A 144,179-nucleotide genomic window follows, 5' to 3' on the forward strand; every position below is an offset into this window, starting at 1 on the left:
GATCATAGCCATTTTTGTTTGCTATGCTTTTTGACATTATCAGTTTTGGAATGTTTTTATTTATATCTTTAACATTTCCATTCCATTTGAATAAATGTAAAAAAAAGTAATTTTGTTTATCAGTTAATTTTGTTTAATCACTTAATTTTGTTACCTTGAGCTGGTGTGTATTATGGATTGTGATACTTGAGTTAGATGTAGGCTGTGTTGGTCCAGGTTTTATATATGATACTTGACACTAATACTCCCATCTTCATTTTATTTTTACTGCAATGTGAAAACATACAGCCCATTTGTCCAGTCCATCTCAACAATACCAGTCTCATCTCATGGTTTATCTCATTTGTAGGTATAAAAGTGTAGCAACCAAGTAATACACAAAACCAATCCAAGTAACACAAGTATGGCTTTTATTCATAAACCTCTGAACAATAACGAAAATAAGCCTCTCATGACTCCACACATAACAAGAGAAAAGAATCATACAGAAGGTGCAATATAAACAACACACTCAACAACTGATGTAAGAGGTACAAATTACAAGAATGTAATGAGGGTGAGTCAGTAAAGTCCTGCACTTGTATAGGCACGAGTCACCTGTAGACGATGTAGTGGAGACTGTGCTGTGTGCACACTTCCTACAGGCTACCTCTAGCGTCGGCGCTGCACTGATTCAGTTAACGGTTGATTTAAGTACACACTTATGGCAACTGCCTTGGATCTACAATATTTCCGATCTTAAGCAAGAACTTGATGGTAATGCCCCCTCCCCCCTCAAGCATTTGTGATAGAATTTCAAAAATTTTAAAAAAGTCGGTTTTTAAAAAATATGTTCATTTTATACTACACATCCTACTGAAGAGTTTGATATATAAAAAATATGTGTTCAAGGAAGTGTGAGACATGTTATTTGGTCTTAAGTGTGTCAAAGTGCAGTGCCATGCCCCTTCACACAGCATTCTTCTATTGCACATCACTGTATTTTGCTCTGTGGAATTCAAATGCATATATTTTGTAATGGAAGCCATCAAACCTATATTAAGGACAATGGAAATTAAAATGTCGTGTGGTGCCTCTCCTTCTCCCAGTCGGCCAGTTTGACATCTTACCCCCTTTAAAAAAACTCACGATCAATACTGGGTGGCATTATTTCTAACCCAGACAATAAGAACTCTTCAGAAAATTTGCACTCTTTGTTCCCTATCAACTAATAACTTTCTCTTGTGCGTGACATAAAAATAAATATAGGAAACATAAAACCAGTAAAGACTTGAGATAAGCAAGACAGTACATATTTCTCCAATCCTTAGGTCCCAGCATTTTTTTCTCTCTCTAATCTTGCTGCAACTTTACACGGCGTGCTCTCCTTTCTGTGAAAAGAATCTATTACCTCATCAGAGTTTGTCAAATATTTTGTTATGTGAAAAATCAAAATGTCACTGTCTAAAACTGGAAAAGGTGTTAATACAAATAGTACCCAAGACTGGTGTTATTTCTTGATTTGATTACATCTATTTTGTCACTATCTGCTAGATAAAAGGAAATAGTCCTTTCTAATATTGCAGCAGTTGTAACACAAGGCAAATAAGGGAGACTGTTTTGACACAAACGGTCACTTTTATCTACCTCATTTACATAAATAACACAACAGAATATAACCCATGAAGTACCAATATCAAATGCCTCATAGGCTTTCTACAAGCAAAAAGTTTTATGGTAGGAAATAGTTTCATATTTCATTCATATGTTCAGTTTCTCAAGCATGAGATTGAAAAGTAGTAGTACAAAACTTTTATATAAATTTTGAATCATCATATTCTTACCTATAATTTGTGTGATATCCCCATTTCTTCTCATTCCTCGTTCTAACAAACAATCTTGTCATTACTAATTCTATAACTATTCTGTCACTTTCAGATCTTATTCTCCAGTTAACTTCACTAACCCTGCCTGAATCAGCAGATTAGTTATCCCGTGTTTGTCCTCCAGTTACGCGTTATTGCGTGTTCATACAATGCATTTTCCGTATTTCAAAAGTAGAACTTAAGTGGCTGCTAGCCTGGGACTGTACAACTGACCCTTAGTATTGTAGCAATCTGGCAAAACATTTCTCTCAAAATATCATTTTCTTGGATACTTTGAGAGGATTACATATTAGTCTTTCTTACCTATTATTCCTGTTAGTCATTTACTTCCACTCTGGTAGTCAGTATATGTAGATTTTGCTAATAATTATAACAATGCTGATCATTCACACACCCAACCAACCACATAAAGAAAAAGCGATTGGCATTCACCCATTCAGGCTTATTCGGCTCTGCTCATATAGTCCTGTCCCCTTTTTCCTGTGGGAAAGTTTCTTATTTCTAGATGCCCCTGGCAGAGACATCATGTGCACAAGGCAGACATTCAAAAATCAACTTATGATTTGTTCAGAAATGAACTTAGAATGTGTTCAAAACCAGTAGGGATGTGTCTCAAAATCATATAAATAATATAGACTGGGGAAGGCAAGGAGGGCGTTTCTGAAAAAGAGAAATTTGTTAGTAATATTTTGAAAAGGGGAGTTGCTACTTACCATATAGTCCAGATGCTGAGTCGCAGATAGGCACAACAAAAAGACTGTCACAAATAAGCTTTTAGCCAACAAGGCCTTTGTCGAAAATAGACAAGACACACACACACACACACACACACACACACACACACACACACACACACACACACACAGAGTGTGTGAGTGTGTGAGTGTGTGTGTGTGTGTGTGTGTGTGTGTGTGTGTGTGTGTGTTTGATGTAGGCCTTGTTGGCCAAAATCTTATTTGTGATAGTCTTTTTGTTGTGCCTATCAGTGACTCAGCATTTCTGCTATATGGTGAGTAGCAACTTTCCTTTTCATAATATTGTTACATTCCATCCTGGATTTTCCATTGTTAGAAATTTGTTAATGTTGAGTTTAGATTTAAGTGTCAGGAAGTCTTTTCTGAAAGTATTTGTATGAAGTGTAGCCATGTATGGAAGTGAAATGTGGACGATAAACAGTGTAGACAAGAGGTGAATAGAAGCTTTTCAAATTTGGTGCTACAGAAGAATGCTGAAGATGAAATGGATAGATCATGTAATTAATGAGGAGGTGCTGAATTGAAATTGGGAGAAGAAGAATTTGTGGCACAATTTGACTAGGAAAAGGGATCGGTTGGTAGGACACATTCTGAGGCACCAAGGGATCACCAGTTTAGTATTGGAGGAAGTGTGGAGGGTAAAAATCGTAGAGGGAGGCCAAGAGATGAATACACTAAGCAGATTTGGAAGGCTGTAGGTTGCATTAGGTACTCGGAGATGAAGAGGCTTGCACAGGATAGAGTAGCAGGGAGAGCTGCATGAAACCAGTGTTTGGGCTGAAGGCCCCAGCAACAGCAATCGATAGACCAACATGCATTGAATGCTAGGCACTTTGTGAAACAACGTTTTTTCTTCAAGACCCCTGAAATTGCTGCCCAGGGCAGATACCCCAGTTTGACCCCCCCCCCCCCCTTCCACCCCACCCCTCCCTCATTGGTCTGGGCCTGCATGGCGACACTGTACTTGTTGCACTCGCACTCAAATGCACTAGTAGCAGGATACAGCATAACGCATAAAAATTAACTGCAAATATTACATTGTTGATTAGTTCCTTTACATTTAACCTTTATCCTTCAATTTACTTAACAAAGTTCTTTTGAATTTTCTAACAATTTTTTGATTTTTCCCCCAGTTTAAAAATATTTAAATATTTAATATGCCTTGCATTTCCTTATTACAATTCATAATTTCTTTACACATCTGTGTATCATTGATGTTTTCATAAATTTTAAATTTCACCATTTCCCTTTATTTCCAAATTAGTGATTAATCCATTTTTTCCTACTACAATGTTCTTTATTTTTAAACTGCTCTGATGCCAGCCAATTGTGCTCCACTAGATTCCAAATTGTTTGACACACTTTATCTTTTGGCTCTGTCATAGTCTCTCTCTCTCTCTCTCTCTCTCTCTCTCTCTCTCTCTCTCTCTTTTCACATGCCCCTTACCTCTTCAGATCCAACTAACCAGTGTATTTTCAGTTCAGTGCACCTTCCATAACATTTTATATCACATACAAATTAATTAGGGTGAAGGAAAATCAGCCCTCTATTAACTGGTTAATGATCACTAATCTGTTAACTTCCCATCCTTGCTTCTGACACAGGAATTCTGTATGTCTTGACAGCAGAATGAAAGGACACTTGTTGCCATAATGTATTAAGTTACTAGTTAATTCTATTATTATTTTCTTTATTCAATTGCTGCTGCAGGTATGCTGGCTTATAAGCAATTATCAAAAATAGGTGAATATTCAGTGCTTACCCTATCTTGGGAATACTTTTAAAGCTAATATTGGACAACTACAACGATCATTTGATTAAATTAAAACTAAATTCTTTGGTGGACATTACTTTATAATGTAAATCACAGTGAATTACTACAGTTATTCATTTGCACTTTGTAATGACACCTGGAAAATGCCAAAACTTGTGGCAAATGCCAAAACAAAAGACAGAAGATATTAGTGTCTTTCAATAAGTATTATGGTAATTCTTCCTGGTAACTTTTTCAGTATGTTCAACATCTCCTATTTCAAGATAAATGAAGAGGCAAATATTTTAAAAAAATTAGCTGTTCACGTTGCAATAAACTCAAATTCTGACTTTCCACCTGGTCCAACATCAAAAATGTAGAGGAGAAAAAAAATTCTCTGCTATGGATTGTTGCACCTATAGTTAGGGAAGTGTGTGATTTATGGGACTTTGCTATGTGTTTTACTTCTTCCTTACCAAAATTGTATTGGTATGAAGTGAGAATAAACTGATAGGAACATGAACGTGACCTATCATTAATCTTATTTATTGTTTGAATGAACTTTTCCTCTTTGTTATCGAAATCCTCCATTCTTGACACTTTAAAACCTTACACAATGTTACAAGTTGCATTTTTTGCCAGTTATTATGATTCACATAGTGCCATTAATGAATTGTAACTTCACAAAACTGAGGAAGTTTGTATAACATTGATTGGATTTTATTTATTTATTTGTCCATATAAATCTCTTTTTAAGTACATATATTGTACACAGGATATTGGACAGAAAACATTTTTTGGCTATTGGATTTTCAAATATCAAACATAAATTTTATAAATTTTTATGACAAATTGGATCTATACAGTTAATAATTACAAATTTTTGAAATACTGTATATTTATAACTTATTTCTACAATTAAAGATACAAATTACATTTTTTCTTGCATAAGATACTGTGAGACTGAATAGTAGCAGTTTTTCAGAAGGTAGGATGTCACAGACTTTTTAAAGCTTTGTAGTTCAGTAAGAGATTTTATATGTCTTGGTAATCTGTTGTAAAGTTTTGTTCCTGCATGATATACACCTTTTTGGCATAATGTGGTGGTACAATGATTGACGTGTATGTCACTGTCTGACCTGGTACTGTAATCATGGACACTTTTGTTTTGAGGAAAAAGGTTTTCTTTTCTCAGTATGCTTTTTTTAACATGCGTGACTGTTTCCAGTATATAAATGCAGGGAAGGGGTAGGATCTTTAGATCTTTAAAGAAAGTTTAGATTAAAGTTCAGTCTTGACCACGTTATGTCTGTTTTAATGAGTAACCGGTTTCGGTTTTTTCTATAAAACCATCATCAGACCCATTGGCTCCCTTGGGTTGGTAGGTGGAGCTCTCCTTGCTGCTGTGCAGCAGCAAGGAGAGCTCCACCTATCAACCCAAGGGAGCCAATGGGTCTGATGATGGTTTTATAGAAAAAACCGAAACCGGTTACTCATTAAAACAGACATAACGTGGTCAAGACTGAACTTTAATCTAAATATAACAATTGATCACTGTATTCCAAAAATGTTTACCAAAATTGTGCTTTAAAGAAAGGTTTGCATGATTTTCTGCTGCTCAACAACTTGTTGCAGGACATGCTGTCATCTATGGAGGAGTACAAACAATCATATATCAGCAAGCTGTCAGAGTTTGAGGCAGAAAAGAAGAAGCTTTTAGAAAAGACAACTTGTTTAGAGAAAGACAACAGGGAACTTATGATGGAAAAAGTAAGTGCTTCTTTGTTACTTTTCTCATTTACCTCATACAGTGTATTCTGTCTGTGATTGATTTAAAGTTTTTTGTTTTGTTATTTATATATTGTTGTTATAATACTAAGTTTGACCAGCAAAATTGTAATTAAGAGCAAGTTACCCATGGGATATGAATAATTTTGTTGCAGTAGTTACAAAGAGATTAAGTAGCTTGCAAAAGATAGACTAGCTTGGAGAACTACTTAAAACCAATCTTTAGACTGAAGACCATGGCAGCATTGAAAGATTCACTACCAAAGAAATTACATGCAAAGTGTTTCTATAAAACAAAAGACATTTCAGAATATCATTGAAATAATATGCTGATTATAGTGAATCCTTAACAGTTTTTCCTATTATTAAAACACTTCTTCAAAAATGAGAAAAATACTCAAATAAACAAATTAAAATTTACTGCTTGACTTTCTGCTTGCCAATCACTACATGCAGCAAATTAAACCAAACTCATTCAAATGATTTTATCAGAAGATTAGTCAACTTGTTCTTTCCATCGACATATTCCAACTTATTTTCACCCTTCAGAAATACTTCAAAAATAAAGAAGTGTCGGGTTCTATATGTTTTGGTTATTGATGATCATTAATACTTTTTGCTGGCTTCAATACACCAACATTGTCAACATAAAATGTTGGAAGCTGTTCTGGCATTATATGTAATTCAGATAGTAAGTAATATAATAAAAAATAATTCTTTGGCTCCTTCTTTGGCACCACCAGAGTATTTTGCCACGGTGCTTGTCGTTGGATGACTTGTCTCCAGCAAAATCAGCATTACTAAAAATTGTCAAATGTACTTCTCTGTCATCAAAATAAATAATATCATGTGGCTTCCAGATCGTGAGCTTCCAAAAGGCTCAAACTACCTAGGTCCACTATTGTTATTCACCTATGTGGATGATCTTCCATCTAATATGTGACAAGCAGAAATAGTTCTTTTTGCAGAAAATCCTAGTATTATAATCAATCTAAACTTACCGGGTGATCAAAAAGTCAGTATAAATTTGAAAACTGAATAAATCATGGAATAATGTAGATAGAGAGATACAAATTGACACCCATGCTTGGAATGACATGGGGTTTTATTAGAACCAAACAAATACAAAAGTTCAAAAAATGACCAACAGATGGCGCTTCATCTGATCAGAATAGCATTAATTAGCATAACAAAGTAAGACAAAGCAAAGATGATGTTCTTTACAGGAAATGCTCAATATGTCCACCATCATCCCTCAACAATAGCTGTAGTTGAGGAATAATATTGTGAACAGCACTGTAAAGCATGTCCGGAGTTATGGTGAGGCATTGGTGTCGGATGTTGTCTTTCAGCATCCCTAGAGATGTCGGTCAATCACAATACACTTGCAACTTCAGGTAACCCGAAAGCCAATAATTGCATGGACTGAGGTCTGGGGACCTGGGAGGCCAAGCTCCTTTTATACATGATTGTCATGCACAGTCACTGACGTTTTGCTGTCCAGCACCATCTGTTGGTGCTCATGTGTGCATGAGATATGGTTGCTTGTGTGAGTGAATGGTGTGTTTCTCTTTTTCTGGCAAAGGCTAAGGCCAAAAACTTATGTGTAAGTGCCTTTTTAATTGTGAATTGCGCCTGTCTGCAAGAGCATGTTGTCTTTATGGTAAGTAGCAATCTGTCTTTTTCTACATTGTTAACAATATGAAAACGATAGATTGCTATTCAACCATAGAGGAGGCATTAACTCACAGACAGGCACAATGAATAAGACCGGTAACCTTTTAAGCTTTCAGACAAAAAGTTCTTTCCAAAATAGAAAAAAACGCACACACTTGTACAGTTACAGGTCCCACACACATGGTCACTGTCTCCAGCTTCTGGGACCTGACTGAGTGGTTGGAGACAATGACTATATGTGTGTGAGTTGTACTTGTGTGAAGGTGTTTGTGTTTTCTATTTTGGAAGAAGGACCTTTTTGTCTGAAAGCTTAAATGCATATCAGTCTTTTTAATTGTACCTGACTCAACGCCTCCTCTGTGTGAAGAGTAGCGCTCTATCCTTTTCATCTTGTTGGTATTCCGACCTGAATTTTCCATTGTTTGATTTTCTCAAATATACATGTAGCAAAAGAATAAATGGTAAATAATGTTCTTAAAAGTATTATTGAGTGGTTTTCTGCCATGTTCTTGCTGTCAGTTTCAAAAGAGACGACTTATTCAGTTCTGTACATCTATAGGTACAACAGCAATGATGACCTTAATAAATGCTGAGAAAATAATAGCAGAGGTGAAAATCTAAAAGTTAGCTGTGTCCTTATTGATTAGAATTTAAACTGGAAAAAAAATTGTTCTCTGGAAACAGACCAGTTCAGCCACATTAGAACTTTAAATTACTGCAAATCTTCGGGAGACACAAATACTAAATTAAGATATTTTGTTCATATTTATTCAATAATTTCATGTGAAATAATGTTAAATGGTAATTCCTATTTAATAAAGTTTTCATTGCTCAAAACAATGCTTTAAAAAGTCTGTCCAAAAAATTCCAGAACATGCGTTATTTTGCACCAATGGTGTGTTGAAACGAAATGTGGTTAGCATCCCTGCACATGTCTGTGTTTAATATGTAACTGCCAGAAGTTTCATTGCTGTATGTCTGTTAGTTATTGTCCAGTGCTGCGTTGAGTAGAACATTATGTTGCACAGTTTGCAAATTTTGAGATGGCAGAGTTAGAGGAGAAACATGTATGCATTACATTTTGCATGAAACTCAAGAAAAAAAGACAACATGCTCTTGCAGACAGGCGCAATTCACAATTAAAAAGGCACTTACACATAAGACACACAGAGACACACCAAAAGATGCGTGAAGCCTACAGTGATGAGTGCTTAAACCGTACTTAGTGTTATGAATGGTTCACACAGTTTAAAAATGGCCAGACAGAAATTAAATATGACCGTCATTCAGGATGCCCTTTGACATCTACCAACAACTCTCATGTCATGAACATCAATGAAACTGTGCATGCCAATTGAAGACTGGAGACTGCAGAAGAATGTAACATTTCAGTTCTATAATGTTTGACACAGCATATTGGAATGCATCATGTTGCCGCCAGGTTCATCCCATGACTCACAATCTTTGAAGAGCTCTTGGATTGTGGAAATGAGAACAAAATGTTCCTTAGGAGATTCATAACTGGTGATGAGACATGTGTCTATGGTTGTGATTTTGATAACTGTTTTAGTCTTCACAAGGGGTTGGGAAAGGTTCTCCAAAACCAAAAAAAGGTCGTCACCTGAGGCCAAATGTCAAATCCATGCTGGTAGTTTTCTATGACTTTAAAGGATTTATTCATTATGAATTCATCCCACAGAGACAAACTGTTAATTGTTGGTACTATCAGAACATGTTGAAATGCCTGAAATCAAATGTGAGAGGGAAACGGCCTGAAATGAGGTGAGGCGATTCATGTCTCTTGCATCATGATAACGCAGCAGCACATTCATCCCTGTTGGTGCAGGACTATTACACAAAAAATGAAATCCCTGTGCTGCCTCATCCTCTGTACTCTCCAGACTTCATCGCTGAGGACTCCCCACCACCACCAAAGCTGAAAGGATGAATATCTGCAATGAGAGACTACATAAAAGAATATTTGCAGATGGTGCTTCATGCGATCCAGCGAGAGGCGTACTAATATTGCTTTGAGAAATGGAAATGGCTTGGGGAGCGGTGTATCAGTTGTCAAGGAGTGTGTTTCAAAGGAGACTATGCACAATAAGTAAAAGGTAAGCATGAAAAAATTTCATGGATGAAGTTCTGGAATTTTTTGAACAGACCTCATAAGAACAACATGTGGTGTTCACCTACTATCATCCTTTAGACAACTGATATAGGACTTAGTCATTTTGACTACTTCTTTACAGTAGAGTTATTTGCTCATGAAGCTTGGTGTGAGTAACATAATACAGTTCAAAAGGAATGACAGTGTACATAATTACAATATCAGAAGAAAAAATGTCATTCCTTATTCCACATTAGGGTTGTCTTTAGCACAAAAAAGTGACAATAAAATTTTTGCTCACTTGTGCAGTGATACATATTTTGTCCGACAGACAGAAAATTTAAATTTGAAAATGAACTGAAAAATTTTCTTCTTGATCGCCCTCTTTCCATTCAGGAACTTCTGTTTATGTAATAAACAGAAGGTGGTTGGTAGGAATTACTAATTCACATCTGTATCAGTAGGGAAAAACTTGGCAGGGGTCTGCATTTGGCCAGACTTAGATATGAACATGTAATGTGGATGTAAAATGACGTATTCCACATTATTACTATTAATTACCCTATATAAATAATCCATGGAACTTGAAATTAACTACCTACTGAATGGGAATTGAGATTATATTGGATTATGACATTCAAGATCTTTCTAGTATTTGTTTTGTGTATTTCTCTTGAGCTGCCATATTCAATACCTCTTGATATTGCATTCTTTTATGGCAAAGGAACTGTGAAGAGTACCTGTTCTTATATCAAATTCACATTGTGAAATGTTCACAAAAATAGTAATTTGTTCTTGGCTATTGCCTACATCAGGCCATAGTCAACTAAGTTGTTACATGAAGTCTTTCTTTCTTTCTTTTTTATCGAGAGACTCACTTGAGCTCGTTTATCTTCAAAACCTTGTGGTTGTTCCAGATACACTGCATCTTCAAGTTTTCCATTCAAAAAAACTGTCTTCATATCAAATTGTTTTACCAGCAGCTTTACCAATAGAGCTTTAAAGCGAGATTTCCATTAGCTGCAACTTTTCAACATAAAACCCAGTGAGTTATTCTGCAATATTTTGATGTCATTAGGACATTCGGCTAGCCCCCATATATTGTTTCTCTTTAGCAGTTAAATTTCTTCACTAATTGCTTGACCCATTTTTTTCCTTGTTTGAAAGCAGCACATCAGAACATCTGTTTGGCAACAAGCTTTGCTAGCATTACTTCACCACTTCCCAACCAGGCTGATTATTTTCTTCATTCTCTTTTGTTTCCCTGTTTATCTTCTTCAGAAAATTCAGAAGTTTCTGATTTCAGGAATTATGACGACCTCTTTATTTGTTCCATTCACTTGATTACTATCTTCCTCTATAGTCAAGTGCATCGAACTTTTCTTCATTTTGACTTCATCCTGAAGCAGACTGCCTGTGACATTTACCATCTTCTGCTTTGGATACCACATTTCGCCTTTTCAGATTTCAGGATTTTTCTCAAGACATGTCCAGTTCAGCATGATCAATACAGAAATTACATGTAGTTCATGTTTTACACCATTATTTCTTTTTTAGGAAAATACAAACTCTAAATCCAGCCGTGACACTTACATGTTCAATTAGTTGTCCAGAAACAGCCTTGTCATCAAATTCTGAACGCAATTATTTGTCTAGATAAACACAGCTACAGGTGCTAAAATCTTGATGCCTTCAAATTTTCATACAGGTCAAGTGAACCAATAGGGTAGAGGATTCAGTAATTCTGTTCCCTTACCTGTGAGTAATTCAGTGATTTTCTTGTTATTATATTCCTTGTCTCCATCATATCTAAATTCTTAGATTACATTTCCATTGAATTTAACTTCATTCAAAAGTTTAAGCCTATCATAGACTTCATTTTTGTGTTTCATGAAGAAAATGTAATAAAAGTTACTAAAATCATCTTTAAATATTCATAATATCAAGCACTTCTAAACAGTGAGGTAGTCGTTTGGTCTGTTAACATATGCATGGATTAATTTGCCCATGGTTTTCTTGTTATTTAATAAGCATCCTAAGACTCTTTCCTGGTGGCCAAATTTCATCCTTGCAACCTGTTGGTGTCAAGGTTCTTCATGGTTTCACTCTTGAGATTCTCTTGGCATGTAAAATGTGTAAATAATAATGGGAACACAACCGGATGATGTTTTTGACAATTGTCAATATTTTGACATGTGTACACACTGTCATTTTTAAGGTACAAATGCAACACACATATGAGCGCTATTCAATAAAGAATGATCATAATTTTTTTATGGTTATAGTTTCTCACAATCTATTGGTTATGAATTGTAGATTAAAACTGAAGAAACTGCAAAAAGGTGGGGATTTAAGGAGATGGGACCTGGATAAACTGAAAGAACCAGAGCTTGTACAGAGTTTCAGGGAGAGCATAAGGGAACAATTGACAGGAATGGGGGAAAGAAATACAGTAGAAGAAGAATGGGTAGCTTTGAGGGATGAAATAGTGAGGGCAGCAGAGATCAAGTAGGTAAAAAGACGAGGGCTAGTAGAAATCATTGGGTAACAGAAGAGATAGTGAATTTAATTGATGAAAGGAGAAAATACAAAAATGTAGTAAATGAATCATGCAAAAAGGAATACAAACGTCTCAAAAATAAGATCGACAGGAAGTGCAAAATGGCTAATCAGGGATGGCCAGAGGACAAATGTAAGGATGTAGAGGCTTATTTCACGAGGGGTAAGATAGATACTGCCTACAGGAAAATTAAAGAGACCTTTGGAGAAAAGAGAACCAATTGCATGAATATCAAGAGCTCAGATGGAAACCCATTCTAAGCAAAGAAGGGAAAGCAGAAAGGTCGAAGGAGTATATAGAGGGTCTATACAGGGGCGATGTTCTGGAGGACAATATTATGGAAATGGAAGAGGATGTAGGTGAAGATGAAATGGGACATATGATAATGCGTGAAGAGTTTGATAGAGCACTGAAAGACCTGAGTCGAAACAAGGCCCCGGGAGTAGAGAACATTCCATTAGAACTACTGATAGCCTTAGGAGAGCCAGTCCTGACAAAACTCTACCATTTGGTGAGCAAGATGTGAGTGACAGGCGAAATTCCCTCAGACTTCAAGAAGAATATAATAATCCCAATCCTAAAGAAAGCAGGTGTTGACATATGTGAATATTACCAAATTATCAGTTTAATAAGTCACAGCTGCAAAATACTAACACGAATGCTTTACAGACGAATGGAAAAACTGGTAGAAGCCGACCTCGGGGAAGATCAGTTTGGATTCCGTTGAAATGTTGTAACACATGAGGCAATATTGACCCTACGACTTATCTTAGAAGAAAGATTAAGGAAAAGCAAATCTACACTTCTAGCATTTGTAGATTTAGGGAAAGCTTTTGACAATGTTGACTGGAATCCTCACTTTCAAATTCTGAAGGTGGCAGGGGTAAAATACAGGGAGCGAAAGGCTATTTACAATTTGTACAGAAACCAGATTGCAGTTATAAGAGTTGAGGGACATGAAAGGGAAGCAGCGGTTGGGAAGGGAGTGAGAGAGGGTTGTGGCCTCTCCCCAATGCTATACAATCTGTATATTGAGCAAGCAGTGAAGGAAACAAAAGAAAAGTTCGGAGTAGTTATTAAAATCCATGGAGAAGAAATAGAAACTTTGAGGTTCGGCGATGACATTGTAATTCTGTCAGAGGCAGCAAAGGACTTGGAAGAGCAGTTGAACAGAATGGACAGTGTCTTGAAAGAAGGGTATAAGATGAACATCAACAAAAGCAAAACGAGGATAATGGAATGTTGTCGAATTAAGTCGGGTGATGCTGAGGGAATTAGATTAGGAAATGAGGCACTTAAAGTAGTAAAGGAGTATTGCTATTTGGGGAGCAAAATAACTGATGATGGTCGAAGTAGAGGGGATATAAAATGTAGACTGACAGTGGCAAGGAAAGCGTTTCTGAAGAAGAGAAATTTGTTAACATTGAGTATAGATTTAAGTGTCAGGAAGTCATTTCTGAAAGTACTTGTATGGAGTGTAGCCATGTATGGAAGTGAAACATGGACGATAAATAGTTTAGACAAGAAGAGAATAGAAGCTTTCGAAATGTGGTGCTACAGAAGAATGCTGAAGATCAGATGGGTAGATCACATAACTAATGAGAAGGTACTGAATAGAACTGTGGAGAAGAGAAGTTTGTGGCACAACTGGACTAGAAGAAGGGATCGGTTGGTAAGACCACCAATTTAGTACTGGAGGGCAGGGTGGAGGGTAAAAATCATAGAGGGAGACCAAGAGATGAATACACTAAGCAGATTCAGATGGATATAGGTTGCAGTAGGTACTGGGAGATGAAGAAGCTTGCACAGGATAGAGTAGCACAGAGAGCTGCATCAAACCAGTCTCAGGACTGAAGACAACAACAACAACAACAACATAGTTGAAACTTCCTGGCAGATTAAAACTGTGTGCTCAACCGAGACTTGAACTCGGGACCTTTGCCTTTCGCAGGCAGGTGCTCTACCATCTGAGCTACTGAAGCACAACTCACGCCCGGTCCTCACATCTTTACTTCTGCCAGTATCTTGTCTCCTACCTTCCAAACTTTACAGAAGCTCTCCTGCGAACCTTGTAGAAGGTAGGAGACGAGATACTGGTAGAAGTAAAGCTGTGAGGACCGGGCGTGAGTCGTGCTTCGGTAGCTCAGATGGTAGAGCACTTGCCCGCGAAAGGCAAAGGTCCCGAGTTCGAGTCTCGGTCAAGCACACAGTTTTAATCTGCCAGAAAGTTACATATCAGCGCACACTCTGCTGCAGAGTGAAAATCTCATTCTGGTGACATCCCCCAGGCTGTGACTAAGCCATGTCTCCGCAGTATCCTTTCTTTCAGGAGTGCTAGGTCTGCAAGTTTCGCAGGAGAGCTTCTGTAAAGTTTGGAAGGTAGGAGATGAGATACTGGCAGAAGTAAAGCTGTGAGGACCGGGCGTGAGTCGTGCTTCGTAGCTCAGATGGTAGAGCACTTGCCCGTGAAAGGCAAAGGTCCCGAGTTCGAGTCTCAGTCAGGCACACAGTTTTAATCCACCAGGAAGTTTCGTATCAGCGCACACTCCGTTGCAGAGTGAAAATCTCATTGTGGAACAACATAGTTTCTCACACTGACATTTAATCTTATGATATTCTGTTAGCTTGATGTGCAACAAACATGCCGTAGTAGTTTCATTGTTGGGATTCCTGGTTCTCGCCTGTGAGAGGCAGGCAAGGTCAGACATGTTCAGTATCACCTACCGCTGCAATGATGGTAACACAAGAGGAACCATATGCGGCTTTGAAATTCATCTCAACAAATCTACAGCTGAGGTGTATACAATGTTACAGGAGGCCTATGGGGAGTCTGTTCTTCCCTACAGTGCAGCTTGAAGGTGGTTTAAAATGTTTAAAGAGGGGAGACAACCAATTTCAAAGAAAGATGAACCTGGTGCTCCAGTTACTGATCTTACAGAAAAAAATATCAACACTGCTGCTGTCATTGTCAGAGAGGATTGACGAATTACCTTACGATCACTTTCGGAAATATTGAACATTTCAATGGGTGTCACCCACATGTTGGCGACAGAAAAATTATACATGACACATGTTTGTGCATGATGGGTTGCAAGACCGTTGATTCCCAAACAAAAGGACATTCGCATGCAGATCTTTGTGCAGTTGAAGTTGATGTTAGAGGAAGATCCGGAGTTTCTTTCAAATGTAATTACTGCTGATGAAACTTGGCTGCATCATTTTGAGCCAGAGAGCAAACAGCAAAGCTAAGTGTGGAAATCTCCTTCATCACCAACTCTCAAAAAAGCAAAAGTGATTTCTTCTGCCTAGAAAGTTATGGTCATCTCATTCTTTGATATTCATGGAATGGTTTATCAGCATGTTGTACCTGCACACACATCAGTAACTGGAGAATACTATAGGGATGTTCTGTAAACTTGCAAGTCCATTTCCGTGAAGCAGGCTGGTTACTGCATCATGATAATATGTGGCCACATATAGCCAATGTTGTTGCTGAATATCTTGCAAAAATCAGTGTGAAGTGCATCCCTCATACTCCCTACAGTCCGGCTTTAGCCCCCATGTGACTTTTTTCTATTCCCTAACATGAAGAAACGTCTTCGTGGGAGGCATTATCAATCATCAGAAGCAGTGGTGAAGGCTGCGGAGGCAATTTTGAAGGATCTCTCAAAAAATTGTTTCCAGCATGTATTTAAAGACGGGCAGAAATGCTGGTACAAGTGCATCACATTCATGGCAGACTACTTTGAGAAGGACCATTGAAATTGTGAGGATGAATAAAGGTACGTTGTCAAAAAAAAAAGTTATGATCATTCTTTATTGAACAGCCCTCGTATATGGTCACTAGCTAATTTAATTCCAACTATCTTCTTAGTAATACTATACCATTAGCTGGAAATGCTAGCCAGAATCTCCTTGTTGTTGTATTCCTTAGGTTCACCAGTGCCAAGGCAATGTTCTGCAATAGAAGATTTGCTTGGAGGCTGTAGGTGGTGTGACATTCATATTAATGCACAGCCCCCCCCCCCCCCCCCCCCCCCCCCCCCCCCCACAGTCCTGATATTCTGACCAATTTATGATGTTCCACAGTTGCAAGGAATATGACACATACCTGCCTTATGCAAATGAAGATTATCCTTTATGGATCCTAAAAGGGTCCTAATCTTAGATAGTGATTGAAAAGTGCCTTTCACATCATGTTCCTGCAGAGTATGACCAATCCATTGGAAATGCTTCCTATGTACAGTGAAATGGCCATAGACTTTGGTTGCATCTCATTATTATCATCACTTGCAAAATTCACAGTTGGTCACTAGTGAAATGTGCATTTGATCTGTCATTCACTATAACCATTCTAATGAAAGGTGACTTCAGGATGGGCTAACTCAATTGACGAACTTACAGGTTCAGAGATGATGTGGCCCCTGTGAACCAAGATACGACGTTTCCCTTCACACTGGGCCAGCCAAGGCACATTCCTTGAACTCTTCCATAAACAAATTGCCAGTAGTAGGTACAACAGTCTCCCCATTCCAATTCCATCTGTCTGTTCACAGTGCTGGTCTTTGAATAAAAAGTAAGTGGAAGTCAATAGACTAACAGATGTGATAACAGGTACACTAATTCAACACCAAACCTAGCCTCAGTTAACAAAAACGAATCAGACAGAAGAGAGACCACACCTGCTTTTACTAATATATGAAAGCCATATGAATACAAACCTTCTAATCAATGTAAGAAATCCACTGAGATCCTAAGGTGATGCATACACTGATTAATTAGTGGCTTAGCAAAGCAGCATGGCGTTTTGCTATGCCATATGTTGGAGCACCAATGTTACATGCAATAGACCCAAGAGGAGCCCCTTCCTTGTGGATCTTTGGAAGGCCATATTATCTGCCAGGGACAGAATAGTAAGAATTAAGACTCTAGATAGTCTACTATGACAAGAAACTTTTGTTCAGGGGGTTTTTATGCTTTCTCTAAACACTTTTTAGCAGATGCTGTAATATCACTATTGCATGAATCTGCCTAGTTGACACAGCATGCTTCTCTCTGAACCTACTTGACAGCATCAGGAGGCAGTTGAAAAACAGCCTGTTCAACAGAACTTATAAAGTCAACATGCGGTAAACAACTGGGCTTTGGTACAAAATTTAAAGCTTTCCATAACATGGATACAGCTGTGTCATCAAAAGCCTTCTCTGTGAGGTTGATCACAGAGTGCAGAGTTGTAGTATTAAACTCTGGGCCAAGGAAACATTCAAACTTTGCTGAATGCTGGGCAGCTACAGAATGAAATTCCCAATCAGTTTGTGACCAAGGATCACTGTCCACCCACTCTAAGAAAATCCCAAAATTTTTGAACCAATCATTAAATGAGGAAGAAGTAATCCCCTGAAAACAAACTTCAGCAATCAGTGAGTGTAATGGTTCCTATCACAAACAAGAGATAAACCACTGGCTTGCTTTATGCAGCAGGTGACAAGATGATTAATTAACATGATGACTTCTTTGGCATGTATGAACAACATTATGTTCTCAATACCAAACAAGAATGATAATGTACATTGCACTCTCACTCTACTACTTCAGAATCTGTACAGCCCCCAGAAACAACAATGCATTTCCTCTTTGTAGAAGTAAGGAAAGTGGAACTTGAGAACTGCCGGCATCTGCAAGGATATTTAAAACCGCAGTATGCAGAGCACACATGAAAAGATAAAACAGACACAAACACACTCACACTCTGTAAACGCTAGCACCACCACTCAATCAAAGATGACCAAAGTCCGAAGTTATCAGTGATAAATATTAATAACTACCAGATGAGGTGATTCAACTATTTCTCTCTGTTCATTGGTCAGAGAGAGAGAGAGAGAGAGAGAGAGAGAGAGAGAGAGAGAGAGAGAGAGAGAAGGATTCCATGCAAAATTAAAGCAAAAGAACCTCCATCTCTATCAGGAGTCTCATGAGTGTAATTGCAAGTGCATCATGTATAACACTATCCCAATAGCTGGAAGTGTATCCCAGATTCTCTGTGTTGTTACATTCCATAGGTTGACCAGTGCCGAGGCAATGTTCTGCAATAGCAGATTTGCTTGGGTTTTGTAAACGGGTGTGCTGCTTATGCCAATGGTGTGGTCCTCCAACAGTCCTGAATTTCTGACCGGTGTATGACGTACCACTAATGCAAACAGTGGTCATCTTTTATGGCTCCTAAAAGGGCCCTAATCCCAAAACACATTTCACAACATATTTTCACAGAATATGGCCAATACTGTTGGAAATCCTTCCTGCATAATGCAAAAAGGCCATAGACTTTGGTGGTGCCACCTCATTATCATCATTATTCGCTCAGTTCACAGTTCGTTGAAAGAGAAATGCGCATATGATTTGTCATTCACTATAACCATTCTGATGAGAGATGACTCTGAGGTGGGTTAACTCAACTGACAAACTTTCAGGGTCTGAGATGTCATGTGCCCTGTGAACTGAGGTATGAGGTACCCATTTAAAACTGTAAACACAAATCAGTGTGAGTTGGTTTCCTATAAATGGCATCCCCCAACATAACGTCACCCATTCTTCTGACCAACACATCAAGAGAGAGAAGGCTGCCATCCTTCTAAACCTCCACCATGAGGCAAGTAATAGAGTGGATACAATTCAGATGTACTTAAAAGCCAATTAAAGTCACTCTTCCATCCTCTTAAATCTCCACCATGACATGAAGCGAGTAATTGGGTGATAGAATTCAGATGTATTAAAAGCCAATTAAAGTCACACTTCCATGAGGTCAAACAACAAAAGCATCATCTACATATCTGGTAAGTAGGAAAGTAAATGGAAAGTTGGGACATGCCTTTATGGGAAGCCAACTCACACTATTTTGTATTTATAGTTTGGTAGTTTTCACCATTCAGTTAAGTATGAAAGAGTACTTTGTACCTTGGTCACAGGATTCACATCATCTCAGACACTGAAAGTTTGTCAGCTGAGTAGCCCAACTTGAATTCAACTTTTATTAGAATAGCTACAGTGAAAGACAGACCAAACATGTGGTTAACTATCTAATAACCCTGAATAGGGAGAATGTAGCTAATAATGAGGTGGCACCAAACTCAGTGGGCTTTTTGTATTGTGCAGGGAGCGTTTCCAACAATATTGGCCATACTCCACAGAAATGTGATGTGAAATGTGTTTTTCGACCTCTATCTGAGATTATGGTCCTTTTAATATCTGTAAAGGGTGATCTTGGTTTGCATGTGGTGGGTTTCTATTGTATTCCATGCAATTGTGGCATGCTGTATATTGGTGAGACCATCAGGACTGTGGAGGACCTGCATATTAAAATTATTGAAACACCCACTTGCAACAACCAAACAAACCTGCAATTGCATAACAGTCTTGCAACCAGTCATCCTATGGAATACAAGAAAATATAGATGGTGGGATGCTCTTCCAGCTATTGGGATAGTGTTATTAAGCAGGCAGTTGAAATTAAATTAGCAAGTGATATTATAAATACGGATGGAGGTCTTTGCTTAAATTTTACATGGAATCCTGCTCTCCCTCTCTGGTGAAACAACAGAGGAGAAGAGTCGATACTACCTCATCCATTGGTTATTAATATTCACTATGTGTAACTTCTGGCATTCGTTACTTTTGCTTTTGTGTGTGTGTGTGTGTGTGTGTGTGTGTGTGTGTGTGTGTGTGTGTGTGTGTGTGTGTGCGCCCTGCGTAACAAGATTTTAAATTTCCTTGCACTAGACTTTCTTGTTGCATTTGTACCCTAAAAGCAACAGGGTGTGTGCTTGTTGAAGTATCAGTGGTTGTCCAAGATATCACCCAACTGCATTCTCATAAGCTATTTGGACAATTTTTATGCTGGGAGAAACTCAAGCTTCACATTGTTTACCTCTGTGGGGAGGAAACGTGTCACTACTGGTATTTTCTTAGTAAACTTCACACTAGTACAGTGAGATTGCAGTATGCAGCATCAAACTTGTTGAGATTAAAATATTGTTCCAACTTAAGTTGGGCATCATATTAATTCTCCTGCCTCTAGTCACATCAAGCAACACACTGGTTTATCTCTTGTTTGTGAAAGCATCCATTATTCTCTCTCATTATTGAAGTTTTTTGTGAAAGAGTTATTTCATTTTTGTTTAATGATTGGTTTGAAAATTTTGGCTTTTTCTTGGGATTGGCTATACAGTGTTTCTTGGTTGCATTCTGGCTAGGAATTTCATTCTGTAATTGTGCCGCATACACCGAAGTTTGAACATCTCCATGGTTCGGAGTCTAGTACTACATCTAGACCAACTGTGTGATGAATCTTATGGGGTGAGCCTTTCATGACATAACTTCATCAGTGCTGGGGAATATTTTAAATTTTGCATTGATGCGCAAGAGTTTACCGGTTGTTGATTTTATAAGTTCTGTCAAACAGACTGTTTTGAAATTACCTACTGATGTTGCCAAGGAGGTCAGGAGGGAAGCATGTTATATGTGTTGACTAGAGCACGTCTGCCCAAGAATAATATAACAGCCTCTGCTTTACATTTGCTGAGTGGATCCTGATATTATATTCCACAGACATTACTGTGCTGGACAAGCAAGGATATATTCAAAAGCATTTCCTACCTGCTTCAGTGTATTGCAAGATCAATGCTGTCCTGAAAAAAAGTATTGAGAGAAAGACTAACAGTCTCCAGAAGAAAAGTTCCTTGTCACAGGAGCCTGTCAAGGTCTTAATTCTTGGTGCTCCAACATACTTTAGAGCAAAACACCTTGCTACTCTGTTGAGTGCACTAGTAGGTCGGTTTGTTTATCACATTAAGAATTGGAAGATTTCTGAAGTCCATTAGAGGTACTGCATTTGTAAGACTGATTTTGTAGTGAATTGTGATGTGGTCTCTCTCTCTTCATTGGCATTCCTCTGTATGGTTCATTATTGTTAATTGAGGCTAGCTTTCATGTTGAATTACCTTATCTTTTATGACATTTGTTGATCTTTGATTTCTGCTTATTTTCCATTCTATGACCAGTACAGTGAACAGACAGATGGAATTGTAATGGAGACCCCTTTTAACCTAGAATTGCCCATTTGTTTAGGGAGGAGTTCAAGGAATGTGCCTTGGAGTTGGCACAATCGAAACCTGTGTTTTTTTCACACATATAGACAATACTTTTGTTATTTGGCCTTATGGAAGTGAGGATTTAAACAAGTTTTTAGTACACCTTAATTCTATTCATCAACATTCTTGCTTCACACTGGAGGTGTAAAAGGATGGCTGCCTTGCCTTCCTTGATGTCCTGGTCAGGAGAAATGATGATGTGTTGGGAAATGCCATTTATAGGTAGCCAACTCACACCAATTTGTATTTAGAGGCTGATAGTCATCACCATGCAGCTCAGGATGAAGGGGTACCTCATACCTCTGTTCAGAGGGGACCACATCATCTCCAACTCTGAAAGTTTGTCAGTTTATTTAGCCTGTTTTCAAGTCACATTTCATCAGAATCGTGAATGACAGATTAGATGCACCTTTTGTCTCAACCACCGTGAATTGTTGGATTGATGACAAGGTTACAGGAAAGTGCAGGAAGCATTTCCAACAGGAATGGTCACATTCTGTGGAAATATGATGTGAAATGTGCTTTTTGATCACCATCTTAGATTAGGTCCTGTTTAGAATAAACTTGGTTTGAGTAAGACAGTTTCCTTGCAGTTGTGGAATGTCATAGGTTGGTCAGACCATGAGGACCATGGAGGGCATTGGTCCAACAAGGTACACTGGTCCACAGGGCACACATCTTGTCAGACCCAGATAGTTTGGCAGTAGAAATGGAAGATCTACAATCGGTGTTCTGCAAGCATACATACATGACCAAACAGATTCAGAAGGCACTTCAACCAGTCTTTCCACCACATGATCTAGAAGTAAAACAAGATGAGAAAAGATTGTGACATACCTGCCCTATGCCTAATTTTTTTTCTGCCAAAATCACCAGGCTTCTTAGGAAGCACAACATCAATTGTGTTTTCTGTCCACGTACCAAAACAAAAGCACTACTGAAAAATGTGAAAGATGACCTAGGACTACAAAAACCATGAAATTATAATACAGGGTGTTTATAAATGAATATCAGTGGTTTAACGGTTTATAATATTTATTATATTAAACTTACAGTTATAAATGATATGTCAAATGAAAGAGCAACTCAAACAGTTTTTCTTACAATTATTCAGTATGAACACCGATCACACATCGAGCCGATAGGCGAGTTGTTCCAAAACCTTGATCAATGTGTTACGAGTAACTGTTGCAATAACACTGTCTCTAAAGTCAGATAGATCAGCTAGAATCGGAGGCACATACATATGATTGAGTCAGATTGTGTGTGAACGTGGAGGTCAAGCATAAAATGCTGTGTCAACTGGCCCCTTGCGCCCAATCCACCAGTCGGATACAACATCGTTTAACCAGTTGGGTACTGAGTTATGGAAGTGAGGTGGTGCACCATCTTGCCCCCAATTAAAGATGTGTTGTTCAGCTTCTTCCCATTGAAGCACGGGCCATAGCTGTAGAACATAAAGATAAGAAACATTAGTTACAGTTGATTCACTGAAAAAGAAAGGCCCATAAACTTTCTGCGGTGATATTTCCTGAGGCTAAGCATGAAAGATTCGCACTCGTTCAACATGTTTTTCAGTCGCTCTTTCTCATTCCATACTCTTCCCATTGTGCACAGGTATACAAACAAAACTGTTTGAGTTGCTCTTTCATTTGACATATCATTTATAACTGTAAGTTTAATGTAATAGATATTATAAAGCATTAGAACCCCCATATTCATTTATAAACACCCTGTATATTTTGCCAGTGTGGCATGCCATACATTGGCCAAACAAATAGGACAGTGTTCAGAACATTAGAGGCACCCATGACTAAGACAGCAACTAAATCAGCCATTGCCAAGCACTGTCTGGAGCTCAATCATTCCATGAACTGTGGTGAAACGAGGACTCCGGTATAGACTCCCAGATACTGAGACAGTGTTATATGAGAGTCTACAGACATGAAGGTGATGGGAAACCTCATGAATTGAGATACTGGGTACCAACTCATTAGAGCCTTGATTCCTGCACAGGAGTGACTGAAAATGCAACAGGGACAGCTGCAGAACTCCACAAAAAGAAGAACTGAGAGTGTGGATATGGGAAATGAACCTCCGATGTAGAGCACCAGGTGCACTGTACTGAAGGTGGAAAGTCGCAGGGTGCTACTAGTGGGAGAGGACCACAAAGGAAACATCCAGAATTGCACCAGATTGAGAATGAAATGTGAGCATGCAGATGGGGGAATGTGACCAAAAATGAGACACAAGCGCTTGGGCTTGTGCACCACACCAAAGAGGTAATGCTTAAGAATCTTTCTAGTGGGAGTGGACCACGGAGAGAACACCTGGAACTGCAGCAAACTGAAAACAGAACACAAGTCCACAATCAGGTGCTCCAGACTGAAGAGGGAACATTGGAAATGATGATGGAGGGTGAAGAGTATAGGTACAAATACTGGGTCTGTTCCACATGATGATCAGTTTCAGGTAGTACCTGATGAACATAAAGGCTCATGTTGTCAAAGTATTGTGCCAGAATGGCACTGATATTCAGCAGAATACCCAACACCTCAAGGTGCTGAATGATGACCTTGAAGGTCTGAGGAATTATTGGAATACTGTCATTAAGGAAGCAGTCGAAACTAAATTAACTAGTGTCTGTATAAAAAAGAGAGGAAATACAACATTATGAATCTAGTTACTATTGTTTCTTAGAAATAGACGTGGATGTTTTTGGTTAAATTCTTCTTGGAATCCTGCTCTCTCTCTGGTCAAACAATAGAGGGAAAGAGTTAATGCTTCCTCTTCCATTAGTTATTAATATTTACTGTTGCAATATAAGAAAAGGAAAGTTGCTACTCACCATATAGCATAGACGCTGAGTCACAGATAGGCACTGCAGAAAGATTTTCACACTTAAAGCTTTCGGAGCCTTTGTCAACAATAGATGCGCGCGCGCGCGCACACACACACACACACACACACACACACACACACACCACACACACACACACACACACACACACACACACACACACAGAGTCACTCACTTTCTTTGTGTGTGTGTGTGTGTGTGTGTGTGTGTGTGTGTGTGTGTGTGTGTGTGTGTGTGTGTGTGTGTGTGTTTTATCTTTCTGTGTATGTTCTGCATACCGAGGTTTTAATTTCCTTGCTCAGCACATTCTTGTTCCATTTGTGCCTTGCAAATGATGGGGCCTGCGTCTGCCGAAATATCAGCGGCTGTCAAAGGCATCGCCTGGCTGTGTTCCCATAAGTAATTTGAACTTATTCGTAATAGCCACTGAGACGAGAGGACATACAGCAGAGCAGCAGCAGCACTTGTCTGATTAACTGTAAATTAAATTAGTCTTTTTTTTTTTTTCCATGTGCTTTTGCAAAGAAGTGAACTGTACTTGTGTATTTTACTGTATAGACTAGTGGCTAGAAAATTAATCGTAGCTTTGTTTTTGTGTAAGTCTTGTGATTATCCTTGTGTAGGGCGGCTTCCTAGTGTAAATTTTCCTGGCGCCAGAAACTCTGTCACGCCACAAAGTTTTAATTTTGTGCTAGTAGACAGCATACAGTTTAGATCAGACCATTTCAGTTTGAATATTTATCTCGTGCAGTAACTTTTCGGTAAACAGGATTTCTAATAGCAGGTATCTGTAAATACATCAACTTTAGTAAAGAAATTTGTTTCTGTTTAATAGCTTGTGGTCTCAGAGTACAGTGAGAAATCTGCACAGCAACTTTTAGTGTTACTTTAGCCTCCTTTGGTATATTTTCAAACTCAGTAGCGAAATTTTAGACCTTATATCTATTTTATACATAGCACAATATGGCTAGGAACTTTGCTTGTTGTTAGCAGACACAGGGAGAGTTGGCTGCTGTGCATAAACAGCTGGAAGCTGCATTGGCTACTGTCATAAAGCTTCTAGCTAATGCTCAAAGTTGCAGTGATGTCAGTGCCAATGACAAACCTGCGACACCTTTGTTGCTACTGGAATCTCCTGATGACCCGGACGTCGCTGGGGCTTCTGATACACAACCACTCCGTCCTCACTCCAGAGTGGGTGGCAGACAGTGGTGGATTCTCATGTCACTGGGCGGAAGGCAAAAGAGGGAGCAGGCTGTGCAGCTGGCTCCCTACATCTTAGCAGCAGGTATGAGGTGCTACCCAGTGTTGATGATAACTTGGAGCCAGCACAGAATTCCTCTCCTGTTGGGCCAGCAGTTGATTTTCCTGTCCAGTATGGACAATTACAGAGGGTGGGTATGCTTGTCATTGGGAGAACCAATGTTAGGCGGGTGATGGAGCCCCTCAGGGAGATAGCAGGCAAGGCAGGAGATCTCATCCATGATGTGGAGGAGGACTTGCCGGTGGCTATCAAGCGCACTGGGTGCAACTGGCTGCAAGTAGTGGCACATGTTGGCACAAATGATGCCTGCTGCTTCAGTTCTGTAGCCATCCTCACCTGCTTTCAGCAGATGGCTGATTTGCTGAAGACAAATAGCAATGCACATACCCAGGGTTGATTGCGGTTCTCTGGTCTTGAGCAAAGTGGAAGGTCTAAACCAGAGGCTCAGATGGCTCTGTGATAGTATCAGATATCAATTTCTTGACCTCTGCTATCGGGTGCAGAATTGTAAGATCTCTTAATAGATCAGGTGTACAGTACATGCAGGAAGCGGCTTCTAGGGTAGTGGAGTACATGTGGCGTGCACATGGGGCTTTTTTAGGTTAGAGAACCCCTCCTTTAGGATCAAATTCAACTTCCATGTTGAATCATCCACAGTGACCTCAGAGAATCTTGGTCCTCACAGATCAGACATAGAAAAGGTGAATATCATTTTAGTAAGCTGCAGGTGCATCGAAGGAAAGGTCCCAGAAGTAGTATCACTTACTGAACGTTATAATGCACAAATAGTATTGGGAACAGAAAGCTAGTTGAAACCAGATGTCAATGACAATGAAATCCTAAGTTCAGATTGGAATGTTTATCTTAAGGGAGGTTAACTGCCAGTGGTGGCTGCATTTTTATTGCAGTAAAAAATTTGACAAAATCTATCACCCATGATCTAGAGGTAGTGTCTTTGATTCATAATCAAAATGTCCTTGGCCCCGGGTTCAAATCCTGCCGCTGCTTAAATTTTGATTAATAATCAGCATTGGTGGCCAAAGACTTCCGGCATAAGAAGTCACTCTCATTCTGCCAGTGGCCTTGTCAAAGAGGGCAGAGTAGCTGACAGAGGTTCAGGGCACTCTCTTGTCCTAGGCGAAAGAATCAGCAATGATCAACAGCATAAGGATGCAGAATGCAATGGAAACGACTGCATTAAAGACACGTAACATGTATCCACAGGACATGTGGCCTGTAACCGAAGAAGTGTCATGATGATCTCTCCCTTGGCAAAAGATTCTGGAATAGTCCCCCATTTGGATCTCTGGGAGGGTACTGCCAAAGGGAAGGTTACCATGAGAAAAAGATTGAATAATCAACTGAAGGATACATTCTATGTGTCGGGGCGTGGAATGTCAGAAGCTTGAACTTGGTAGGGAAACTAGAAAATCTGAAAAGAGTAATGCAAAGGCTCAATCTAGATATAGTAGGGGTCAGTGAAGTGAAGTGGAAAGAAGACAAGGATTTCTGATCAGATGAGTGTAGGGTAATATCAACAGCAGCAGAAAATGGTATAACAGGAGTAGGATTCGTTATGAATAGGAAGGTAGGGCAGACAGTGTGTTTCTGTGAACAGGTCAGTGATAGGGTCGTTCTTATCAGGATCGACAGCATACCAACACCGACAACGATAGTTCAAGTATACATGCCAATGACACAAGCCGAAGATGATGAGATAGAGAAAGTGTACGAGGATATTGAAACGGTTACAGTATGTCAAGGGAGATGAAAATCTAATAGTCATGGGGGAGTGGACTGCAGTTGTAGGGGAAGAAGTAGAGGAAAAGTTTGCAGGGGAATATGGGCTTGGGTCAAGGAATGGGAGAGGAGAAAGACTAACTGAGTTCTGTAACAAGTTTCAGCTAGTAATAGTGAATACCCTGTTCAAGAATCACAAGATAAGGAAGTATACTTGGAAAAGGCTGCGTGATACAGGAATATTTCAGTTAGATTACATCATGGTCAGACAGAGATTCCAAAATCAGATACTGGATTGTAAGGCATACCCAGGAACAGATATAGATTTGGATCACAATATAGCAGTGATGAAGAGTAGGCTGAAGTTTGAGACAGTAGTCAGAAAGAATCAATACGCAAAGAAGTGGGATATGGAAGTACTAAGGAATGACGAGATAAACTTGAAGTTCTCTAAGACTATAGATACAGCAATAGGGAATGGCTCAGTAGGCAGTACACTTGAAGAGGAATGGACATGTCTAAAAAGAGAAGTTAGGAAGGAAAACATAGGTACAAAGAAGGTAACTACGAAGAAACCATGGGTAACAGAAGAAATACTTCAGTTGATTGATGAAAGGAGGAAGTACAAAAATGTTCCAGGAAACTCAGGAGTACAGAAATACAAGTTACTGAGGAATGAAATAAATAGGAAGTGCAGGGAAGCTAAGACAAAATGGCTGCAGGAAAAATTTGAAAACATCAAAAAACAAAAGATTGTCAGAAGAACAGACTCAGAATACAGGAAAGTCAAAACAGCCTTCTGTGACATTAAAAGCAAGGGTGGTAACATTAAGAGTGCACTGAGAATTCCACTGTTAAATGCAGAGGAGAGAGCAGATAGGTGAAAAGAATACATTGAAAGCCTCTGTGAGGGGGAATATTTGTCTGATGTGATAGAAAAAGAAACAGGAGTTGATTTAGAAGAGATAGCGTATCAAGTATTGGAATCAGAATTTTAAAGAGCTTTGTAGGATATAAGGTCAAATAAGACAGAAGGGATAGATAACATTCCATCAGAGTATCTAAAATCATTGGAGGAAGTGGCAACAAAACGACTATTCACATTGGTGTGTAGAATGTATAAGTCTGGCAACATACCATCTGAATTTCGGAAAAGCATCATCCACACATTTCCAAAGATGGCAAGAGTTGACAAGTGCAAGAATTATCACACAATCAGATCATGCATCCAAGTTGCTTACAAGAATAATATACAGAAGAATGGAAAAGAAAATTGAGGATGCGCTAGATGACCATCAGTTTGGCTTTAGGAAAAGTAAAGGCACGAGAGAGGCAATTCCCACATTGCGGTTAGTAATGGAAGCAAGACTAAAGAAAAATCAAGACACGTTCATAGGATTTGTTGACCTGGAAAAAGTGTCCGACAATGTAAAATGACACAAGATGTTCGAAATTCTGTAAAAAGTAGGGGTAAGCTATAGGGAGAGATGGTTCATATACAATATGTACAACAGTCAAGAGGGAATAATAAGAGTGGACAATCAAGAACGAAGTGCTCATATTAAAAAGGATGTAAGACAAGGCTGTAGCCTTTCTCCTCCACTGTTTAATCTGTACATCGATGAAGTAATAATAGAAATAAAAGAAAAGTTCAGGAGCGGAATTAAAATTCAAGGTGAAAGGATATCAATTATGCGATTCGCTGATGATATTGCTATCCTGAGTGAAAGTGAAGAAGAATTACACGATTTGCTGAACGGAATGAACAGTCTAATGAGTACACAGTATGGATTGAGAGTAAATTGAAGAAAGACAAAGGTAATGAGAAATAGTAGAAATGAGAATAGTGAGAAACTTAACATTGGGATTTATGGTCACAAAGTAGATGAAGTTAAAGAATACCTCTACCTGCAGAAAAATAACCAATGACGGATGGAGTAAGCAGGACATCAAAAGCAGACTTGCAATGGCAAAAAGGGAATTGGTGGCCAAGAGAAGTCTATTAATATCAAATATCAGCCTTAATTTGAGGAAGAAATTTCTGAGAATGTATGTCTGGAGTACAGCATTGAATGGGAGTGAAACATGGACTGTGGGAAAACCAGAACAGGAGAGAATCAAAGCATTTGAGATGTGGTGCTACAGATGAATGTTGAAAATTAGGTGGACTGATAAGATAAGGAATGAGGAATCTCTACACAGAATCGGAGAGGAAAGGAATATGTGGAAAACACTGATAAGGAAAAGGGACAGAATGATAGGACATCTGTTAAGGCATGAGAGAATGACTTCCACAGTGCTAGAGGGAGCTGTAGAGGGCAAAAACTGTAAAGGAAGACAGAGTTTGAAATACAACCAGCAAATAATTGAGTACATAGGTTGCAAGTGCTACTCTGAGATGAAGAGGTTAGCGCAGGAGAGGAATTCGCGCAGACCGCATGAAACCAGTCAGAAGACTGATGACAAAAAACTACCAAGGTTATCACGGATTCAGAATGTGAGTTAATCTGGGTGAAATTGAGTATCAAAGGGGGTGACTTCAACTTGCCAGGTATAGATTGGGAGTGTTATGCCATCAAAACTGGTGCCATAGACAGGGATTCGTGTGTCATTGGTCTAGATGTCTCGTCTGAAAATTATCTTGAGCAGATAGTTAGGGAACCAACTTGTGAGGGTATATGTCTTAGACCTCCTGGGAACAAACAGACCTGAACTTATGAAATCAGTTTATGTAGAGAAAGGTATCAGTGATCATAAGGCTGTGACAGCATCTTTGATGATAGGTCCTACAAGAAATGTTAAGAAAGGTAGGAAGATATATTTGCTCAGCAAAGGCGATAGGATAGAAATTTCAGAACATCTCAGCAGTCAGCATCAAATATTCAGTGATGAGGATGAAGATGTGGAGAACAAATGGAAAAAATTCAAAAGCATTGTTCAATATTCTCTAGACAAGTATATTCCGAATAAGGTTTTAAGAGATGGGAGAGATCCACCATGGTTTAATAGCAGTGTTAGAAAAGCTCTATGTAAACAAAGAGCATTTCATCTCAGATTCAAGAGAAATAAAAACCTAATTGACAAACAAAAGCTGAACGAAGCAAAAATGAGCGTAAGGAGAGCAATGAGAGAAGCGTTTTTTGATTTTGAAAGTAAGGCATTGTCAACCGACTTAAGTAAAAACCCTAAGAGATTTTGGCTGCATGTAAAATCAGTAAGGGGGTCAAAATCATCTATTCATTCTCTCAAGAATCACTCTGGCACCAAAATGGAAGATAACAGAGAGAAGTCTGAAATACTGAACTCGGTCTTCCAAAGTTGTTTCACCATAGAAGATCATAACACTGGCCCTCCTTTCATTGTCGTATGAATGTCGAAATGGCAGATATTGAGATGACCAATCACAGAATTGAAAAGCAGCTACAATCACTTAGTAGTGGAAAGGCGTCAGGACCAGATGAGGCACTTATAAGTTTCTATAAAGATTATGTGAAAGAACTTGCTCCCCTTCCAGCAGTAATTTATTGTACATTGCTTAATAAATGAAAGGTACTGAGTGACTGGTAAAAAGCGCAGATCATTCCCATTTCTAAGAAAGGGCGTAAGACAGATCCACACAATTATAGACCTATATCATTGTAGAATTGTGGAACTTGTTTTATGCTCAGGAATTATGACATTTTTTGAAAATGAACATCTCGTCTATAAAAATCAACATGGATTCTGCAAACAGAGATCCTGTGAAACTCAGCTCTCTCTGTTCCTCAATGAGATCCACAGCGCAGTGGACAATGGCACTCAGGTTGATACTGTGTTCCTTGATTTCAGTAAGGCATTTGACACTGTCCCGCCGTGCCGTGTAATGAAAAAAATACGAGCTTACAGAGTATTGCAGCAGACTTCCAATTGGATTCAAGATTTTCTTGCAGATAGACCTCAACAAGTCGCTCTTAACGGAGCTAAATTGGCAGATGTAAATGTAATATCCAAAGTACCAGAGGAAAGTGTGTGATATGACTGTTGCTGTTTACAATTTATATAAATGATCTAGTAGAAAGCGTCTGATGCTCTTTAAGCCTATTCGCAGATGATGCAGTTGTCTATACAAAAGTAGCAACACCAGAAGATAATAAGAACTTGCAGAACAACCTGCAGAGAATTGATGATTGGTGCAGGCTCTGGCAGTTGACCTTGAACGTAAATAAATGTAACATATTGCACATACATAGGAAAAGAAATTCAATACTGCACAGCTACACTATTTGATGACAAACAGCTGGAGACAGCACTTGTCATAAAATATCTAGGCGTAACTATTCAAAGTGACCTTAAGTAAAATGACCACATAATACAGATAGTGATAAAAGCAGACAGCAGACTCAGATTCATCAGAAGAATCCTAAGGAAATGTAACTCATCCCCGAAAGAAGTGGCATATAAGGCGATTGTTTGCCAGATTCTTGAGTATTGTTCGTCTATCTGGGATCCCTATCAGCTAGGACTGATAGAAGAGGTAGAGAAGATCCAATGAAGAGTGGCACATTTCATCATGGGAGCATTTAGCTGGCAAGAGAGCATTACGGAGATGCTAAACAAACTCCACTGCTAGACGTTACAAGAGAGGTGTTGTGCAGCAAGGAGAGATTTACTATTGAAATTTCAGGACAGCATTTTTTAGGAGGAGTCGGGCAACATATTACTTCCCCCCACATACATCTCGCATATTGATCATGAGCAGAAAATTCGAGAAATTAGAGCCAATACAGTGTAAACAAGCTGGCGTCCATAGTGGAATACTACATGTGCACTCCAGGTAACGCTAAATGAGCTAGGACAAATATGCCCCCAGACCAGATATTGGATTTCCTGGCTACAAACATGCAGACAAATCAAAATCAAAAACCTTTAAAAAATGGACCTTTTCAGGACCAACTGATTAAAAGACTTGGATGTTCAATCCAAGTATGCAATTTTAAACATAGAAGGTATTAGCCGAACTAAAAGTGAGTACCTATCTAAACTCATTGTAGATAATGATATTGACGTAGTTATAATCCAGGGAACACGTGCTCCAACTGTGGAAGGCCTGTGTAGAAGAGGTAGGATCCATGGCAATGATCTTATGTGTGCTATATATCACAGAGTGTATGGTGTTGCCACCTATGTAAGGAGCAATATCGCACATGCTCGTCTCATTTCAAGAAATACAGAAAATGAGATCCATTATGTTTGTGTGCAAGTGGAGGAGACTATTATAAATAATATTTACAAGCCACCAAATGTGCTATGGCCACTGGATGTTCTGCCAGTTATGGTCCATTCATCGATTTATGCTGGAGATTTTAGTAATCACCATGGTCACTGGAACTACGCACGTGACAATCAGTGTGGTATTGCACTCAACGACTGGGCTGAAAACGAAAATCTATACCTGGTGTACAATGCCAATGATTTGGGAACTTTCAGATCGGCCACTTGGCTAAGAGATTACAACCCAGATCTCTGCTTTGTGTCCCGGGCTGGAGAGGGTGCCCAGTGCCTATATCAAGAGAGGTCATACCTAATTTCCCACACAGCCAGCACAGGCCAGTAATCCTCGATATGGGGCTCTTTGTCCCAATAGCGAGACCTGTACCACGACCCAGATGGAATTTCCGCAGGGCTGATTGCCAGAGTTTTGCTGACCACCTAGATAAATATATCTGTTTTATTCCACCAGAACCTAAAAACTACCCTTGATTCATCGGGGCTGTTCTTACTGCTGCTAAGAAATTTATCCCTCGTGGGTACAGAAAGGAATACATACCAGGTAGGAATGAACATTGTGAACAACTTTATGAACAGTATAGCAAAACTGGCGACAGTGATACTGCAGACAACCTCCTCTAAAGTCTTGACACTGCTAGAAGAGTACAATGGTGTGAGATGGTAGAAGATGTAAGCTCCAGACATTAAAGTAGAAATGCATAGAGCCTTCTGAGTAGACTTGGTGGAGACTCCAACAAACCCAGGCAGAAACCTGGTATTTCAAGTAACCAAACCTCTAATCATGTAGCTGAAACATCTAGATCATCCCATAACAAAAAACATACTTCTAAAGTAAAACAAAGAACTCACCACTCTAAAATCACAGTGCCCAAATGAATCCAATTTCTCTTCACCATTTACATTGGCAGAATCGGATGAGGCCATGAAACAAAGTAACCATGGGAAAATGCCTGATTAGGATAATATACACCCAGAATTTCTGATAAACATGGGTAATGGTGGAAAAAAACGGATGATCCGCTTCTTCTCCTACATCCAAATTATTGGATCACTGCCGAATGAGCTAAATAGAATAAAAATAGTTTCTATTTTGAATCCAGGTGAACCAGCTGACCACCCGCAAAGTTTCTGACCAATTTCCCTTTTGAGCAGTACTTACGAACTCTTAGAGAGGCTGATTTATAGTAGGATTAGCAGCTTCATTCTAGAACATATCCCAGCTGAGCAATTGGGTTTCTGGCCACAGAGAAGTTGCTGCGACCAGGTACTGGCCCTAACAACTTTCATAGAGTCTTGTTTCCAAGCAAACATGAAAACATCTGTTGCATTCGTAGACCTAACTGTGGCATATGACACAGTCTGCAGAGAAGGGATGGTATACAAATTACTAAAAACAATCCAATGCCAAAATATCCTCCAGTAATTGTTTGCCCAGTTGGGAGCTAATCTACAAACAGAACCCCCTGTGCATCCCAGAACACTGATGCCATGACCTTTCCTGCCAAAGGAATTGTCTTTTCTTTCATTGGTGGCAAAGGATCAGCATGTTTCCACTGCTTTGACTGTTGTTTTGTCTCTGGGGTATAGTAATGCACTTAAGCTTCATCTGTGGTCACAAACTGGCGCGAAAAATCTTGTTCGTTTCTCCTAAAGTGGGCCAAAGATTGTTCTGATATGTCCAATCTTATGCGTTTTTGATCCAGCTTCAAGAGTCGTGGCACCCATCTTGCAGATAATTTTTTCATTTCTAATTCTTCAGTGAATGTCCTTTCAGATGACATCTGGCAAGTGTGAGCAATTTCACGCACTTTCAATTGGTGATCTTCCATGACCATTTTGTGCACTTCTGCAATGATTTCTGGAGTAGTGACACATCTTGGCCGACCACTGTGCAGATCGTCATCTAAGCTCTCCTGACCAAGTTCGAATTCATTTTTCCACTTGGCAACAGTTGAATATGAAGGAGCAGAGTCCTCCAGTGTATTCTGGAAATTGGCGTGAATGTCATTTGCTTTCATACCTTTCTTTACAAAGTACTTCTTCACTGCTTGGATCTCAATTTTTTCCATCTTGACAAATCACTACAGGGGAACAACAACAGAGTCACATCACCGCCACAGCTCTCTTCCAAGAGCACTGAAATGGCACGCGTTTGCAGGCAACAGTCCAATGAATATCACGTGAACAACTCGTTGCACTAGCGCTGACCTCTTGTGGGTGATTTTGAAAACTTTTCAAGCCAACCTCGTATGATCCTTTATGACATTATAAAATTAAAAAGGTAATGAATGGTCTTTAAGAAGAGAGAGATTTGTGGTCTGCCAATTTTGCAGATATTCTTCCTTGTCAAAAATTAAAAATGAAATACTAAATCACTTTTTTTCATTGCAGAAGATATGGGAAGAAAAAGTAGTATATCATGAAAATCTTGTAACAAAAATTGAATCCAGAAAACAAATCTTAGAAAGTCAAGTTTTGCAACTGAAAGCTGAAATTGAAAGTGAGAAGAGTAAAACAGCGATAACTAACCTAAGCCCAGTTTCACATGAGAATATTTCTGAGTCTAAGGTAAGCTCCAAAGCTACATACCATAAAATTGTATGGAATGTTACAACTGCCTAAAGCTATGAATGTATGTATGTAAGTGTTAAACTAGGGACCTAGAAACAACAGAGAGGCTTCGTTCCCGCCGTAGCCCTCAGTGGTGCACAACCCCACAACAGGCTGTAGCAGTCCACTCACACCACCACCACCCCACACCAAATCCAGGGTTATTGTGTTGTTCAGCCCCCAGTGGACCACCCTGTAACCATCTCATTCCAGACGAGTGTAACCCCAATGTTTGCGTGGTAGAGTAGTTATGGTGCACACATATGTGGAAACAGTGTTTGTGCAGCAATTGCTGACATAGTGTAACTGAGGCAGAATGAGGGGAACCAGCCCACATTCGCTGAGGCAGATGGAAAACTGCCTTAAAAACCATCCACAGGCTGGCCGGCACACCGGACCGCGACACAAATACACTGGCCGGATTCGTGCCGGGGCCCGGTACACCTTCCCGCTTGGGAAGCAGTGCGTTAGACCGCATGGCTAGCCAGGTGGGCACCCAAGGGTAGGTACTGATGAATATTGTCTGCTGATTATAAATCTCTAATTTATCATCATTGGTGTTAGCAATTTGATACACACGACTAGATAAAGACGTGCACTATCATCTCTGTGTATTATGGTCTTTGTCACAGGTGTTCAGAGCAATTTATCCGAGAAGGGGCAGAATTCTAAAATTGGCATTTTTAATACAACTGATTTTGACAGGAAATGCACAAAACTAATTGTATCTCAAACAACTGATATTATTCACCTGCTACTTTTAAGGTAGATTACTTTGATACCTAAATAGTATGCATATTTCTGTAGCGTAGGCAGTTGTTTGATATCATTAGTATATATGGATACTGCATTTTTTTTTCAGCAGTTGTACTTATATTTTTAATTTGGTCCAGTAAATTGTACATGTATAGTACAGCACATCAGATATTGAACAGGTCAGTGCAAATATGTCTTCATGTTTACATGATATTTTTTATTTATTAATGGGTACATTTTTAAGCTCTACTTATACCACTTTAACTAAAAAATTACAACTGAAAATATGAATAATTGATAATTACTGTCTATACATAATATTTTTGTAAGAGTTAAAAATGTGACTTATATGCTTAACATTAACTTTCTTAGGCTTCAAAGATTTTGGAGGAACTCTTCCACACTGTAGAAACAGTGAATTAATAGATATTCTTTTTAGATCATTTCTTCTTCTTCTTCTTCTTCTTCTTCTTCGTTTCACCCAACTTTGGGGTGCGTTGAATCAATCACTTCTGTGTGTTCTGTGCCTTTCTTTTTGCCCAGTACTGCTTCATTCTTTCTGATCTTGCTTTTCTTTCCTCATCAGAGATGACAATCGTTCTTTTCTTTCTATTTTGGAGCTGGAATCCCTCTTTTCTGTCTTTGCTTATCATTTTTGCGGTCCTGTCTGTGAGCATTTTTTCTGTGATGTGTAGTTCTCTTAAGTCTTTCTCTGTTTGGATAAACCAATTTGGTTTGGATTTTTTATTCCTGAAGTAGTCAAACATTCTTTTTGTAAGTCTATTTGGGTTCATTCTGAGAATGTGCCCATAAAACTCAATTCTTCTTTCCCTCATTGTATCCGAAAGTTTTTCTGTGGTTTTGTAGAGTGTTTCATTTTTGGTATGAATTAGTTTGTCGTTATGAAATTTGGGGCCTAAAATTTTTCTCAATATTTTTCTTTCTTTGATCTCTAGCCTTTCAATTGGGCCATGGTTAGTGATAGATAATGTCTCAGCTGCATATAGTGCTTCTGGTTTAATGACAGTGTTGTAATGTTTTATTTTTGAATTCCATGAGAGGGACTTTTTATTATAAGTATTTTTAGTAAGCTGAAAGGCTAGTTCAACTTTGTTTCTTCTTAATTCTATTGCTTTTTTCTCAAGGGCGTTCCAGCTAATCCATTCACCAAGATATTTGAATTCTTTAACAATTTCGACCTTTTGGTCTCTTACTTTAAGATATTTCATTGGCTTTTTTATATTTGTGATTATTTTGGTTTTTTCAAAAGAAATTTTAAGGCCTATTTTCTCTGCTTGTTTCTGTAATTCGAGGATCTGTTCTTTGGCTTCTTCCCATGTTTCAGCGAGTAGGGCCATATCATCTGCAAATGCTAGGCAATTAACCTTGATGCCTTTGTTTTTTGTTCCTAGTCGGATTCCACTATTGATTTTCTTGTTCCATTCTCTTACTATTTTTTCTAGGGCACAGTTAAATAACAATGGAGAGAGTCCATCACCTTTATCGTACTCCAGTTTTTATCTCAAATAGGTCTGAGAGTTCTCCCATAAATTTAATTTTGGAGTATGTGTTGGTGATGGTTTCTCTAATTAGGTTTGTAGTTTTATTGTCTAGGTTCAATTCTTTTAATATGGAGATTAGAGATTCCCTGTCTATGGAGTCATACGCCTTTTGAAAGTCAATGAATGTGATGACATACACTTTTGCTCTCGATTTTTGGTAGGCCATAAGATTTTTGAGGTTTAGAATTTGTTCTGGGCAGGATCTTCCCTTCCTGAAGCCTGCCTGGTATTCTCCAAGTTGACAATCTAGCTGGGGTTCTGCTCTGTTCAAAAGGACTTTAGACAGTATTTTGTATGTTACGTCAAGGAGCGAAATCCCTCTGTAATTGTTGGGGTCTGTTCTGGATCCCCTCTTATGAATTGGGTGAATGAGGGCCATCTTCCATTCATCCGGAATTCTTTCTGTTTTCCATATTTCTTCAAATATGTTTTGGAGAGATTCTATGGCATTTCTATTGACATTTTTCCACAGTTCAGCTGTAATTTGGTTCTCTCCCGAAGCCTTATAGTTTTTGAGATTCAAAATGATTGATTGTAGTTCCTCGACGGTGGGTGGTTCTGAGTTAGGACTTGTTGAAGTTGAGTTGCTGAAATCCATTTTTTCAATTGGTTCTTTACAGTTGAGAAGGTTTCTGAAATATTCCCTCAAAATTTTGCAATTATCCCTGTTGTTGTGTGCAATATTACCATTTTTATCTTGTAATTGGAGTGTCGGTGGGCTGTACTTGGTTATTTTTTGTGTAAAAGTTCTGTAAAAGCTCCTAGTCTTGTTTTTGTTGAAGTCTTCATTGATCTGCAAAAGTAGTTGATCTTCTTGTGCTTTTTTAATTCTTTTGAGGTTTTTACTCACTAGTTTTCTTACACTCAGCAAATTTTGCCTATTATATACATTTTTCTGAGATTGCATCTGTTGCCATGCTTTCTTTCTTTGCTCAATAAGTTTGTCACATTCCTCTGTCCACCATACGTGTTTTTTTTATTTTGGTTATAGGTGCTATTTGTTCAGCTTTGGTTAGTAGGCTTTCCTTCATTTGATCCCAATTTTGGTTCCTTATATCTTGAGTCGCGAGGGGAAACTCCTTCGAATTCATTATCTTTTCTGGATCGTATCTTCTGCTTTTGGGTTTACTGTTTCTATCTTTCCTTTTGGGGATAATTTTGAGTTTTATTTTAGAAAGATAGTGATCAGAATCCAAGTTTGCTCCTCTGAGTACTTTGACATTTTGTATTTCTGTATGGTGTTTCCATTTTATCGCCACACGATCAAGTTGAAATTCACCCAAGTGTGGGTTTGGTGAGGTCCATGTCTTCTGTTTTCTGGGTAGTCTCTTAAAGGCTGTGGATTTCAGGATCAAGCCATGCGCTTGGCAGAGTTCTACTAATCTGACTCCATTTTGGTTAGTTCTATTGTGCGCTGGGTAGTTTCCAACAATATTTTTGTATTTCTTCTCTTTTCCTACTTGAGCATTGAAGTCCCCCGTAAACAATCATAGAAGTTTCATAATACCACTTTATTTTTCAATATAATATCCATGTACACTAATACACTTGCAGGAACACTCCGAGAACTTCTACAAACCAGTCAAATAAAAGATCTTTGATTTTGAGTCCACAAAGCATTCACAGCATCGATCACTGCATCATCATTGTCAAAGTGTCATCCTTTGAGTCTTTTATTAGGTTTGGGAAAATAAAAAGTCTGATGAAGCCAAATCTGGAGAATATGGCTAATGACATAACAATTTGACCCGCAGTCACACAGTTTCCAGAGTTGCGAGGGCTTTGTGTGCTGGTGTGTTGTCCTGATGCAAAAGAGTTCCGTGCACCAATTTTCCATGCCTTTTTTCCTTTATCTCTTCTCTCAAATGGTGCAGGAGCAGGCAATAGTATGATGCATTGATAGTTACACCCTTTTGCAAGTAATCCACCATAATTACCCCTTCTGCATTCCGGAAGACCGATCTAATCACCTTATTGGCTGATTTTTGCACCAGCATTTATTTGGAGTAGGGGATCAGGGATTGTCCATTGTTGTGACTGTTGTTTTGTCTCAGGATCAAAATGCTGAACCCACGTTTTGTCCATTGACAAATACCTTGCAAGAAAGGCATCTTCATCTGCTTCAAATTGGTAGACGATTTCTTCACAATACTGCACATGTTCGGTCTCTGATCTGCATTCAAATCTTTTGGGATACCATCAAGATGAAACTTTCTGCATTCCCAAAATATCCACAACAGTGTCATGAACACGCCCATGGGAAATTCCAAATGTGGTTTCAATGCACAGCAATGTTGTTCAACAATCCTGCAAAATCATATCATGAATTGCAGTTACTGTTTCATCAGTGGCAACAGTGGCAGGTCTTCCATTCCTTGGTGCATCTTCCACAGTCATTCTTCCACGTTTGGAGTCAGATGCCCAGTTTTTCACTGTTGCGTAAGATGGAGCACTGTAGTTAAATATATTCTACATGCCCCCCACAGCTTCCTTGGGCATCATTCTCTTGAAATGAATATATCAAATCACAGTGTGATTCTTGATTCTTTTGACATTTGCCATTTTGCTTACACTATGGTATACAACGCATCCTAATACCAAAACTAATGAAGCTGGAGCCACAAAATTTGTCTTGCATACCGACAAAGGGTCACCATAAAAGTAGGTGGTGGTATTTATGCGAAACATTACTGCAACTATCTTGGGCAAGGAACTTTTTGACCACTCCTCGCATGCTACCAAAGTGAGTATCCCACCTAAGGTTGTCTTGGAGCAAGATTCCCAGAAATTTTGTGGTAATTACACTTACACTGCCCGAGTCTGATATCTGAATTTTTGTATTGTCTTCATTGTTTCTCTTGACCTTATGAAAATTTGATGCTACTATTTTCCTTTTATTTATTATTAGAAAATGGCATGTGACCCAGAATTGTGCCCCACAGCACACAATACTTTACTTATTTGTAATGAGAATAGTGTCTGCTTGATTCGTTATGTTCTTGAAATTATTTTTTCTACTACTCACTTGTGGCCAGTAAGATATGATCTAAACCAGTTGTTAGTTGTCCCTCCAATATAAGTACTAGGAAGTTTCTGCAGCAATAGGATATGGTCTATGATATCAAAGGCCTTAGACAGATCAAGACATATGCCAGTTACTTTTTTGGAGCACTTCAAAAGAAAATATTCAAATATTGCTGTTTTTGTTGATCATCCTTTCTGGAAAACATGCTGGGCTGTGAATAACATGTTGCACTTCTCTAGAAAATCTAGCATCTTTTTATGAAAAAATTTTTCTAGTATTTTTGAAAATACAGATAGAAAAAAATCTATAGTTTTAAGGTTGACTACATCTTCTTTCTTACCCTTGTTGAACAGTGTCTTGAGTTTCATTATCTTTAAGCAGGAAGGAAAACTTTATTGGCTAATGGTACAACAATGCAGTCACCTGAGATTTTGATGACATAATCTGGTATCTCATCCATATGAAAATTTTATTCTCAAATTTATTTCTTTGGGGTTAGTTGGGAGAAGAAAAATGGAGTCAGGGTTTCAATTTAGATTTGCTACTGATGTTGTAGATTTTTTATTAGAAGATTTTATACACAGAATAACTGTTCACTAATATTTGAAACCCCCCCATGAACCATGGACCTTGCCGTTGGTGAGGAGGCTTGCGTGCCTCAGCGATACAGACAGTCGTACCGTAGGTCAACCACAACAGAGGAGTATCTATTGAGAGGCCAGACAAACGTGTGGTTCCTGAAGAGGGGCAGCAGCCTTTTCAGTAGTTGCAGGGGCAACAGTCTGGATGATTGACTGATCTGGCCTTGTAACACTAACCAAAACGGCCTTGCTGTGCTGGTACTGCGAATGGCTGAAAGCAAGGGGAAACTACAGCCATAATTTTTCCCGAAGTCATGCAGCTTTACTGTATGGTTAAATGATGATGGCGTCCTCTTGGGTAAAATATTCTGGAGGTAAAATAATCCCCCATTCGAATCTCCGGGCGGGACTGCTCAGGAGGATGTCGTTATCAGGAGAAAGAAAACTGGCATTCTACGGATCGGAGCATGGAATGTCAGATCCCTTACCGTGGAATGTCAGCTCCCTTAATTGGGCAGGTAGGTTAGAAAATTTAAAAAGGGAAATGGATAGGTTAAAGTTAGATATAGTGGGAATTTAGCGAAGTTCGGTGGCAGGAGGAACAAGACTTTTGGTCAGGCGAATACAGGGTTATAAATACAAAATCAAATAGGGATAATGCATGAGTAGGTTTAATAATGAATAAAAAAATAGGAGTGTGGGTAAGCTACTACAAACAGCATAGTGAACGCATTATTGTGGGCAAGATAGACATGAAGCCCACACCTAGTACAATAGTACAAGTTTATATGCCAACTAGCTCTGCAGATGACGAAGAAATTGAAGAAATGTATGATGAAATAAAAGAAATTATTCAGATAGCGAAGGGAGACGAAAATTTAATAGTCGTGGGTGACTGGAATTCGGCAGTAGGAAAAGGGAGAGAAAGAAACGTAGTAGGTGAATATCGATTGGGGTTAAGAAATGAAAGAGGAAGACGTCTGATAGAATTTTGCACAGAGCACAACTTAATCATAGCTAACACTTGGTTCAAGAATCATAAAAGAAGGTTGTATACATGGAAGAAGCCTGCAGATACTGACAGGTTTCAAATAGATTATATAATGGTAAGACAGAGATTTAGGAACTAGGTTTTAAGTTGCAAGACATTTCCAGGGGCAGATATGGACTCTGGCCACAATCTGTTGGTTATGAACTGTAGATTAAAACTGAAGAAACTGCAAAAACATGGGAATTTAAGAAGATGGGACCTGGATAAACTGAAAGGACCAGAGGTTGTACAGATTTTCAGGGAGAGCATAAGGGAACAATTGACAGAAATGAGGGAAAGAAATACAGTAGAAGAAGAATAGGTAGCTTTGAGAGATGAAGTAGTGAAGGCAGCAGAGGATCAAGTAGGTAAAAAGATGAGGGCTAGTAGAAATCCTTGGGTAAGAGAAGAAATATTGAATTTATTTGATGAAAGGAGAAAATATAAAAATGCAGTAAATGAAGTAGGCAAAAAGGAATACAAATGTCTCAAAAATGAATTAGACAGGAAGTGCAAAATGGATAAGCAGGGATGGCTAGAGGACAAATGTAAGGATGTAGAGGCTTATCTCACTAGGGGTAAGATAGATACTGCCTACAGGAAAATTAAAGAGACCTTTGGAGATAAGAGAACCACTTGTATGAATATCAAGAGCTCAGATGGAAACCCAGTTCTAAGCAAAGAAGGGAAAGCAGAAAGGTGGAAGGAGTATATAGAGGGTCTATACAAGGACGATGCACTTGAGGACAATATTATGTAAATGGAAGAGGATGTAGATGAAGATGAAATGGGAGATACAATACTGCGTGAATAGTTTGACAGAGCACTGAAGGACCTGAGTCGAAACAAGGCCCCCGGAGTAGACAACATTCCATTGGAACTACTGACGGCCTTGGGAGAGCCAGTCCTGACAAAAATCTACCATCTGGTGAGCAAGATGTATGAAACAGGTGAAATACCCTCAGACTTCAAGAAGAATATAATAATTCCAATCCCAAAGAAAGCAGGTGTTGACAGATGTGAAAATTACCAAACTATCAGTTTAATAAGCCAAGGCTGCAAAATACTAACACAAATTCTTTACACATGAATGGAAAAACTGGTAGAAGCCAACCTTGGGGAAGATCAGTTTGGATTCCGTAGAAATGTTGGAACACGTGAGGCGATACTGACCCTATGACTTATCTTAGAAGCTAGATTAAGGAAAGGCAAACTTATGTTTCTAGCATTTGTAGACTTAGAGAAAGCTTTCGAAAATGTTGACTGGAATACTCGCTTTCAAATACTGAAGGTGGCAGGGGTAAAATACAGGGAGCGAAAGGCTATTTACAATTTTTACAGAAACCAGATGGCAGTTATAAGAGTCGAGGGGCATGAAAAGGAAACAGTGGTTGGGAAGGGTGTGAGACAGGGTTGCAGCTTATCCCCAATGTTATTCAATCTGTATATTGAGCAAGTAGTAAAGGAAACAAAACAAAAATTCGGAGTAGGAATTAAATTCCATGGGAAGAAATAAAAACTTTGAGGTTTGCCGATGACATTGTAATTCTGTCAGAGACAGACCTGCAAAGGAAGAGCAGCTGAATGGAATGGACAGTTTCTTGAAAGGAGGGTATAAGATGAACATCAACAAAAGCAAAACGAGGATAATGGATTGTAGTTGAATTAAATCAGGTAATGCTGAGGGTATTAGATTAGGAAATGAGACACTTTAAGTAGTAAATGAGTTTTGCTATTTGGGAAGCAAAATAACTGATGATGGTCGAAGTAGAGAGGATATAAAATGTAGACTGGCAATGGCAAGGAAAACGTTTCTGAAGAAGAAGAATTTGTTAACATCGAGTATAGATTTAAGTGTCAGGAAGTCGTTTGTGAAAGTATTTGTATGGAGTGTGGCCATGTATGGAAGTGAAACATGGATGATAAATAGTTTGTACAAGAAGAGAATAGAAGCTTTCCAATTGTGGTGCTACAGAAGAATGCTGAAGATTAGATGGGTAGATCACATAACTAATGAGGAGGTATTGAATAGAATTAGGGAGAAGAGAAATTTGCAGCACACTTTGACTCGAAGAAGGGATCAGTTGATGGGACATGTTCTGAGGTATCAAGGGATCGCCAATTTAGTATTGGAGAGCAGTGTGGAGGGTAAAAATCATAGAGGGAGACCAAGAGATGAATACACTAAGCAGATTCAGACGGATATAGGTTGCAGTAGGTACTGGGAGATCAAGAAGCTTGCACAGGATAGAGTAGCATGGAGAGCTGCATCAAACCAGTCTCTGGACTGAAGACCACAACAGCATCTGGAATGGATATTGGGACAAGCTGTAATTAAGTGTTCCTTCTGAAGTTCTGACACAGCTACATTTTTCTTAGTTTATAGAATGTTTTGTTTTAATATCTTAAATATTTTAATATGGGCAGAAAAGTTTAAATTTACTTTTAAGAGTTTGGTTATTTTTTAACCTTATTACAACAAAATTTTTGAAAGACTTTTGTGTGATTATTTTGGTAACTCTTATTTATTGTATAGGAAACTAATATTTTGAATCTCTATCATTTTTGCTCATTGTGAGAAAAACACATTTAGATTATTCTTATCAGTCCCATTACCAAAGTTACAATAAACTGAAACACCCCTGTCCCACATAGTTTTCATTTTATTGATTAATATTATAAAATTATGTGGGAAATCTATGCTTTTGTCTTTTCTTTGCACATGATGTGCGAATAAACAATATTCCTCTTACTTGATTGCTACATGTCTTTTATTCCCCATAATATTTTAATCTCAGATGTTACCTCTTATTTTTTCTCACTTATTCTTGGGACAACTTTGAACATTTGAGGGCGAATTTAACTTGAAACATGGGACAGACAAGTTTAAAATTAATTAAATTCCTCATTCATTGTCTTCAAGTTCCAAACACAACAGAACATGTTGTACTATGACTAGTAGGTTTTGATGCCAATGACAGTAGGTCATATAATGGAATAATTTATTGTAGATCTTGTGAGTAAAACATGACTGCCTGTCTCTATAACAAAAATAAAAGTTATCTGAGAAAAATTGAGTTCCCACCAACAGGTTGAAGAGCAGACATAAAAGATACTGACATAAGAACAAAATATTGAGTACTATCACAATATGCACCTGTTTTACCATAATTTCTTTCCAGCTGTTATTTTATTATTGTTCCTTGTGTTTATGATATAATAAATTACTATATTTGTGGAGCGATATTTTTTTATTGTAAAGTATTAATATAGTGGATTACGATGAACATGTGATGATATTAATAATCAACCTACCTGAATCTTCAGCAGGACATAGATTCTGATTCTCCAAAAAGTGTCATAAGGCAAGAAAGAAGCAGCACACAGAAAAAAACTACATTTGACAACTGGAGTGATACTACTGAAGATTCCTGTTTGGACATTGCTGTCTATCAGGTAAGGAGAATAACTGTACTCTGTCATCATCATCATTATTATTCATTAATCATAGTTGCTCTGGTGTGTGGAAGAGCACTTTCCATCTTTGTCTGTACCAGAATACTTCTTCCTTCTCAGCTTGGTGCCATTCCAGTCCTCTCCCTTTCATATCCTTTTTGCTTCAGTGATCCAATGTTTCTGAGCCAATGACTCTGTGTTTTGCATTCAGATTCCTTTTCAGGCTGTTTTCTTGCTGTTCTTGTTAAGTCCATCCTTTTAACATGTCAAAACTATTTCAGCCCAAATGGTTTTTACTAGTCGAAACCATTTCAGCTCAAATGTTTTCATGTTTCTTCTCCTCCCACTCCAGGGTTAGGCCTAGTGTCTGTTCCAGTCTCACCATCTGTTCCTCAATCTTCTGACACTTCTCTTTCCTCTGGGTTTATATTCTACTGCTAGTTTAGGAGGTCTTTGTGGCAACAACAGCGACAAGTAGGGATACAGGTGGTAATGAGATAGCAACGATTGTTAGTGAAGGAAATAATTTGTATCTTCCTTCAACAGCTCTCAACCATCCCCACCCCAGTAGCACCTGTATCCCAACTCATCGCTATTGATCCTGCCTACATACACACCAGCATCCCCCATACCCATGTCCTTACTGCTATTGAACACTATCTTTCTCAATGTCTGATTGACTCCAAATGTTCAACCTCCTTCCTAAAAGGATAACCACTTACATTCTTACTCATAATTATTTCCCCTTTGACTGCATCACCTATAAATGAGTCTGTGGTACAGCAAAGGATGTCCATATGGCACGAGCTGTGACAATCTGTTTTTTGCCATCTAGAGGAAACCTCCCTAGCCTTCCAAAACCCCAAAACTCTTGTCTGGTGCAGGTTCAGTGGTAATATCTTAATGATCTTGACCCAGGGCCAAGACATCCTACCCTTGTTTTTCCACAGCCTCAACCCCTCTCCTATTCTTTTCACATGGTCATTCTCTGCACAGCATGTTATTTTCCTGGACTTTCTTCCACCTCTTTAATAGCTCCATTCATACATCTGTCCATATCAAATGCACTAGCCATAAACTATACCTGCATTTTACAGCTTTTATGTCTTCTACATCAAAACATCACCCCTATATGGGCTGGCACCTGTGGCTCACATATCTGCAGTGATGAGAATTGCCCTTCTCAGTATGCTGAGGGTATCACAAAGTCCTTGATAGATGGGGGCTACCCCCAAATATAGTACGCATACATATTTCTGTTGCCATAGTCTTACATACATCCTCAAAGCTTTGCTGTTTGCCCCTTTAATCTGTGTATTCTCTGGTTCAGCCCCCTATTATTGTTCTGGCATCCATTTTTATCTTGCTCAATTGCTGATCCAGGAGGCAGTTGATTTAAGAGCCATTCATATTCAGTTCTGTGTTGTCCTCTGTTCTTCAAGATGCCACATTTTCTGATGTGGCATTGATGCCTTTTGAAGTTCCATAAGGCAGTTTCATGATGTACAGCATATTTTCCACCTGTTTGAGTACATTGGAAATGTTCTGTAGTGATCCACAATTTGTCTTTGACTTTGCCTCTTCTTCTAATGGAAGTACTGAATAGAACTGGGGAGAAGAGAAGTTTGTGGCACAACTTGACTAGAAGAAGGGATCGGTTGGTAAGACCACCAATTCAGTACTGGAGGGCAGGGTGGAGGGTAGCAGTATGGATCTACCCATCTGATCTTCAGCATTCTTCTGTAGCACCACATTTCGAAAGCTTCTATTCTCTTCTTGTCTAAACTATTTATCGTCATGGATGTAATGTAAAAAACTACAGAAGCCACAACAAAGGGACTTCAGAAAATTTTTTGCCATAGGACAACTCCCCAAGAACACAGTTTCAGAAAGTGGGAAACAGGAATGGAATAGAATACCTGACTACAGCTCTGTTTCACTCTTCTTCAAGTGGAACAGCAGAAAGATTTGTCACAGCTTTCAAAGAATCCAAGAAAATGGCTAACTGGGGAGGAGAAAACAAGCAAGATGTCCAGCAGGAAATGCTGGTAACTTAGTGTACAATTCCAAATTCAGTAACAGGAAAGCACCTTCTGAACTCTTTCATTGACATCAGTCAAGGTTCATACTGCTACTGATCCATGTATTTTTGTATTTGCTTCAATTCAATTTCTGACAGAGACTAAAATGGCTACGATCTTATCAGATAAAAGTTAATGAAGACGCTGGATGTCACTCCTAAGAGTTATCACATGTGTTTTTTATGACGTTTCGGCAGATATTTGCAATTTCTTTTTTACAGCATGTATCTGGAGTCAGTCCAAACAAATACTTCTTATCATGTCTTTCATGAAATGCCCATTGTTGTTGAAAAGCTCCAGCGATGACAACACCACCCTGGCCTACACTGACCACTACTGCCCTGCAGTAGCAGCAGCGCTCCTCAGTCATTGCAGAAGTACTGGTTATTCTTTATGTTATACTGTTACTTTTAATGCACATCAGTGAAATGAGTGTCACAACAGACTAATGTGGGACCACTTTATCAAATGGGCATGTACAATTTTGCTTTAAAAATAATTTTGTTTGTAATAGGAAACAAACCGATGCTTTTTGAAGACACCGAGCATCGCATGTTGAAGACATGGTGAGCATTGTTTGTTTGAACTGACTTCAGCTGCATATTGCAAAAATATAATTGCAAATATCTCCAGAGACATTGAGAAAAATGGTTCAAATGGCTCTGAGCACTATGCGACTTAACTTCTGAGGTCATCAGTCACCTAGAACTTACAACTAATTAAACCTAACTAACCTAAGAACATCAAACACATCCATGCCCAAGGCAGGATTCGAACCTGCGACCGTAGAGGTAGCACGGCTCCAGACTGTAGCGCCTAGAACTGCACGGCCACTCTGGTCGGCCATTGAGAAAATGTGCCTGATGACCCACAGAGAGGGGGCACCCAAAATGTAGAACTATGAATATCTCTGCACACATGTGAACCAGGATGCTTTCCAAAATCTCCAGCACAGTCAGTGTGAATCATTTGTCGAGGTTCTGTTGCTTAGGTTTGGTTTTGAAAATCCTCCTTGGATTTGGTTTTGCCATTTGGTTTGGTTAACAAGTTTCACATTGTGAAACCCCTTTCTGTGATGCATTTGTCTGTTTTTGGCTATCACCAATATAATTTGAATTTGTTTCATTCTGATGATGGCCCTGTGTCCATTATGAAGTTTCTACAAAATTTTATTTTGGCACAATTTGTGTATAATGATCCTTGTGAAACTGGTCTGCAGAAGTAACAAGGCATGACAGGTGCTGATACACCATGTGATCAAAAGTATCTGGACATCCCCAAAAACATTAGTTTTTTGTATTAGGTGCATTGTGTTGCTACCTACTGCCAGGTGCTCTGTATCAGCAACTTCAGTAGCATTAGACATCGTGAGAGAGCAGAACAGGGTGCTCCGCGGAACTCATGGACTTGGAACATGATCATGTGATTGGTGTCACTTGTATCATACGTCTGTATGCAAGATTTTCACACTCCTATACATCCCTAGGTCCACTGTTCCCAATGTGATAGTGAAATGTAAATGTAAAGGGACACATGCAGCACAAAAGCGTACAGGCCAACCTCGTCTGTTGACTGAAAGAGAGACCGCCGACAGTTGAAGAGGGTCGTAATGTGTAATAGGCAGACATCTGCCCAGACCATCACACAGGAATTCCAAACTGCATCAGCATCCAATGCAAGTACTTTGACAGTTAGGCGGGAGGTGAGAAAACTTGGATTTCTTTGTCGAGCAGCTGCTCGTAAGCCACAAATCATGCTAGTAAATGCCAAACAACGCCTCACTTGGTGTAAGGAATGTAAACACTGGACAATTGAACAGTGGAAAAATGTTGTGTGGAGTGACAAATCATGGTACACAATGTAGTGATCCAATGGCAGGGTGTGGGTTTGGTGAATACCCAGTTAATGTCATCTGTTAGCGTGTGTAGTGTTAACAGTAAAATTTGGAAGCGGTGGTGTTATGGTGTGGTCGTGTTTTTCATGGAGGGGGCTTGCACCCCTTGTTATTTTGCTTGGCATTCTCACAGCACAGGCCTACATTGATGTTTTAAGCACCTTCTTGCTTCCCATTGTTGGAGAGCAATTTGCGGATGGTAATTGCACCTTTCAACATGATCGAGCCCCTGTTCATAATGCACGGCCTGTTGCGGAGTGGTTACATGACAATAACATCCCTGTAATGGACTGGCCTGCTCAGAATCCTGACCTGAATCCTATAGAACATCTTTGGGATGTTTTGGAACGCCGACTTCATGCCAGGCCTCACCAACCGACATTGATACCTCTCCTCAGTGCAGCACTCCATGAAGAATGTGCTGCCATTCCCCAGGAAACCTTCCAGCACCTGATTGAACGTATGCCTGCAAGAGTGGAAGCTGTCATCAAGACTAAGGTTGGGCCAACATCATACTGAATTCCAGCATTACCGATGGAGGGCACCACGAACTTGTAAGTCATTTCAGCCAAGTGTCTGGATACTTTTGATCATATAGTGTAGCCGACCTTTTGGTGAAATGGCTGCAAGAATTTATTGTTCTCTGGCAAATAGTTTAGTGATCCATTTTTCACATAATACAGAATCATTTTTAGTCCTGCATCTTTGCTTATGGCTTCTTAGATTTTTCTGCTAACAACTGAATATGAATTGATCTCTTCATTCATTTCTTCATCAGTTTACATCAGTTGCTCATGGTCTTGTGGTTAGCACTGCTTACTCTTAGATCATGGAACCATAGACTTAGTTCCCAGTTAGCTCAGAGATTTTCTTCACTCACTACTTTCAGGTCTTTTCCTCATCATTATCAATGTGCAAGTCACTGATCAGGCATCAAATAAAGACTTGCACCAGATGATCAAACAGCCCACAAGGATCTCCTGATCAAATATGCCACATGTACATCCAATTTTCATAAATTTACAAGCAAGATTCTTCAGATACGTTGAATTTTCTATCTGGACTAGCAGTCGCTGTCAGTAAGGTATCTGCATTGCCATTTTTCTCTCTGGGTTTGTACTGAATTTCATTGTTATATCCCACATTGTGACTCCCCATGTTTATAGTCTGTGAACTTTCATCACTGACAGCTGTTTGCTTGGGTAGAATATTAAAACTGGAGCTTGTGATCTTAGATTAGTTCAGACTTTCTTCCACACAGGTACTCATGAAATTTCTTGACCTCATAAATTATGGGTAATGCTTCCTTTTCAGTTTGGCTGTATCTGGGTTGGGTTGGGTTGTATGGGGAAGAAGACCAGACAGCAAAGTCATCGGTCTCATCGGATTAGGGAAGGATGGGGAAGGAAGTCGGCCGTGCTCTTTCAGAGGAACTATCCTGGCATTTGCCTGGAGTGATGTAGGGAAATCACGGAAAACCTAAATCAGGATGGCCGGATGTGGGATTGAACCGTCGTCCTCCCGAATGCGAGTCCAGTGTGGCTGTATCTGGCATGATGTTCATTTAAAGTCTTGGAAGCAAAGGCAATAGGTTTTCCTGATCCTTCTAGATACTTGTTGTTGTTGTTGTGGTCTTCAGTCCTGAGACTGGTTTGATGCAGCTCTCCATGCTACTCTATCCTGTGCAAGCTTCTTCATCTCCCAGTACCTACTGCAACCTACATCCTTCTGAATCTGCTTAGTGTATTCATCTCTTGGTCTCCCCCTATGATTTTTACCCTCCACGCTGCCCTCCAATATTAAATTGGTGATCCCTTGATGCCTCAGAACATGTCCTACTAACCGATCCCTTCTTCTGGTCAAGTTGTGCCATAAACTTCTCTTCTCCCCAATCCTATTCAATACTTCCTCATTAGTTATGTGATCTACCCATCTAATCTTCAGCATTCTTCTGTAGCACCACAATTGGAAAGCTTCTATTCTCTTCTTGTCCAAACCATTTACCGTCCATGTTTCACTTCCATACATGGCTACACTCCATACAAATACTTTCAGAAATAAGTTCCTGACACTTAAATCTATACTCGATGTTAACAAATTTCTCTTCTTCAGAAACGCTTTCCTTGCCATTGCCAGTCTACATTTTATATCCTCTCTACTTCGTCCATCATCAGTTATTTTGCTCCCCAAACAGCAAAACTCCTTTACTGCTTTAAGTGTCTCATTTCCTAATCTAATACCCTCAGCATCACCCGACTTAACTCGACTACATTCCATTATCCTCGTTTTGCTTTTGTTGATGTTCATCTTATATCCTCCCTTCAAGACACCATCCATTCCGTTCAACTGCTCTTCCAAGTCCTTTGCTGTCTCTGACAGAATTACAATGTCATCGGCGAACCTCAAAGTTTTTATTTCTTCTCCATGGATTTTAATACCTACTCCAAATTTTTCTTTTGTTTCCTTTACTGCTTGCTCAATATAGAGATTGAATAACATCGGGGAGAGGCTACAACCCTGTCTTACTCCCTTCCCAACCACTGCTTCCCTTTCATGTCCCTCAACTCTTATAACTGCCATCTGGTTTCTGTACAAGTTGTAAATAGTCTTTCACTCCCTGTATTTTACCCCTGCCACCTTTAGAATTTGAAAGAGAGTATTCCAGTCAACATTGTCAAAAGCTTTCTCTAAGTCTACAAATGCTAGAAACGTAGGTTTGCCTTTCCTTAATCTTTCTTCTAAGATAAGTCGTAAGGTCAGTATTGCCTCACGTGTTCCAGTATTTCTACGGAATCCAAACTGATCTTCCCCGAGGTCAGCTTCTACTAGTTTTTCCATTCGTTTGTAAAGAATTCGTGTTAGTACTTTGCAGCTGTGACTTATTAAACTGATAGTTCGGTAATTTTCACATCTGTCAACACCTGCTTTCTTTGGGATTGGAATTATTATATTCTTCTTGAAGTCTGAGGGTATTTCACCTGTTTCATACATCTTGCTCACCAGATGGTAGATTTTTGTCAGGACTGGCTCTCCCAAGGCCGTCAGTAGTTCCAATGGAATGTTGTCTACTCCGGGGGCCTTGTTTCGACTCAGGTCCTTCAGTGCTCTGTCAAACTATTCACGCAGTATTGTATCTCCCATTTCATCTTCATCTACATCCTCTTCCATTTACATAATATTGTCCTCAAGTGCATCGTCCTTGTATAGACCCTCTATATACTCCTTCCACCTTTCTGCTTTCCCTTCTTTGCTTAGAACTGGGTTTCCATCTGAGCTCTTGATATTCATACAAGTGGTTCTCTTATCTCCAAAGGTCTCTTTAATTTTCCTGTAGGCAGTATCTATCTTACCCCTAGTGAGATAAGCCTCTACGTCCTTACATTTGTCCTCTAGCCATCCCTGCTTAGCCATTTTGCACTTCCTGTCGATATCATTTTTGAGACGTTTGTATTCCTTTTTGCCTGCTTCATTTACTGCATTTTTATATTTTCTCCTTTCATCAATTAAATTCAATATTTCTTCTGTTACCCAAGGATTTCTACTAACCCTCGTCTTTTTACCTACTTGATCCTCTGCTGCCTTCACTACTTCATCCCTCAGAGCTACCCATTCTTCTTCTACTGTATTTCTTTCCCCCATTCCTTTCAATTGTTCCCTTATGCTCTCCCTGAAACTCTCTACAACCTCTGGTTCTTTCAGTTTATCCAGGTCCCATCTCCTTAAATTCCCACCTTTTTGCAGTTTCTTCAGTTTTAATCTACAGGTCATAACCAATAGATTGTGGTCAGAGTCCACATCTGCCCCTGGAAATGTCTTACAATTTAAAACCTGTTTCCTAAATCTCTGTCTTACCATTATATAATCTATCTGATACCTTTTAGTATCTCCAGGGTTCTTCCATGTATACAGCCTTCTATCATGATTCTTAAACCAAGTGTTAGCTATGATTAAGTTGTGCTCTGTGCAAAATTCTATCAGGCGGCTTCCTCTTTCATTTCTTAGCCCCAATCCATATTCACCTACTACGATTCCTTCTCTCGCTTTTCCTACACTCGAATTCCAGTCACCCATGACTATTAAATTTTCGTCTCCCTTCACTATCTGAATAATTTCTTTTATTTCATCATACATTTCTTCAATTTCTTCGTCATCTGCAGAGGTAGTTGGCATATAAACTTGTACTACTGTAGTAGGTGTGGGCTTCGTATCTATCTTGGCCACAATAATGCGTTCACTATGCTGTTTGTAGTAGCTTACCCGAATTCCTATTTTCCTATTTATTATTAAACCTACTCCTGCATTACCCCTATTTGACTTTGTGTTTATAACCCTGTAGTCACCTGACCAGAAGTCTTGTTCCTCCTGCCACCGAACTTCACTAATTCCCACAATATCTAACTTTAACCTATCCATTTCCCTTTTTAAATTTTCTAACCTACCTGCCCGATTAAGGGATCTGACATTCCACGCTCCGATCCGTAGAACGCCAGTTTTCTTTCTCCTGATAACGACATCCTCTTGAGTAGTCCCCGCCCGGAGATCCGAATGGGGGACTATTTTATCTCCGGAATATTTTACCCAAGAGGACGCCATCATCATTTAATCATGATACTTATAAGACAATAATGCTCCAGCTCCATATGACGATTCATCTGTAGTTAATACCACAGTTTGTGTTGTGCCAAAGTGCACATCAGTTTCATGCCCTTCATAGTTTCCTTCTTCAACTTCGGAGATGGTGCTTCTTGATGCTTAGTGCATTTGAACTACATGTTTTTTCTATCAAACATGATTCTATGGTTCAGTGACTTCAGCAAATCCTTTGATAAATTTGTTATAGTAGTTTACTTTTCCAATGAAAAACTCTAGTTCCTGGATATTCTTTGGATGAAGCAGCTTTTTTATTGGTTTGGTACTAGTTTCTGATCTTTGGATATCAACTCCATCAATGATATGGCTCAAGTATTCTATTTCTAAACAATTAACATTTCTTCTTATTTCATCAGAGGCGAGGTGTGTGAAAAACATGTCTAAATTCCTCATACATTCATCTATATTTGTACCTGTGACCATTATATCATACAAGTAACTGGTACATTCAGGTGTGTTGCTTGTGATACAAACCACTGGTATATTGCAGGGGTATTTGGCTGTGCCACATGTTTGTCTCTGCTATTCAGAGGTCCAAGTGGAGCACTGATGACCATAATTTTCTTGTATTCTTCATCCAGTTCCAAGTGGAGATATCCAGCCTATAAATCTATTTTTACATAACATCAGCCATTTATGGTTTCCTGGAACACCTTCTCTGGCATTGAAATCAGATACTGTGCTGTTTCCTGCTGCAGGCTTACAGTCTTCTGAAGACTCCACAGATTATTATTTATCCATTTGGCTTTGGACAGCCACAGTTAGTGTAGACTATTGACTGTTCTTTACTGGCTGCCAGGTAGCTTCTTTGCTCAGTCTTTCAGGTTCATCTTTAACCTTGTTCATAATGGCAAGTGGTACTGGCTTGGGCTTGACAATTTTTGCTGTGGTTCCTGTATTCAATTTCAGGGCTGCTTTGTAGGCTTTTCACATGCATAAGCCAGGCCAGAAAAGATGTTCTTGACATTGTGACTTTTCTTCTAAGCTTCTTTAAAGCTATTTTGATCGATCAAGTTTGAAATCAGTCACTTATTTCCACTGATGTTCAAGTTGAAGGCATTGAACTAGTTATGCAAAGCAAGTGGGTGTTTTCTGTGAGTTAACAACTATTAATAGAAGATTTTTGGTTGTTCTGCCATACTTGGCCACTGTCATTTTTTTCCCATTAGCTCAATCTGGACTCCATTTAATATTTTCAATACTGAATTTGAATTGAAATATTCCAAAGATCTCAGTAATTCATAGACATCCAGGTTTACCAGTGGGCAAGTTGCACCAATATTTGCAAGAATTTCATTTTGCACCTGTAAATTTTTTTGTGATATGTAGATTTTTGCACATTTTCACTGCTGTATTTTTTTTCAGATGGTGCAGCTTTGTTTGCTTTTTTCTGTATTTTTTCGTGGTCCATAAATCTGATTGTTGATCCTTCTTGACAGTGAAAGGATGATTTTTTTTCATCCACAGTCAGTTGGTGGATATGAGGGCTGTGTTCTAGCAGATATTGTCCACAGCATTGCTGAATTTCCATTCATTCTGGTTATGGTTCACTCTACATATTTTTCGTTATTAGGGCTCCTTTACTTTGATGAGCTCCTTGAACATGGCCTCTGAATTTGTTGTGGCTTGTTATTTGAAAAATTTCACATTGTAATTACCTAACACAGTCAGCAAGGATACAGGGATCTGTTCATTTGAATGTTGTAGATTTTATTAAAATTTTCATTTGCCAAGATCACAGTGTAGATCTTACATCATTTGTCTACATTGCAGTCTTGGCCAAATAAGCATTTTAATAAAATCTACATTCATGAAAAATGTCAGATGAATATTCTATATTTTCACCCTCGATTGTTTTCATAGTTTGTTGAGCACATTGGTGTGTTACAGCAATCTTTGAAAGCTTGTGCAGGAGGATTAGTGTACCTGGATTAAATTCTGCATTGTATCGTAAGGAGTTTGTAGTATAATGGAATGTGGTTGATGTGGTAGTATAAACAATTTTTTTGCCATCATATTCACATAATTATGAAATTGCAATCCCTTCAACAACCTGTAAATTAGGCTTCAAATAAATCTTTTTTCTCACCCCCTGAGAAATTTTTTAAGTAGACACAAGCACATGCTTCAAAATTAACTGTTCACTGCATAACCAGCTTGGAACATTTTTCCTTACTGTACATCTTTTTGTTCAAAGAGCTTTGTCTGCGGGTCAGATGTATCAGTGCTGACTCATGACAGGAAAGACATTGGGAATGCTGGTACATTTGACTTTTGTTCATCTGATGTAACACTGCATTTTGCCAGCAATTTTAGCAACTCACATTTTCCTTTTGATGCCTCCTGTGACTGTCCCATAAACTGTCACTGTTGAAATATCAAAAGTCGATAAATTCCATGCGCTCTGCCACTGACATTCTAGATCGTCTTTAAGGTTCTTCAAATACTTGTCACCAAATAACATATTTTTTGCTTAGTGGCCATGTTCATTGTAACTCTTGAGACAGCCAGTATATTAATATACACAATTTCTAACCAGTAATACAAAGCAGCCAATATATTAATATATACACTTTCTAACCAGTAATACAAAGCAGCAATAAGTGCAGTGATATTGTAACATAGTGAACACAACAGATTAAATGAGAGAGATACCTTTTTCAAAAAACGAAAGGTGCAACTCAAGTTTAACTTATTTACTGTTGATAGACATATTTTAGTGGATAATGTGCCTACTGACTTAGAATGGGATATTAATGAGGTACTCAAAAAAGCTATTATGTGGTACACTGCCAAATCACTCACAGTAAACATAAATAAAACTAGTTTCATTTAGCTCCAGACAAAAAAATTAGCATTAGACATAAGGAAACACACTCTTGAAACTTTTCATGTGGTTATGTAGATAGTAAAACAAATTGGGAACTTTGCATTCTACAGACAATAAAAAATTGTCATCAGCAACATTTACACTAAGAATTATCTCTCATGTTGGTGGTATCAATGTCCCTTAGCCAGCCTGTTTCCATTCTCTAATGTAATACGGTGTAATTTTGTGTTGCAACATGTCAGTTTCAAAGAAAATTTTCATGGGACAGAAAAAGCAGTGAAAGTCGTGCAATGTAAATCCAAGAACATCATGCTGTAGCTTTTCAAGACAGCTTGAAATTATAAACACTATTTCACAGTATATATTTTTCCTGATTTGTTTTGATCTAAATAACTCATTTGACTATAAAAAAAAATAGTGTGTAACGTAGTCATAACACAAGATGAAAAGATGATCTCAGCTGTGAGTTAATGCATCTTTCACTAGACAAAATGGATGAAGTATGTTTGTGTTAAAATTTTAAATTCCCTAGCTGTTAATATCAAATTCATGAGAGAATATCTCTGCATTCAAACATAATGTAAAGAAGTACCTTAAGTGCCTGTCTAATCTTTACTTGAATTCTTGACTAAAAGTAAATAAGATATACAGTTCAGTTCTGAGTAAAAGTAATAAAGATGGTTATTATTAGCCTTTGCATACATCTGTGAGTAGCCCAGTCAGTCCTAGTTTTCTAGTGCTATCGAGTGTAACGTCCTGGGTGCAAAAATGCCCAGAGTTTGAGAATTTTATGAATGACAAGGATTTTTTTTAAATCTTAGAACTATGTAAGGTCAACATCGCATTTTTAAACATTCTGTTATTGGTGTTCCTGTCTCAGCTGACCTTGCAGGAAGTGCTGATGTCGATGTGGAGACATGACTTATGGTTGAGTCACACTTCTCAGTTAGTTGTTTAACAACACAACATGAGCAATGCCTTTTGTGTGTTTTTCTTTTTCACGTGTGAAGTAATTGTCTGCATGTTTCAGATAATTTTATCTTGTGTTTTTTATCTCATCCTGTAGAAATAGGAAAAAATGGGGAAACAGTTGTATTAAAGACCATGTGAAAACAGCTAGGCATAGGAGTGCTAATAATGCTATGAGCTAATTAAATGTAGATTTTCTTTTTCTTCAAAGATTTTACAACCGAAAAAAGAAAAAAAAGATGGTTGTTGAGAATCAAAGAACAATGGCTGTGTGAAAACCTGAAGTTCATTTTCTTAGTGTCTTTCTTTGGCATTGCAGGTATAATAGTGACCATTATAGGAACAGTAGCAAACAAATTTTAGTTGGCCATGGCATTTGCTGACTCCACATGAAAATGGGGAAAAACACAACAGAATCAACTCTGACAAAATTATAAATTAGACATATTAACTAGCTACATAACATATTATTAAGAATAAAAGTAATCAAATTTGACGTTACCTGTGATTGCATAAGCAACAAAAATATGAGTGCCAGTGGCAACAATGTTGTGATGCAATAGACAGAAAATGTGTCTCCAGCAGGTGACATGAGATAAGCTTCATACATGTGAATACAACCTATGAAGAACTGGTATTTACATATCGTAACAATAAATCGATATTGGTCAGTTTATGCCCTGCCAGCATATCTGGTGTGTTGGCCTCATATTAACTGGGCTGAACAGGTTGTGTACATCTGAGACTCTGTTAGAATCAGTACCCATGTTACTGAGAGGACAATAATTGTTACCTATTGAACAAAGATTTTGTCTCCAAATTGGAATGCTACACAAGGAGAAATGCAAAGTCCTCTTTTTTCAGTTAAAGTTTAATTGAAAATCTTATTTTCGTCCAGTTTCTTAATTGGTTTCAGGCTATCCTCTATATTTTCCTAGCTTGTGATAATATTTCTATATAGACATAACTGCTACACCCAACAACTTATTTAATCTGTTTTCTATATTGTAGTTTTTGTCTACCTGTACCATTTTATCCTCCTCCTCCTCCTCCTTATGATGCCAAGTTAACACTTTGAGGGCCAGCCATTTAGGAAAATTTTGGGCCCTTAAAACCAGTCATATATTACATTATTTAAAATATTACTGTCATATTTGGGCAATTTCACATGTAATTTGGTTTTGCATGACAAAATCTGAAGCGTTGTGGTATGCAGAGGGGTAAGTTGTAATGCAGGCAATACTAGCTTGTTTCTTTCCTGCTCATTTTGCCAATAAATTATCTTGATTTTTCCAAACAAATTTTTGAAACCAATGTTAGATACTGTTTAATCATAAGATTCGCCTGTAAAAATACAAGATTAAGACATGTAAAACAGAAAAGGCTGTAATTACAGAAGTAATATCTGCAGCAGTGATATTAGTGGAATAAAATTGTGAAAGATGGCAGCTTATCTGAATATGAATTTTCTTCAGACTGATCCCTCATGGGTGTTTTTCCAGCCAATCCAGAATCATTGAATTTTTCCCCTTGAGGTTGCAAAATTTCTTACCCAATCAACAAACGTGACATACTTGTAGCAGAATTACAGCAAATTACAAAACCTAATGAGTGTGCACACAAAACTTATGACAACATGAGCACACATTATCTCAGTCAGTTCCAACAGCAGCCTTAGATTCTCTACTGTGCCTTTCAAAGTAATTCTAGAAACTGACTATGGAAGGCAGCACCTGTCAAGGGACAGGTTGCCAGATGTCCATACATTGTGTCCTTATGAAACTAATCCAGTTTTCGAACAATAGGTGACTCGCATATTGTGAAAATTGCAGTCTGATATATACTCGGGCAAGGTCCTTTGATCACAGTGCTGTGGTGTGAGTTACACTCAAGCTTAGTCATTGATTGTGTAGCATTTATCCCACAAATCAATCCATGCATTGGGAAAGGTCTTCAGTAGACATCATTCCTGGCCTACTCTTTATAGTACTTCTTCGTTTTGTGCTTAATCTGTTGACTTACATGTTAATGTTCTTCAGTAGCACCACATTTCAAATGCTTTTAGTTTTTTTTCTGGACTTCCATGTTTCAATTTCATATAATGTTGTATTCCAGACATATACTTTCAAGAACCTCTTCTTCATTTCTATATCAATATCTGACCCCAGTACAGTTCTTTTATCAAAGAAAGATTTCTTTTCCTGTGCTAATCTACTTCTCGTTTCTCCTTTGCTTTGAAAACTCTATGTAATATTTCTTCCAAAATAGGAAAATTCTTTCACTACTCTGTCCTTCCCAATTTTGATCTGAAGGCAAGACATTATTTTCCTTCTTGATGATTTTCCACTTTTCTTCAACTGACCTGGTCTTGCCTCTTTTACTTAGGACATTGGACAATATACAGCAGGGCAGGTTTTGATTTATCATTGTTTGTTTGTGGATGAATGCTTAGCTAATTGAACTTTTCCACATTAGAACTAGGAAACAGCTAGTCTCACCTTATTTGGCTGTCAGTTCCACTCTACAGCATTCTTAGCTGTACATTATTACTGTCCTGAACATTACCCCAAATTGATTAAATGTTGAACTTTCTGAAGGGAGTGAAGTATTTCTCCTTTATACTTATGCAGATTGGTTCCTGGCAGACTAAGATTAACTGAGAGAAGGCTGCCTTCATAGCACCTGTTGATCTACATGAGTTGTGCCATTTTTTGTGCTCAGTTCTCCAACCACATGACAGACAACTTGCTGCCCAGATAAAATTTTTGTTAAAAAATACTTTTTCATGATACAGAAAAAGTAAGAGATGTAACAGATTTTCCAGCTTCCAGTACATTTTTTTTATTGGCCTCCAGTTTATAGCATACAGCCAGCTTATATTTACACAAAACATAAAGGTTTTGATAGAAAATTTGTGTAACAGTATTTGTTGTTTGTTTGCACACACACAGACACATTCTAGAGAGACTATCAGATAACCACTGTAAAATCAAACTTTATGAAACACTTTTGTGCTGGCCTTTGTCAGTAATATGTTGATCTTAAACAAGAATACCTGCAGCACAGTGAATCTGTACTTCATGCAGAAAATTCTGTGAACCTGTGTTGCTAACAAAGCCATCATGCAGCTTAGCAATGGATGACCAAGCTTCACAAGTTCTTGAAAAGAATTGTAGTATTCTCATGTTGTCTGGGGTACCCAAAGAAAAGGTGATCTGTGTCCTCTTCTTCTCCACAAGAGCAGTGTACTAGTCCATATCCTTCTTCATCATCTCCCACCAATAGCATTCCACTATTCTCCTAACTTTTGTTTTACAGTATCCATGCCCAGAAAGCATGTAATCATATGCTTCCTTCAGCTTAGCTGGCATATGACGCATGATTGCACTCTGTAATGGGCTGTCACATACAGCGAATTGTGGCTGTATTATTTGCAGCTTGCAGCCGGCATAAGCACACTGCACTGCTTGCCACTGTGCAAAGTTGTGATCCAGCACCTGTATTACCACTACCTTTCTGCTTAAACAATCCTATGTTTCTTACCAGGCTTATGCACAACTTCATAACTCAGTCACAATACCCACCTTGTGGACCTGTGATATGTAGCCTGTGAAGATGGACTGCAATCTATGTTCTATGGTCTGTCACAGCAACTTCTTGTCGAAGCATTCAACAGCTTTGTTGCGAATGATACCACAATGTGATTTCATCCAGTGAAATTAATGGAATCGCCTTTTTCATCTGTCAGTTCCAGCACTTTGATAATCCTGTATACAGTGAGATTTTCAGCCAAACAAAAATTTTTAAATACTGTTAGAGCAGATAAAGAGTCACTGAGTAGGAAATGTAGAGTTGCTGTCATCTGCAAGCAGAAATGGAGTGCTTCTAGTATGCAACACGTTCTGTGGTTATGATACTTGTCTCTGTTGGCAATTTGAGCAGCCCAGACTTCTGCAAACACGGTGTGCACTACATGCTTCTGACAGAGTCATTGGTTTTGGGGCTACCAGCATAGATATACAGGGTTATTCTAGATGATGGACCCATTTTCAAAACTTTGTATGTATTCAAGTACAAATCAAAAATGAACAAGCTTTGTACCAACGAAAAGAGGAAGTTTCAAAGCTTTTTCATAATGCTTGATATCAATTTAATAAATTTAATGATGTGTAATTAATTAGTTTTTAATAATTATTTAATAATTAGAAATGTGATAAATCTTATAAATGTTCAATGTGACCACCGTTGGCTGCACGGCAAACATCAACGTGTTAGCCAAACTTGTCCCACACACGCAAAAGCGTATCTGCTGCTGCAGAGTGCACAGAAGCAGTGATTTGGTTCCACAGATCATTCAGAGTGGTTGGTAGAGGTGGGATACAAACAGCTTCCTTCACATAACCCCATAAGAAACAGTCGTATGGTGTGAGAGTAGGAGATCTCAGTGGCCAGAAGCACAGAGCCAGGTCCTCATGTCCCCTGCAACTGTTCCAGCACTGAGGAAGGGAGTCATTCAAAAAGCCTCATACATCAGAGTGTCAATGGGGCAGAACTCCATCCTGTTGAAAAATGATGCCCTGGGAATCTTCCATAATTTGAGGGAACAGTCATTGTTCCAACAAGTCCAGGAATGTGATTCCCATTACAGTTCTTTCCGCAAAGAAAAATGGTGCATAAATCTTTGTATAGGATACTGCAAGAACACGTTGATTGTCAGTGAGTCCCTTTTGTGTTGCAATGGTGATTGTAGATTTTCCAAACCCCATATGCGAACATTGTGTCTGTTGACTTTTCCACTAAGGTGGAATATCGCTCATCACTAAAAATTACACACTCTAGAAATGCGGCATCCTTCATCTTTGCTGGCACAGAACCGCAAAATGTGAGACACTTCTTTTTGCATTTGGGTTGAGAGCCTGCACAAGTTGTAATCAGTAGGGCCTGTACAGCCAATGCTGTCTCAGAACTTTCCATACAGTTGCTTGGGGTATTCTAAGTTCTCAACTGGCTCTATTGGTAGACTTATTTGGACTGCACACAAAACTTTCTTGAATCCATTGGACATCATCCTCTGACACACGCGGCTGGCCTGTGCTTTTTCCTTTTCATACACTCCCAGTCTGTTTAAATTGCTTAAACCAACAGCTTATGCTTTTGTGAGTTGGTGGTTGAGTACCGAGTTTGGTATGAAATGACAGCTGCACTGCAATTTGCGACTCACTTTTTGCAAACTCTAGAACGCAGAAAACCTTGTGCTCCATAGTCACTATCTCACTCATATCTGCCAGTGAAATGATGGCTGAACTGCTGCGTGAACTCTGCCCGCCACTGTGTGCCAAAAACTTTGAAACTTCTTCTTTTTATTGGTGTAAAGCTTGTTCATTTTGGATTCATACTGGATTCATTTTGGATTCATACTGGAATGCATACAAATTTTTGAAAATGGTTCCATTTACAATAACCATGCATATTACCTCCAAATATTGTCTTAAAAACTGTGCCAAAGTTTTATTGTTAATGTGAGCCTCATTGTCAAAGATCATGTCATTTATTATGGTCATCTTAGACAATTTCATTGGTAATGGACCACTAAAATTGTTTAGTCCGGATGCTATAATGATCTTCATTGAAATATCTTGATTATCCAAATATCCTTGGACTAGGGTAAAAGAGTTCTAGTGATCCAGAAGGGGACAATTAAGGACTTTAAGGTTAGGTTTGAGGTGATTGATTTTGGATTGTTGGTTTCATATTGATTCCTTTTATAAATAAATTTAATACAGAGGTACTATTGGCATAGTTGGACTGGTGGTATGTTCATCATGTAAGAGAACAAGATATTGCTGTAGGGAAATAACAAACTTTCCTAGAGTGAGGATCTTTCTGTGCGTACTTTAGGAAGCACTGACATCTTCCTCAGTGCTGCTGCTTTTTGATGAGAGTGCTGATACCAAACTACACACTGATGCTTGTGGTTATGGGGCAGGTGCAGTTCTAATGCAAATCCCAGATGATGTAAATAAATAAAAATGTTGAAAGTATGATTACTTATGCATCCAGACTATTTTCTAGTCTTTGCTATGCTAATGAATGTTGCAACTGATAAATGGAAGTTTCTAGATTACTGAAGACCACAGAGGCTTTAGAGAAAAAGGAAGATGTCAAAAGAGAATTCAGATTAAAAATTATATAAACGAATTATGTCTCAGTGGGATGAAAATAGCTGCTCTTCATCCCAACTCATTTAGACCAGCCATACCGTAATACTTTCATGACACACTGAGATCAGGCAATCTTGAACTACTGATGACACTTGACAGAATCAAAATCAGGTACATTGGCCAGATTTCTACTCATCTGTTATTCATTATGTAAGCCACTGTAGGGAATGTCAATGGTTGTTACATGTAATTCAGTTACCTAAGGTACCGTCATGATTTGGAAGACGAACTCACCCCAGCGGGCAATGATGATAGGTGCTGGGGCATTTGCCACAGTGTTGATCTGTTGGCTGCCACACCACCCTGGGTGTAAGCCACTGCTCTCCAAGGCACAAGATCAGCTGCTGCTGGAATTGGCTCATTTGTTGCACAGCACTAAGTCCACAGGTGGTGGAGTTACTACTGGGAACTGGTCTGGTGGAGATGCCATTCCAGACGAGCATCAGCTACTTGATGACTCATAATCAATGGTGACTGACATGACCCTCTCGTTATGGTGGGTGCTGCCAGAGTGCTCCTATCTCTAGTAACATTGGTGAGTATTTATACTGGTTAATTACATGTGTGCTTTGCTGTTGCAATGCTTCCAGCCCTGTATGAGTCAACATCTCTGTGCCTCAACAATGTTGAAACTTCCCTGCCCCATCACACAGCTGTCCTGTACATCTGTTATGTCACCAGGATTGCAAGGCACCGTCTGGCCTGCTTTGCAGTGGCGAAATAGGCCTGTTGATGAAATTGGCATACTTATACCCGTCAGCTGTCAATAACTTACAAGACAGCCATAACAGACCATTTATTTCCACAGTAGCATCCAAAAAAATAGTGGCACCACTACTGCCCTACGCCCTTTGTGAAGACCCAGTCTGTGTGTCTCTATCCATGACTACTCTGCAACAAAAAGCTCCACATATACAGCCACAACATACATGAGTTACAGTTTCCTTCTTAACACTATGCAGCTTGAACCATAAGGTTTGGAGGTTGTACAAATTCTTTCCCATCCATACTCATTAAGCATTCGATACACTATTACATTGAACTTCTACTCTCATAACTAACTGCCAAAATAATATGCCTTAACAATGCCCCCCCTCCCCAACAAAAAAAAGAGGCTCTTCTCCATTTGAGCAACCAACAGAGCTCATTCCAACAATCGACTCAGGGCCCCATGCCATGCCCCCTGAATTTCATGTGTTCTTAATACTAGAATATACATTCCTTATTACTACATTTACTTTTATCTCAAAATTTCTGAACTCCACTCTTCTACTTTACATGCAAATAATTAACCAGTGTAGTGGTATGTGATACACCAGATAGTTACACTGATTAGCAGCCATCTGCCTAAGGTGATGAAGGCTGCACAAAACAGAGTCAAACCAACATTGTATCTGTTGCTGTGACACTAATGGTCATGAACATATGTCCTCACAGTGTTTCTGCATTTGTTGAAGCATCCACTCCATCAGAATTCATCCCTCTTGTACATCTTAGCCAATTCAAGAAAAGGATTAGGTCAGAGTCTAATGTCAAATAAGTGAAACTTTGCATAGGGAGCATCTCTGGTGGCTTATCTGGCCAATACAGCTGTGGCTGTGTAATGCTCAACATGGTCTGTCCTATAACAGCAGCTGATAGGTGAAATATCAGCTCTGTTATGTTTGAGGTAGTGTACAGGCAAAAACTGCCATCACCATTTGATTTGGTGAAGCTACAGAAAGGAAGGACCAATGAATCTGTATGTCAGTTCACAAGGACAAATCTGGATGTTTGGAAATGGCTACAAAAGGTGAATACAAAGGCTTTGGAAAGGCAAGAAGACGCAGTGAAGCAGAAAGGAAGTTTACCGCAGTATAGAGTAGGGCAATGGGTAACGCTGTCCAGCCTCTACATGCAAAAAGGGAAAATGAAGAAGTTCCTCATGAGGTATCAAGGGCCATACCAAGTTGTTGAAACCACATGTCCCATTAATGTTAAGCTTCAGCTGCCAACTAGAATGATGATAGTACACATTGGGCCATTACAGCCATCTAAGGATTGCCTGGATGTGATTCCAGGTGTGTCACAGGAAGGAAAGAGCAAGAAAGGGAGAGTGAAGAGAGGTTTCAGCGCAGAGAAGACCAGGAAGATAGAGTACAGCATGAAGTACTGTATGCTTTGTGATCCAGACGGCAGTAGAGTATTTGTAGTTTTTTTTTTGTTTTCTTGTTATGTATCATTGGGTTTGCATTATAGTTTCGTATATGGGTTTTTGAGTATCGTGAGCCTGCTGGGGCAGCAGTCTTTTTGAAGAAGGAGGAAGGGTAATGGTGATCCCTGTCCTCAGGTCTCTGAAAAGGGAAGTGTAGTGTCTGAAGTATGTGGAGTTTTGTTGGAGGAGAAATCAAACACAGTTCTGGAGGAATAGATGCATCAGAGTAAATGTTGCGGCAAAGCCATGACAAATAGGTGTGGAACGATGTCAGAGTCGTAAAATTTCCTGTATAAATTTTTAGTTATAGACAGTGCTGGGTCAGGGAAGTCATATTTATTGCACCAGTTCATATAATGTAAATTTAAGAATGAAAGTAGTCACACAATCAGTGTTGGGTTTGGATAAAAAATAGTGAATGTTGGAGGAAAATTTGTGAAGCCACAAATATGGGACACGTGCATGGTGCAGTTATTTTTAGCTAGGGGGAAAGAAATAGACTGTCCAAGGGGCATCATGGAGCCAAAATTGAGCTTGCAGTGGGTCGGGATGCGTTGGATCTTGTCCACCTACGAGCATTTGGCAGTAGTAGCAGCAAATTGTTTTGAGTGGGGAGTATTTGCAGAAGCGAAACATATAGAGCTTGAGGAGAGCGGAATTTTAATCAATGGAACTAAGTGTAACATAATAGGACCAACCTTCCACCGGCCAACATCAATTTCAGGAGTCACACAATTGAATGTTACGCAGCCACAGCTGTACTGGCCAAAAGCCACTTTAGAGTTTTTGCCAAGGCAGAATCTGACCTTGTTAAATCAAACTATGGAGCCAAGTCTGTTGAGATCTGTAAACCAATTCGTTTTAGAGCAAGATGGGCGCATATCAGCTGAACAGCTTGTGCAACATGTCGCTCAGTATAAGGAAAGGCAACAGCAAGTAACGCTCATTTTATGCACCTATGTGCCAAGTGTCATTGCAGCCTTAACTTTGTTATGTGTTGTTTCCTTTCTGATCAGGCGGAGAGTTAATTCCAAAAGGGAACCAAGCGTATTCCAAGTCCCAGTGGATTGGATACCGAAGGTGTGAGACGAGTAGGTAAGGGGTTGATTGAGCAGTGGCCATCCAGTAAGGAATTTTTACATGTTGTTTCATGTCATTGTTTTAAGGGGCACTAGACCACATTTAAGTTTTCTAATAGTAGGAAAATATGCCATAGGTGCTGACCCAAACAAGTTAAGAGCTAGTTAAGGGTTGACCCGGGGACCGGGTCTTTCTAAAGAGGGGAATAATGTAGCGGCACCACCGTTTAGGATAGAGAAAGTTAGCTTTGTGCGATATTTGGTGCACAAGTTACAGCCAGGTGTGGGCCAGGTTGCAGTGAGTGACACGTACCAGCAGTTGCAAAGGCAAATAGTGGCCAGAGGGGCATAGAACTGCCAGAGATGGCACACACCGCAGTTTTCATGGCACAAGTCACAGGCAGAAGGGGGCCACTGGCCAACGTAAGTGTTGTGCGTATATGACTCGGAGCGACGCATTAGCGAAACGGAGGCACACAGCTGAGTATAAATATGTGCAGATTTCGAGTCGACTGAAGCGTCCGCTCCCACCCGTCGGCTTTGACCCGTGACGTAAGGCTGTTGTGGTGTGTGACGCCACAACGGTGTGGAATTCAGTTTGTGAGAGTGGCGTGTTTGTAGGTGTCATTTTGATGCGATCGGTGGTGCTCTCTGGTGGTGTGTTAGTTGATGTTTTTGGTTTAGTTTGCGAGTGTGACGTCATGTGTGAATTTTGGTAAATTGCTTTTTTTATGTCTTTGGTAGGTATGGATATGACTGACAGGGTCAACAGTTTTCGGTTGTCAGCTATGATGGGGGACAGTGCGTAGTCTCTAATAAAATTTCTTCAAATATTCGGATTTTTGGATGAAGTCATGAAGTGTTCAGTATGTCGTGAAGAAATGAGGCTTACTTAAAGTACCAGCGTCTCGGGCCATGGACGGCTGTATGTGGAGATGTCGTGAGGATAACAGGTCAAGGGAAGTGTTCGATCCCAATGTGTGGCTGTAAATGTTGGTATTGGTATCGGGAGATGTTTATGAGCTATATACGTCAAGGGAAGTGTTCGATCCCAATTTAAGAGATCGGGAGCTGCTGTTGCGCTATATAGGTCAAGGGAGGTGTTCGATCTCAATTTATGGGATCGAGTGCTGCTGTTGAGCTATATAGGTCAATGGAAGTGTTCGATCCCAATTTATGAGATCGGGAGCTGCTGTAGAGCTATATAGGTCAAGGGAGGTGTTCGATCCCAATTTATGGGATCGAGAGCTGCTGTTGAGCTATATAGGTCAAGGGAAGTGTCCGATTCCAGATGATGTGTTTAGTGGTATTTGGGGAGTTTTGTGATGTCAGTTTTTTTCTTCGTTTTGCATGGTTTTGTATGGGGTGGGTGTCTAAATTTGTTTATATTTAGTTTGTCCCCACTCAAAAACCCCCTATTTCCTGCACTTGTCCCGTTAGTGTCATTAGGCTTTTTGTGGAACGTGTGTGAGTTTGTTTTTCGATGTATTTTCGTCCTCATAATGTGTACGTAACGACTTTATATGCGCCATATTGGAATAGTGGATTATGTTCGTTTCCGTCATATTTGTGACGTCATGGGTCCAAGCAGACGGGCGGGATCGGACGCTTCCGTATTTCCCGAATTTCTAATGAGATTCATTCAAGTGTGGCAGCTCTCCCGGACAGTGAGACGTGTCACACCACCGGCTACATGCAGCAACAAATGGGGCGCCAGTGTCCCAGTCCAAGGCAGGTCATTAGTTCGACCCTCTGAGCCCAACGTGGGGTCCACAGCCAGGCAGCAGTGGGCCGATCTTCGGCTTTCTACCGCGGGCAGTCGTCTTGGTTCCCGACACGCACGGGAGACATCCCAAGGTGAGGGCCGCAGATTCGGATGCTGGATCGCAGGTGCTTGCTGCTGCGATCTCAGCTATGCCAACGAGGAAGAAGCAGCAGTGGGAATGGCCTGCAGCTCTTGACGGAGCAGCACTGAGACAACGAGGATGGTGATCGCTGAGTTGGCTGCTGTGTGCAGCCATCCTGAAATCATTGGAACTCAGCAGGCCACAGCACTGCGTTGCACAGGCCACTGGGGTGCTTCCTCAGCATGGCGGGGCCCAGTGATGCAGACCGAGGTGAACAAGGGCACTGCAGCTAAAAAAAATTAAATCATTTGGAAAGTTCTCGGCACCTCCTGGCACCCACCCACTACATTTGGTGTCTTCCCCGCTACATTTGGTCATACTGATACATTTGGTGGCAGAAGTTGCCACTACAGTATTTTGACAAGCGTTATTTTTTTTTTTTTTGTGTGTGTGTGTGTGTGTGTGTGTGTGTGTGTGTGTGTGTGTGTGTGTGTAATTACTACCTGTAATACTGAGACCTAAATGTATTTGATTTTTGCTAAAGCCATCATATAACGCCACACAAAAAGTCTAAATAAGACACTAAAAAAAACACCATAAACACATAACCACATATATCAAACTGAGCATTTCTTTTTGCATCATGGAGTAGTTCCTCTCCTCTCCATTCCACTGTTGAGAATTGTATGCTACAGGATGTAGTTTGCCGTTTACTGCCTGACACAAAACACACCGCAATGCCTGATTGGAAGCATGACATGAAAGCACAAACTCTTTTCCCGTAGCTTGGCTAAATTGACACTGGACTCATTTTTAAAGCTCTTTACAATTCCTTGAATGCATCCTGGCATTCCTTTGTCCACTCTAACTTTATGCCTTTCTTTAATAGCTGTGTAAGTAGTCTCACCACATATGCAAATGCTTTTACAAATTTTCTACAATATTAGATGGTGCATAAGTTCACTGCCTTTTTATTTGGCATGTTGGTATTCTGGGTGCTATGGGTTTATTTATTGTTTGTCATTTTTTACTTGTAGTTCACTGTGGCTATTTGAGTTACATGTTGCCATTTTGACAATTGGAGATAGTGAATGGAGCAGTGGATGCTAGAAAATGGGAGTGTCAAGTGGAGAAATTGGAAGATTTTTTACATTTCGTTTGGGTTCAGTAGAGGGATGACAGCAGCAGATGCAGCCAGAAACATTTGCACCATGTGTGAGGATAATGCTGTTGGGCAGAGCATGGCAAGAAAATGGTTTTCTCATTTTAAGGAGGATTGTTTTGACATTAGTGACTGTCCACATTCAGGAAGACCTTTAGGATTTGATGAAGATCGTTTAAATGCATTAATCCACAATGATACACATCAGTGAACTCGCGAACTGGTGGATGTGCTGAACTGTGATCATTCTCTCATTGTGCAGCATTTGTTTGCCATGGGGAAGTTTCAAAGATCGTCATGCCAAAATTACAAAAATCAGTGTGTGGCTGTATGTTGAATAGTTGCTGAGCGGAGTAGGAGAATGGGCTGGGGAGGGGGATGCATAAAATATAATATATAATGGAAACTGATTAAAACTTGCCGCTTAAATAATTAAACAAAGAAATTTTGAAAGAATGATTGAAAGAAATTGGAAAGTACTCATATCCTGAGTGAACTTTAGCTGGCATTAATATCAACACACCTTCAATATTCAATACATTATTAGATTAACATTCATAAATTTACATCGGTACTGAACAATGTAATGAAATTATAATTTAACAAAATGTACTAAACAAAATGACAATCAGATTGTAATGTATATAAGCAAAAATAATGAAATGTCAGCAAATGAATAGGATAAGTTTATTTTTGTAGTTGTATTTTTATTTTTTTTATTATGTATATATTATGTGGATAGGACATTTTGTGCAGTGCAACAGTATGAAAGACGATTTCAAAAACAACGTGCAAAAACATACGAACCCCGCCTGCAAAGTGTTAAGTGTGCGTGTGAGATATGTGGGTGTGTGCGTGATGAACTAAAAATGACAATACTTCATGTAACATGAATTTTCTGCGCTCGACAATGTCGTAAAAACATGAATTTTTGCGCTCGACAATGTCGTAAATACATGAATTTTCTGTGCTTGACAACGTCATAGAAGCGGCAAGAAACATACCTTGTCAGCGAATGTTGGATGTACGGCTGTTGTCCCCACTGAATAAGTGCGAGCAACAAGGTGAAGTACATTCCTCAGGCTGCTGATATGGAAACCAGTTGTCACTGCATCGAAGATTTCACAAAGGATCATGCCGCTGAACACAAGCTTCACAAATTTGTGCAGGTAAAGCTATGTGAACGCATGACATGGGCCCTCTCACTTATTGTTAAACGTGTGAAAGCGAGCAGGGACGGTAATGGATGTCAAGCTGCGTGCGCATGCTTCGCAAGCTAAACACTAGGCAGAAACTGACTGACAATAATGGGACTATGTGGTTACAGCAAGCACTTTGTTATGAAGGGAAACTTATGTATGTATGTGTTAAAGGAGCTGACATGCCTATATAAATTGGTAACCATATAGGATAACTCCAATGGCTAAAAATAAAGGATATGCCCAAAACGGCCAGAGTTATCAACCCATAAAAAGAGAAATAAGCTCAGACATTGTTCACCTCCATATGACGTCAGTGCAGAGTGGCTGGCAATTGTAATGTATTGTATTATTATTATTTTTTCTTTCCTCCTTTTTCTTTATATGAGTACACTTCTTGCTCTTGTTTGGTTTTACATTCTTTACATAACATTCATACAATAACAGATTCGTTTTTCTTTTATGTCATAAATTTGACATACATTTCATTCCAGTTCACAGTGACTTCTTGTTGGAGCATATTTAGCAATTTCAAAGAATTAAAGAAGTAAACAATAGTTGCTACAACAGATTCTACGCACAGCTTAAATAACTATGCATGGCCTTACCTCTCTAGCATTCTCTGGGAAGGATCTACACACTACAGGGTTGAGGAAATTTCTCAGAAAGGCATTTATGTGCTCAGTTACATCTCATTACTAGACTTAATTGTGATCCCCAGAGCAAAATAGTTTGTTGTTTATAAACATAACACAAACTTGACGATACAAATCATATTGAATACGTATTCAGTGTTTAAAATGCATATTTACCTGTTATGTTCATTATATAAAGGATAACCATTTCATATGCTGAGGTATACAGAGTTGTATCATCAATACTATAAGTTATGTACAATGAGTGTAAAATAGTGTTTATGTAAATATAAAAATTTCAATGCAAATCAAGTGTAGGACACTTTAATGAGTAGTTGACGCTCACAGTAGTTACGTTTCGATCAGTAGATTATTTAGTAGTGCTCCACCTTAGTACAGCATCATGATACGCGATGTTCTTCCACACATATTTTCACATTATCACATTCATACATATCATAAACTTACAACTATATTTACTTGTAGTGTGGTCCTTTCTTATCTTTATATGGTACCTAACACTCGACAAGCATTTATCTTTCTTCACTTTAGGACGTGTCAATGCAGCATTGCCTGGTAGAAAAAAACTTAATACTAATTTAAAACTAAATCTTCATAGATAAGTGTACAGTGGCTCGATGGTAACTAATACCTCTTTCATATATTCAACCATGTATTCACTTACTTCAGTGTGCAGTCCTGCTATCACAGACTCATTTAATGTCATGTGTGCGTCTCTACTTACCTTGTAAATATAAAAGATAAACTGTATTATAAGCATGGTGCAACTTCTTATTCAGTGTGCCACTTGGGGAATCACTTGTTTACCTGTAGCAAGAGTTTTCTGGTCCCTCAATTATAATTAGTGCATGTACTTTAAATATTGAAATTTGTAGCTATATAGACATAATGTACATAGTAGTGTAACTTTAGTAAATATTTTGTAGTTTAGGATCCCTTTCTGTGTATATAATTCCTTAGCTTATCTCTGTATGTGTGTATTGTGTAGATAGTCGTAGTTGTAGTATAGACTCTCCATTAATTTTCTATTTCCCTTTATATGCAACAGGCTTTAAAAATGCTGGTGCAGGCTGTAGCTCATAGGGTTTGTTTGTTTTGGGTGCTCCAACACTTTCAGCTGTGTGTGTCTGGCACCCACACGCTTTCTCCTCAATGCGCATGCACTGCGTCGCTCTGATACCACTAACATTGTGACGAGTTACGCAGTGCATTGCACGCTACCATGCATTTCACAAGTCCATTTATTCATTTACAACTGGGCTACGTGCAAGGTGAAACATTAAGTTTAAAGTATCATCATATCTAGACAAATAAAAGTAAAATTCTTCTTTGTTACATCTACTCACCTTATCATTTACGCATTTGACATATAAGAAAAACATAAACAAAAATTTTCCCTATCAGCTAACAACATAAGTTCTGGAATGTGATTTTCCAGCATCCTAAATCTAATATTATTATCCATATATACAACTTAGAGTGTATACAGCCCTTCTTCAATATATAGACGTTCTCGAGTTTTTGTGTGGGTAAATCCCTTGTCTTTGCCCGTGTTCATGTGTGCCAGTCTTATGCTCCCGGGTAGGGGATTTTGGTAATCATGCATGGTCCAGTCCATAATAATTGCCACTTACAGTTCAATTTTCCAATTTTTGTGGGTTTGGGATGTGTTCTAAGTAACATCTTTTGTCCTATGTAAAACTGTGTTGTACATTTCAGTTTTCTGTCATAAATTCCATTTCTATATTTAGTCCAGGTTTCAAGGTTGATTACTGTTTGTCATATTTTATCATCCAGTATAATTCCAGTATCATTATCTTGGGCAAAGGTTTTTCCCATTTGTCTACTTGTTTGTAATTGAACCTCAGCTCATTGGGTGTAAATCCAGTTGATGAATGGGGAAGGTTGTAAACAACTTGTAAGAAAGGAGTGACATATTCAATCCACTTGGAATATTTATGAGGTATATAGGTCCTCACAGACCTGTTGCATTCCTTAGTCACCTTTTCTATGGGAGATACTTCGGGATGAAATTTGGATACTAAAATGTATTTGACTCAGTTGGAATCTACAAACTCTTTCCATTTACATACCACAAAATACGAGTCATTATTGTTAACATAACTTTTGGTTTTCCTATTCTTGCAAAATAATCCTCTTTCATTCGTCTTATAACTGAACTGGCTGTAACTTTCTGTTCAGCATACAGTTTTACCTATTTAGTGAAAATATCATACAGGCCTACTATATATTTTACTCCCCCCCCTTTACCTCTGTGATAGGGTCCAGCCACACCTAACAATGCCTTTTCTAGAGATTTCTTAGCCACAATGGGATGTGGTTCTATGTGTTTGGAGATGTTAGAATGTTTTGCTTTCTGGCAAACAATACACTTTCTTACCACCTGTAGTACTCTTTGTCTAAGATTGGGGAAATAACAATATTTAGCTACTTTATCAGTGTATTTTCCAGTGCCATAATGACCCCCCCCCATGAACCATGGACCTTGCCGTTGGTGGGGAGGCTTGTGTGCCTCAGCGATACAGATAGCCGTACCGTAGGTGCAACCACAACGGAGGGGTATCTGTTGAGAGGCCAGACAAACGTGTGGTTCCTGAAGAGGGGCAGCAGCCTTTTCAGTAGTTGCAAGGGCAACAGTCTGGATGATTGACTGATCTGGCCTTGTAACAATAACCAAAACGGCCTTGCTGTGCTGGTACTGCGAACGGCTGAAAGCAAGGGGAAACTACAGCCGTAATTTTTCCCGAGGGCATGCAGCTTTACTGTATGATTACATGATGATGGCGTCCTCTTGGGTAAAATATTCCGGAGGTAAAATAGTCCCCCATTCGGATCTCCGGGCGGGGACTACTCAAGAGGATGTCGTTATCAGGAGAAAGAAAACTGGCGTTCTACGGATCGGAGCGTGGAATGTCAGATCCCTTAATCGGGCAGGTAGGTTAGAAAATTTAAAAAGGGAAATGGATAGGTTGAAGTTAGATATAGTGGGAATTAGTGAAGTTCGGTGGCAGGAGGAACAAGACTTCTGGTCAGGTGACTACAGGGTTGTTGTTGTTGTTGTGGTCTTCAATCCTGAGACTGGTTTGATGCAGCTCTCCATGCTACTCTATCCTGTGCAAGCTTTTTCATCTCCCAGTACCTACTGCAACCTACATCCTTCTGAATCTGCTTAGTGTATTCATCTCTTGGTCTCCCTCTACGATTTTTACCCTCCACACTGCCCTCCAATACTAAATTGGTGATCCCTTGATGCCTCAGAACATGTCCTACCAACCGATCCCTTCTTCTGGTCAAGTTGTGCCACAAACTTCTCTTCTCCCCAATCCTATTCAATACTTCCTCATTAGTTATGTGATCTACCCATCTAATCTTCAGCATTCTTCTGTAGCACCACATTTCGAAAGCTTCTATTCTCTTCTTGTCCAAACTATTTATCGTCCATGTTTCACTTCCATACATGGCTACACTCCATACGAATACTTTCAGAAATGACTTCCTGACACTTAAATCAATACTGGATGTTAACAAATTTCTCTTCTTCAGAAACGCTTTCCTTGCCATTGCCAGCCTAAATTTTATATCCTCTCTACTTCGACCATCATCAGTTAGTTTGCTCCCCAAATAGCAAAACTCCTTTACTACTTTAAGTGCCTCATTTCCTAATCTAATTCCCTCAGCATCACCCGACTTAATTAGACTACATTCCATTATCCTTGTTTTGCTTTTGTTGATGTTCATCTTATATCCTCCTTTCAAGACACTGTCCATTCCATTCAACTGCTCTTCCAAGTCCTTTGCTGTCTCTGACAGAATTACAATGTCATCGGCGAACCTCAAAGTTTTTATTTCTTCTCCATGAATTTTAATACCTACCCCGAATTTTTCTTTTGTTTCCTTTACTGCTTGCTCAATATACAGATTGAACAACATCGGGGAGAGGCTAAAACCCTGTCTTACTCCCTTCCCAACCACTGCTTCCCTTTCATGTCCCTCGACTCTTATAACTGCCATCTGGTTTCTGTACAAATTGTAAATAGCCTTTCGCTCCCTGTATTTTACCCCTGCCACCTTTAGAATTTGAAAGAGAGTATTCCAGTCAACATTGTCAAAAGCTTTCTCTAAGTCTACAAATGCTAGAAACGTAGGTTTGCCTTTCCTTAATCTTTCTTCTAAGATAAGTCGTAAGGTCAGTATTGCTTCACGTGTTCCAGTGTTTCTACGGAATCCAAACTGATCTTCCCCGAGGTTGGCTTCTACTAGTTTTTCCATTCGTCTGTAAAGAATTCGTGTTAGTATTTTGCAGCTGTGACTTATTAAGCTGATAGTTCGGTAATTTTCACATCTGTCAACACCTGCTTTCTTCGGGACTGGAATTATTATATTCTTCTTGAAGTCTGAGGGTATTTCGCCTGTTTCATACATCTTGCTCACCAGATGGTAGAGTTTTGTCAGGACTGGCTCTCCCACGGCCGTCAGTAGTTCCAATGGAATATTGTCTACTCCGGGGGCCTTGTTTCGACTCAGGTCTTTCAGTGCTCTGTCAAACTCTTCACGCAGTATCGTATCTCCCATTTCATCTTCATCTACATCCTCTTCCATTTCCATAATATTGTCCTCAAGTACATCGCCCTTGTATAGACCCTCTATATACTCCTTCCACCTTTCTGCTTTCCCTTCTTTGCTTAGAACTGGGTTTCCATCTGAGCTCTTGATATTCATACAAGTCGTTCTCTGATCTCCAAAGGTCTCTTTAATTTTCCTGTAGGCGGTATCTATCTTACCCCTAGTGAGATAGGCCTCTACATCCTTACATTTGTCCTCTAGCCATCCCTGCTTAGCCATTTTGCACTTCCTGTCGATCTCATTTTTGAGACATTTGTATTCCTTTTTGCCTGTTTCACTTACTGCATTTTTATATTTTCTCCTTTCATCAATTAAATTCAATATTTCTTCTGTTACCCAAGGATTTCTACTAGCCCTCGTCTTTTTACCTACTTGATCCTCTGCTGCCTTCACTACTTCATCCCTCAAAGCTACCCATTCTTCTTCTACTGTATTTATTTCCCTCATTCCTGTCAATTGCTCCCTTATGCTCTCCCTGAATCTCTGTACAACCTCTGGTTCTTTCAGTTTATCCAGGTCCCATCTCCTTAAATTCCCACCTTTTTGCAGTTTCTTCAGTTTTAATCTACAGGTCATAACCAATAGATTGTGGTCAGAGTCCACATCTGCCCCTGGAAATGTCTTACAATTTAAAACCTGGTTCCTAAATCTCTGTCTTACCATTATATAATCTATCTGATACCTTTTAGTATCTCCAGGGTTCTTCCATGTATACAACACTACAGGGTTATAAACACAAAATCAAATAGGGGTAATGCAGGAGCAGGTTTAATAATGAATAGGAAAATAGGAATGCGGGTAAGCTACTACAAACAGCATAGTGAACGCATTATTGTGGCCAAGATAGATACGAAGCCCACACCTACTACAGTAGTACAAGTTTATATGCCAACTAGGTCTGCAGATGATGAAGAAATTGAAGAAATGTATGATGAAATAAAAGAAATTATACAGATTGTGAAGGGAGACGAAAATTTAATAGTCATGGGTGACTGGAATTCGAGTGTAGGAAAAGGGAGAGAAGGAAACATAGTAGGTGAATATGGATTGGGGGACAGAAATGAAAGAGGAAGCCGCCTGGTAGAATTTTGCACAGAGCACAACATAATCATAACTAACACTTGGTTTAAGAATCATGAAAGAAGGTTGTATACCTGGAAGAATCCTGGAGATACTAAAAGGTATCAGATAGATTACATAATGGTAAGACAGAGATTTAGGAACCAGGTTTTAAATTGTAAGACATTTCCAGGGGCAGATGTGGACTCTGACCACAATCTATTGGTTATGACCTGTAGATTAAAACTGAAGAAACTGCAACCAGGTGGGAATTTAAGGAGATGGGACCTGGATAAACTAAAAGAACCAGAGGTTGTACATAGATTCAGGGAGAGCATAAGGGAGCAATTGACAGGAATGGGGGAAATAAATACAGTGGAAGAAGAATGGGTAGCTTTGAGGGATGAAGTAGTGAAGGCAGCAGAGGATCAAGTAGGTAAAAAGACGAGGGCTAGTAGAAATCCTTGGGTAACAGAAGAAATACTGAATTTAATTGATGAAAGGAGAAAATATAAAAATGCAGTAAGTGAAACAGGCAAAAAGGAATACAAACGTCTCAAAAATGATATCGACAGGAAGTGCAAAATGGCTAAGCAGGGATGGCTAGAGGACAAATGTAAGGATGTAGAGGCCTATCTCACTAGGGGTAAGATAGATACCGCCTACAGGAAAATTAAAGAGAACTTTGGAGATAAGAGAATGACTTGTATGAATATCAAGAGCTCAGATGGAAACCCAGTTCTAAGCAAAGAAGGGAAAGCAGAAAGGTGGAAGGAGTATATAGAGGGTCTATACAAGGGCGATGTACTTGAGGACAATATTATGGAAATGGAAGAGGATGTAGATGAAGATGAAATGGGAGATATGATACTGCGTGAAGAGTTTGACAGAGCACTGAAAGACCTGAGTCGAAACAAGGCCCCCGGAGTAGACAATATTCCATTGGAACTACTGACGGCCGTGGGAGAGCCAGTCCTGACAAAACTCTACCATCTGGTGAGCAAGATGTATGAAACAGGGGAAATACCCTCAGACTTCAAGAAGAATATAATAATTCCAATCCCAAAGAAAGCAGGTGTTGACAGATGTGAAAATTACCGAACTATCAGCTTAATAAGTCACAGCTGCAAAATACTAACACGAATTCTTTACAGGCGAATGGAAAAACTAGTAGAAGCTGACCTCGGGGAAGATCAGTTTGGATTCCGTAGAAACACTGGAACACGTGAGGCAATACTGACCTTACGACTTATCTTAGAAGAAAGATTAAGGAAAGGCAAACCTACGTTTCTAGCATTTGTAGACTTAGAGAAAGCTTTTGACAATGTTGACTGGAATACTCTCTTTCAAATTCTAAAGGTGGCAGGGGTAAAATACAGGGAGCGAAAGGCTATTTACAATTTGTACAGAAACCAGATGGCAGTTATAAGAGTCGAGGGACTTGAAAGGGAAGCAGTGGTTGGGAAGGGAGTAAGACAGGGTTGTAGCCTCTCCCCGATGTTGTTCAATCTGTATATTGAGCAAGCAGTAAAGGAAACAAAAGAAAAATTCAGAGTAGGTATTAAAATTCATGGAGAAGAAATAAAAACTTTGAGGTTCGCCGATGACATTGTAATTCTGTCGGAGACAGCAAAGGACTTGGAAGAGCAGTTGAATGGAATGGACAGTGTCTTGAAAGGAGGATATAAGATGAACATCAACAAAAGCAAAACAAGGATAATGGAATGTAGTCTAATTAAGTCGGGTGATGCTGAGGGAATTAGATTAGGAAATGAGGCACTTAAAGTAGTAAAGGAGTTTTGCTATTTGGGGAGCAAACTAACTGATGATGGTCGAAGTAGAGAGGATATAAAATTTAGGCTGGCAATGGCAAGGAAAGCGTTTCTGAAGAAGAGAAATTTGTTAACATCCAGTATTGATTTAAGTGTCAGGAAGTCATTTCTGAAAGTATTCGTATGGAGTGTAGCCATGTATGGAAGTGAAACATGGACAATAAATAGTTTGGACAAGAAGAGAATAGAAGCTTTCGAAATGTGGTGCTACAGAAGAATGCTGAAGATTAGATGGGTAGATCACATAACTAATGAGGAAGTATTGAATAGGATTGGGGAGAAGAGAAGTTTATGGCACAACTTGACCAGAAGAAGGGATCGGTTGGTAGGACATGTTCTGAGGCATCAAGGGATCACCAATTTAGTATTGGAGGGCAGCGTGGAGGGTAAAAATCGTAGAGGGAGACCAAGAGATGAATACACTAAGCAGATTCAGAAGGATGTAGGTTGCAGTAGGTACTGGGAGATGAAAAAGCTTGCACAGGATAGATTAGCATGGAGAGCTGCATCAAACCAGTCTCAGGACTGAAGACCACAACAACAACAACAACATAATGATCCCAAGTAATGTGTGTGTATAAGATAAAATCATCCACATATTTCTCTGGCAAACACAATCGCCATTGTGCAACACATGCGTCACTATTCTAGTTCGGGAGGGTTCCTATGAAACAGTACACCTTTGTGAATAGTAAAGAACCTCTTTAATTTTTCATTGCTGTTATGTGTAAGTTTTGCTATTACGTACTCCAACATGTGTCTTCCTTTTGTAATTGCTCCATATGTTTGCAAATGTGGACATGTATGGTCGGAGTGTTTTGTCCTCCATCAACATAGCTCTTATTTCACCTTCCTGCTCTAAAAGATCGTTGAATCCCTGTAAGCCTTGTGTTAGTCGAGAAAGAGCATTAGTTATTATGTTTTGATTTCCTTTATGTATACTGTTTCAAAACTGAATTCTTGCAGATACATAGTCCACCTGGCTATCCGTTGGTGTAGCAATTTACAAGTTAACAAAAATGATAGCGACTGATGGTCACTGTACACTTTTGTGTCTTTACCCCAAAGGAAATATTCAAACTTTTTAAAGGACCAAGTTACAGCCAAACCCTCCAACTCTGTGACTGAATATAAACATTCAGCTTTGGATAAGATGCGACTGGTGAAGCTAATAACTTTAGGGATGAGATTTCCCTCTTCTTCTACCATTTGAAAAATGCATGCACTTAGACTATGAGAAGATGCGTCAGTACATAAACAAAAATCTTTCTTCATGTCTGGATGAGATAAAATATTAGCATTTAATAAGGCTTGCTTGATGTTTTCCAAGTCAGTTTGACATTGCTTGTCCCATAACCAAGGTCAGTTTTTCCGGAGAAGATTGAGTAAAGCATCACTTTTCATAAGTTGGTTGGGGGTGAATTTGCTGAAAAATGATAATAGACCTAAATATGCCTTTAATTGTCTTTTGTTTTGAATAACAGGACAGTTCCTAATAGCATCAAGTTTTTCAAGATCTGATAGTATGCCTTCCGAAGAGATTGAGATTTGCTGTTATTCCATATTCGGAAAAATGGCTCAATACTTGTTCAGTTAATGTTAAATGTTCTACCCAAGTGGGTGTAGCGACTAAAAGGTTGTCCATGTATACTGCTACCTTACTCAAAAGTTCGGGCCCTAGCATTCTGTCAAACGCAGAGATAGATACACCTGCACTTATGTTCAATCTGAATGGTAATACGTGAAATTTCCTGCCCCCATATATGAAGCAGTATACTTCTGACTTTCTTCTTGTACTTTTATTTGACAATATGAAGACCAGAGGTTGATTATAGTAAGAAATTCAGCTTTTTGGAATTTCATAAGCTGTTCCTCTAAATTGTCTGGACATGTTCAGATGGGTAAAATAATCTTATTATTGTTATGTGTGTTGAGAACCAAGCACACCTTGGCATCTGGCTTACTCACGGCCAAAATAGTACTACAATAAGGGGAAAATGATGGTTGTATTATGTCCCACTCAAGCATCCTGTTAATCTCTTTTCGTACTGCTTCTCTCTTTGCCCACGGTATAGGGTATGAGGTAGAAGAAAAAGTTTCGTGAGGATACACTTCCATTTTGTACACAGAGTCCTTAATAATACCTGGTATTTTTTTAAATTGATGTATATAAACAAGTATCAGTTCCCTATGTTCTGCTTGCTGTTCTTTAGGCAAGTACTTTGATTGACTACATTGGTTATTGCGTCGACATTTATTTCTTCTGCTGACAACTGTTCGTAATTGTATGTGTTGACAAACATAACTATGGGATTTATCAATTGAGCTTCAAAGTCATGAGCAACTTCAGTTTCACATCTGTTAGTACTCCCCCTGTCTAGGTCTATTACAAATAATTGGTTATTTACAGTGAAATAACATTGGCATTTTCCTATAACATTTTGTACTTGGTATGTCCTAAATGTATCCATACTGATTAAACAATCAATTATTAATTTCTCTACTATCAAAAAATTGCATTGTACAGAAAACTGTCCTAATTGTGTGGAAATTAAGTCTTGTATCTTGACTCCTTTCGATTTCTGACCAGTGGCAGTTTGTGCCTTGCAATTTTGCACTGGCAGTGTGGATATACATTCATGTTTCTTCAATTCTGGAAAGAATCCCTATGACATCAAATTAGTCGTAGCACCTGTGTCAAGCACAATGGGTACATCAAGGTCAAATATTTTGGCTTTAATAGCAGCTTGTACCATGCTCTCTGTCAAGTTTTTCTGCGTACCCTCATTACTTTGATACAGATCATCTCTCATTCATTACTATGATCGTATCTGATAAAGCAAGTCTCGATCAAGCTCGTGTCCCCACTCCCCTACAAGGTCACAGAACAGGGGCATACCACGACCAATTCAAGTTTTCCGGCATCGCGGTGGCATCAATCTCTGGGTTAGGCATAACTTTCACCGTATTGACCATTGGTGTTTGGTTATGCTAATTAGTGTCCTGCGAGGCTCTTGACTGAAATACTCTTTGCCTCTGTGTGTTATTTGGCATATGTGTGGTACTTTGCTGGCTGAATTGCACTGTCTGTGAGTTATTCAATTGCCTGTTATTGTTTTGCGTTTGCCAAGCAATCGGTTGATTATTGCCGGTAGCTTGTCTCTGTACATATTGTACAGGCCAGTGTGACATCCCTTCCCTCCTTCTTTACTCGCCAGGAAGAGTGGAACAGCACCTATGACTCTTGTAAGAACACAACTCCTCGTGTGGCTTAGAAATATTTTGTTATCTGACCACAACAGTCATCTCAGTTTGTGCGAACTGGTAAACTGCAATTGTTTATTTTTATGCCTGGTTAATTCTGTGTTGAAATAAAATCTAGATTCTTGATTTCATCATTACAGTCGTTTTTCACATCGTACATAGTGAGGATGAAAATTTTCTGTCTACTATTCTGTTGCTATGCCCAGTTGTTAACAACGGTCCGACATAACTCCAGAGATAACTTATGTTGGAGTAAATGTTTTTTTCTTTTTTTAATATGCCTTAATACTGGTTTAAAATAATCACTCTTCACTGTCCATTATTCATGTACTCACTTCATCACTTAAAATGTTTAAAGAGTTAGGCAACACCTAAGATTTATCTTTCGATTCAGATTTTATTGTTTTTTTTTAATTAATAGTTTGTCCCTACAAAACACACACACACACACACACACACACACACACACACCGATATGTCATTCAAGATTAACTTCTGTTCAGTTCAGTAATCCTGACACTGATGACAACTTTTGACTAATTGGCGTACTTGTCTTTCTTCGTGTCTTCATTTTATTGTGTCCTACTCAAGACTATGAATTGTTTTTCTGTTGTTGATCCATTGCTCTAAAAGTTTGTAATTGTTCATCAGTACGAAGGCTAGGTCCGATAAACCAATATCACTCAATTGCAATCTAACACCCGTCTTACTATACCGTCGCGTTGAGAATGGTAAAGATTAACTTTCATCAGTTGAATGACTGAGCAATACTTCAGTCTCTACCTCACAAATTATCAAACTTCCAAAACTGAAACCGTCTAATAGTGTTTGCGTCCAGACAACTATCACAAAAGTACTCTAGAGTGACTCAAGAGCAACTAACTAACTGAATATTTCCATATCCGAGTTGCATTGTAGTCACATTTAATTTCCTTTTCAATGCAGCTACAACTCTCTTCCATGGTAAATGTTATCTTTGACTGAATTACTTTCTTGGATTTAACCTTCATTCATACGATTTTGAATTTATTCTATAGATGTTTGATAAAGAATCTATGATAATCCTTTCCTTTTATCTCCCCTTTTTGTATGCTATTCTCAGTATTTGAATAACATAGGTGTCAATCAAAATATTACCAGTGTAGATTTTATCGTCAATAGTTGCTGTCACTGTCAAAATGACTCACTTCCCTACTTTAAGTTTCCACAAAGTTTGTTAATTGGGGTTTTCTGTCCTTGGGGCATTACACATGGCACCCGGACAATGAAGTGGGTACGTGACTTCCCACTTCAACGTCCCTAGCCAGGTCAGGTCCTTGTTTTTATTTTTGCAGACACACATTCACACAAACACATATACAAGATAAAATTGTTACATCATTCGGTACAATTATATGAACTTAAGGTCAATAGCTTATAAAAATTCATCATTATTGTTCATTTTCTTTTCGACGCATCACCATACTGACGCTGCATCTGCACCAGAAGCTGCAAACATGGCCCAGTTCGAAGCCAGTTTCTTCTTCTCCTCCACCATGGCAAGGCTGCCACAGCATCGGATTGTATAAGGCAGCGAGTACGATCCAATTACTTGTGCTCGTCGGGTGACCTTCGTTGTCCAGTGGCTGCTCTCCTGATAGACTGCACTAATAACTTAGTACAATCTGCCGTAAGACAGTCCGCATCACCACTGTTGTTTAGTCTGTAACAATTAGCTCACTTCTCTCCTATGTACATACATGATACTACATGTTCATTGTTTTCATCATGGCAGATTGTTTCTGCACTTAATTGATCATGTTTACATCTTGTCTGACTAATCTCTTGTCACTTCACACGTGTCCTATTGGTCTGTTAACCAGTACAGCTTTTTAGACACTGTCACTATTTTATTAGTAATGTTCTGTCATTGAAATGTTTTTCACCCTTTTTAAGTTTATTGGTTTATCTGTTTATATTGTTTTTCCTTTACTCGTCTCTTATCTCATTTTTCTCAAAATAAGTGATCTTTTCCTTTTAAATCAATTTCCTTATTCCGGAATGACCATGACAAGATGTTTCAGTGTGCTTGCATACTTTATATTAAGTTGATGCCTCGTTTATTGCATAACATGATGAGGCATGTTAGTAAAATAATAACAAACAAACATTAATAATTAACTTAAAATAGACACATACTTAACTACTTAATAACTTATAACAAAAGCCATCATCTTTCTCGATGGCTTACTAAAAAGAACTTAATGAAACATGCTGCTGTTACTTATTAAACTTTCAATGAAACTCGTCATCTTCTTTGATGACTTAAAATTTAACTTATGCATAACGATTAATTGTCCACTAATTCTACATAGAGAAGTTCATAAACATTGTTCACGTCTTCTTGCTTCCCATCTTATCTTACTTTATATATGCAAATAATTAAATTCTTAATCAGTTAAAATACTTCTTTTATTCTATATGAGGATATACCCCTTTTATCTTCTTGTTATTTTCATCTTCCAGAAGGTGGTATTTTAATAATCCTGTATGGTCCTTTATATAAGCTACACCATTTTCTATTTAATTTTTTTCTCTTCAAAGATTTGGGATGATTCTTTAATAACATACAATCACCAGCTTTATAGCTGATTCCTAAACCTAGCTTCTTATCGAATTGACTTTTTCCAAAATTAGCTTTATGTTGTAATCTTAAATGTACTTTATGTATAACCTCATCATGATCCTTTGTCTTATTATGTAAGCATGGTGACTTACCAAGTCACTCATTACTATGTTGCTTATTAAATAAAATATCATTAGGTGAATAACCAGTTGACATATGTGGTAATTGATTATACATTTCTCCAAATTCTCCAAGTAATTCTATCCATCTATGATGTTGATTACACACATACATTCTTATGAATCCGTTCAATTCTCGGAAAACTCTTTCTATCAGGTTCCCTGTTGGATTAAAGCAGGCAGTGAATACATGAGGAATTCCCCATGTCTTCATTGGTTCGCGCCACACTTTACTTCGAAAATACAATGCATTATCAGAAATTAGCATTGCAGGTTTCCCCACCTTAACTAAATATTCATCTATGATCCTTCTTAACTTAGGTTTCACATTAGTTGATCGTAATGCATACAATTTTACATATTTTGTGAAAAGATCATACATCGCAAATACATATTTAAAATTTCCTTTTGCTACTGGAAATGGCCTGCACATATCATATGATACGATGCTTAGAGGTTTCCTAGGTATTCTCGGATGCAACACATCTTTAACACAATAATTGACCGGCTTTGCCTTTTGACATATCCTACACCTCTTGAGTATTTCTTGAGCTCTTTTCAGTAACTTTGGATAGAAACATAGTTGTTGTAATTTCAGTACACACTTATGAGCTCCGAAATGTCCCCATCTCACATGTGTGAACCACAATACAGAATCAATACATCTTGAGGGAATGCATATCTTCCACTCATCCTTCTCAGTTTTATGATAAAACAATATGCCTTCTTGCAATTGGTAATGACTATTAACTTTATCAGTCATTCCTGTTCTTAAATCACTTATTATTTTTCTCCATTTACCATCTACTTTCTGCATTTGCCCTATACACAAATACATTTCATTAACCTCTTTCCTATATGGAAGTGTTCCTAATATCATCACCTTAAAATCCATTACTCACTCCTCTTCAACCTCATCGATCTTGGTAATTGGTAACCTTGACAATGCATCAGCGACAACATTGTCTCTCCCTTTGACATGCTTGTCCGTTACATCATATTCCTGTAATAATAAGGACCAATGCATAAGTCGGCCATGTAACATTCTACTCATCATTAAGAATGTCACTGCTTTATGGTCACAATATATATCACTGTCCATTTACCATATACAAAATATCGGAACTTTTTTAGTGCCCATGTAATTGCTAACACTTCCAGCTCAGTAGTACCGTATGACATTCTCAGCCTGATAAGGTTCGACTAGCAAAGGCAACAATTTTTATAGTTTCTACTTTATTCTCATCGTCCATTTGGAATAATGTAGCACCTAGTCCTGTTTGCGCCGCATCTGTTGCTATGAAAAAATCTTTATCCATCTGTGGATGATGCAACAACGGAGCATTTATTAAAGCATTGCGAATCTTGTCAAAGGCTTTACTACAAGATTCTGTCCATTGCCATGATACATTTTTCCTCAACAATTACAACAGACAGTCTTTATTTAATAACTGCTGAGATACAAACTTTTTGAAGGAAGATGCCAGACCTAAAAATGACTTTAGTCATTTCTTATTTTGCGGGTACGGACAATTTCTTATTGGATCCAACTCCTTCAGAAGTTACAATATGACCCAAGAATTTAATCTGATTTCTTCCAAATTTAGATTTTTCTAAATTAATTGTGATTCCATATTCTAGGAATTTCTCAAATACACAACTCATTAGCTCAATATGTTCTTCCCAGGTCTCTGTGGCGATCAGTAAGTCATCAACATATACAGTGACCCGCTCTAGTAACTCTGGACCGAGTACTGTATCTAAAGCAGTTATAAAAACACCACCACTAACATTCAGTCCAAACGGCATTACTTTAAATTGGTAACTACGTCCTAGGTAAATGAACGCCGTATACGTTCTTGATTCCTTAGATATTTTAGTTTCCGAGTATGAGCTTTGGAGGTCAAGGGAGTTCAAGAACTTCACCCCATGAAATTTCTGTAATAGTTCTTCTAAATTCTCCAGGCGAGCCTCACAGGCTTAATAATCTTATTAATATCACGGACGTCTAAGACTAACCAAATGTCACCATTTGGCTTAGTCACTGCCAATAATGGGCTTGAATATTCGGACGTGGAAGTCTCAATAATTCCCCAGTCTGTCATCTTTTTGATTTCTTTAGTTACAGCTTCTCTTTTCGACCATGGGACTGAATACATCATTTTACAAAAAGTCGGATGAGGGTATGTTTCGATACAATATTCAAAGTCCTTAATTACACCTGGTTTTTTTATTAAATACTGGCCAATATAATTGCAAGACTTCTCTCAATTCAGTTTGTTGTTGGGGCGATAAATGTTCCGATTCTCGTACTTTTTCAGTGGTGCTCGATATATTGGTCTCAGCATCAGTTTGCCTAATACAATCATTATTCTTGAAATGGAAAGCATTTACAGGAAGACAATTAATGGTTAGATTCTGGCAATACTTTCCTAAAATAATCATCTCTGTCAACAAAGTTACATTTAATGGTTTGCCTTTAACTATAAAAGTACACACACCTTCCTTATCACCAATCACTGCACCATAATCATATAAAAAATCTGTACCCCAAATACACGGCGTTGACATTCTAGACACTATCAAGAACATGCATTCTATGGCCACTCCTTGTAGTTCCACTGTCACCCGTACCTGCTTAATTATGCGTTGCCCTTTCGCGCTAAATGCTCCTGACACTGTGCGGCCTGTTACTGGGAAGGTGAGTATTTTTTGTTGTTGCCTAACCATATTGTAGCAACCCATTGTCATCACACTAACCGTCGCCCCTGTATCCATCAGTACATTAACCAGTAAATTATTAATCTTTACTACTACAATCGCATGCAAAGTATACCCTTTTTCATTCATTTCATTCCTTGCTTCTTTCATGAGATCTTCCCGAACATCCAGTTCCATATTATATTCAAGAGTATTTACTGACTCGCGATGTTTGCCTCTCTCCTCAATACCAGCCACCCGAGGAAGGCCTAAAATGACTGGTACTAATTTGATGGTCAGTCATTCAAGTACCTCGGCCATTCATGTACCTCTACTAAATGAATTTCATTTCCTGTTGGTGGATATGTATTATCCACAACTACATTTCTCCCATCTGTCAACCCATCTGTCAATGGTATGGGTCTGGTAGATCCAGAAGACGTACCTGTAGTATTAGTGTTGGTCAAACCTACATCATTCATCTGATATGTTCCCCAATTTGATTTATTCGGTGTCTCCATAGGAGCAAAATTATTCCTATGGCCATTGTTACAACATGGATTGTTTGATGACTGCTGTCCCCCAAACTTTCTTTTCCTATTTGTATTTACAACGTTCACCTGTCGGAAACCTTCTGTTCCTGGCATTTGGTTATTATTTCCTACAAAATTACCTTTACAGTATTTGTAATTCATCTTCCAATTTTGATTACTCTTTTGTGTGCGATCTACATGTCCACTACTGTTCTTAGAATTATTGTTACTTCAGTTAAAGTCTGGAGAATGACTATTACTTTGATTACTATTATTCCATTGATTTCTACACACATTATTCTTAGAATAATAATTACTATTCTTATGCGGCCATTGTTTCGCATCTTCCATCAGATTTAATCAATTACTGACAGAAATCGTTCTTACTTCACTATCGGGTACATGTATAAGTTTCTCTCAGATATTAAAAGGTAATCTACCTTTTAATATTTTAACAACCTCCCTACTCGAAATTGCTTCAGTCCAATAACGTGTCTTGTTGAAATAATGTCCAAAATATTGTCTCAATGTTTCTTTCTTTGAATTGTAAAATTCAGGCTGATAAACCTCTTTACGTAATCTCTCTTGTCTTCTTATTGACCAATATTTTGCTAGAAATAGTTTTTCAGATTCGGAACATGTATTTCAGGTTTCGCTTATCTCAGCAGCCCACAATGCTGCTTGTCCTACAATTTTTGATACTATGAGTTGTAGTTGCTCTGTCCAACTACGTGGAAATATCCTTTTAAAAGAATTAAGAAATACTTTGGGATTAATGTTGTTCTTTTCAGTGGAAAAATAGGAACTTGTCTATTTTTGAAAATACTATGTTCTACCTTACTTCATTGAACATAGGGATCATCCTCTTCATGCGATTGGCTGTTTACTTCCCATGGTTCACCTGTATACGCACTATGTTGTACTCATGGACGTTTTCTCTCGCACTTAGATTTTGTATGGCTACCTATTTGTTCATTTTCCGGCTTGGCATTACTACTTGATTGTTGCTCTAAATCATTTAGACAACCAGTTAGTCTCTCTATTTTTACGGTAATACTGCAATTATTCTCAGTTAAGGTGTTAACTCTTTCTGATATGACACCAAACTGTTCTGAAAAATTACAAACAGTTTCATGGATCTTGTCTATATGGTCAATAATTTTAACTTCTTCTTTTTCTCAATTAACTAATCTGGATTCTATATTATCAATTTTACTATCAACATTAACCTGCTGTTGAATAAACTTGTCCTCCCGATCAGCAATCATTTTAGCCTGTTGTTCTGCAAATTTATTTTCTAAGGCATGTTGTTGATCTCTAAATTTGGCATCGATAGATGCCTGCTGCTCCATTATCCTAGCATCGATGGCAGATAATCTATTTTCTAACATCTCCTGCTGTTCAGATAATTTAATATTTAAATCGCCCAACATATTTAGCTTTGATAGTATAGCACTAAGTACATCTATATTTCCTGAACCAGTTTGTGCAACATTCATCATGCATTCATTGCCTGCTTTCCCCTTGGGATCAAAATTATTGTCATCTAGTTCCATAACCTTACTTTCCATTCCAGACCCAGATACACTAGGAGTAATAATTTTGTGCAACTCTGTAAACAATTCTCCTCCTAAGTTAATGATTGTTCTGTTAATCTCCTCATGTTCAGATAATTCACCTAGTTCATCACCAGCTTCTGGAATGTATTTGTCAAAATGGCTACGTAATCTCCTACTTTGCTTTGAAATGATGGAAAATCTTGTTAACTACAGTTTACTACAATTACAATAATCAAATGGCACTACATTTATTCCTACTTGACACAAGCACAATGAAAATCTCGCTATTACCAATATGGTAAAATACTGAAATCTACATTACCTCAATAATAACTTATTTTGATTTGTGCTTACTATTTATTGTCTATTTGGGGTTGTTGCAGCTTCGCCTACGTCCCTTCCGGCACCTTATGTCGCTGTCTCGACCAACATTCTGCTCTTGAACAGTTCTGCAACACGTTGCATCGCTCCATCTGCAGATATCTCATAGTCGCGAAGCGTTGAACCTCAGGTGGCAGTCGTAGAGGCATTGAGCTCCGCACGTTGTCTCTGCCAGCATCATTGATGTGAAGCACCAAACGATGAGTAGTCCAGCGGCGTCAGGCCTTGCACTGTAGGTGAAGGATGTGTCACTTGGCGTCGTCAAGCCACGCATTGTAGGCACCAACTGATGTGATGTCCCTTCCCTCCTTCTTCACTCACCGGGAAGAGACGTGACTCGTAATGATGTTCATCCCCATCGGTGTGACGTGTAACAGCACCTGTAACTCTCTTAAGAACACAACACCTCGCGTGGTTAAGAAATATTTTGTTATCTGTCCGCAACAGTCTTCTCAGTTTGCGCGAACTGGTAAATTGCAATTGTTTATTTTTATGCCCGATTAATTCCATGCTGAAATAAAATCTACATTCTTGATTTCATCATTACAGTCGTTTTTCACATCGTACATAGTGAGGTTGAAAATTTTCTGCCTACTATTCCGTTGCTATGCCCAGTTGTTAACAATGGTCCGACATAACTCCAGATATAACTTTTTTCTTTTTTTAATATGCCGTAATACTGGTTTAAAATAATCACTCTTCACTGTCCATTATTCATGTACTCAATTCATCACTTAAAATGTTTAAAGAGTTAGGCAACACCTAAGATTTATCTTTCGATTCAGATTTTATTGTTTTTTTGTTAATTAATTGTTTGTCCCTACAACACACACACACACACACACACACACACACACACACACACACACACACACACACACACACACCGATATGTCATTCAAGATTAACTTCTGTTCAGTTCAGTAATCCTGACACTGATGACAACTTTTGACTAATCGGCATACTTGTCTTACTTCATGTCTTCATTTTATTATGTCCTACTCAAGACTATGAATTGTTTTTCTGTTGTTGATCCATTGCTCTAAAAGTTTGTAACTGTTCATCAATACGAAGGCTAAGTCCGATAAACCAATATCACTCAATTGCAATCTAACACCCGTCTTACTATACCGTCACGTTGAGAATGGTAAAGATTAACTTTCATCAGTTGAATGACTGAGCAATACTTCAGTCTCTACCTCACAAATTACCAAACTTCCAAAACTGAAACAATCTAATAGTGTTTGCGTCCAGACAACTATCACAAAAGTACTCTAGAGTGACTCAAGAGCAACTAACTAACTGAATATTTCCATATCCGAGTTGCATTGTAGTCACATTTAATTTCCTTTTCAATGCAGCTACAACTCTCTTCCATGGTAAATGTTATCTTTGACTGAATTACTTTCTTGGATTTAACCTTCATTCATACGATTCTGAATTTATTCTATAGATGTTTGATAAAGAATCTATGATAATCCTTTTCTTTTATCTCCCCTTTTTGTATGCTATTCTCAGTATTTGAATAACATAGGTGCCAATCAAAATCTTACCAGTGTAGATTTTATCGTCAATAGTTGCTGTCACTGTCAAGATGACTCAGTTCCTTACTTTATAAGTTTCCACAGAGTTTGTTAATTGGTGTTTTCTGTTCTTTGGGCGTGACACCAGCCATACACTATTTACCCATTGTAGTTGTTTCTGCTAAATCTTCACCCATTTCTTTTATATCCATCTTTGTATTTACAGCTTTCTCCATTGCCGTTGTGATTATCGTTACCATTACCATAGGTCTGTGTGGGATAAGGTTGCCATCCACGTTGTACTACAGATCCATTTTTTACTTGTTGGTCCGTAAATCCCTGTGTTGCTATCAGCGTATTAACGGACTTGGGTTATACTGGTCGTATAATAAATCTATTGAGTCCAGCATTTGGTGTTGTGTTATGGGATGGTAACGAGTTTTTCCGTAGTGTGGGTAGGAAGACGGCTCTTTAAAATTTTCAGCATGTCTACTTAAGACACCCAGTTCTCCAGTAATTGGTTTTATTCAAATATTTTTCAAAATAGCCCCTTAAGATTCCATACTTGCTATTGAATGGAGCTGGGTTGAATACTTCACATCTGAGCCTCTCTTTCTAACCAGAAATGCTCTTTAAAATTGTTAATAATAGTGGCAACCTTCTGTCATGTCTGTAGCCCATAGCAGAATGTCACCCTGTGTGTATCCAACAACAAATCTAATATTCTGGGCTTCAGTCGATGCCTAAGTAATCCCTCACCTGCAAGTAACCTTGACAAACATGCTGCACTGTCAGTGACAGGCGTGTTTATGTTCATTTTTGGGGTAGCGCATGGTAACTGCACTTGCTCAACAGGTGCAACTGCCGGCAAGCATTGTTGCATTGTACAACCTTTGCTATTTTCCTTTGACGGGCTAACCCCATATTGTGAGTAACCAGCAAACATATCTAACTTCTCTAAAAGCATAGGTTTGTTATCTGTCACGTGTTGTTTTGGAATGTCATTAGTTTTGGCAACACTGCATCATAACCTTTCCTCTGGTTCCTTTAAACCTTAGTCTATTTTAGCTAGAAGTTGACTTTCTTTCTCTTTTATAGCTTCTTCTATAGTATCTACATAAATTTTGCATTCTGACACTACCTTTTCAGCAAGGGTGCTGCCCTTATCCAGCATCCTGGCTTCAGCTTTTTCTGTTATTTCCTTCACATCTGCACGTAACTTATCTCTCTGTTTTTTGGTAAATTCTGACTCTAAGCTTAACTAATCTGCTCATAGACTGAACTTGTGTATTTCTGTAGGTAGGTTTTTGCATACATCTCTCAGCTCACTTGCTGCATTCATCACATTTTTACCAACGCATCCGCTTTGGATTGCGTCTCCTGAATTTGAGAATATACTTCACTAAGGCTCTGCAGCTCACCTGCAAATTGTTCCTGTTTACAATCTACGAATTTTACCTATTTTGTTAACGTATTTATATTGCAGGACGTGTCAGTAATTATTTCTTGCTTTGGTTGTTTACTGAGCCCTGCGAACTTACCGGATAATTCGTCAGATAATTCAGTGCATCTAGTTTTGCTCACCTCACTGAACTGTTGACTAATACTATTCTTGAAATCATTAAATGCCTGATTTTGCTGTGCAAACTGTTGTCCTATATTTTCCTGACCTTGTGAACTGCTGTGTGAACTGTTGTGTTATTAGTTGCAAGAGTTGTGTCAAATTGTGGGTGTCATTAGTATTTCCATTGCTTTTTTGAACTATTTCCTGCTCTTGCATTTGCAACATAGTGAGCAAATAATCAGAGGAAGTTTTGCTGTCACGCAATTCAGTTTCACTATTTGAAAAAATATTTTGTCATGCACTTCAGTTTCACTATTTGAAAAAATGTTTTGCGCTGAGAAATGAGAAATTGTCTCATGGAGCATCATAAAAGTGACATCATGATTAGTTATATCACCAGTGTCATCAGTTTTTAATAGTGGGATGCCAACGTGATTGTTTTGGTAGCCATCGGCCAGTTCACGAGTTGGCCTGTTACTTTCAACTGTTGCCAAGCTCGGATTTCCGCCATCTTGGCATATTGCATTTTGTGATGAGTTTTGAACAATGGCCATTTCCTTTGACTCCATTGTGACAGTGCTAACAGAATTATAAAAAGAAAAAAATTTGAACATGAAATTTTGTTTGTACCAGTACTTTTCAGTTAAAGCAGAGCTTGTATCAGTACTTTTCAGTTAAAGCAGATTTATATTCATATTCATTAATGAACTTTATTATTCTCTGATATAGTCTTGCAGAATCTGAATGAATTATTTTGCACTTTAATGTTGACTTTACACAAATTTTTGTCCTTCCTATAGAAATGCACTTTCCGTAAATTATATTAATTGAAAGGCAAAGAGATTATTTACTGTGAGAGAGATGGCGCCAAGTGCGGCCCTATAAGCATACAACAAAGCAGCTTCCTACCTTTACCATTGAAATCAGCATTACCAGCGCGTCTCATTTGTAGGCAGTATTTAATTTTAATTTCCTCCTTCAGTTTGTTAATAGTTCCAGTCTCACGGACATGTAACAAATACAACAAAGGCCTCATTAGTTTCTTGTAATCGTAAAATGAATCATTTATCTCAACAACCTTTTATCTCAACAATTGAAAGGTTTATTCATATTGCACTCGGCACCGTCCTTTGAATGGTCACCATTGAATAGTTGCTGAGGGGAGCAGGAGAATAGGGGGTGTGCATAAAATGTAATATTTAATGTAAACTGAATATAAATTGCTGCTAAAATAATTAATCAGAGAAATTCTGAAAGAATAATTGAAAGAAATTGGAAAGTACTCATATCCTGAGTGAACTTTAGCTAGCATTTAACGCTTTTGCAGCGGCATCGGTGCATGCGTGCACCTCTCCAGTGCGGCCCGGCAACGTGCGAGTGTGAGCTGGTAACACTCTGAAACGGCAGATACCACTCAGAGCCAACGCTCCTAAGCACACTTGAGCTAAAGGCTGGCGTCAAGACCTTGTAAGATCTCTAGGATCATGTTCTATACTGACTTAATGATGACACCTTAGATGCATTGCTTCAAATAAGCTTCGACTGTATTGTGGTCATGTTTTAAAGTCTGTTTGCTGTCTAACACCTATAGGGGTCACAGGTGTCATTCAAATGTTTGTGATTTGTTGATAATATAACAAAATATTCAATTCAAGAAAGCAACAAATCCACTGCATTCAGGAAAAATTTTGATTCTAAAACGCAGATACTATAGAAGGAAAAAAAAGGAAAAAGGAAACTGGATTCATTTGAAATTATATTTACTTCAAATGCACATTTTTAAGATTGACTCTGATAGAGGTCATCAATTTAGTCGCATGTTTGCTTCTGGTATGAGAGAATTAGCCGTCTACATTTATCATATACACCCAAGGGACGCCCGAATGTGTAGAAATTAGTAACCAAAACACACCCTACATGGGGGCTTCTCTCGTGTCCACCATCACTTCAATTGCAGTGCTAATAAGACAAATTTAGCACAACAAATTCTTTCGCAAAAAAACTCAAGTGAACGCTTTACAATGCAATAAGAAATAAGTTGACCTAACACAAAAGAAAACCTCATATTCTGAGTAATCGTGAAAAAATGTTCTAACCTTTCACGTCATAAAAAGAATCCGTGCAATGTCAAAAAGAAAAAAGTTGTCTGTGATAATCGGAATTTCCCTGATATTATCGCGTTTTTGCTACTTATGGGTAATTATACAGCAGTTCATGCAGTATCCATGTTTCTCTGGGCAGGTTGTACACTCGTATGGTGTATCAGTGCGCTTGCTGTGTTCTGCGCACTTCTTACACCGCTTCCTCATAACTTGCTTCTTCCCTGGAGTAGCTTCCCGCTTTTGCACAACGAGTGTTTGTTTGTGATGTTTCTTGCTCACACTTCATGGAATGTCCATTGGTGGAGGGAAGCCCTTTATAATGTTCATTCTGTAATCGTCCAACGTCATTTCATTTCCTGAGTATTTGTTGTACAGATATAGAGAATTGAAAACTAGCATGTAAATGATGTGAAAGAATAGTTTTTTTGGCCAGCGGATAGTCTTTCATTCACATAAATAATACGATAACATCTGATCTTGTTTATCAGTCCCAGACACACACAAATTGTACCTAATAATAGGCAAAGGTTTCGTGACTCTTTGCTGGCACGCATTCGTCACTTGCTCCATAACATTTAGATGTTCTGTGGAAACGTAGGAAACCTCTAGTCAATCCTTCCATTTTCCAGTCATAACTCCACTAGTATACCGTGCAAATGTCTCTCCTCTCCCAAGTCTTGCCAGTACAACGTCTTCAGGTGTGTTTCCTATTTAATTTCAGAGTATCTGTGGAAGTATTTTTTGGTTCAACAGAGTTGTAGCTAAATGAAAACTGTTATAACTGTCCAAGTAAATTTGATGACCAACACAACATGCAGCTTTTCTGCTGTCAAATGCAAACGACCTTTTCAGCATCACCTTTTCCCCCTTATCTCCACTACTTCCCGTGTACACAGTGCACTTATTTATGAAACTGTCTGGAATTTTGAGCATGTACATCTTAATGCCATATTTATTATGTTTGCTTATTATGTGTTGTCTAAATGACAAGCTTTCCCTCCAAAGAATCATTGAGTCATCTATTGATAAATCTCTTCCCAAGTAATACGCTTGAGACATTCTCATGTTAAAATAATCCAATATAGGTCGTATCTCATATAAACGATCATCTGGTTTCAGGTTTCGTGGAAGTGGATTTTTTACAAAATGCAGAGAGCATAATATGATCAAATACCGGTCTCTGCTTATACTCATCGCTATTCCTCTACTCTCAAACAGCGGTTCTTTCTTCCAGTAGTCTTGTAATCGCGGATATTTAACGTTACCCATATGTAACAAAACACCCAGGAAAACTAGTAATTCGCCTATACTTAGGGGTTTCCATTTATAGGTCCTAGATACCTCTTTTGTATTTTCGCTCAGCAATATGTTGGCTGTCTTATCATTCGTTTTGTCAACTACAAGTTGCAACAATTCATCTGTGACCAATAATCTGAAGAAATCCATAGAATTGCCAGCAGGATGAATTTGCAAAACTTCTTCCTTCGTAAATGGGTGATACTGCATATTATGTGGTTCTTTATGCCAGGACTCACCTGGATTATCTCCGTGTGATGGGGTGGGCTCTTTTCGTCGGCGATTTCCACACAATAGTTGTGATCCGTATCGTCAGATTTGGAACTGTTACGAAACAGATTCAAAACCTGTGCCTCCACGCTATCATCACTCTCCAATTCTTCTGCAGCCTCTAAACGTCAATCTCCGTGGTATGCCTCGTCCTCACTACACAGAAAATCACTGTCGTCTAGTACACTAAGTAACTGTTCCTTTGTCAATTTAACACTCTTCCTGCTCCTTTTCACATTGGAAGGTCCAGGTGTCGGTTCATTAGCCGCCATTATGAACAATATACGTTCAATAACTGACCACACAAAACAAAAGTTTACATGCTTTAATGATGCTAGCTTAGACGCTGCAACTAGACTGAGTAATCCGACAGCGAGCGCGGACGCTTATAAGCGTCAGCCGCACTGGCTCGTGGCTTGTTGTGACGCTTATAAGCGTCAGCCGCAGTGAAAGTATTAATATCAGCAGACCTTCAATACATTCGGAAATTTACATACATCCTATGCTTGTTACCGCTATTGTGCATAGAGACTGGTATGACAATACTGGTTCTGGATCACCCCTCCTCTGCTCATGCAAATTCTTCTTGTTAGCTTCGATCCTCTTGATGCAGGATTCTCGGTGCTTTACATAATAATGAACATAATATGACTGGACGAATAAACTTTGCTATCCTGATAACTTTCTATAGCACTTTTTAATGTACAAATGGAATACACATTTTTTAACAATATTAATTCAGTGGAACTCATAATACATCTGCCCGCTGTCACTTATTGAAACAAACTGGTGAATATATAAAAATTCATCATCTACATCTACATCTACATGATTACTCTGCAATTCACATTTAAGTGCTTGGCAGAGGGAACATCTAACTACAATCGTACTATCTCTCTACCATTCCACTCCCGAACAGCGCGCGGGAAAAATGAACACCTAAAGCTTTCTGTTCGAGCTCTGATTTCTCTTATTTTATTTTGATGATCATTGCTACCTATGTAGGGTGGCCTCAACAAAATATTTTCGCATTCGGAAGAGAAAGTTGGTGACTGAAATTTCGTAAATAGATCTCACCGTGACAAAAAATGTCTTTGCTTTAATGACTTCCATCCCAACTCGCGTATCCTGTCTGCCACACTCTCTCCCCTATTACATGATAATACAAAACAAGCTGCCCTTTTTTGCACTCTTTTGATGTCCTCCGCCAATCCCACCTGGTAATGATCCCACACCGCGCAGCAATATTCTAACAGAGGACGAACGAGTGTAGTGTAAGCTGTCTCTTTAGTGGTCTTGTTGCATCTTCTAAGTGTCCTGCCAATGAAACGCAACCTTTGGCTCGCCTTCCCCACAATATTATCTATGTGGTCTTTCCAACTTAAGTTGTTCATAATTTTTGCACCGAGGTACTTAGTTGAATTGACAGCCATGAGAATTGTACTATTTATCGAGTAATCGAATTTCAATGGATTCCTTTTGGAACTCATGTGGATCACCTCACACTTTTAGTTATTTAGCGTCAACTGCCACCTGCCACACCATACAGCAATCTTTTTTAAATCACTTTGCAACTGATACTGGTCTTCGGATGACCTTACTAGACGGTAAAGTACAGCATCATCTGTGAACAACCTACGAGAAATGCTCAGATTGTCACCCATGTTATTTATATAGATCAGGAACAGTAGAGGTCCCAGGACGCTTCCCTGGAGAACACCTGATAACACTTCAGTTTTACTCGATGATTTGCCGTCTATTACTACGAACTGCGACCTTTCTGACAGGAAATCACGAATCCAGTCGCACAACTGAGACGATACCCCATAGGCCCGCAGCTTGATTAGAAGCCGCTTGTGAGGAACGGTGTCAAAAACTTTCCGGAAATCTAGAAATACGGAATCAACTTGAGATCCCCTGTTGATAGTGGCCATTACTTCGTGTGAATAAAGAGCTAGCTGCGTTGCACAAGAACGATGTTTTCTGAAACCATGCTGATTGAGTATCAATAGATCGTTCCCTTCGAGGAAACCAATGTCAATGATATAGGTCTGTAGTTCGATGGATTATTCCTACTACTCTTCTTAAACACTGGTGTGACCTGCACAATTTTCCAATCTGTAGGTACAGATCTATCGATGAGCGAGCCATTGTATATGATTGCTAAGTAGGGAGCTATTGTATCAGCTTAATCTGAAAGGAACCTAATCGTTATACAATCTGGACCTGAAGACTTGCCCGTATCAAGCGATTTGAGTTGCTTCGCAACCCCTAAGGTATCTACTTTTAAGAAACTCATGCTAGCAGCTGTTCGTGTTTCAAATTCTGGAATATTCCATTTGTCTTCCCTGGTGAAGGAATTTCGGAAAACTGCGTTCAATAACTCCACTTTAGTGGCACAGTCGTCGGTAACAGTACCATCGGCACTGCGCAGCGAAGGTATTGACTGTGTCTTGCCACTTGTGTACTTTACATACGACCAGAATTTCTTCAGATTTTCTACCAAATTTTGAGACAATGTTTCGTTGTGGAACCTATTAAAGGCACCTCGCATTGAAGTTGTGCCAAATTTCGGGCATCTGTAAATTGTAGCCAATCTCCGGGATTTCGCGTTCTTCTGAACTTCGCATGCTTTTTCTGTTGCCTCTTCAACAGCGTTTGGACCTGTTTTGAGTACCATGAGGGATCAGTTCCATGTCTTACCAATTTATGAGGTATGAATCTCTCAATTGCTGTTGCTACTATATCTTTGAATTTGAGCCACATCTCGTCTACATTTGCATAGTCAGTTCGGAAGGAATGGAGATTGTCTCTTAGGAAGGCTTCTAGTGACAATTTATCCGCTTTTTTAAATAAAATTATTTTGTGTTTGTTTCTGGTGGATTTGGAACAAATGGTATTGAGTCTAGCTACAATGACCTTTTGATCACTAATCCCTGTATCAGTCATGATGCTCTCTATTAGCTCTGGATTGTTTGTGGCTAAGAGGTCAAGTGTGTTTTCGCAACCATTTACAATTCGCGTGGGTTCCTGGACTAACTGCTCGAAATAATTTTCGGAGAAAGCATTTAGGACAATCTCAGAAGATGTTTTCTGCCTACCACCAGTTTTGAACAAGTATTTTTGCCAACACATCGAGGGAAGGTTGAAGTCCCCACTAACTATAACCGTATGAGTGGGGTATTTATTTGTTACGAGACTCAAATTTTCTCTGAACTGTTCAGCAACTATATCATTGGAGTATGGGGGTCGGTAGAAGGAGCCAATTATTAACTTAGTTCGGCTATTAAGTATAACCTCCATCCATACCAATTCGCACGGAGTATCTACTTCGACTTCACTACAAGATAAACCACTACTGACAGACACAAACACTCCACCACCAGTTGAAGAGCGTATCTCAACTTGATTTGTTTCTATGCCAACAAACATTCTGTAATTTACCAAACGAAAGCATTGGTACATTGATAGAAACAATAACAAACACAAACACACACACAAATTTTGAGCTTTCGCAACCCAAGGTCGCTTCATCAGGAAAGAGGGAAGGAGAGGGAAAGACGAAAGGATGTGGGTTTTAAGGGAGAGGGTAAGGAGTCATTCCAATCCCGAGAGTAGAAAGACTTACCTTGGGGGGGAAAAGGGACAGGTATATGCTCCCACACACACATATCCATCTGCACATGTACAGACACAAGCAGACATTTGTGAAGGTAAAGAGTTTGGGTAGAGATGCCAGTTGAGGCAGAAGTACAGAGGCAAAGATGTTATTGAATGACAGGTGAGGTATGAGCGGCGGCAACTTGAAATTAGCGGAGGTTGAGGCCTGGTGGGTAACGGGAAGAGAGGATATATTGAAGGGCAAGTTCCCATCTCCGGAGTTCTGATAGGTTGGTGTCAGTGGGAAGTATCCCAAGAACCCGGACGGTGTAACACTTTGCCAAGATGTGCTGGCCGTGCACCGAGGCATGTTTAGCCACAGGGTGATCCTCATTACCAACAAACACTGTCTGCCTGTGTCCGCTCATGCGAATGGACAGTTTGTTGCTGGTCATTCCCACATAGAAAGCTTCACAGTGTAGGCAGCTCAGTTGGTAAATCACGTGGGTGCTGTCACACGTGGCTCTGCCTTTGATCGTGTACACCTTCCGGGTTACAGGACTGGAGTAGGTGGTGGTGGGAGGGTGCATGGGACAGGTTTTACACCGGGGGCAGTTACAAGGGTAGGAGCCAGAGGATAGGGAAGGTGGCTCGGGGATTTCTTAGGGATGTACCAAGAAGTTACGAAGGTTAGGTGGACGGCGGAAAGACAGTCTTGGTGGAGTGGGGAGGATTTCGTGAAGGATGGATCTCATTTCAGGGCAGGATTTGAGGAAGTCGTATCCCTGCTGGAGACCGACATTCAGAGTCTGATCCAGTCCCAGTAAGTTTCCTGTCACAAATGGGGCACTTTTGGGATTCTTCTGTGGGAGGTTCTGGATTTGAGGGGATGAGGAAGTGGCTCTGGTTATTTGCTTCTGTTCCAGGTCGGGAGGGTAGTTGCGGGATGCGAAAGCTGTTTTCAGGTGCAACAACCTTCCCGACCTGGTACAGAAGCAAATAACCAGAGCCACTTCCTCATCCCCCCAAATCCAGAACCTCCCACAGAAGAATCCCAAAAGTGCCCCACTTGTGACAGGATACTTTCCGGGACTGGATCAGACTCTGAATGTCGGTCTCCAGCAGGGATACGACTTCCTCAAATCCTGCCCTGAAATTAGATCCATCCTTCACGAAATCCTCCCCATTCCACCAAGTGTGTCTTTTCGCCATCCACCTAATCTTTGTAACCTCTTGGTACATCCCTATAAAATCCTCAAACCACCTTCCCTATCCTCTGGCTCCTACCCTTGTAACCGCCCCCAGTGTAAAACCTGTCTCATGCACCCTCCCACCACCACCTACTCCAGTCCTGTAACCCGGAAGGTGTACACGATCAAAGGCAGAGCCAAGTGTGACAGCACCCACGTGATTTACCAACTGAGCTGCCTACACTGTGAAGCTTTCTATGTGGGAATGACCAGCAACAAACTGTCCATTCACATGAGCGGACACAGGCAGACAGTGTTTGTTGATAATGAGGATCACCTGTGGCTAAACATGCCTCGGTGCACGGCCAGCACATCTTGGCACAGTGTTACACCGTCAGGGTTATCTGGATATTTCCCACTGACACCAACCTATCAGAACTCCTGAGATGGGAACTTGCCCTTCAATATATCCTCTCTTCCCGTTACCCACCAGGCCTCAGCCTCCGCTAATTTCAAGTTGCTGCCGCTCATACCTCACCTGTCATTCAATAACATCTTTGCCTCTGTACTTCTGCCTCGACTGGCATCTCTACCCAAACTCTTTACCTTTAAAAATGTCTGCTTGTGTCTGTACATGTGCAGATGGATGTGTGTGTGTGTGTGTGTGTGTGTGTGTGTGTGTGTGTGTGTGTGTGTGTGTGTGTGTGTGTGTGTGTCTTTCTGCACCCGGGATTGGAATGACTCCTTACCCTCTCCCTTAAAACCCACATCCTTTCGTCTTTCCCTCTCCTTCCTGCTTTCCTGATGAAGCGACCTTGGGTTGCGAAAGCTCAAAATTTGTGTGTGTGTTTGTGTTTGTTATTGTTTCTATCAACGTACCAACGCTTTTGTTTGGTAAGTTACATCATCTTTGTTTTTAGATATATTTTTGCCACGTTGAATGTTTCCCTCTATTATATAAAGAAAAAAACGAGGGGAAAAAAAGAATAATAATACTAATAATATGATACATTACAATGTGTATCTCTGCCTGCATGTCATCAATTGTCTTGTGAATGACACCAATCATTCCTATCTTGTATTGTAACTGTTGATGAGAGATGGTGTCTTCATGCTAACAAAAGGAAAAGAGAGCAAAGGTTGAGCCCAAACAAAGGGTCACCTCTCTGTACAAAGACTTGCGCATATCCACAAAAGATAATGATGTGCATCTACTGGAATAGTTAGGGTATGGTGTGTTGTGAATTGCTTCCCCAAGGTGTGACCATCACTGCTGACATTTACTGTAAATAACTGAGATTTTTGCAGGCACAATCAAAGAACAACGACCAGGAAGACTGCATGAAGTTATGCTACACCACGATAATGTCCCTCCATGTTCTGCTAGACTAATAAAAAACATTATACAGGAGATGGGATGGGAAGTCATTCCACATCCACCTCATTCACCTGATTATGGGTCTGCAGATTTTCGCCTTTTCCACTCTCTATTAAAAATCCTTCAAAGAACTTACTTTCTGAATGAAAGTGCACTATGAATATGACTCAGTGAGCTCTTTGCCTCAAAACCACATGATTTCTACAGTCGCAAAATTGAAAAATCACCCCAGCATTGGCAGACTATTGTAATTAGTTAAGGAGAATATATTATTGATGACTAAAAAAATGGTTCAAATGGCTCTGAGGTCTATGGGACTTAACAGCGGAGGTCATCAGTCCCCTAGAACTTAGAACTACTATTGATGTTGATGATATGGGCATGTAATTAAGTGGCTTACTCCTACTACCTTTCTTGAATATTGGTGTGACCTGTGCAACTTTCTGGTCTTTGGGTATGGATCTTTCGTCAAGCGAACGTTTGTATATGATTGTTAAGTATGGAGCTAATACATCAGCATACTCCAAAAGAAATCTAACTGGTATACAAGCAGGACCAGAAGACTTGCTTTTATTAAGTGATTTAAGTTGCTTCACTACTCTGAGGATATTTACTTCTAAGTTCCACATGTTGGCAGCTGTCCTTGATTCAAATTCTGGAATATTTACTTCGTCTTCTTTTGTGAAGTCATTTCGAAAGGCTGTGTTTAATAACTCTGCTTTGGCAGCACTGTCTTTGGTAGTATCTCCATTGCTATTGTACAGAGAAGGCATTGATTGTTTCTTGCCGCTAACATACTTCACATTTGACCAGAATCTCTTTGGATTTTCTGCCAGTTTTTGAGACAAAGTTTCATTGTGGAAACTGTTATAAGCATCTTGCATTGAAGTCCATGCTGAATTTCAAGCTTCTGTAAAAGATCGCCAATCTTGGGGAGTTTGCGTCTGTTTAAATTTGGCATATTTGTTTCATTGTTTCTACAACAATATTCTAACCCGTTTTTTGTACCAAGGAGGATCAGTTCCATTATTTGTTAATTTATTTGGAATGAATGCCTCAATTACTGCCGATACTATTTCTTAGAATTCAAGCCACATCTGGTCTACACTTATTTATTAATTTGTAATGAATGGAGATTGTCTCTCAGGAAAGCTCCAAGTGAATTTTTATCTGCTTTTTTGAATAGGTATATTTTTCATTTATTTTTGGAGGATTTGGGGATTACAATATTCGATCTTGCTACGACACTCCTGTGCTCACTAATCCCTGTATAGGTTTTGATGCTCGTTATTAACTCAGGATTATTTGTTGCTAAGAGGTCAAGTGTGTTTTCACAACCGTTTAATATTTGCATGGGCTCATGAACTAACTGTTTCAGGTGATATTTTATGTGTACCTCCAGAATTAAACATATATTTTTGCCAACATATCAAGGGTAAATTAAAGTCACCACCAACTATAATCGTATGAGTCAGGTACATGTTTGAAATCAAACTCAAGTTTTCTTTGAACCTTTCAGCAACTCATCTGAATTGGGAGGTCATTGGAGTTGTAGTCCTAAGTTCAAATGGTTCACCCATTAAGATAGATGAACCTTACAAAGCACTTCACTTACAACAGTTTCCCCTAGCTGTAATGCTGTCCCTCTAGGTTCGACAACACAGTGCGTGAGGCCAGTTTTTGCATCTAACCCTAGGATCATACAGTAACCTTCACTTACATGAGGCACAGCTACTACACGTCGCTTAAAATTGTTTACCCCAACATGAAAATTCCATATTGCTGAACCCAAAGATGCCGCCGTTACTGCTGAAATGTTACTGTATCTCATTGCCCTATCAGAACCCCTCGGAGAGCATTAAAGATAAACACCAGTCCTAATTGCCTGATTGTAAAATGACCTGTTCCCAAATTACATACAAAAATAACCACTATTTCAGTATACATATAATTCGAAACTGATGCTTTGCTGATTAACTTTGTTCTTATGTGAAAAACACAATATAAATGTGAAATTAATACTGTAACTAATCGAAAGAAATGTAGCACATTGTCAGGATGTACCAGTAAACCTATCCTTATAAAATTACTACAGCAAATTGAATAGAACATATAAATAAAGCATGTTAATTGAATCTCCGATATATGTTAGCACTAAAATTCAGGCACTAGTTTGATTTGTTATAAACAAATCTAGAAATGTAATTTTTACCTGTAACATAATTCGTCAGAAAATGTTATATTAACTTGTAACTAAGTTGAAAATAGGTTCACCTTGTTCAGCACTGAGATTGTAAATTTTTAGCAATGTGTATCTCATATTCGGTTTAACTTTTAATTGTGATTTTACATAAAATTGTAATTTTCATTGAAGGTAATTGTTAACAAAAGTATAAATAGAGGTCACGCAGGTGCCTTGGGGCACTCGTTTTTTGGATAGGGTTGCGAGCAAATGTATTGTGGGCTCACTCGTTTGTTGATTGTTGTGAACTCTGTGTCGATTGATGTCAACTTTGGGTACATGTGATGTAACCGGTACAGTTCACCAGGCTCAGACACCAGAGTCCTGGAAATATATTGGAGTTAAAACTGCACTGTACTTTGGAATTTATTTGGGAGTCTTCCGCAATCCTTTTCATAGGCTGCACAGCAACGAGACGAATCCAGGAATTTTACAACACCCCAAGAACTAAACAACTCTCACTGTTGGTAGAATTGACGTGAAAACAACAGCACATCGACTGGGCATTTCACTCAAAAGTCAAAACATTTGCAACACGGAGGTGGGAAAATACAAACATCTCACTGCCTCCATGCAAATTATCATGTAGTCGGTTCAATTGCCTCTAACCTACAAGCTCCACACTTGTCAGTGACACATGTGCCCTATATCCAACATCTCACAATTCCCACTATATGACATTCTGCCTCTGCATCTGTATTTGTAGCATCAAAATTTCCTGAGAACACTGCTTGACAGATTAGTGGTTCTCTTTCATGTTTAACACTTGTATGTTTCCCCTTGTGTACCAGTACTTTTAGTACTGGTACTATTTCTGTGTCAGTTTAATCAAACTCATAGCCAACCTGACAGCAGAGTGCAAGTTGTTGAGGTTACCTTAATCCTTCCAGACATATCAGCTGACGGGCCCGTCAAAAAAGTTTCTGATGCCTTATATTTGGTTGCCTGGAATACATTGCTATTTGCCTCATCATTCTCCCCCATCTTGTATGTTTGCACATTAATATTACATATTCTGTCCCCAAAATTTTATACCGACTCACTATGCTTCTTCATTAAAACACTCAAATGCTCATGGAAAAATCTCATGCTGTTCTGTTTCTTACATCTTTCCAGGAAGCCTTGTTTCAACTCATTGAACATCTGCCCATTTCTTAGTGCCTGTACATACCTGACACAGATTTTTGCTTCACCATCGACCATAACACTGCTGTTTGCAGTAACTGATCCTGTGACTATCCTCCAGTCTTAACTGCTAATTACAGACCATCCGAGAAAGACCTCTACCTACTGGTGAGTCATGCTGATGGAGCCATGATGAATGACAATGGATTCTTTTTAGTAATGAGTTCTAGTTTTATGTTGTTAGTGACAACTAATGTGCCATGTGTGATAGCAATAAGAGAGTGCCAAGACAAACATTTTAATATTGAATGGCCTAAGCAAAAGCAAGGAGTGGGGAGAGGAGAGTATTCTGGTGCCATGCTTTGTGTCCAGTTTCACAGGATGCACATTCACCATAGGTTTTTTAATCATACTTTTACATCCCAATTTATTAGGTACTGCAAACCAGACCTCTTTCATTTCTGCTCTGCACCAACAGGAAATGCTTATTCACATTGCAGCTACTTCCATATTTTACCTTGCAGTACTAAACAGTGTACCATACTGTGCCATCATGAGATGCACTCCTGATCAAAACTGTATGGGATGTCATTGAGCCTGCTGTTAGTACCCAACCTACCTGCAAAGCAGAAGGAACTGTGCATAAAAATCGTAGCTGCTTGGGATGTATTGCAGAACACCATTTGGAACCTTAGCAATTCCACTATGTAACTTTTGCCAGTAAACTGTACTTTTAAGTTGCATTTACAGGATGAGGAACAAATTCAGTGTGGGGGGGAAAAATCATTTTTAATTTTCAGCTCCATCTGTTGGATGTATCTTCAACTACATTTTGGAAGAAATTATAACATTTGAAAGGCGTTCAAAAATCTTCCAAAAAGTGTAGCTGTGGAAGTTTTGCATCCAGTAACTGTTTAACTGACTTTCCCATAGTTCAGCAGAACCAGTATTGCAGCTTTAAAAATTTGGAGGAAATATTGTTTTAAAGCTAGAGACTTCAAGCTTTCTTTAAACCAATTAATATTCCCACACTTGTCTCCTCGCGAGAGTTGCACAACACATCTGATACATATTGTGTCTGTAAATACAAAAATCTAATGCTGTAGTCAATTATGTTTCTCATTGCCATTGGATACTACAATATTGCTACACTACTTTCACTAAGTTTAGTTCTCCTTTTTCATAGCTAAAGTGAAAATTTTACTAAACCTGTATTTTCCCAGAATAGTGTATCATTATTTCACAGATTATGCTTATTTCATTTTAGTTTCATCATTTTGGCTATCCCTAAGAGATCTTAAAACAAATAATATGCTCACAAATGGTTTTCTGTGGGTCTGGGTGATTTTTATCTCTCCAGTAATCACCTAACCTCTGTTTCAGCAGTTTTCTATATTTGACCAGTGCTAGTGTGCCCTAATACTAGCATTAGGAGCCCGCCTTTTGTTTGTTTAGTTCTAATTTCATCCATAATTAAGTATTCTGGAGCTACTTTTATGATCCTTCATTGACATAGAGACTTCAGTTTTACTGCTTCCTTTATTAAAGAGATATATATCAACTACAAGCATTAATACCTTTTGTAAACAGATCTGACCTAGATGTTAAGACCTGTTCTATGCATCCTCCCACCACCTACTCCACTCTGTTCACAAGCCAGCAACTATAGGACGGCCACGATGATTGGGTTTTTGGATCTTAGGAAGAAGGTAAAAGGTGGGGGTGCATGGTTCGGGTGGGGTGAGAAGTTCTATGGATTGAGGTGTTAGTAGTCCTTGTTAGGGAACTCAGGTTTTAAGGAGGGAATGCAGGTCAGTTTGAATCACAGGGATGGGATCTTAATGGTAGACGCTGTATGTAAAAGTGTCAGACAGCGGTTGTAGACCTTCATTAACATACTCCTTTTGGTCAAATGTCACAGTAGTAGATCCTTTGCCTGCTGGGAGGATAATGATGGAGTCATCAGCTTTTAGGGAATGTAGAGCCTGGAGTTCTGCAGTCCCATTAATCTATCTTTTATCCATCCTCTGCTTATCTTTTTTTGCCACTCCTGGGATTTCTAACACTCCAAACTATGCTCTCTTGCCATAATGGATCTCATCACATATCACATCCATTCTTTTTGAAAACATGCTTTTGCACTATCAAAACTAAGGTCCCACATTGTGTTTCTTGAAACCCGCTTGTCTCTTGGAGTTACTCCAAAAGGCCTAACATTGAAAATACCTGTTCCTTGATGTAGTCTTACTCTACACCAAGTTCTTTTTCAGCAATCTCTTGCTCTTACCTGGCCAATCTGTGACCTACATCACTCATCAACCAATTTCCACTTCACCAGACTTCTCTCCTTCTACAAAATCCTGCAGCTAGCTGCACCTCATGTTACCTTCAATGGTATTATACACCAAGCCAACTTCAAACTGCAACAACATGCCAGACTTTACCTCAAGAAGCTATCCTGACCTTCTACTAAACTACCTGAACAGTAGTGTTTCCTTTCCTGTCCATCTGCAGCTCCCTAAATACCCACACCATCAACCACCTCTCCTCTCCTACAAACTGAGCTTGGCCAACTTCCTTAACATTCCACAGCCTTCACCACTACCTTCCAGACCAAGAAACCAAGAATAACTCATAATCACAAAACCAGTAACAACAGTACAGCATCTTCAGCCTCTTGTCTAAAGTACTCTCCCCTCCTGAATTATCTGTATTATCCAAGAGTCTCACTTTCAGACCTAAACCTGCATTTGATCATGCTGCTTTGGTGATGGACCTACTTTCCTTCACACATAATGGCAACTGGAAATATCACTTTGCAATCCAATCCCAAAACCTTACAAACGGCAAACCTGACATTGAACCACCCTGCCTTGAACAGTTCTGATCACGATTCCAACTTGATCTACCACCACTATCTCAAAAACATCCCTTACAAGCCTTCCAAGAATTCCTCCACCCAGCATTGCTTCACAACCCTTCGTCAGGTCCCTACAACATGACTCTGGTGTATCCTCTTCATAACTCCAGGGTCTATGTACCCTTATTATTTTAATCTGGCACATTAAGTTAAGTAATACTCCCAAAAATTACTTTTATCTTAATCTTTCAGAAAATTAATATTAAAATTTCTACAAACTAACATTAGGTTGCTTCTGTTTGTTAGGTGGCGTAGTATGACCGACAGTTTTCTAACAATATTTGAAAGCATCCCAGTAAGGGTTTATTTATGAACTGTAATAATTATAAATGACTTTTCCTGTAGCAGCAATTCAAAAGTACAGACTTCCAATTGTTGATCTAAACAGAAAATACTGCTTTCAGTTGATTTAAATTTGATTTTAATTTTTTCATACATTTTTCCATATTTTCCCTACAGAAACAGACTGTTAATACATAATCCTTAATGTTTAACTTAAGGATCCTTGTATTTATGTGGTTCTCAAACAGACATAATACATCAACTTCCATTTGATATTCTTGATCATGTAAACAGATTAGAGTGTCTTTAACTTTGCTTTTTAGTTTCTAACATTCTGGTGCATAATGTTAAGCTCATCTTTTGTGTGTGATGCTTCATTTATGTGGATTTCTTTGAAAGCAGTGTGTCTGAATGAGGTATTTAGCCTAAAAATGGCTTATCTCTCATTCCTGCAATTCTCAGAATTTCTGTTGCAGTATTCCCTCCCCCTCCTTTACATTTTTAGCTATCAGTTCAACTGATCTATCTTGGCTCTCTTGTTAAGATAGAGGCAATGTACTGTGTATCCCCACATCCCAATAACAGCAGCTGGCACAGCACCAATATTAGTACCAGTCAGCGTCAACAGCAACCTAGTTGATTCCTGGTAAACTCACCTCATGGCTTTACTCATCTAGGGTTGATGTATGGGACCAGAAGCTGTTCCTTGTTCATCTAGCATTCATGTAAGGAACTAGAGGCTGTTCAGAAGAAACTGACAGTAGATAATGGCACAACACTTTAAAAAAAAGTTTTATAGAGGAACAGAAATGGATATGAGGTTGTAATAAAAAAATAAAGAAAATGGAGGAGAAATATGAAACAACAAATTAGAAATAAAACTGAAAGCTGGAAATAAAAGTAAGATTCAAGAATTAATCAGGAAGGTGGCAGAGCAGAAAAGGCTTTCAGTATGATGATCAAAGAATATTAGGGAATTGCTGGTCATAATTAAATTAAGGTACCATGTAAAAGCAAGAAGAGGTGTATTAACAGTAATATTACTGTAATTAATTCTGTGGCCAGATCTCCCTGGTAAAATTAAGGCAGTTTTCAGTGATCCTACTGAACACTGTCAAATGAGATTATACAAACTGAGAAATTGCATTACTGCCATGGTTTTTATCTGGTTGTGTGTTTATTTGTGTACTGTATAATTAGTATAGTGTTTGTGCTCGCTTGGGGTTTAGTATTTGCTTATGCCTGTGTGCATATTTGCATTTGAGATTTCTACCTGAGTAGGAGTAATAACTGAAATTTCAGTTTCAATAAATAAAAAATGTAATAATTTTTACAGCCATTAATGGAAATGACCACATGTAATAATTACACACACACACACACACACACACACACACACACACACACACACACATTGCAGGAAGGACAAAGTTTATAGTCAGATGGGCACATGATTTAGGCATTGTAAACACTTGGTTTAAGAATGATGAAGCAAGGTTGTATGCAGACAAGCGGCATGGACACACCAGAATGTTTCAAATAGATTATATAAAGGGTAAGGTGGAGATTTCGAAACCAGGTTTTGAACTGTTAAACTTTTCCAGGTGTATATGTGCACTCATCTATAATTCATTAATTGATATGGCTGAAAAAGCTGCAAGAAGGTGAAATTTAAGGAGATTGCACCTGTATAAGTTAAAACAACCAGAGATTGCTGAGAGTTTTGAAGGGAGCATAAAGCCATGACTAACTGAAATAGGCAGTTTTCTCTGTTGTCAGTCCAGTCACAAAACGTGTGTGTGTGTGTGTGTGTGTGTGTGTGTGTGTTGTGTGTGTGTGTGTGTGTGAAGAATGATTGTTAGTATGCCTTCATGTGAGCTCAAATCTCTGGTTCTACCTTCATGGTCTTTTGTAAGATGGTGCTGGAGGAACCTCTATTTTGGCTGACTCTTTGAGGACTGTATGCTATCTCAGTTTTAACAGTAAACCACACCGTGATGCACAACAGCTTCTTGGGCCTCTGCTACTGGAGTTGTATGATCATCCCTGTGACTGTTTCATACTCACTAGACAAACCTGCGATAAATGATCTGCTCTTATTTGAATTTTCTCTATCAATCCTATCTGGTTAACATCCCAGACTGATGAGCAAGTCTCAAATAATGGCCAAATGAGGGTTTTGTATACTAACTCCTTTGTGGGTGGACTATACTTTATGAGGATTCTATCAATGAATTGTAGTCTGACATCTTCATTTTCTAAGATTAATTTCATATGTTTATTTCACTTTGAATCACATTGTAGCATATTCCCAGATATTTAGTGTATGTGACTCCTTTTGTTGATTGTTAGGCACTCATGTAACCATACAATAATGAGAACTACCATCTGTTTTTCAGCTCTGTGTTATAATTGTTTATGTTAAAGATCAGTTGCCAATTTCTGCACTAGGTGCTGATCCGTTGTAGGTCTTCCTGCATCTTGCTACAATTTTCTAGCAATGCGACTTCTCTAAATAAAACAGCATCAACCACGAACAGCCTCATAGAGCTTTCAATGTTATGCATTAGGTCATTCATATGTTTTCTGGACAGTAATAGTCCTATAACTCTCCCTTGCATACACACAAAATTACTATTACATGTGGAAATTTCTTTTCTCTTTTAAGAATGACATTCTGTGTAGTATTTGCTAGAAACTCTTCTGCTCTGTCACAAACCTGGTATGGTATCTTGTATACATATATGTTGTTCAGTAGGCAGTGGTGTGGAAGTACATTTCACATCCTCCAGAAATCAAGGAACACAGCATCTTTAGTATCCCATTGGGGTAGTGCACAATACAAGAAGAGAAACGTGCCTAGGTAGCAACAAAAAGTAGAACTAAGGGAGTGTATGTTCGAGTGTCTGTGTGGTTGTGTGTATGGGTGTGTGTAGCTGTTTTCTGTTATATGTTTCTGTGCTCTATGCATCAATCTGATGTACGTTAGTGGTTTCCTTTCCCTTATTTTATGTATTGTTCCATCCAGGAATTTACATTATAGTTTGATGATGCCTAGTTTTGAAATTGATTTGTTAAGTAATTTGTAGTTGTATATTACCCAAGCTGGTTGTAGAGTTCTGAGCAATCTTGTGTGTTGCCATTTCTTTAATTTCTTTTTCAATTCAGGTTTAAATAACTAAATCATGTCTCTTCTTCCATCAGTATGTTTGTTAAGAACTCTTCACCGCCCATTTTAAAATGGCGCAACAGATTGGAAGTGTTGTTTCCCTCGTTCTTTATTCTAGTTGATTAACATTTAGAATATAATGTACACAAGCTTTTAAGAAATTTTTTATCAATAATTGTAATAACACTGATTTCAGCAATGATAAGATTGTGGTTTATTTTGGCAACTGTTACAGATTAGTGCAAATGATGTTGTTAATGCATTGGTTGAGTCACAGGCTATCAATTTCGATAACCAATGTTGTCTGGACTTTAGCTCCCACATAGTGGCATGTGAAGCCTCAAAATGTGCTGGCATACACTATGACATCTTCCAAAACATTTCTCAATCTATTATGAATGAAAATCAGCCTTTAATCTTGAAGATTCAGGAATTACTTAATTGCCAGTTTTCTAAAATGCACGCTAATGTCAGACTTTTTTAACCTATGTGTTGCCACCTGTTGATGGAACAAGTCTTGAGTAGATGAGGATAATAAAGAATAGCAATATGTGTACACTATGAGTAAAAAATATGATTACAGCAGGGGGCAGGGAGAGAATGTTGGCCTTGGGATTTTTTTTTGGGGGGGGGGGGGGGGGGGGGACTTATGAAGAAATGAAGTAAAGTTATGTATAGGATCAGGAGACTAGAAAGCAGTCTGGGAGTAGAGTGGAGAAGGGGAAGCTGTTTCTACTGAATGCACTTACTGCATGTGAATTTAATTGCAGGTAGATAACGCAAAAAGAGATGCAAAGCTGAAGACTTCGGATATCGCAAAAACTGCACAGAGATCTCAGCCAGCATCCAGTAACAAAACCCCAACATGGGAAAGAACAAAAATACCTGAAAAGTTTGGTGGACCAGATGCAATGGCGGTAAGTTAAATTTTTGTGCTGTAGACATAAAACATAATGAAACAAAAATTTTATTACTTCCTTATTGCTGCCTCACAGTTTACTTTAAAGACATTATCTATTACGTCAGAAAGTATGCACTACAGTGGAGGTAAGAGAATCCAGAGCCAAAACAGATCAGCAACATAGTTAAGAACCTGTCCTCCAAAATCCATCCCTTCCTTGTTCCCACTCCTGTTTTACACATGCCTCCTATCCCCCCACTTCCCCATGCACCAGCATTGCCCTTTCCCCTTCTCTCCTATTTCATTTTCCCATCGAGCACATCCTCCATAGGTTGCACCCAACAGTCCACTATTCAGCCATATCACATCCCTGCAAACTCTCATAGGCAACACTACAGCACCTTCTCCCAACCTTATCCAGCTTTCTCTCCCCATCCTCACCCCACATCTCTTCTGTACTTCTGTTATCCATCCCAGCTGAGATTGCTGCTCACCGCCTTTGGGTCTCAGCACCTCATCAGATGGCTTGGTCTGCTGTTAAACATGCCTGTCCACTACTGTCTCTATGTGGTGAGTAGCAGTATATCACAATTCATTCTTCTAATCAGTAAAATGTGTTTGCTAAAAGACACTTTGCATCTTTTCTTTAAAAAAGTTGACAGGCGTACCTGGGGTGGAATATGAGAATTTGTTATACACTTTGATTGTTATGAACAAGGCATGTTTTTTAAACAAGTACCATTCTGAAATGAAAGTAAAACAAGTAGACGTTTCATAGCCATTTCATTTTTACATGAAAGTCTGTAATTTAGTCTACTTTTCCACATATTTCTCACCAGCATTAAGGCACTTATAGTATCATACAATAAGCTTTTGAATACCGTCCTTGTAAAAACCTGCTGCCTGATTAGACAACAATTGTAACATGGTCATTTTGACATCTTCATCATTTTTGTAGTGGCATCATCATCATTTTTGTAGCGCTGACCACGCAGATGCTTCTTCAAATGTAGGAACACAGTAGGTGCTAGATTGGGGTTGTATGGAGCGTGACCACATTATTCCCAGGCAAATGATTTGATCAGCTCTTGAGTTTCATGTGTGAACAGGCATTGTCATGGAGCAAAATGGTCCCCTTATTCAGCACGCCACACCCTTTGTTTTGGATTTCACAGCAGAGTTTTTTTAACATCTCACAATAACTCGTAGAATTTATGGTGTCACCATGGGATGAGGGCTAGGCATGGAACACCTCTTTGTTGCCCAAAAAACAGTGCACATGATTTTCCATGCTGAAATTGTTTGCTTGAACTCCACTCTTATGTTGAATGCCGCCATGCCATGGATTGCTGCATTGATTCAGGTGTAATGTAAACCAGTCATGTTTCATCACCTGTGACAGTTTGGCTTAAAAACTCATCACCTCCTCTCTGTACCACTCTAGGTAAGTCAAAGAACTGGCTAAACATTTGCTTTTGTGCACCTCAGTCAGCATTTTCATTACCCATTGTGAGCATAACATTTCATAATTTAAACATTATGTAACAATTGCATAAAGCACATTTCTTGACACTGAGAAAACTCATCACATAATGTCAAAATCATAAAGCACCTGTTCTCTCTCGCTTTTTTGTCAACTTTCTGTACCAAATCATGAAGGTTGCCCACTTCATTTCTCATCATGCACATTCATACTGCCATCTTTAAAAGCTCTCACCCATTTTCGTACCATCCAATCACCCATAATGTTTTCGTCATGCGCTTTACAGGCCAGACAATGAATTTCAGTCTCATCCATGCCTTTAACACTAAGGAAACAAATTACATTGTATTTCAAAATCAACAGGATTCTCAGTCGGAGGAAGCAATGCAAATACTCACAAACAAATGTAAACATCCCAAATAACTTTGTAATGGCATCTGTGACTTGCTAAGAGACTGCAGTATACATGGCGCATGCACCAAACACTGACCATGGTGCTGCACCAACGGTATTTCAAAATAGTACTTACTTTAAAAACACATCTCATAAAATGGTAACTGTTAGCTCCTGCTAATCTGTTTCATGACAAGAGTACAGATATATAAGTACTAGTATTATACGCGTGTCTTTGATTTGCTACAGTTATGTTTGATATTTTATCAGGTACATAATTAACACTGTCACAATTATATAAAGTAATTACTGTTAAGATTTTAAACTTAATGAAGAAAGGCTTACAATATTTTCTGTTATATAACCTTGCTATTGCTCGATGAATGGCAATTCAGCAAATGTGTAAGAAATCGTTATATTGTAGAGTCACTGGAGTGCTATGCAGGGAAAAAAGCATAAACCAGAAATGAGTGGTAGAAATGAAATATATCTTCTAACAGTTGTTGCTCATAAACCACATGTTAGCTCCAGGGAAATTGCAGTTGCCTCTGCTCAGGCCAGCACTGTTCACATTTTGCACACAAACAACTTGCATCAAAATCACATGACCTTCACTTCCTGGTAATCAGGGGAATGGCAGAAGAGGCACATAATTCTGTCACTCAGTTCTGATGCAGCATCAGGACAATAGGTTATATCATTAAACAGCTCTCTTTTTAAAGCAGCAGCATTTGCATATTACAGAAAGCTGAGACTAGGAAATATGCATTATTGGGCTGGTCTGAATCCTCGCTGGTTGTGGCAAGTTGATCACCACTACAAATGTGGTGGTTTTGTGTGGGATTATTGAAAAGTAAGTAATTAATTTATACTTTATTGAAGATGCCTTAAGGTGAAACACATATGCTCAATTTCTTACTGTAATGCTAGCAGTATGTCTCACTCACCATTCACTTGTGGATATGAAAACTATCTCCCATCTCTTTCCTGATATCTGAATATGGTGTAAAGGTATCGTCAGTTAGCCTGCATATTCACCTGATTTGATGCCTTGTAACTCTAGGTGCCAAGGAGAATATAAAACATCAGCGTGTGGCAAATTCTGCATTAGTGACTGTAAATGTGAGTTCTGCAGATGGTGTGCATTTTAAACACTGTTTAATTATGCATTGAAAGAAGCTGTGGAAGAACGGTAATAGAAGTGCCAACCAAACATCACATTTGGTAAAAATATTTATTATAAGTGCATTGCTGACGATCTTATATTACTGGCAAAAAGTTGTGAGTCAAACATTCAGTTCTTGAGAAAAGGAGGTTTTTGGAGTCTGATCAGTTTCTCTGTTGTGGGATGAATCTTTTTTTCCTTTTGTGTATTGGGGGGAGGGGACTGGGGGGGGGGGGCCTCTGATACCAACATCATTTCCAGATGTTCTTGTTATTGCTCAGCATGCAGGCTACTTTCATTGCCCAAAGATTTGAGAAGTACATATATCATACAAATGGTTTATGAACTATAATAGCTACAAAGACTCACAATTTTGAAAACATCATAATTAAACAATATAAAATTGAAGCATCTTATTGCCATTATCAGTACTTCACTTAGCACTGTGACTGTGAACATGTTTGCCAAGTATGGCTGTGCAAGTGTAAATTGAGGAATGATGTTTCTTTCAGTTGTTTCTGTCAACATTAAGTAAAACTTTTACTTCCTCTCATGTAAGTTAACCCTCAGGTGAGCAACTGAAAGCATCCTGTATTAAACATAGGATGTAATTTTCTAGAATTCCTTAAGGTTGTAAATACATTCGAATACCGTGTGGAAATAATAACTAGGAATTGAAATAAGAGATTGTTAACAGAAAACAGAACTGTTAAACTGAAACAAAACAGCATATCATGTGGCCAACATAAAAGAAGAAATCTCTCTTAACTAACACCAAAATCAAATGCTATAGCTCTGTAATTAAACCAGAAGCAATTTATGCAAGTGAAACGCTTTAATTTATGGACCATGGAGATTGTTAGACCTTAGTTTCTCCTGGTGTATACAATGTTCATATAACCAGCGAGAATGCAAGTGAGTAACGTAATCAACAACTGCTGATATTTTAACAGGAGCAGAGCCTACCGTTTTCAAGCCAAAACTGCCTTGAAAATGACAGGCTGTTTTCCTTTCAAAATATCCCCGGTTGTTGACTGAATCACCTAGCTGTCTTGCTGTAAGTTATTTAAACATGCAGATTATTGCCTAACAAAGGAATCTGTGTGGAAAAGAAGTCAGTAGCAGATAGGATTAGAACATTAAAAACTGCCTTTGTCTGAAACATATCAAGATTATTCAAAACTGTAATGTTTGGCTATTTTGGAAAAGTAAAAACAAAAGCCATTGGTTCAAAGAAGTACAGAGTGATTTAGAAGAGTTAAATATAATAATGCAACAAAGACAGATAAGAGACATAGAATTCTACATCAGTAGTGTATGACATAAGTCGACAATTTTGGTCTGATGGCAGGTGTGCTACAGTAGTCCGTGGTTGTGGTGACCTGTGTGTCTAGATGGCAGAGTGGTCAGTACACCTGCCTAGGAAACAGGAGACTTGGATTAAAATCCTGGTTTGACACAAATTTTCAACTTGCCCCATTGATATAAATCATTACCCACTGACAGCTAATATATTTAATTCCTTTGTGTCTTGATTCATAGTGGCTGCAGGACCAAAATGGTGTCTGTTCTTTCAGACATGTCCAAAAGAACAGACACCACATATATACAATTAATGCACTGACAGCCAATGATCCCTTCACTGCAGCTGCATACAAAGCTCAAACTCTTACAGGAATCAGAAAGATTCTGAAAGTAATGAGGCTAATGAGCAGGGGCACTATGTCAGAAGTGTGTGGCATAAGTTGAGAATTTGAGTCAGAAAGGAGGCCTCCTATAGTAGTCCATGTGGTTGTGGTGACCATTGTGTCTGAATGGTGTGGTGCTCAGTGCATCTGCCTGGTAAGCAGGAGACACGGATTTGAATCCTAGTCCAACATGAATTTTCAGCTTTACCCATTGGTATAAATCAATGCCCACTGGCAGCTAAGGTCTTTAATTCTTTTGTGTTTCTATTTTTATTTTGTAAAAGCCTAGAACTTTTGTTTACAGAAAAGATACATGCACACGAGAGAAATTTTGTCCATTGTGTAGTGTAATAACATGATTCTTTGTGCCAGGATGCAGGTAATTATTGAAATAACATCTCTAAAAAGGCCCTGTTTGAATTCTAAAACTTGTCTGAGTTCATTGTTGATCCAAATGAATAAAATTTCTGATCATTGACTGTATGTTATATCATTTTTCAGAGCCTTACGAGTTCGTACACAGCCTTTAGTCAACCACTCCAAAGTGCTGGTACCAAGTTCTTCAGGCGAGGTCAAAGAACTGGAACAAAATTTTATGAAACCAATAAGCAGGATGTGTTCACAGCTTTGCAGGATGATTGATTTTGTATATTCATAGATTCAATCTAAGTTTTTAATAAGTGTTAAAGTGGATATTCAGCTCAGTATTATTGTACTTATGTTATAACATTATTAAGTTAGTAACAAATGACTTAGATTTGTTTCTTGTATTAAAATACTAGTATCTGTTATTATTATTGCTGTTTTTGTTAATCTGATAACTTCATAATGCATATTGTGGTGGTCAGTTTATAATTATCTACAGCACTGTCCCTCTGTGCTGTTTTTATGACACTGGGTCTATGTAATCCATACATTTAAAGTGGGTCCCTCACATTGGTTGCACCTGAGCATGCAAGAATAATATTATTGATGCTCATTATTAATGGGTGATGGGGGTGGCTAACTCTCTCTCTCTCTCTCTCTACTCATCATACAGATTACACAAAAGATTGGAAAAAACTGAGAATCTCTTAGATAGTGACCAATTTGGCTTTAGGGCTTTAGGAATAGTAAAGACAGCAAAGACATGATTTTGACTTTATACTTGGCAATGAAAGCAAGGCATGATAAAAATCAAAACACTTTCATTGAACTTGTCAACTTAAAAAAAAACTGTGATAGTTTAAAAGTTGTTTGAGTTGGCTGATTTATAGAAAGAGAGAGAGAGAGATAGAGGGAGAGAGAGAGAGAGAGAGAGAGAGAGAGAAGATAAGATTTACTTATATTATTGCTATCCTTTATGATAGTGCGGTCAATGGTGAACTTGATTATGTAGTAAACAAAATGAGTGAATTTTGCTACCTCGGAAACAACATAATGCTTTATGGTCAACACATGGAGGACATAAGAAGCTACTAGTACAGGCAGATAAAACATTCCTTACCAGAAGAAGTCTGTTGGTATCAAACATAGGTCTTATGTAAATAATATAAGAGTAAAGGAAGCAGCTCACTGAATAGAAGAAATGTTGAGTCTTCAGCAGGCACACAAATGAGGATGGAAACTTCACTAGCTTTCAGCAGATCAATCTTTCAGTGAACTATGACACACACACACACACACACACACACACACACACACACACACACACGCCTCTGTACAGCTACATAGTGCTGGGACTGCAATTTGGCAGGTAGACTGGGGCGAGGGTTCATGTCAGGTGGGGTAGGTGGAGGGAGAAAGGAGGTGGGCAGTGGCGGGAAGGGGTTCAGGAAGAGTGGCTTATGGTTTGGAGGGAGAAGCAGGTGTAAATGTGATAAGAATGCAGGATAAAGAGGCAGAAAGTGTACAAGGTAGAACTCTGACACACGAGCACTAGATCCGATAAGTTTGTGTAGTGCCCGATGACTGGATACAGGAAGGGGAGACTGTTGGGTAGAGGATGCAATGAGTTTGTGCCAGGAGAATTCACCAGCTTTTCTGAATTACGTAGGTGGACGATACACATGAACACATCTTTCTTTTATTAATCCTCCATAAACCCATCTATGTACACTCTCTAGCCATCAATCTCCCATTTGTCTCTTGTCACCTCTTCCTCAATCCACTCTTTCACATCATCATCATTGTATCCAGCAGAAACTCGCCAGGCTCCAGTGCCAGTGTGTGACATTCATATTTGTCCTCCTGCAGATTTTTTTTGAAAATGAATAATGATGCACTTGTTAGCCCATTGCAGAGATTGCCTTCTACTCCAGTTTGGAAAAGGAAGCCGGTAATCAGGATCTCATGGAAGCTCAAAACACAGGTCTGTGTTACCTGCACTCTATGCTTACAGAACATAGAGGCAGAACTTGTTATCCCCTGCACCCCACCTCTCCACACAGCAAATCCTGTCCACTCTCCCCACTACCCACACCTGCCGCTTAGGAGATGCCAGGTTACATTTCGCGAGTAACGCAGTTTCCAGAAGAACTGTGTAGTGGCTCTCACCACCAGGGTAGTGCATTATCATAAGTCATATTTCTCTTCCCTCATCCTTACAGGAGGTGGTTCTCTCTTATACTGGGGACTTAGTGATCTTTCCATTCTTTCTAATCTTCCCCAATCCATCATTGTCTCCTCCCTTAGGAAGTAAGTATTTGTTCCAAAAGCTAAGACGGTGTATATAAACTACTGCCCATTAAAATTGCTACACTATGAAGATGACGTGCTACAGACGCAAAATTTAACCGACAGGAAGAAGATACTGTGATAGGCAAATGATTAGCTTTTCAGATCATTCACACAAGGTTGGCATCGGTGGCGACACCTACAACATGCTGACATGAGGAAAGTTTCCAACCAGTTTCTCATACACAAAAAGCAGTTGACCAGCATTGCCTGGTGAAACGTTGTTGTGATGCCTTAAGTAAGGAGGAGAAATGCGTACCATCATGTTTCCGACTTTGATAAAGGTCGGATTGTAGCCTATCGTAATTGTGGTTTATCGTATCGCAACATTGCTGCTCGCGTTGGTCGAGATCCAATGACTGTTAGCAGAATATGGAATTGGTGGGTTCAGGGGGGTAATACGGATCGCCGTGATGGATCCCAATGGCCTCATATCACTAGCAGTCGAGATGACAGGCATCTTATCAGCATGGCTGTAACGGATTGTGCAGCCACGTCTTTATCCCTGAGTCAATTGATGGGGACATTTGCAAGACAACAACCATCTGCGCAAACAGTTCGATGACGTTTGCCGCAGCATAGACTATCAGCTCGGAGACCACGGCTGTCGTTACCCTTGATGCTGCATCACAGACAGGAGTGCCTGCAATGGTGTACTCAACGACGAACCTGGGTGCACGAATGGCAAAACGTCATTTTTTCAGATGAATCCAGGTTCACTTTACAGCATCATGGTGGTCCATCCATGTTTTGCATCATCAGTCACCCAGCGTGATGGTACGGGGTGCCATTGGTTACATGTCTCGGTCACCTCTTGTTTGCATTGACAGCACTTTGAACAGTGGACGTTACATTTCAGATGTGTTACGACCCGTGGCTCTATCCTTCATTCTGTTGTTGTTGTGGTCTTCAGTCCTGAGACTGGTTTGATGCAGCTCTCCATGCTACTCTATCCTGTGCAAGCTTCTTCATCTCCCAGTACCTACTGCAACCTACATCCTTCTGAAACTGTTTGGTGTATTCATCTCTTGGTCTCCCTCTACGATTTTTACTCTCCACACTGCCCTCCAATACTAAATTGGTGACCCCTTGATGCCTCAGAACATGTCCTACCAACCGATCCCTTCTTCTAGTTAAGTTGTGCCACAAACTTCTCTTCTCCCCAATCCTATTCAATACCTACTCATTAGTTACATGATCTATCCATCTAATCTTCAGCATTCTTCTGTAGCACTACATTTCTAAAGCTTCTATTCTCTTCTTGTCCAAACTAGTTATCGTCCATGTTTCACTTCCATACATGGCTACACTCCATACAAATACTTTCAGAAACGACTTCCTGACATCTAAATCAATACTCGATGTTAAGAAGTTTCTCTTCTTCAGAAACGCTTTCCTTGCCATTTCCAGTCTACATTTTATATCCTCTCTACTTCGACCATCATCAGTTATTTTGCTCCCCAAATAGCAAAACTCCTTTACTACTTTAAGTGTCTCATTTCCTAATCTAATTCCCTCAGCATCACCCAACTTAATTCAACTACATTCCATCCTTCATTCTATCCCTGCGAAACCCTACAGTTCAGCAGGATAATGCATGACTGCATGTTGCAGGTCCTGTACGGGCCTTTCTGGATACAGAAAATGTTCAACTGCTGCCCTGGCCAGCATGTTCTCCAGATCTCTCACCAATTGAAAACATCTGGTCAATGGTGGCCAAGCAACTGGCTCGTCACAATACGCCAGTCACTACTCTTGATGAACTGTGGTATCATGTTGAAGCTGCATGGGCATCCGTACCTGTACATGCCATCCAAGCTCTGTTTGACTCAATGCCCAGGCATATCAAGGCTGTTACTACAGCCAGAGGTGGTTGTTCTGGTTACTGATTTCTCAGGATCTATGCACCCAAATGCGTGAAAATTTAATCACATGTCAGTTCTAGTATAATATATTTGTCCAATGAATACCCATTTATCATCTGCATTTCTTCTTGGTGTAGCAATTTTAATGGCCAGTAGTGTACATGCATGTGTGCCTATCAGCAATACTGGAATTTCACCTGTTGAAAATAAGCACTGGCCGGCAATTCTGTCTCACTTTTATAGTGTTCTCAAGTAAACTTTTCTGGATAGTGTCATAATTCAGTATTTTATATTAAATAAAATATTTAAAAATTCATGTAATCACATTATTTCAGTAAACACCTACCAATAAATAATCTGTCTAGGCTTAAAAATATTGTCGGACCAAGAAATGTGGGAACTGCTGCAGACTAATGAGAAATTCTGAATTACTACGTGGCGCACAATATTTAATGTTTCCCTATTGTGAATTTAATTTTATTCCAGTCATATTGTTTGCTAATGTTACCATCTTATAAACTGAACAACAAAAATAACCCTGTTGGTATATTCTGTAATCTTGCCAAGGTTTTTAACTGTATAGACCATAAGATTTTGTTAGTCAAACTAAAATGGCATGGTTTTTAAGGTCTTCCACCTGCGCAGATGGAGTCACTCTTTCACCATAATCGTGTAGTGATAGGTGCAATTACTCCAGCACCAAAGAATACCTACATCTCCACCCAAGTTGGTTGCCTCAACATGAAAAATGTAAGTTGATAATGGTCTGTGAAAAGTTACATAAATGCTTTGTTGGAAATATTAGGCATGAACAACAGTTTTTTAGTAAAGAAGGAGTAGCAGTGGCCTGTTTCTAAGTAGCTGTCATTCTTCTAACTAACAAATATAAAGTAATCTATAAGTAATTGCCATAATTATCAGTTTGAATATAGTAGAGCTAGTCATAATTTGTTATTAACATACTTTACAGAAATAGCTAGCACTGGTTGCTTCTGCCTGTTATGTCTGTTAATATATAGCTTGACCTTCTGCACATTTCTGATGATGATTGGATCTATGGGATGGGATGTGTAAACCAATTAATAAAAGGTAACAATCGTAATACATTTGAACTTTTCCATCATAATGTAAGAATGTTGTTAAATAAACACGATGGCTAGGTCCACAAACAGTTCTCCCATGCCATTTCCCCACATATCCCCAATCCCCCCACTACCCCCAAGAATCAGCTACAAAGAAGTGCCCCACTTGTCACTCAATACCTCCTTGGACTAGAACAACTGGACCAGATCCTTCATCAGGGCTTTGATTGGATATCAGCATGCCCTGAAATGAAGGGCATCCTCCTCAGGATCCTTTCCACCTTCCTGAAGTGGTGTTCCATCACCCACCCAACCTGCACAACTTCCTAGTCCATCCCTATACCACTCTCAATCCGAACCCCTTGCCACAGGGGTCATATCCTTGTGGAAGGCCCAGGTGCAAGACCTGCCCAATCCACCCACCCAGCACTTGCTATTCCATTCCTGTCATAAGATTATCCCACCTGTCATAGGCTGGGCCACCTGAGAAAGCAGTCATGTCATGTACCAGCTCTGCTGCATTCATTGCACAGCTTTTTATATTGGTATAACTATCAGCCAGCTGTCCATGAGCAGAGTAGACTACCCTATCCCTATAGCACAACATGCAGCTGAACATAATATGCTTGATTTCCATGGCTTCTTCACTACCCGAGCCATCTGGATTCTCCTCTCCACCAACAGCTTTTCTGAACTGCACAGATGGGAGTCACATTTACAACACATTCTTCACTCCCGAAATTATCCCAGCCTCAACCTAAAGTACCTCCACTGTCCTATCATTTCCTTCCTGTACTCATCCCCTAATTGTTTCTTTGCTCCCTGCATATCCAATATTTGCAAGATGGAGGTTACTTCTTCCATTATTAGCCAGAAATGTTCAACAACTTGACCTTTACTTAACCAACAAACATTGTTGTATTACAGTAAGTCAGAATATGCTGCATCGCCTTCTGGAAGAAACTTCTTGAACTTTCAGTGTTGAAGAGAAGAATGAGACCTCATAAAATTAATCAACTGCACCAAGCTGTGCATTACTTCTTTCAGTGTAGCACTGAGTTTTCCACAAAGGGCAGTCTGATGAATTATACACTGATTCGATATTAGACCTGGATTCTGATCCCTGATTTTCGTTACTGCACCTTTTTCTTTGCCAATCATCGCTGAGGCACCGTCAGTTGAAAGTGATACTAATTTACCAAAACGAATGTTGGAGTTATTAATAAATTCGTCAATAGCTTTGAATAAATCTTCTCGTCGAGTGTTACCTTTCAAAGGCAATATTGCGAGCAATTCTTCCCTGAATATCTTATTTTCAATGTCGAAAAATCTCACGAAAATAGTCATTTGTTCATCATCAACAATGTCACATTATTCGTCAAGTGTAATGGCGTAACATGGTGCCTTTCCAAAAAGTTCAAGCAGAGTGTTTTTAATATCAGTAGCTAAAATTTCCATTCTTTTTGTATTACTTCTTGCCGACATTGGAATACTTTGAATTGCAGTGAAAACATCCTTTTTTCCTTCAAAAAGAGCCGAGGCTACTTCCAACATACATTCTTTCATTATTTCAGAATCTGAAAATGTTTTTTGGTTTTTACTAAGTGTCCAGCACACATGTAACGCTGCTTCTGCCGATTTTTCTTGCTCACTCATTCAGTGAAAACCAGCAATTTCGTGCGCTTTTTTTGTATGAAGTGAGATATTCCTGTAATTTAAATTTAAATTTTACCGTGATAAGTTTACAGAGCACCTATACATATCACATTTATACATTATCTAATAGAATTATATTACCTGTAGTTTTTCTTTACGAGCCTCAGTGCCAAGAGGAAAGTTTTTGTGGACCTGCTGATGAGTTGTTTCATAGTGTCGCTTTAAATTGCCACTTTTTAATAACAGTGACAGTTTTATTACATATTGAGCAAACTGGAACCATTTGAGGCCTATCAGACAGCGTAAGACAATATTGTTCAGTTCATTCAGTCAAAAATATCCTATTTTCAGTGTCCACTATGTATGTACGAAAAGGTTTTTCACACGACAAATTGTAAAACAAATGAATAATTGCTCTGCGGCCTGCATGCGATTGACGAAACGAAGTAAAAACCGACCACCCACTGTGCTCTCTTTGACTAAAACGACAGGTTCAGACTTGTTTAACAAATGAACGAGTGAGCAGTGACGTGTGTTGGGAGGCGCTACTCGCAGAGAAAAATACAATGAAATGGATCAACTCAACTAAATGATTTGCTAATCTAGGCGACTAAATTTTTGTTTTTCAGACATGTTTAGTTACTAAATTACTCAGTACTTGACTAAATTACTAGCCTAGTCGAATGAGGCACCGGGATAGTTAGTTGGATGTCAGACTGTATTTAAGAATATTTAGCGGTCCGTATACGAACCGCAGTCCGCCTGCTGCTGATCTCTGGTCTAGTCCCTGCATGCCCCACCAGACAGCCCTGTTATCTCCTGCCACATGCACAGGACTACTGCTAACCCTTCCCCCCCCCCCAAACATTTATAATATCAGAGTTAGCTATTTTCTCTTTGAAATTTCTTTCTACATTATGTACCCTTGTATTGACACCTGTAATTTGCGATTGAATGACTGGCATTAATTCATTCTGCTTTCAAAGTATTCAACCCCTGCCTTACATCATTATACTTAATATTGTACACATTTTCGAAAGATCCTAAATTTTCAATAAGTTCATATTCTACATTATTAAATCTTGAAAAGTGTCATTCTGTTTCTGACTAAGATCAGTAAACATATGATTTATATGAGTGGTCAAAGACTTTGTCGACTCATTCTTTAAATCTTCTATTAAATTCTCTACTTTATAACTTATAGCGTCGAACTCAGTCTTCAAAGCACCCATGCCTGCTCATAGATTACTAAATTCTTTGCTTTGACAGCCGACTTTGGCATTTAACAAACCTAAATTTGTCATTTGAATATTTAGAGTTTCACTCTGAGCATTTAAAGCTTCACTCTGGGTATTTAATTGAGAACTTAATGAGTTTAACTAATGACTCAGAGCTTTGATTAAATTTATCAACTCAGCCCATTCAGGCACTTCCTTGCTAATTTTCATGGCCATAGCTGGGTCTTGAGTTACCCCAACTTGTTCTATATTTTCCATACTTTTATATGCCTTAGCTCTTGTAAGCATTTAAAACTAACTTTAAATATGATAATTACACAATAAAAGTTCACTCAACGGTATCTTGTACCACTTCGTACTAAAGTAATCAAGTTTTGTTTCATGCTCACCCGGTGCGGAATTCGCATTGCGTAGGTGAGCAGATGTGGAGGCAGGTCTGCACTGGTGAACAGCAGCTGGTGTCAGATGTAAGTTGGTTTCCGCATCTGCCCCGTGTTGTGTGTGAGAGCTGCATACTAGCCGCACTGGATCTTCTTGGTTGAAGCGTTCTATGTGTATTTCTTCTTAGACAAATACATCAAAATCTTCTTTGCTGTTTTATCATTGTGAATTTTTCATTTCATCACCGTTTCTCCATTTAAATATTGCTCCATTGGATACTTGAACATATTGCAATTTCTCAGAGTAATTCCCTTGTCTTATTATGTTGCTATGGCAACACATAACAGCTACTTCTCTCATTTTTTACTTAAAATTCCTGTTTCTCGGTCCTTTCACACAGTTCGCCATATTCTAACGACTTAAAGTGTGAGTATGAATCTGGGTTATATTAGTTTATTCCCCAAAACCACCTTCCATTTCTTTATGAGGTGACTTACTTGGAACTTGCAGCCGCTTTTCTTTATTGGCTAGCTGGCTGCTGGAAACCCTATTGACTTCTTCTCCATCAAATAACGCTAGGTACAGGGATTTTTGGTGGTGTAATGGTTAGCATTTCTGCCTAGCAAACGAGAAGACCTGGGTTCGAGTCCCCGGCCACAACACAAATTGTAATTCATTTTGTCTTCTTTGATCATTATCGTAGACGTACAAACATTACTTTTCATCAATTAACGATGTATTTGACCTCCATACATAGTAAAACTCTCACTTTCCACATAAAAAACTTCCTGTAATTCTCTCATACAGCTGAACATCAGAAACAATTTGAGTTACAGTTAAAAGAAAGTTGGCTTAGACACCATAACTTTTCTTAACATGAATCAGAAATAAGTCTTGCCTATAGCAAGAGTTCTTTTTCAACTGTCTTTGTTTTAATAACAATAGTCAATGACACAATAAGGGTGTATATGACCCGGGGCAACCGGGAGATCTGGGAAATACCCGGGAATTTTTTCATCCGAGAGAAAACTGGGAAAAACCCTGGATGTTTTAGAATTCCAGGAATTTTTCATTGTTTTAGTTTTCAGTTAGTTTATCGTAGTTTTGACTGGTAAGAACCGATACTCTAACAAAGGATATTACTGTATCTCGCCGCTGCGAATAATACTGCAGCAACAAAATATGAAAGAGAGAATAAAACTTAAATTGCAAAGGAAATGTGCCATGGAAAAAAAAAAGAAGAAGAAGAAGAAGAAGAAGAAGAAGAAGAAGAAGAAGAAGAAGAAGAAAAAGAAACACAGTGCTCATACAAGCGTTTGCCAACAGCAAAATGTGTCAAAGGATTTAGAAAGACTATGCAATACTTCGTGACAACAAATTACCTCTGATGAGCATGACGTCACAACTTTTTACATTAGATTCATGTAAGCAGTTACGAGCGGGGTGATGCGCATGCACAGTTGAGTCATGTATGAGTAGTACCTCCTCCCACTTCCGGATACAGAAATGTTGTTTGTTGTGTATGCAGCAAACCGGGCTATCTGAACCAGGTGGCAATTTTGGTGATGAGGGGGGCAAAGTCATATTCTTGAGGAAAAAAAAAACCTTGTTTCACAAAGCGCCTAGTATCTAGTGCTCATTAGTCTATCGATTATTCAAATGATTTTGAAACACATCCCTGTTGCTTTTTGAACACATTCTAAGCTGATTTCTGAATGAATCATAAGTTGATTTTTGAATGTGTGCGTAGTGTACGTGATGTCCATGCCAGGGGAATCCTCATCGCATCTAGAAATAAACTTTCCTGCAGACAAAAGGGGATGGGGCTATATGAGCTGAGCAGAACAAAGCCAAACAGGTGAATGCCATTTGCTTATGTGATTGATTGGGTATGCGAATAATTAGCGTTGTTATAATTACTAGCTAAGTCCATAGATTCAGACTACCAGAGTGGAAATAAACGACTAACAGGAATAACAGGTAAGAAAGATTACATACTATCTTCTCGGTATATCCAAGAAAATGAAATTTTGACAGAAAATTTTTGCCCAGATTGCTACAGTAGAAAGGGCAAGATGTACATTTCCCAGCTAGCAGCCGCTTAAGTTCAATTCTACTGGGAGCAGTGCGGAAAACGCATTGTACGAACACCTAATAACGCCTAACCGGAGAATAATTGCTGGATAGCTGAACTTGTGATTCTGGCAGGGTTAGTAGAGTTAACCAGAGAATGAGCTTTGACAATGATAGGAATAGTTACAGAATTAGTGATGAGAAAATAGTTCATTTGAATGAGGAAGGAGAAAAAACGGGAACATCACACAAATTATGGAATAATATGACGATTCCAAATTTATACAAAAATTTCGTCGTACTACTCTTCGATTTCGTGCTTCAAAAACTGGAGCGTATGAATGAAATGTGAAACTATTTTGTAACATAAAGCTTTTTGCTTGTAGTAGGCCAAATAGTCATTTTATGTTGGTACTTCGCGAATTATATTCTGTCGTATTATAAAAATGACCATTATTACCAAAACAGTCTTGCGTATTTGGTGTGTGTTACAGTTGCTGCAATATTAGAAAGGCCTGTTTTCTTTTGTCTAGCAGACAGAGACAAAATAGACGTAATCAGATCGAGAAACCACACCAATCTTGGGTACTATTCGTATTAACAGGTTTTACTGTATTAGACGACATTTAGATTTTTCATGTAGCAAAATGTTTGACAAACTTTGATGAGGTAATAGATTCTTTCGCAGAAAGGAAAGCACACCATGTAAATCTGTAGCAAGATTAGAAAGAAAAAGAAAATGCTAGGACTTAAGGATTGAAGAAATGTGTACTGTCTTGCTTGTCTCTTGTCTTGTCTGGTTTTATGTATCCTGTATTTTATTTTATGCCACACAGAACAGCAAGTTATTATCTAATAGGCAATAAAGAGTCCAAATTTTCTGAAGAGTTCTTGTTCTTCCAGTTACAAATTTGAGTTCCACAGTGCAAAGTAGAGTGACGTGCGGTAGAAGAATGCTGTGTGAAGAGGTGTGACACTGCACTTTGGCACACTTAAGACCAAATAACACTTCTTACTTTTCCTCGAAGTTATATGTTTTATACATCAGACTCTTCAGAAAGATGTGTGCTACAAAATGAACATATTTTTGAAAAGTCATTTTTTTTAAATTTTTTACGTCCTATCTCAAATTCTTGAGGGGGGGGGGGATGGGGGGGGGGGGGGGGGGCACCTTCTAGTATTGCCCGGTTCGAAATATCATAGATCCAGGGCTGATGCGCAGAGAGCAGTCTGAGTTATAGAGGGCACGGGGAGGGGGGGGGGGGGGGGGGGCGCTCCACGTGATCTGTGTTTACATTTAGTGACTTTGCTGTTTCCACTTCGTTTACTACTCTCATGTCAAATGAAAAGAAAAGTCATTTCTGTGGTCTGTGGCTGGGAGCTATCAAGTGAATTAAAATGCATTCACATAATTATGGAAGGCTACTATATATTGTTAGTTCCAGATTATATTTTATTTCCACCTTTCTGACAGTCAAGTATTAATTGTCTTGCAGACCAATGAAGTTATTTTTGTTGCTTTGCTAAAGAAATTCACCTTTTATTTATCTTTTCAGCTGAAGCAGCCAGTTTGTTTCAAATGAAGTGTTTAATTCCACACTATTGGGGTAGTTTCAACTGTTCACTGCATTTCAAGTGCACGTTTTCATCTCCTAGCACATATGGCATTGTGCTATAATAAAGAACCAAACATGAGATAATACAGTACTGGTACTCCAAGAAAATTTACATCCCAAAAGCCACACTGAAAAGCTTAATATTAGATCGAGGCCTAATTCATTGGGAATCTGGACATACGACTGTGCACTTTAATGTGAATTATTCATTTCAGTATGGTTCAAGAAATTCCGACTCTCTTGGAGTATCCTCTGATGTCTTGTTTCTTTTATGACAATGTAAGATGTTTTAATGTTTTACACATACAAACCTATGGGCTTCCTAGGTCAACGTAGCTGCGCAAGTGCGGGAATGCCTCTTATGTGGCACTCTCTGGCAACCGCTGGAACAAATCTATTTGTAACAGATCTCGGGAAAATGTTGCGAATTGTAGTTTGAAAAGCGTTATTTTCAAAGTAAATTTCCTTTTGTGCAAGATGAACTATGTGCAAGAATATACGATGAATTTCTCAAATCACAGAGCATTTGACTCTCATTTCAAAATCAACTCTTCGATGACAAGCCATTTAGAGGAATTTCGAGTCCAGAAGATCAGAGATTTGTGTTGGTCTTAAACATTTCTATGGCACATTTATGTGATGTGTCTTAAAGTGTAAAAGGCGCAAAAAAGATCAACACTATATGTGAAAGCTTAGTTTCTCTTGTAGATTATTAATCTTCAGGACAAATATTGTATATGAAATGTTCGCTTTTCCTATAGCAACACTACGTATATTAATTTAAACCATTAACTTTTCCTGTTTGTGTGTTTGCTCTACTTAACAGTGATGTTGCTATTGGCTGACTACATCACGTGTCCTATGCTATGAATAGCCACTGTCATTGGCTGGCGAGATCACGTGACATGAGCTATGACTGGCTTACAAAAGCGCATCACAGTCTCGATTTCAATGCTTCGGAAAGTAACATGCGGTTTTTGGTTCAATTCGAATTTGTACTTTTGTTATACAAAAATATACAGCGTATATATTGTTGCACATCAACGAACTTTCCAAAACTTGGATTTTCCCCCTGAGTTTCGTTTTCTAAAGTGCCAGAAAATTCTAAGCTGCTGTATAAAACCATAACCATTCAAGTTATTGATAAATTTTACAGTTCTGAGGGAATGTATACTGTCACTTAACACGGAAAAAGTGTATTTTCACCCGGGAGAAAGTGTTTCCCATCCAGGAGAAAGTGTATTTTTAACCGGGAGATCCAGGAAAAACCTGGGATTTTTTTTTCTTGTCCACATATACACCTGAGTAAGCACAGAGCTGCATATAAACTCCATGGTTCTTCCTTACACTCTCACTAAAACATCTGTGGATTGCCCAGTAGGTACTTGTCGGTGCCGTTTGTCTGCCGCGTCTACTTTCTTCCCGCGACTGATTGTAAACCTGCACACACAAACATGTGACACGCAGTAGGCAGGATTCTACCATCACACACTCATATCCAGAATATCGTGTATTCGAGACGGTAGAAGGCTGAGTGGTTCTAGAATTTACACAAAAATTCTTGAATCACTACAACCTTTATGGTGAGTAGCAATCTTATCTTTTTCTTAATTTGTTGATATTCAAACCTGCAGTTTCCATTGTTTGATTTTTGCGTGTTGGAATTTCTTGTGATATTACAAAGGCCTTTGACTGTGTAGATCATAAAACTCTACTAGGTAAACTAATATGGTATGGCATCAAAGATATTCCGCTACATGGATGGTATTTTATATTTACGATAGAATTCAGAGGGTCACATTAGCAAATGAGACAAGGCAAATAAGATTAAATGTAAAGTGATAAATCGTTAAATATTGTGTGCCACAAAGCTCAGTACTTGATCTGCTTCTGTGCTTGGTACACAGAAATGACCCATGTAAATTATTTATCTGGGGCATTGGGAGACTCCTCTACAACTGTATTGTTTGCTGATGACAATGTATTGGTGAATGGCCCAAACACAATCAGACCAGACACAGCTAGGAAAATTATGTATCTGACTTACATTTGATTCATAGAACGCATCTTAAACCTAAATCTCACAAAAAAAGCATTATATGGAATTGCAAACAAACAAAAATAACTTACAGGTACCAGAAGAATAGGTCAATGGCAATACATTAAAGGAGACTATAGCCCACATAATGATACGGAAGCATGGAGGGGATGAGGTTCGTGCATGCGTGGCAGCAGAGAGGGGGCAAACAAAGTCTATGTTGCCAAACTGTATTTCTGTAGACAACAGTCAGGTTCATTTGCCTTTGGTACATCATATTATACGTTCAAATCCATAAGGGAATTATGCATTTTAAAACCAATTTCAATCATTCGTCTATATGAGAGAAATATTACTTGTGAGTCTTGAGGTTGTGTCCACTGCTCCACAACAATTTCTGTGTGATGTAGGAAGGCAAGAACAGCTGATACTGCTTTGTGAAGACAACAAGTACAATTTTTCTCAAAAAAATGATTGTCTAACAACAAGATAATTGTTGCAATAATTGCCATTTATTGTGATTTGAACTATATAATAAGTAAAAATGAAGTACTTAGCAAAATAAACCTCAAACTCAAACCGCAATCATTATATTTGTTTGAGAATTGCTTCTACTCCATATAATTCTTTAAATGTGTGTAATGTGCATATGCGGGTGTGTTCCACTGCAGTTCAATGTAAATTATTATGTGTGAAAAAGAATTACCGGTAGCAAACAGTAGTGCAAAAGACTATTGTAAAAACAATCTTCTGTGAATAACTCAACAGAATGCTGCCTGATAATGTCAAAAACCACAGATATCTTGACAGGTAACCCTCCCTTTCTTTTAAAGCATTTTCGAATTCATGTCATGAAAATGACACAGGTTTACAAGTCAAAATACTGGAGTTTTTGATGAATTTATCCAGCCGCATTCTCGCGAGTATGACAACAAGCTGAGAAAAGCTTAACTTCTACTTGGGCAATGTATTGAACATTATAGTCTGAATACATTTTTTTTCCCCACATAGCTTGTAACTTGCGTGCAGATTAATTCTATCAGATTATTATGTGGGTAAATGCAAAACCATGTGACCACATTCACATGCAAGAAAGTCAAATTTGTACATTCTGTCACATGCCTTTTATAAATTAACAAGCTGCAGGAGTTCAGCACGACCTGGCTTGTACCATCTTTAACATTTTTATTTTTCAACCAGAGCACAATATCCCCTTTCCTTGGTGCTCATACTGGTAAGGTAATTACAGTGATGGACTTCGAAGCTGGGTGTGGCAAGAATCGTGCAGTGAATCACTTCTTGAAAGTAACAGTGTTTATTTCCAAATGGCAGTCACTACTGTTTTTCTTACACTTAAATACAAGTTTACTCTCAGGAACCAAATCAGAACAAGAGACAGCATGCAGAACGAGTATCCGAGAACATTATCCTAAGGGAACTTTAAAACCGTCAGTACTATCACTCATTTTCCAGCCGATATTCATGGAATGATTCTGATTCACCCATGTTTCATCCACGTAATACACTGTAGAACTACCTCATCCTCTCGTATTGTGGATCTTTATAATGAACATGGTTTGTGCTGCTTCTATGTCACTTCTTTCAATTAAAAACTCTCTTTTTAACATATTTGAAACCAATGTATTTTAAAAATCTTTGCATTGGTGAAGCACTAACTTTGAAGCCAATTTGCTCAGGCATAATTGTAACAAGTTTTTGTGATGTTGGGTATTCCCTTCTTATATACATTTCAAACACGGAGCACTTTAAAACATCATTGTCAAAAACATCTGTTTGTGTTACAGGTGTCTTGCTATTTCAGTGATTTTCAGGCGACACAAAAACAAATTTTCCCGAGGTTTCTACACCTCTGGCATTTTTGTTTATTCTTGCCAACATGTGCTTCTGCAGTTCGTTCTTGAGTCCTCAAAATGTCAAAAATGGACCTATCGCTTTCAGATTCACATTTGAAGAAGTTATTAATGTGGGACATAAGCCTCCTTGACCGCTTGTGAAGCATAGTTATCTACATGATTACTCTGCAATTCACAATTAAGTCCTGGCAGAGCATTCATTCATAGAACCACTTTCAAGCTATTTCTCTACCGTTCTCCTCTCGAACAGTGCACAGGAAACATGAATGCTTTAATCTTTCCATGCAACCTCTAATTTCTCTTACTTTATGATGATGATCATTCCTCCCTATGTAGGAGGGTGCGAACAAATTATTTTCACACTCTGAGGGGAAAGTTGGTGACTGAAATTTCATGAGAATGTCCAACTGTGACGAAAAACGCCTTTTTTTTCAATGATTGCCACCCCAATTCGCTTATCATATCCGTGGTAGTCTCTCCCCTATTTCGCAAAAATACAAAATGGGCTGTCCTTCTTTGAACTTTTTCAATCAATCCTATCTGCTGTGGATCCCACACATACTCCAGAAGAGGGCGGAAAAGCATAGTGTAAGTAGTCTCTTTAGTAGGCCTGTTGCATTTTCTAAGTGTCCTACCAATAAATTGCAGTCTTTAGTTTGTTTTCCACAAAACGTTATCCTTGTGATAGCTGCATTCTAAGTTGTTCGTAACTGCAATCCCTAAGTATTTAGTTGAATTTACAGCCTTTTGAATCGTGTATTTTATCCTGTAAACCAAATTTAGCAGTTACTTTTAGTACTCATGTGGACGACTTCCCCCCCCATGAACCATGGACCTTGCCGTTGGTGGGGAGGCTTGCGTGCCTCAGCGATACAGATAGCCGTACCGTAGGTGCAACCACAACGGAGGGGTATCTGTTGAGAGGCCAGACAAACGTGTGGTTCCTGAAGAGGGGCAGCAGCCTTTTCAGTAGTTGCACGGGCAACAGTCTGGATGAGTGACTGATCTGGCCTTGTAACAATAACCAAAACGGCCTTGCTGTGCTGGTACTGCAAACGGCTGAAAGCAAGGGGAAACTACAGCCGTAATTTTTCCCGAGGGCATGCAGCTTTACTGTATGATTACATGATGATGGCGTCCTCTTGGGTAAAATATTCCGGAGGTAAAATAGTCCCCCATTCGGATCTCCGGGCGGGGACTACTCAAGAGGATGTCGTTATCAGGAGAAAGAAAACTGGCGTTCTACGGATCGGAGCGTGGAATGTCAGATCCCTTAATCGGGCAGGTAGGTTAGAAAATTTAAAAAGGGAAATGGATAGGTTGAAGTTAGATATAGTGGGAATTAGTGAAGTTCGGTGGCAGGAGGAACAAGACTTTTGGTCAGGTGACTACAGGGTTATAAACACACAATCAAATAGGGGTAATGCAGGAGTAGGTTTAATAATGAATAGGAAAATAGGAATGCGGGTAAGCTACTACAAACAGCATAGTGAACGCATTATTGTGGCCAAGATAGATACGAAGCCCACACCTACTACAGTAGTACAAGTTTATATGCCAACTAGCTCTGCAGATGACGAAGAAATTGAAGAAATGTATGATGAAATAAAAGAAATTATTCAGATTGTGAAGGGAGACGAAAATTTAATAGTCATGGGTGACTGGAATTCGAGTGTAGGAAAAGGGAGAGAAGGAAACATAGTAGGTGAATATGGATTGGGGGACAAAAATCAAAGAGGAAGCCGCCTTGTAGAATTTTGCACAGAGCACAACATAATCATAACTAACACTTGGTTTAAGAATCATGAAAGAAGGTTGTATACATGGAAGAACTCTTGAGATACTAAAAGGTATCAGATAGATTATATAATGGTAAGACAGAGATTTAGGAACCAGGTTTTAAATTGTAAGACATTTCCAGGGGCAGATGTGGACTCTGACCACAATCTATTGGTTATGACCTGTAGATTAAAACTGAAGAAACTGCAAAAAGGTGGGAATTTAAGGAGATGGGACCTGGATAAACTAAAAGAACCAGAGGTTGTACAGAGATTCAGGGAGAGCATAAGGGAGCAATTGACAGGAATGGGGGAAATAAATACAGTAGAAGAAGAATGGGTAGCTTTGAGGGATGAAGTAGTGAAGGCAGCAGAGGATCAAGTAGGTAAAAAGACGAGGGCTAGTAGAAATCCTTGGGTAACAGAAGAAATACTGAATTTAATTGATGAAAGGAGAAAATATAAAAATGCAGTAAGTGAAACAGGCAAAAAGGAATACAAATGTCTCAAAAATGAGATCGACAGGAAGTGCAAAATGGCTAAGCAGGGATGGCTAGAGGACAAATGTAAGGATGTAGAGGCCTATCTCACTAGGGGTAAGATAGATACCGCCTACAGGAAAATTAAAGAGACCTTTGGAGATAAGAGAACGACTTGTATGAATATCAAGAGCTCGGATGGAAACCCAGTTCTAAGCAAAGAAGGGAAAGCAGAAAGATGGAAGGAGTATATAGAGGGTCTATACAAGGGCGATGTACTTGAGGACAATATTATGGAAATGGAAGAGGATGTAGATGAAGATGAAATGGGAGATATGATACTGCGTGAAGAGTTTGACAGAGCACTGAAAGACCTGAGTCGAAACAAGGCCCCCGGAGTAGACAATATTCCATTGGAACTACTGACGGCCGTGGGAGAGCCATTCCTGACAAAACTCTACCATCTGGTGAGCAAGATGTATTAAACAGGCGAAATACCCTCAGACTTCAAGAAGAACATAATAATTCCAATCCCAAAGAAAGCAGGTGTTGACAGATGTGAAAATTACCGAACTATCAGCTTAATAAGTCACAGCTGCAAAATACTAACACGAATTCTTTACAGACGAATGGAAAAACTAGTAGAAGCCCACCTCGGGGAAGATCAGTTTGGATTCCGTAGAAACACTGGAACACGTGAGGCAATACTGACCTTACGACTTATCTTAGAAGAAAGATTAAGAAAAGGCGAACCTACGTTTCTAGCATTTGTAGACTTAGAGAAAGCTTTTGACAATGTTGACTGGAATACTCTCTTTCAAATTCTAAAGGTGGCAGGGGTAAAATACAGGGAGCGAAAGGCTATTTACAATTTGTACAGAAACCAGATGGCAGTTATAAGAGTCGAGGGACATGAAAGGGAAGCAGTGGTTGGGAAGGGAGTAAGACAGGGTTGTAGCCTCTCCCCGATGTTGTTCAATCTGTATATTGAGCAAGCAGTAAAGGAAACAAAAGAAAAATTAGGAGTAGGTATTAAAATTCATGGAGAAGAATTAAAAACTTTGAGGTTCGCCGATGACATTGTAATTCTGTCAGAGACAGCAAAGGACTTGGAAGAGCAGTTGAATGGAATGGACAGTGTCTTGAAAGGAGGATATAAGATGAACATCAACAAAAGCAAAACAAGGATAATGGAATGTAGTCTAATTAAGTCGGGTGATGCTGAGGGAATTAGATTAGGAAATGAGACACTTAAAGTAGTAAAGGAGTTTTGCTATTTGGGGAGCAAAATAACTGATGATGGTCGAAGTAGAGAGGATATAAAATGTAGGCTGGCTATGGCAAGGAAAGCGTTTCTGAAGAAGAGAAATTTGTTAACATCCAGTATTGATTTAAGTGTCAGGAAGTCATTTCTGAAAGTATTCGTATGGAGTGTAGCCATGTATGGAAGTGAAACATGGACGATAAATAGTTTGGACAAGAAGAGAATAGAAGCTTTCGAAATGTGGTGCTACAGAAGAATGCTGAAGATTAGATGGGTAGATCACATAACTAATGAGGAAGTATTGAATAGGATTGGGGAGAAGAGAAGTTTGTGGCACAACTTGACCAGAAGAAGGGATCGGTTGGTAGGACATGTTCTGAGGCATCAAGGGATCACCAATTTAGTATTGGAGGGCAGCGTGGAGGGTAAAAATCGTAGAGGGAGACCAAGAGTGGAATACACTAAGCAGATTCAGAAGGATGTAGGTTGCAGTAGGTACTGGGAGATGAAAAAGCTTGCACAGGATAGAGTAGCATGGAGAGCTGCATCAAACCAGTCTCAGGACTGAAGACCACAACAACAACAACGTGGACGACTTCTGACTTTTCATTATTTAGAGGCAATTACCACTTTTCTCACCACATGGATATCTTGTCTAAGTCATTTTGTAATTTGTTATAATCTCTGATCTCTGATGACTTTATAAGACAGCAAATCGCAGCATCATCTGCAAACAGTCTAAGAGGGCTGCTCACATTCGCTCCTAAATCGTTTATTAAATCAAGAACAGACGAGCACCTATAACAACTCCTTGCAAAGACTAGATATCAGTCCTGTTTTACTCAATGATTTTCTATTGATTACTACATACAGTGATCTTTCGGACTGGAAATCATGAATCCAGTCGCACAACTAAGATGATACTCCATAGGCATGAAAAGTTGCTTGTGAAGAACTTCACATTTATTGCCGTTACATGACTTTTCATTTGGAAATTACATTAAACAGTTTACAGATACACATTCACAGCTATATTGCTAAAAGAAAATAATATCAACATCTGAATGAATAATTCGCTCCCTCTGTGAATGAAACTGCACTGTCGCAAAATTCAACAGTGCTGCATGTGGGAAAGAGATTCTCACAGTCTAGTTTGTAACTTGCGGCTAACCACTCAGAAAGAGAATGAATCATATTGGCTGCTAGCAGTTAATTGTGAGGGATGCACTGAACGGCTGAAAATAGGTCCGCCTTCAAACATGATGCGAACTGTAGTGTGAAATTCCTAGGAATCCAAACAGATGATAAATTAGGGTATCACTAGCATGTGGGCTAGTCAACCAAAAAACTCAGTTTTGCCTGATTTTCACTTGGTAATCTCTCACACTATGTTGATCTCACATACAGAACTGCTAACATGATATTTTGTACATTTCACTCAGTACTGTCCTATAGCATAATCTTCTGGGGCAATTCAGATTAGGTGAAAACAGTAATTGTTTTGCAGCAGCTTTCAATAAGAATATTGTGTAAAGCTTATAAAAGTACTTCTTGTAAAAACTTCTCCAGAGATATAGGGATCCTTATACTTCCATACAAATATATACACTGTGTCATGATATTTGCTGTTAATAATGAAAGTGAATTTAGGTTTAACTCTGCAATTCACAAGCACACTACTAGAAGTAAAATTAATTTCTGTATAAACTCCACATCTCTTTCTAGATTCCAGAATGGAGTTTTATGTTGGAAAAGTCTGTTGCCAGTAGACATCAAGCCAGTGTAGTGTTCTGTGTAAAGTTACAGGGGTTTGAGAAAAATATGGAAACACCATGAGAAAATCATGCTTGAATATAAATGCAGATGCTAGCCAAGTCTGCTGGTTTCACTGTTGTATTTGACCACAAACACCATCTGTGCAATGTCCTCAGTACATTGCAAATGTTAGTCATGATCAGAACAGTGATCTGTGTAGTTGTGAGTGCATAATGTTGGAGCTAAATGAATTTGAATGTAGGAAAATTGTTGGTGCTCATATGGTGGGTCCTTCTGTAACCAAGGTAGGCGAAGTGTTTGGTGTTTCTAGAGGCACCATATTAAAGATATATAATGAGGATTGTGATGAATAATAAGAGAACAACAGCTGCAAAAGTCACTGCAGAACTGAGTGTCACACTTTTGAACCATCTCAGCACAAAAACAACATTAAGGGAGATCCAAAAAATAGGAAGTCGCAGGGTGAACTGGAATTCCAAAACCCACTCATCAGTGATGCAAATGCCTGTAACAGGAAAACATGGTGGCAAGCCATAAAACCTGTAATATGGAGCATTGGAAGAAAATCATTTGGTCAGATAGGTCTTGTTATACACTATTTCCATCTTATGACTGAGTTTATGTCCTAATAATGAAATGTGTTGGGGGTTTGGTGATGATTTGGACAGCCATATCATAGTAATCTATGGACCCCATTGGTACTGTACATGGTCGGATTACTGCCAAGGATTATGTCACTATTTTGGCTGATCAGGTCCATCCTGTGGTACAAAGTATTTTTCTCAGTGGGGATGCTGTGCTACAAGACAATAGGGTCCCTGTTCACATAGCACACATAATCCAGGACTGGTTTTGTGGGCACAAGGATGAATTGTCACATCTCCTCTGACCACCAAAGTTACCAGACGTCAATATTATTGAGTCTTTGTGGTCTACTTTGGAGAGAAAGGTGTGTGATCATGATCCACCTCCATCATCATTACCTGAACTTGGCACACTGACAGTTGGTGTTCACTTTTGTTGGTGAAGCCCAGATACGAAGTTAATAAACTTTATAACAGAATCATTCTCAAGTGTTTGTTATATAGCCCTAATTTATGCCATACTGCTTTACTCACAATTGAAAAGTAGTTAATATGGTAATTATACAGGTATAAATATAATTTGCAAAATACTGTTGCTAATAATAAAGTGTACACAGAAGTGAACTCACCATTTTTTGTGCGTATGTGTGTGTAATATTTTAGGTGGTCAGGTCCACTAGCTTCACTGGTTTTCCGTGTACTTTTGTAGGTGAATGAAATTATGCTGTGGGGAACACACTTAATTGAATAGCTTTATGGGTTTATAGCTGTTTGGGTTCAAATTGAGGTTCGATAGCTCTCCCCTGGTGACATTCATACTTATTCTAGATGTGTTTCTGTGGCACGTTTGTGGTGCAAAAACAAAAAAGGTGTAAGTGTGGGAGAAGCATGGGACTTCTTCCTCATTGTGAATGCACCAGAGAGCAGATATGGGGACCCTCCTGGCTTTTGCCTTATGGCCAAAGGAAAAGACTGGGAAATACCTTGGCTAGCAGTGGTTTCATGGATATTTATGTAAGTAAATTGTTAACTGATGAGGTCTCTATTCTGCAGGTTATTTATACAACAGTTGTGCATGCCTTTTCTTCTGACTGGCAAATATGTCAGTCACTCGGTTGTTGAAGTTTGGAATATCGCAGATTTCCTCCTTGTGAATGGAACAAACAGCCAGTGAGTTCAACCCTTCTTGACCCATGGTATTCCTGAGGAAGGTTTAAATTCTTTTTATAGTGCTGAAGCTGTACTTTGTTTCTGCTGTTAAACGGTTGTAGCTAGTGCAATTTGCAAAGTTTTATCCACATGAGTAAGCAGTTCCTCAATGAAAAGTTCCAAAAGGAAAGTGAACAGATTGTAAACTGATGTAATGCCTTTAAATGTATCATTGTGATGAATCACTGACAGTTCATTTTTCAGTTTATTGTGGTAAATAAACAGATCATAACTTGATGAAAATATATTGACTAAAGGGTCTGGGAAATGTTCTCTGAATGAAGCAAACTTTTTGGCTCAATGATTTCTAAACTACTAAATAAATGAGGGTCTGGGAACCTTCCTTGCAGTTGCATTTGCTGCAATATTAAGTTCAGTGCTATATTTGGAACTTTTTTTTTTTTTTTTTTTTGAAGAAGCAAAACATTCATTGTCAGAAATTTGATACCTTGCAATGTTCCTTGTATTTCCGAAACAGCTGATTCAAACTGATGTAATGCATTGGAATTTGCACTCTGCATCTGAAGTGTGTGTAGAAAATAACAACATGTTTCATAATCTCATTAAAAAAATTTAGAGGAAACAAAAAGTCTGGATTGTGAAGTAAATCCCCCAAAGCAAATGATTCTCTTATTGTAATATCATTGCAAGTATCCTCTTCCACAATATTATCAAAACATTCCAATAAGTATAATATGTTTGCTTGAACATTATTTACAAATTGAGACTGGTAATTCCATCTAGTTGAATGAACTGAAGGAAGTCTCCTTGCAGAGTGTCTGTAACAACTCACTTCACTTAGGTGATGATGAGAAAAACATTGTAAATCCAGAAATATTTGCAAAGAACAACCTGACAGACTTCATATTTTTACTACAAGCGTTCTGAATAACCAAATTCATTTGGTGTGCGTAACAA

General features: G+C 38.8%; 2 protein-coding genes across 2 annotated transcripts; one reads left to right on the top strand and one right to left on the bottom strand.

Annotated features, from left to right (window-relative positions):
- The first annotated feature begins 6,012 nt into the window (after positions 1-6,012).
- Positions 6,013-120,275, top strand: LOC126474745 (uncharacterized). The gene is made up of 5 exons (XM_050102222.1): positions 6,013-6,144; positions 35,176-35,352; positions 45,676-45,804; positions 114,774-114,920; positions 120,135-120,275. The coding sequence occupies exons 1-5, from the start codon at positions 6,013-6,015 to the stop codon at positions 120,273-120,275; spliced, it is 726 nt and encodes a 241-aa protein (XP_049958179.1).
- Positions 120,276-126,270: 5,995 nt separating this feature from the next.
- LOC126474746 (SCAN domain-containing protein 3-like) lies at positions 126,271-126,642 on the bottom strand. Its single transcript, XM_050102223.1, has one exon. The coding sequence runs from the start codon at positions 126,640-126,642 to the stop codon at positions 126,271-126,273; it is 372 nt and encodes a 123-aa protein (XP_049958180.1).
- Between the last annotated feature and the right edge of the window lie 17,537 nt (positions 126,643-144,179).

Source organism: Schistocerca serialis, chromosome 4 (assembly GCF_023864345.2).
Source record: "Schistocerca serialis cubense isolate TAMUIC-IGC-003099 chromosome 4, iqSchSeri2.2, whole genome shotgun sequence".
NCBI lineage: Eukaryota > Metazoa > Arthropoda > Insecta > Orthoptera > Acrididae > Schistocerca > Schistocerca serialis.

What these genes read in the sequence shown, in the direction of transcription:
- LOC126474745 (XM_050102222.1), top strand. Translation starts at nt 6,013, where the DNA reads ATGCTGTCATCTATGGAGGAGTACAAACAATCATATATCAGCAAGCTG. An exon ending in TGGACATTGCTGTCTATCAG is followed by an intron (nt 45,805 to 114,773) that starts GTAAGGAGAATA and finishes ATTTAATTGCAG; the next exon opens with GTAGATAACGCAAAAAGAGA. An exon ending in GTGGACCAGATGCAATGGCG is followed by an intron (nt 114,921 to 120,134) that starts GTAAGTTAAATT and finishes ATCATTTTTCAG; the next exon opens with AGCCTTACGAGTTCGTACAC.
- LOC126474746 (XM_050102223.1), bottom strand. Translation starts at nt 126,642, where the DNA reads ATGACTATTTTCGTGAGATTTTTCGACATTGAAAATAAGATATTCAGG.